The sequence below is a fragment of the Anastrepha obliqua genome, chromosome 2, assembly GCF_027943255.1.
Source record: "Anastrepha obliqua isolate idAnaObli1 chromosome 2, idAnaObli1_1.0, whole genome shotgun sequence".
In the NCBI taxonomy this organism is placed as follows: Eukaryota; Metazoa; Arthropoda; class Insecta; order Diptera; family Tephritidae; genus Anastrepha; species Anastrepha obliqua.
Window position 1 is genome coordinate 16,665,515 of NC_072893.1, and position 121,896 is coordinate 16,787,410.

General features: G+C 39.6%; 4 protein-coding genes across 7 annotated transcripts; 1 reads left to right on the forward strand and 3 right to left on the reverse strand.

Annotated features, from left to right (window-relative positions):
* Positions 1 to 42,074: 42,074 nt before the first annotated feature.
* LOC129238599 (ficolin-1-like) lies at positions 42,075 to 43,006 on the reverse strand. The gene is made up of 2 exons (XM_054873670.1): positions 42,319 to 43,006; positions 42,075 to 42,253 (listed from the first exon to the last, which is right to left on the reverse strand). The coding sequence occupies exons 1-2, from the start codon at positions 42,999 to 43,001 to the stop codon at positions 42,154 to 42,156; spliced, it is 783 nt and encodes a 260-aa protein (XP_054729645.1). The 5' UTR covers positions 43,002 to 43,006; the 3' UTR covers positions 42,075 to 42,153.
* A 30,447-nt stretch (positions 43,007 to 73,453) lies between these two features.
* Positions 73,454 to 83,181, reverse strand: LOC129237378 (neutral alpha-glucosidase AB). Of its 4 annotated transcripts, none has more exons than XM_054872085.1 (9): positions 83,108 to 83,181; positions 76,854 to 76,967; positions 76,649 to 76,790; positions 76,492 to 76,586; positions 75,941 to 76,435; positions 75,763 to 75,869; positions 75,237 to 75,704; positions 74,260 to 75,170; positions 73,454 to 74,193 (listed from the first exon to the last, which is right to left on the reverse strand). In XM_054872085.1, exons 2-9 carry the CDS (start codon positions 76,952 to 76,954, stop codon positions 73,765 to 73,767), a joined length of 2,748 nt encoding a protein of 915 aa, XP_054728060.1. In that variant the 5' UTR covers positions 76,955 to 76,967; positions 83,108 to 83,181; the 3' UTR covers positions 73,454 to 73,764. The 4 variants fall into 4 exon arrangements, with proteins under 4 accessions (XP_054728060.1, XP_054728059.1, XP_054728058.1 ...); XM_054872084.1 differs by having other exon boundaries at positions 76,854 to 76,964; positions 83,019 to 83,155; XM_054872083.1 differs by having other exon boundaries at positions 83,019 to 83,155.
* A 6,112-nt stretch (positions 83,182 to 89,293) lies between these two features.
* Positions 89,294 to 100,846, reverse strand: LOC129237307 (tektin-3). The gene is made up of 6 exons (XM_054871971.1): positions 100,597 to 100,846; positions 100,261 to 100,529; positions 94,641 to 95,016; positions 94,368 to 94,579; positions 93,997 to 94,305; positions 89,294 to 89,655 (listed from the first exon to the last, which is right to left on the reverse strand). Exons 1-6 carry the CDS (start codon positions 100,723 to 100,725, stop codon positions 89,427 to 89,429), a joined length of 1,524 nt encoding a protein of 507 aa, XP_054727946.1. The 5' UTR covers positions 100,726 to 100,846; the 3' UTR covers positions 89,294 to 89,426.
* Positions 100,847 to 113,648: 12,802 nt separating this feature from the next.
* Positions 113,649 to 120,384, forward strand: LOC129237309 (regulator of nonsense transcripts 2). The gene is made up of 7 exons (XM_054871972.1): positions 113,649 to 114,651; positions 114,714 to 115,383; positions 115,451 to 116,437; positions 116,495 to 116,648; positions 116,714 to 116,860; positions 119,259 to 119,855; positions 119,922 to 120,384. Exons 1-7 carry the CDS (start codon positions 113,736 to 113,738, stop codon positions 120,033 to 120,035), a joined length of 3,585 nt encoding a protein of 1,194 aa, XP_054727947.1. The 5' UTR covers positions 113,649 to 113,735; the 3' UTR covers positions 120,036 to 120,384.
* Positions 120,385 to 121,896: the final 1,512 nt, after the last annotated feature.

The following is a 121,896-nucleotide window of genomic DNA, read 5'->3' on the forward strand; positions in this document are numbered from 1 at the left end:
TGGCGCGTAATAGCTTTGTTAGGTGACAAACCTCAATCTGAAATTTGTTTGCAGGAAATGCAAAAATTATTCACCCCTTCGCATTTTTACATGAAATTAGAATTGATTTTCTCGCAATATTTAGCAGTTCAACTGTTTAGTTTTAAAGAGGTTTTTTTCTTCCGATAGATGAACAAGAATTCTTTAGTTGTTGTAATGCAAAATTTAGTATTCACGTCACTCACATTTGAATGCCGTTTATTACTCCATGAAGTTGAGCAAATCAGGAGTTTTTATAGTGAATTAGCAATGCATAGCTTTGGCCGGGAAAAGATTTTCTCTAATAGCGGTCGACCCCCGGCAGGCAATGGCAAACCTCCGAGTGTATTTCTGCCATGAAAAAACTCCTCAAAAAACAAAACAATATCTGCCGTCCGCAGGCGGGTTTAAAGCTGTAGGTCAATGGAAAATCTCAAGGCACACAAAGAGTAGGAGAAGCTCGGCCAAGCACCCACAAAAGGTGTAAGCGTCAATTATATATAATATATAAATATAATATATACATATACAGGGTGATCCATATGAAGTGTTACCAACTTCACACTGCTTGTATCTGTAAAACAGCTCATGACATCAACGTCAAAATTGTTCTAATGACAGTTCAATATATTGTTTATAAGCCATCAAAAGCATTTGTGTCTCAGATTTGTTGAATTTTTTTATTCTGTAATGGAATTCAAACGTAATAGTGTGATTGCGTTATATTTGGCTGGAAAATCACAACCAGCCATTGTTCGTGAGCTCAGTCACCTCAAAGTGAATAAAATGTTTATGTATCGCACTATAAAACGTTACAATGATACTGGTAGCATTGCAAAACGCTATGGAGGTGGACCAAAAAATCCGCAACAACGCCAGAAATGGTTCGCAAAGTAAACGCTCGACTTGAACAAAATCCACGTCGAGGTGGAATAAAAATGGCCAAAGAACTGAAAATATCGCAAGACAGCATTCGACGCATATTGAAAAATGAGCTCAAGGTCAAGGCATACAAGTTCCGAAAAGCACACATTCTTTCACCCCAGCAAAAAAAAGTTCGGTGCGAAAGAGCAAAGGAGTTGTTGCGCTTGCACGAACGTGGCGAATTTCCTAACATTGTGTTTTCTGATGAAACAAATTTCCCAATTGAGCAGTTCATAAACACTCAAAACGATTGTGTTTACTTGACCGAACGCTCATACGAGAATTTGAGCCTACGTATGGCCACTCGAAGCAATTTCCCATCGCAAGTAATGGTTTGGGTCGCAGTGACCGTTGATGGACGCTCTCCAATAGTCTGAGGTCAAAGTGAATGCGACTTATTATCGGGAAAATGTTTTAGAAGCTGCTTTAAAGCCGTGGATACGCAAACATTTCGGTCGTAGACCATGGACGTTCCAACAGGACTCGGCACCGTCTCATAAAGCTCGTGTGAACCAAGAATGGTTAAAAAATCATGTTCCACACTTCATTTCGTCCACACAATGGCTTTCGAATTCACCAGACGCAAATCCGATGGACTATTCCATCTGGTCTATTTTGGAGAGCAAGGTGAGGACTAAAAACTATGCCAGTATGGATGCGCTGAAAAAAGCGATTATACGAGAATGTGTCAAAATACCTCAAGATCACATTCGTGCAGCATGCAACTCATTTTTTGACCGTTTGAAGGATATAGTCAAGGCAAAGGGTGGTCATATCGAGCTAAAGTGAATTTATATTAAAATTTTAATCATTTTTGAACAATTTTGTCTTTGAAATCAATAAAAACTAATTTCACACAAAAAAGTTATGGTGTTTTGAATAGGTAACACTTCATGTAGTCATGAATAACTGATAAAGTAGAATTTTTCTTATTATTTTAAACTTAGGTAGGTAGGTAGGAAAACTTAGGTTCGTAGGCCCATTGTGATAACACTGGAGCTTATCCCTACTCCATGGCTTCCTTTTCAAACCATCCGGTGGCTTTCATAAACGAGCAAAGCTCGTTAGTTTTAGATGCGCTACGTCCGCTACATCAGTTAAAAATGCCATATCAAGTGTGCGGAGCCTCCTTGTAGCTAAGCTTTCACACTCACATAAAAGGTGTCTGACGGTTTCCTCTTCTTTTGTATTTAAGCAGCTTCTACAGAAATCGAAGTACGGGAGTCGTAACCTTAAACAATGACCAGTTAATACCCTTATCATTTTGACGTGATAACGTCTTATAATTCGATTTAACAGGCTGCACGCACGAAAAAATGTGTCGTTACCTTGCTCATTACTGTTCATATGTAGTTACCTTGCTCATATTAGTGTTACCTTGCTCATTACTGTTCATATGTAGTTACCTTGCTCATATTAGTGTTACCTTGCTCATTACTGTTCATATGTAGTTACCTTGCTCATTGCATTGAATGAACTGCAAGCGAAAGAGCGGAAGGAACGACAAAGCAAACAAAGCAAACGAACGGCAACGTTCGACATCTTGCTCTCCCCTACTTAAGTGAGCGTATATATGTATGTATGTATATGCGCATATGTACATATATAAATTCACGTATTTGTATTTGCATATGCCTTCTTATTGATTATTATTAATTTGATTTACTTGAAGAATTTAAAATAAAACCAAGTTTGTTAATAATACCTGTTGTTTTAATGTTATTATTATTATTTTTTTATTATATCTGAAGGAAAAAATGTATGGTAATATTTACCATATCTATACTAATATTATAAAGAGGAAAACTTTGTTTGTTTGGTTGTAATGAATAGGCTCAAAAACTACTGGACCGATTTTAAAAATTCTTTCACCATTCGAAAGCTACATCACGAGTAACATGGACTATATTTTATTTTGGAAATAGGGCTCGAGATATAGGTCAAAACGTGGACCCGGGTAACCTTCGGATGTATATGTACAATATGGGTATCAAATGGAAGCTGTTGGTGAATGCTTTAGTTCAGAGTATTTCCATCCGTTCCGTGACTAGGGTCTCGAGATAGAGACCAAAACGTGGACCCTAGAATGTGTTTATACAATATGGATATCAAATGAAAGCTGTTGATAAGTGCTTTAATACGGGGTAATTTTCATACCTATTGATGACTAGGGTCTGGAAATATATGCCAAAACGTGGACCCGCCGTGTCTTTGCACCGAATTAAACCAAACTTACACACATTGTTAAGTATGTATTGAAGATGGTTTCCGTATTGTTTGGGTACATATTGGTAGATAGGGTCTCAAGATATAGGTGAAAACGTGGACCCGGGTAACCTTCGGACGTGTATGTACAATATGGGTATCAAATGAAAGCTGTTGGTGAATGCTTTAGTACAGAGTATTTTTCATGCCGCTCCGTGACTGGGGTCTCGAGATGTAGGTCAAAACGTGGACCCCGGTAACCTTTGGTTGTGTATGTACAATATGGGTATCAAATGAAAGCTGTTGATAAGTGCTTTAATACGGGGTAATTTGTTATGTTATGTAATGTAATGTAATGTTATGTTATGGTATGTTATGTTATGTTATGTTATGTTATGTTATGTTATGTTATGTTATGTTATGTTATGTTATGTTATGTTATGTTATGTTATGTTATGTTATGTTATGTTATGTTATGTTATGTTATGTTATGTTATGTTATGTTATGTTATGTTATGTTATGTTATGTTATGTTATGTTATGTTATGTTATGTTATGTTATGTTATGTTATGTTATGTTATGTTATGTTATGTTATGTTATGTTATGTTATGTTATGTTATGTTATGTTATGTTATGTTATGTTATGTTATGTTATGTTATGTTATGTTATGTTATGTTATGTTATGTTATGTTATGTTATGTTATGTTATGTTATGTTATGTTATGTTATGTTATGTTATGTTATGTTATGTTATGTTGTGTTGTGTTATGTTATGTTATGTTATGTTATGTTAAAGTATATTATGTTATGTTAATGTTAACTCATTCTCTATATCCATACAAAATATCTATCAAACAAATAAAATTAAAATTTTCTTTTGAAAATGCAACCATTCAATCAGTATTTTCTTATGACGTTATCACGTTAAGCTATCGTCAGTAAACCGACTTTACAGACAACCTCTTTTTTCTATACCTTCTCTGTTATATCTTAACAAGCTTTTTGATCGAACGCTGTTCCATTTCGGCCATGTCTGTCTACTTAGTTCGCATGTTGAAAGGCTTTTGCTAACTTTTATTTCCCTTTTCGATGATTTCCCTATATATGAGTAGCTTACAAGTGGTTAATGGCATAGGTATCAGCGTCTAATCCGGTTGAAGATCAAGCGTTGTACCAGTTCGAGCAAGTTCATCTGCCTTGCAGTTCCTTGCTATATTCCTGTGGCCTGCCATCCAAATAAGGTGTACTTTGTAGTATTTTATACGTCATTTAGAAGTTTAAAATATTTTATGACGGTTTTTGACGAGTGTGTTTTAGATTCTAACGCTTTTATTGCTGCTTGACTGTCCGAGTATAAGAAGACTTCATTTGTGGATAATACTCTCATTCTTATTACCGCAAGTTCCTCTCACTGCCATAAACTTCCGCCTGAAATACTCTGGAATAATCAAGTAGGCGAAATGGTTGGCTAACTACTCTGTTGTCTAGGTTTGAGCCATCTGCATAGATGTTTACGTCATTTTCTCTAACAATGACCCCGTTATCCCAATACTCTTTGGAAGGAAGTACTGTGACGAAAGATTTATTTAAGTTGAAATCCTTGATCTTATAGAAATGCGTTGTACGAGAAATGCAGGGGAATTTTTTAAAAATTGAAGAGTGTCCTCTCGAGTTCGTTCTGAGTAGGCCGATTTCTCTATTGGTAATAAATTAAACACAATATTTAACGCCTCCGTGGGTGTAGTCCTAAGGGATTTTAAACTTATGTTTTTAGAATTTGTGTGCTCAAGATGGCGAATTGCACAGACAGAAATGATATTTATAGCTGTCCGTATTGAAAATTTTGTTCTATTAATATTAAATGGGCTTTAGAACTGGATATCCAATATTTTTCAAAAAATTCTGAATAAAAAGTTAGACATTTTGAGGTACTTTTGTTGAAATTTGTTAAAGTTTTGTAATATTTTAGTGAATTTTTTACAAAGTTTTGAGCTTTGATTTATTTAATTTGTGTTTCAGAATGCACTATACTGAAACAACTGCCAGGTGACGCTCTAAGTCAATTGATTTCAGTTCTGTTTTTTTATTGTTAGATTGCCACATGTGTGATTAGCATTCCTACTAAAATTTGATCGTCATTGCTTGACATTTTGTAAATTTTTCAATGGATTTGAATTTGCAACAACAAGTTTGTATTACTCTTTGCGTTAAAAATGGATTCAGTGGTACGAAAATCTGAGAAATATTAGGAAACTGTTTTGGTTTGTATACGGCATGAACGTTTCTGAAGAGACTGTGAGTCCATCGAGGATAACGAAAATAGTGGCAAGCCGTCGACATCAAAAACTGATGAAAACATCAATAAAGTGAAACAAAGTTGGTCAATAACCGAAAATAAACCATCAGAAAGCTAGCAGAGGACTTGCATATTGCTTATGAAACCGTTTAGGGCATTATAATTAAAGATTTGGACGTTGTAATTAATGATTAGGCGTTGCGCCGAGTTGCTGCAAAGTTGGTTTTAAAGGAGTTGAATTTCACGCAAAAAAAGGGACCATGTTGATATCACCAAAGACATGATTTCCAAGGCTAAATCTGACTCAACATTCACTAAACACATCACTACTAGAGGAAAGATGTGGGTTTATGGGTGCGACACGCAATCCAGACATTAGGCGAGCGAGTGGAGTGCTCCGAATGGACCAAGACCAAAAAAAACACGTCGGTTTCAGTCGAAAAAGAAAGCGATGCCCACGGTTTTTATGGATTATAACGCCACTATACACCACCACCAATTTTTGCCAGAATGTCAAATAGCTAATAAGGACTTATATTTGGATTTGTGGGAAAAAACTCGTGATTTCGTAGCGATAATAAGCGCAGCAAAAAATGTACATCTACCTACGCAAAGAATATTCGACATCGAAAACTGCAATCAGACAGCCAGAAGATTCGCCACTCAGCTCGCACTCCTGCTCTCAAAGAGTACTGCCCAACAATCCGGCATACACGAGCATTGGAGTAACATTTCTCGCTCTCTACGTACCGCCGTGGAAGAAGAAATCGGCTTCCGATGAGCCCGAAAAAACAGTTGGTACGACGAGGTATGTCATGCTGCCGCAGAATGAAAAGATGCTGCCTATAGAGCCACGCTGCGATCGGGTGCAACGCGAGCCATGTGTGATCGCTACGAGAGGCCGAAATACGTGAGTGCGAGGAGCTTGGAACAAGAACAACGACCGAAGATTCTGCCAGAAAGTTCGGCGGCTTGCAGAAGGTTTTAAGACCGCGGCGTTTTCCTGTAAGAACAAAGACGGCGATCTGGTGACTGACATCTCAAGCATACTTAAATTATGAAGGGAACACTTCTCGATCTTGTTAAATAGCGACTGCTGTCCATGTCGCAGAGAATGTGAAGATCCTGATACCCCAATCATGGACGACGGAACTATCGTTTTGCTATCAAACCATGACGAGGTGAGAATAGCGATAACGCGGCTAAAGAACAACAAAGCTCCGGGCGCCGACGAACTGCCGGCTGAGCTATTCAATATGGCGGCGAGAGGCTGCTAAGGTGCCATCCAGCAACCAACTGATTGGACCTTATCAGTGTGGCCTTAGACCTGGAAAGCCCACAATCGAAGTAAGCGCACCAAAGAATAAGCGATAAAATATTATGAATGGCTGCGATTTTCAAACCTGCCACCCATCCAAGGATGTAAGAGTTTAGGCAGCGATTTTGCGTTCTGGCAAAAGCTGGAGCAAAGTTTAAGTAGTAAGTTCAACAGTCCCTATTTGCTCCTCGTTGTTCGTTCCTCGTTCCTGTAGCTACGTCAAAAGTTATTCCACTTTCCATGTGTTCCGGCGATGATACCACTACTGGAATAAGCGAAATATTGTCGAGATAGATTATTGAGCTTGTTCTGTTTTCATCTCCATTCTAGGCTAGACCGGTTTAGTTATCTCATAAGTCATCTAAAGGGTTTTCCAATAAGAAGTGTTATTTTGATAAAAGATCAATGGTTTCGTTGCCAACTTGTTGAGATCAATGTCATCCAATTCCGGCCATAAAAAATCGTTAATCATCTCCCGATAGCGCAATCCATTCACCGTAACTGTTGCTCCAGCTTCATTTTCGTTGAGGATAGGGAGGCTTTTCAACAATAACTCTGGGATTTTCTGAGCCCCAGATCCGATAATTCTGCTTGTTGACGAAGCCACCGAGGTGGAAATGGGCCTCATAACTCAAGATGATTTTCCGATGGAATTTCGGATCATTTTCATACATTTCAACGACCCAATCAGCAAAGACACGAAGTTGTTGATGATCGGCTGGTTTGAGCTCTTGTGCTAACTGGACTTTGTAAGCCTTAAAGCCCAAATCTTTATGCAAATTACGGTGTAATGACGTTTGTGGAATGCCGAGGAATGGCCAAGAACGACGAGGAATGGACAAACCTGGATGTGCTTAAATACTTTCGGCTACAACAGCAACATCTTCGGCTGTTCTTGAGCGACGTGCACGGGTTTTATTCTTCACATCACTAACTTGTCTCAACAGCTCGAATTTTTTCACCAATTTCTGTGTTACGGTCAAGGTGCTTCACGATGACCCACAAATGTTCGAGTTTTACGTGTCGTCTCTGCCAAATTTTCATCATTTTTTTGGTGAATTTTAATAATTTCAATGCGTTGTTATTGGAAACCCCTTTATTATTGATGCGCATGATGTAGACTGACCTGATCCAAGGCTCGCTTAGTTGACTGATAGAAGCTCTCAGCCAGCTCATCTGATAAAAGCTCCTAGTTACTCCTCTTCTAGCCAGCTCATCTGCGAATAATCTTCCCTAGTTTTGATCTATTTCCACGAACATTCATCCTCGAACTATTCTTTAACAAATCATTGCTTAATTCGGGAGGTATGCGAAGTTGTCCATAATACGGCAATCAAAGAAAATGATTAGCAAGCGCTTGATTTTAAATCGAGCTCGTGGTGTTTTTTTTGGAGTTTGGCTTACATGAGAACAGCCATTCTGATGATTGTTACTTTATTACGAAGCCACATTGAGAAGCTCTTGTCTAGTCAGCGGTCAAGAAGGTTTCTTTAACATTTTGACATGAAGAAAAAGATTTTGAGTTGTTTTTCTGAAAAAGCGCAACACTCTCGCTTTAACCCATCTTATCCCCAGGACATAGTGTGGCGGACTGCGCCAATCCTAGGGAAGTATATGAGAGATCCACATTGATTGTGAATACTCTGACCCTGATCTTCGCCTAAACTTTTTGAAGTCTTCGACAGTCGCAAATGTAGAGTCCATGAGTCGATGACAGAACGAAGCAAATCATCAACGTCTATGCGACTTGCATTCAAAACTCTATGTACGACCCATAAACTCATGTTTTCGACATTATTTATTTTGCGCAAATGTTTTAAAACTTTTTTATGTTCGATCTTTAGCTCCTGCGCGATTCTACGACTACTAAAATACCGGTCAACTTCGATTAATCCTGTGACTTTATCGACATTTTTTTTAACATCAAAAATACCTGAACGGAATCAATAAAACCACGTAATTAGCTATTAAAGCCTCGGCACCATAAGCACCATTCACAATTTCAGCGGCCTGGCTTACATTTTCGCCTTTATACAACAAAAAAAACCTGTAAAATGTACGGAATTTTCTCTTTATTGACTTCCATTGTTAACACCCTGTACCTCTCAACTGAATGGAACAAAAAAAAATAGTAAAAGAATTTTTTAGTGTAAAAAATCACCTTGAAAACGAGGATAAACTTTGAATTGTTTTATAGATACTTTACGAGATATCGATCACTACAGCCATCTACAGAGAAAATAATGGATTTCTTTTCCCCAAGCTACATTTTGCTGGGGGCGCCAAAACAGAACCTTTGCTCAACTAAACTCAATATATCGAAATTCAGAAAATACATGAAACTATAAACTATTTAAGGTCATTATGCATGCACTATCTGACAAATTGCGCTCAAAAGTGGAATGAGAAAAACTGGCACAACTGAAAGAATGATTTTGCCACAACATCAGGCGCTGTTCTTTTAATCGAGGCATTCCGCGCGCTAGTTAAGTTTCAGCGGCTAACCCCAAACAATAGCATAGCTTAGAATACCGTTTTAATATAGATATTTAATTGTTTTTGTTATCTAATTACTTGTGTGATGTTACTAAATTTGCATGAAATAACTAAAATACGAATTCGCTGCGTCGAATGAGTTACGTATACGCCCTGTGGCACAATTCTATGGTTGGGGGAAAACATTGCGCCAGCTGTTGTGCAAAAGCAATTAGTAAACAAAAAATGCGAGTGTTCGTATATTCGTTCAACTACGTGAGTTATTTAAAATATCTAAAGTCTTTTTCTGCCCCCCTCAGCCTTCAACCGTCACCCATTTCCTACCTCCACCCATTTCCCACCTCCAACTCTGCCAAACTGCTTGCCTGCTCCCGTACTAAGCTCAGAAAAAAATATTTATTTTTCTATAAATTTTCACATATGCAAGAAAGTGCCTTCAATTTGGTTTATTAGTACATATAAATATATATTGTCTTGCATTTTAAGGAATTTTCCAATTTAACGCTCAATATGCTTTACCCTCCGCCGACCGATGCGCAACTGCGGTTTCCCTCTCCAAATTCCTTATTACTTTCATATATTGTTTTTGATGAAATAACAAACTGAAAAAATAAACTCTTTGGAACATAATGTAATGGGTGTTTTTATAGCTATAATTTTTTTTTTTTAGCAAACGCAGAATCAAAAAAATATGACTCGAAGAAATTAAAAAATATACAAAAAATTACCTTTCAGAGTTCTTCGTCCATATTACGGTTCACTTAATAGTTCATCTGAGCAGCTTATACGCAATATGATGGATCGATTTCATCCAATGCGTGTTCACAGCGCGTAAATCAAAGAAGCCTCCGCTCGATTGTACGATGTTTTAAGCAGCCTGCACGTCCACTACGTAGGAGAATTTGAGGAGCTGAGATCTTAGCCCAAATGTATATGAACTTCAAATAATTTGATGTGAGGTTTTTGCCTAAGCCCATATAAAATCCGAATAATGCAAGGATTGAACGTATTGAGGCAACGTTCGAGTCATATGTTCGAGTGCTAGAAATCAATTGCTTGGAGATTAACTGGATTTTCATCAGGAATAAATTAGCCATGGCACTCATTTCTGATAAAGTGGATGAGCATTTAAGTTGAATTGAAGTTGAATTTTTTTTTTTTGTTTTTGCCGTAGTCCTGTGCATTTCCTCTATATAACGAAGGATCGACATTTTTTTTTTTTTATATGGAAGGAAAACTTAACATCGTCAGCAAAAAAATTGTTCAAAAATCAAACTGTCATGGAGATTAAATATGGAAAGAAGAGCAAAAAAAGCATCTAAAACCTTATGCGCATGCAGAAGAATGTTTGGTAAGACTTGGGGCTTTTCTCCTCGATTCACACATTGGATATGCTTGGCGGTCCGCTCTGTGGTTCGCGAGTACGGTGAATGGCAACGCAATAAAAATGACTTACGTTAACAGATTGAAGAGTGATTGAAGAGTGTGAAGACAGGGAGGTCTAGAATCCACATACCATTCATACAATTTCTTTACAGGTGGGTCCAAAATGACGGAAGGAGTAGAAGCGACTGTCTTTTGTCCGCAATTTAATCTCCAAAAGTCTTTCAGACTCCCTAATTATAGGTATCTGTAATTGGCGCGTGCATCCTTTTTTAGGTGTTTGGTCGAGCTCCTCCTTCTATTTGTGGTGTGCGTCTTGATGTTGTTCCACAAATAGGGTGACCTACAGTTTCAAGCCGACTCCGAACGGCAGATATTTTTATGGAGAACTTTTTTATGGCAGAAATGCACTCGCAGACTTGCCATTGCCTGCCGAGGGGCGACCGCTATTAGAAAAAACTTTTTTCGTTCTCTCTGAATTACGAATGGTAGTTCCACACAGCCGCCAAACTCCCTAATTACTGTAGTATGTATATTTCAAACTGATATCTATGCCGCAACAAAAGCAGCTGAATTAGCTCTGGAGTTGACTCCTCTTAATACTCGGACAAACATTTTCATTGATTTGCTCCTTGGACTAACTCGGAATGTGTTCAATAGATCAGATCCAAAATGAATGAACTCTACGGAAATGAGCAAGTCAGGTCACTATTTACTGGGTACCAGAAGACAAAGGAAAAGAAGAAAGTAAGAGAGCCGATGAGCTCGCTAAGTCACATATTCGTTTGCCGATTTTGAGCACATCAGAAATATACCCCTCACTCGCCTTTCTGCAAACAGAACTGAATGAAGAACTAGCTCTGGAAACGCTTTCGATATGGGAACACTTAGCCTTGCAAAAAACTGCCAAAGTTATAGTAAGAACTTGGAATAGTCAACTTAATTTTATTACTATCTAGGAAAGACTGCAAAATATTGGTTGAAGTACTGATGGGAATCTGTCTGACCCCACATCACGTAACGAAAATAAGATTTCTACAGAGCAACAAATTTTTCATCTGTGAAGGATATTACTGCCGAAAGGCTGAACGGCTTGTTATAACGCGCGAAGATGTCCATTAAGAATTACATAAAATCATATATTCGACTCCAATTACATAGCGCTGGTAACACAATGGACCCTAGAGGTCTAAGTGAGATATTTTTACAGATCAGCCAACACTATCTAACCTAACATTGCAGCCTACATAATGAGATTTCACTCCTTCGTACTAACCTTTTTGTGGGTGTGACTGGTCTATGATGCCAAACTTTGTTATGCTGAAAAATGCACTACAAAAGTCGACCAATCGAAAGGTTTTCACAAGACGTAATCCAGATATCCAGCCAATATTATTTATGAGAAAATTTCAAAAAAATTTGCTTTTTCACTGACTTTCGTCTGTTTTATGTTTATACAAACAAAAATTCTGACCCCCTAAAAAAATCGCCCGTTACATTTCGTTAGATGTTGTGCATTTGGCAAAGAATTTAAACTGCACAAGTACATATACATATATACCGATTTGCAGTTTCGCCCAATTCGCGCAACTGGCAACCTATAACTCGCATACCAGCAACAAGCCATCAGCTGCCAGTCAGCCGCTATAAACCATCAACCACCAACAGTCAGCAGTAGTTGACTGTCGACCTCTGCCTCACCCAAGACTATTTCTCGGCAACAAGCAAGCAAGCGATTCCCTTGCTCCTCTCCCTTCCTCGCCTTTCTTCTCATTACATTTTTCCTTCCCATCTGCCAGCCGACAGCGTAGTTGATGAAATTACAATGACGACGCACTTAATTTCTAAACCATAGACAAGCTGTTGACATTTGTAGTGCGGTATTTTTCTATTTCCAACATTGCCACATTCATTCAGTCACTCACTCAGTTGCATAGTGACTCAGTCAACTGGCTTGACAGTCAACATCCAATGTATTTTACAAGTCGGTATGTCGTAATTTCGCTTGTGTAAGAGTTTTGTTGTGTAGGTTGTGTTTGTTACAACTATTTGTTCCATTTAGGTATTTTGTTTTTGTTGTCGCTTGACAGTTTTATTTCTCTGTATGTGTAAGGCGCTTTCATAAAATTGAAAACATATAAATAAGTAAAGCCGAAATTGCATTTGAGTTGCCCAAGTGAAGAAGAGATGTAGGAAAAATATTCTAAAGCAAAAGAGTTATGAAGTTATTTTTATGTATATACGCGGGTTGCCTTTTAATAAGGGTGCCTTTGCAACCCTACGTGTGATGAGCTGTAATTCGATATTTTTATCGAAAGTTTGGTTTTTTTAGCGTAAACTTACATGTGAAAATGTCCAAAATAAACAAGACTGAGTTAAAATAGAAACGACAGGAGTTTTGTTCTGATACCTTCGAGTTTATTTATTCAAAATAGTCCCTTCTGGCCTCGATGCACTGTTTTGCGCGATCTTAAAGCTTTTCGAAAGAGTGTTTCAGATCAGTAACCGGGATGTTCTTCAGGATGTCGGTACAAGCCTTTTGGATGGTCTCTACGGACGCAAAACGTTTCCTTCCAAATACAATTCCCCGAATAGGTGAAAGTCACAAGGAGCCATATAAGGCAAATACGATGAGTTATTGATGGATAAAATTCGATTTCTAGTCAAAAAATCAGTCAAAAGAGTGGAAAAAGTGGATCGATGAGATGGTGCATTATCGTGCAATAAGCGTCAGCTTCCTCCTTCGCGGTATTCAGCGCGAATTCGACGAATGCGATGCATCAAACGCTAAGATAGAAAATTGCATGGACGGTTTGAGTCGTTTGCACGAACTCTTTGTGGACAATTCCCTGGGAATTGTAAAAATAAATGAGCATCGACTTGATTTTTGACCTCACCAAACGCGATTTTTTTGATGGTGGCTCGTCTGGGGCCTTCCGCTCGGCATTTTGACGCTTAGTTTCAGGTTCATGATAGAAACACCACGTTTCATCACCCTTTACAATGTTGTAACGGAAGCTGTCGTCTTTTCTCGCCTCTTTAACGAGGTCTTTCGAATGTTGCATTCTGAGCAATTTTTGATCCTCAGTTAATTTGAGCGGAATTAAACGTGCACAGACCTTTCATAAGCCAAAATGATCAGTTAAAATGCAATAAATCGATGGTTTGGAGACATTCAACTTCGATTCCATGAATTTCAGAGATTATTTTGGGTCATTTTTCATAAATTTGCGAACAATTTCGATGGAGTTTTCGGTTATTACTGATTTTGGGCGGCCCGTATGTTCATTGTCATGAAGGCGACAAAATAAATGTTGATGATTAAACAATTATTTAGCGTTCTATTGAACAATTCCTCGAACTTTTTGGACCGAATGTAGGTAGGTATGTTAGATGGCAAGAATACCACGGATACACCGCAAGAAGCACTGAAGTGCTGTTTTGTTACCATAATATGGACCACTACCTGCGAAAAATTTCAAAAACTTAAAGGAATATAATCCGTCTACAGTCATTTGGTTCTGTTGATGTAATGGAGGAGAAAAACGGGAGCTAGACTGGAGATCTGGCTATTCCCAAAAGGTTCACTAATGGCCTTGCCGACAGACCCGCGCATTTGCAAATTGTTCAACAGTCTCTTTTTCTGATTGATTCTCACTGCTTCTACAATGGGAGTTGTTCGGAAGTCCAAGCTCCTCCACATGTTAGAGTTAAGAATGGCGGGGGATCCCAAGCACTTTAAGCGTCCTGCTCCTGTCGTACTGAGGCCAACATGTTTTTGATGAGATATAACTCCATCTGCCTTGCGCTTTTTTAAGAAAGAATTGTGCATTTTTCCTTTAACATCGGTCAAGGGGACACCGATATCTGGGATGGAGACAACCGAAAGCGGTCCTGTCAAGCCTTTCCTGACAAGCCTTCGGTAATTTAATTTCCCTCTGTGTTCCAATGCCTTGGAGCCCAGTTAAGAGAAATGTTTCTTCCACATTCGAGGCATTTGATGCCCTTCCCATTGGAGTTGACCAGAAGAGGGCTGCAACATGGCGACGGCAGGGCCTTGATCTCAACTTGACTATCAGTAATGTTATTTATGTCTCCCTCCCAGAGGAGATTACTAAGCATACCTGCATTTTGGCTTACCTGAAGGATAGCGAAAACCTCTGCAACCGAAAGTGGAATCGGAACAAGTTTTCACTCAACTTCTTCTGTCACCTGGTAAGCTCGTACCTGTACCGCGGTGCTCAACTCGTACTTACTGCACAGAAACAAACCAAACCATTGTAAAATGGATATATTCCATGCTCTCTGAGAGGCTGTTAACCGCTGGTGAGAACAGTGACGAACTACTCAGCGTCAGGGCCAAGCAAGGATATCTCCAAGGGGGTGTTCTTTTTCCGCTGCTGTGGTTCTTGGTCGTATACTCTCCACTAGCGGAGATGCAGGAACTCGGTTTCCATGTCGAAGCATATACGGACGATGTCTGTGCGCTAACATCCGAAAGTGCAGAGGATTTTGGACAACATCGATGACTGGTGCATGAGACAAGGTTTTCCCGTTAATCCGAACAAAACCACCATAGTCTTGTTTTCGAGAAAACGGAAATTGGATGGACTCAGTCTTCCAACATTGAAAGGTCTTTCCGATGAAGTTAAATATCTAGGAGTAATCTTGGGTAAGAAGCTGACTTGGGATACACACGTTTCACTGAAGGTGAATCGCGCATTAAGAATTTTTCAACAATGCCGCAGAGCCTTTGGCAAAACCTGGGGTCTGAAACCTGCTGTGGTCCTATGGATATACACATCACTAATCAGACCAATCATCACTTACGCCTCTGTGGTCTGGTGGCGACGGAGCATGGTTAAGTCCACAATCCGGGAACTATACAGGCTGCAAAGAAGTGTATGTTTATGCATCACAGGTGCCATGAGTACAACCTCTGGTGATGCCCTAAATGCTGTGATTGATTTGCTCTCCCTAGATCTTAAGATACAACAGGAAGCAATAAAAGCAATGTGTGGACTACATAAATATGGTTTCTGGCACGAAGACGGAACTTCGGTACACAGAAAAATTTTTAATATGCTATCAGAGCAGTATCCACATTGGCATCTAAGGACGGTCTTATGCCCTTAATTTCATTTGGCAGGGAATTCGATGTCAAATTTTCTCGCAATGAAGTAATCAAGGGTGCATTCAAAGAAATTTTACGGATATTTTCTTAACGTATGGGTTGAAGAATGAATTAGGTTCTATAGCCGGATTGTACTTAAACGATAGTAATAAGTATAATTACACTATGGGAGGAATGTTAACTGTTTTCCAAACGGAAATTTTTGGCATTATGAAAGTAGTGGTGAGATAATTGAGAGGCGATGGAGCGGGAAACAGATTGGAGTTTTCAGGGGCAATCAGACTGCACTGAAGGCCCTGGGGAACAGAACAGGTTTGTACTTATATGGGTTCCAGGACACTCCGGTGATCAAGGAAACCACAAGCACCACAGCCAGTAATCGGAATCAGTTCCGCATGAACCATGAATTGAATCAGCGATTGTATAGGCAATTTATATAAAGAGCGATGGTCCGGTCTAGGACGCTGCAGAACTGCAAAGTATTTTCTGACAAGCTCGAACAGAAAACTTTCAAACTTTCTACTAAAACTTGGAAGGAAAGACGTTCGGTTGATGGTCGGTATCATTACAGGACACAACCCATGGGGTAGCATATGACCACCATTCGATCCAATGTTCCTGTCTTGCTTGGAGGAGGCGGATAGCACTGAGCACTTTCTCTGTGAGTGTCCTGCCTTTTCTAGAACAAGGCTACGGGTTCCGACGTTCGTTCTCTAAAACTGGAGGATATTTACAGATTTGCCAAAGAGTCTGGAAAATTCTCACAGGACTAACTTAACTATCTCTATCTCTGTCTCTATTCTTTCCTATCTCTTTCTTCGATACTTTTCTCCTTCCCTCCTTGACTGTCTACCCTCTTTCCAGAGCTTTAAATACAATGGGCTTTTTAGCCTAAGTGTTTTAGGAGCCACCAAATCTCCAGGTGCTACTTGGCTCTATATTTTCAAATTTCAACAAACCAAGCATATAGCTCAAACATAGCCAAGCATTTTCAGAGCTGTTTGATATCTGAAAGTAAGCATACAAATATTGTTGGATTCTAGATCGGCAGGAAACAGCTGCTTCATAATACTGTTATATCTCTTTCCGCCAATGATGCAGAATAAGAATTAGAATATATACCTCTCACTTCCTCTCCTCTCTTCTCAACACTTCAAGTGGGGGGGAATTTTTTCGCAGTTACTTAGATATTTTACTGCCTGCTGCTCATTTCAAAATTAGAGAAAAACACAAACAAAAACAATAACAATAACCAAAACTTGCAAATAAGGCAGCCTCTGCTTATATAATCTTCTTTAAATGAGTTTTTGTCAAAATGTTGCACATAACTCTTGCCTAAGTATCTTGTGAATTGCATAATAAGCAAATCCGGAGCACCAAAGCAAATGAGACGTTACAAAATGAAAATGAAAAACACAAAAACAACAGAATATCGTCAAGTGTAAGCCTTTTAAATGCTCGGCAACATTTCTTCTTCCTCTACTCCTACAATGCAGCCCCTACGACCACTTGAAATAAATACAAAATGTAAATGTGTATGTACTCAGGATATAAAGCACACATACCTGTATGTATGAGTGTGTATGTGAGACCCATATGACGCACATTAACCCTTTAACACGAGCAGGAAGTGTGGAAAAAATTAAACGCATCCTGCCCAGCTCTTGTACTTCGTCTTGCATCTTCAACGCACCGCACAAAGGGAAGACAATTCAGCTTAATAAGACAGTAAATGTGCGCACGCTGTCAAATTTATAGCTTACAAGCAGCAATAAAAACCAACAGCAGCAACAACAAGTTACAATCTCCGACAACTCCCAGCCAACCTCAGCTATTCACTTTGGCCTTCATTTACCTTCTTTTCAACTTAATTGTCGACGGCGATGTAAGTGTGCGTACATTTTTCTATGTATGTGTGACTACGTGTATCTGACGTCGAGGAGTAAGGCCACAAAGTCTGCCACTTGGCAGTAAACTCTTCACATGTTAACACCTTCAAAACCAATCTCACAAACACATCAGCAGTTGAGTGAGTCGCGCGCCGCGTTCACACAAATTAAGGTATAAATTTTCTTATAACCACGCGTGTGTGTATGTGTGGTATGCACTTGTGTATGTACGCTGTCAGTTTATTTGAATGTACCTACAACAACTTCTAGCGAGAGCTGCAAGAAAATTTCAAATTCATTTCTTTCATTATTTTAATTTTAAAGTTTTCTCAACATTTCAGCTATGCAATTTGGGCACGTCGCCGTGTTGCTGCGACGCCACCACTACAACTTCGTGTCACGCAATTAACACCTCATCTGCGTACTAAATTACTTTTCGTAGTCCACCTTTGACTCTGACGTTGGTAAAATTATGCAAACGTTTCGACAAATTGCTAATAACTTTGCCCTCGTCTTCGCATGCGATTGAAGTTGAAGCGTTTTTGTAATTAGCTTCGTTGGCATTCGCTGCTGCCGTTGTTGTTGCTGCTTTTGTTGTTGTCGCCTTTTACGCAAATTGTTTGCTTAATTAATAAGCGTGGCGCACTTTGGCTTCAATCCACTCTCTATCTCTCCTCACTTTTATAGCATTTCTATGAGATGTTGATTTGAAAAAAGAAGTAAAAGGAGATTCTATTTTACATCTACAATGGACGTGAATATCTAATAGGAAGCCGACTGCTTGAGGTGCGATATGTTTTGGTTATACGGTGCAGCACAGATGTCATAGATTTCGAGGATTTGGGGAAGTGTTGGGAGAAAATTGCATAATCGGAAGGATATTGAAATTCACGGCTTACAAAGCTCGCATCATTGAATATTGAAAAATGAAGAAATGATGCAGCAGAAAAATGTCTGATGAATTTGAAATGGGATCTAGTAACTTGTGTATGAGAATAAAATGAGAACTGTAAACGTGTTGTGTATGGAATGGAACATTTACATACTTGCTGGTCCATCTAGCGTTTAGAATTTGACCAAAAATAAAAAAATAAAAGACGCATGAATAGTTTCCAACGAAATTTTTTTTTTTAATAAAAAGATTAAGCTCTGCCATTAGACCTGAAACACTATTTCATTCAAGTAAAGCGTTTTTCAATAGGTGCGCTTCAACTTTTTTCCAATAGGGAGGGCGAACGACGCAATATTTTTTATTTTTCGCTTGTCATTTGTAAACTTCATTAGTATACATTTCATCATGGAACGCTTGTTATGAAAATAATCGTTCTGTTGCTGCTACTTTAAGAGCATTACGGCCATTTTACGGTCCATTTAACAAGCCGTCCCGTTTTGGAGTTATGTGAAGTCATTGGTCTACAGTAACTAGCCGGCGACGATTTGTGAGCTCAGAGCCAATATTGAACGTGAAATTGCTGGAATTTCGGCCGATTTATGCAAAAGAGTGGTCGAAAATTGGGTTCAACGATTGGACTTCGTAAAACGAGCACGCGGTGGTCATGCAAAAGAAATCGAATTTCATTCTTAAATGTATATGTTCAAACTCGATAATAAAAAAAAACTTGTTAAAAAAGTTGAAGCGCTCTTACTGAAAAACGCTTTATCTACCAGGGCGTAAAATAAAGGGTTTCCCAATAACAGGTGTTATTGGAGAATGGATTGCGCTATCGAGAGATGATTTTTATGGCCGAAATTGTATGGTATTGATCTGGACAAAGTTTATTTTCAACAAGACGGCGCTGCGAGCCACACAAGCAACGAACCCCTTGATCTTTTACCGGAAAAGTTTCCGGACCGAGTTATCTCTCGAAGAGGTGATCACAATTGGCCACCTTGTGATTAAACACTGTGATTAACACTTGGTTATTGTGACTTTTTTCTTTGGGGCCACGTGAAAGAGAAGGTCTACGCCAACAGACCTCAAAGATGGAATACGTGAGGCTATTGAGGACATAGGGCAGCGACTTTGCAATGCGGTTATGGAAAATTTCATGAAAAGGATATTGACCTGTAAGCGTGGGCGTGGTGGTCCTTTCATACCTTCCTCTTTATAATAAAATAAACATCCGATCATTTATATTAAAAAATAGCTTTTTTCTTTGAATATCAAAATACCACCTCTTATTGGAAAACCCTTTAGTAAGAGACATGGTTTATTTAGAAAGGAACATTAACACCAACAAAAATGTCAGGCTTGAAATCAAACGGAGTATCTCAACGAACAAAAATCACACTTTCTAAGTTTCTCATCATGACCGTCCTTTTTGTATAGCGCAGTAGCTTGGACGATGGTTCCATGTGTAGAAGTCCACGCAAGTGGGGAAAGTTACTGATCGCCATTCACTTGGGAATGGCCAGGACGATTCTTCTGCATATGGTTCAAGCAGCTCACAACGGCCGGGATTAGCCCACGTATCCTCTGGGTAGCTTCCGAACACCCGTTCGGGAGTGAGCTAAAGTGAGAAGGCGAAACATTCCAGGATAGCTGGTTGTGCGTTGGGTTTGGGACCCGCCACTTAAAAATCCCCCCCAATGAAAACTTTAAAAAAGCCTCGGATGAGACCTCCCTATACTGATGACGACCCCTGCAAACGAACTAAGGACTATGATTTGAGGGCATGCACCTGGAATGTCCGGTCCCTTAATGGGGAAGGTGCCTCTGCCCGGCTGGTTGATGTCCTCGTGAGATTAAAGGCTGACATCACTGCCATCCAAGAGATGCGATGGACGGGGCAAGGAAAGAAAACCATAGGACCTTGCGACGTCTACTACAGCTGCCATGTAAAGGAGCGCAAATTCGGTGTCGGATTTGTTGTGGGAGAGAGACTTCGTCGCCAAGTACTGTCGTTCACTCCGGTGGACGAGCGTCTCGCAACAATCCGCATCAAAGCACGTTTTTTTAACATATCGCTAATTTGCGCCCACGCCCCGACGGAAGAGAAGGACGATGCGACCAAAGATTCTTTCTATGAGCGCCTGGAACGTTCCTATGAGCGCTGCCCCCGCCACGACATAAAAATCGTGCTTGGCGACTTCAACGCCAGGGTGGGCAAGGAGGGAATTTTTGGTCCCACAGTCGGAAAATTCAGCCTGCACAATGAAACATCCGGTAACGGACAGAGGCTGATCGACTTCGCCAGGGCCCGAAACATGGTAGTCTGCAGCACCAGATTCCAGCATAAGAAGATTCACCAAGCCACCTGGCTGTCTCCTGATCGAAAAACACGAAACCAGATCGATCATGTTGTGATAGATGGAAGACACGCTTCTAGTGTATTAGATGTACGTACGATCCGAGGACCCAACATTGACTCGGATCACTACCTTGTTGCAGCCAAACTGCGCACACGCCTCTGTGCAGCAAAAAAACGTACATCTACCTACGCAAAGAATGTTCGACATCGAAAAGCTGCAATCACAACAGACAGCCAGAAGATTCGCGACTCGACTCTCACTCCTGCTCTCGGAGAGCACTGCCCAACAAACCGGCATCCACGAACAATGGAGCAACATTTCTCATTCTCTACGTACCGCCGCCGAAGCAGAAATCGGATTCCGGCGAGCCCGAAAAAACAATTGGTACGACGAGGAATGTCATGCTGCCGCCGAAAGAAAGGATGCCGCCTATAGAGCCACGCTGCGATCGGGCGCAACGCGAGCCATGTGGGATCGCTACAGAGAGCTGAAAAAGGAAGAGAGCCGTATTATCCGAAAGAAGAAACGGGAGGCCGAAATACGTGAGTGCGAAGAGCTTGAGATGCTGGCCAACAGGAACAACGCCCGAAAATTTTACCAGAAAGTTCGGCGGCTTACAGAAGGTTTTAAGACCGGGGCGTTTTCCTGTAAGAACAAAGACGGCGATCTGGTGACTGACGTACAGAGCAATCTTAAATTATGGAGGGAACACTTCTCGAACCTGTTAAACAGTGACAGCTGCGCATGTCATAGAGAATGTGAAGATCCCGATACCCCAATCGATGACGACGGAATTGTAGTTCCGTTACCCGACCATGACGAGGTGAGAATAGAAATATCACGGCTAAAGAACAACAAAGCCGCGGGCGCCGACGGACTGCCGGCTGAGCTATTCAAACATGGCGGCGAGGAGCTGGTAAGGTGCATGCATCAGCTTCTATGCAAAATATGGTCGGATGAAAGCATGCCTGCCGATTGGAATTTAAGTATGCTCTGCCCAATCCATAAGAAGGGCGATCCTGCAATTTGTGCCAATTACCGCGGGATTAGTCTTCTAAATATCGCCTATAAGGTTCTAGCGAGCGTATTGTGTGAAAGGCTGAAGCCCACCGTCAACCAACTGATTGGACCTTATCAGTGTGGCTTCAGACCTGGAAAGTCTACCATCGACCAAATATTCTCAATACGCCAAATCTTGGAAAAGACCCATGAAAGGAGAATCGACACACACCACCTTTTCGTCGATTTCAAAGCTGCATTCGACAGTACGGAAAGGAGTTACCTGTATGCCGCGATGTCTGAATTTGGTATCCCCGCAAAACTAATACGGCTATGTAAGATGACGTTGCTCAACACCAGTAGCGCCGTCAGAATTGGGAAGGACCTCTCCGAGCCGTTTGATACCAAACGAGGTTTCAGACAGGGTGACTCGCTGTCGTGTGACTTCTTTAACCTGATGTTGGAGAGCATAGTACGAGCCGCAGAACTTAATCGCTCAGGCACAATTTTTTATAAGAGCGTACAATTGTTGGCGTATGCCGATGATATTGACATCATCGGCCTTAACAACCGCGCTGTTAGTTCTGCCTTCTCCAAACTTGATAAAGAGGCAAAGCGAATGGGTTTGGTGGTGAACGAGGACAAAACGAAGTACCTCCTGTCTTCAAACAAACAGTCGGCGCACTCGCGTATCGGCACCCACGTCACTGTAGACAGTTATAATTTCGAGGTTGTAAAAGACTTCGTCTATTTAGGAACCAGCATTAACACCGATAACAATGTCAGCCTTGAAATCCAACGTAGAATCTCTCTTGCCAACAAGTGCTACTTTGGACTAAGTAGGCAACTGAGTAGTAAAGCCCTCTCTCGACGAACAAAACTAACACTCTACAAGACTCTCATCATGCCCGTCCTAACGTATGGCGCAGAAGTTTGGACGATGACAACATCCGATGAAGCGACGCTTGGAGTGTTCGAGAGAAAGATTCTGCGTAAGATTTTTGGACCTTTGCACGTTGGCAACGGCGAATATCGCAGACGATGGAACGATGAGCTGTATGAGCTTTACGACGACATAGACATAGCGCAGCGAATAAAGATCCAGCGGCTACGTTGGCTGGGTCATGTCGTCCGAATGGATACAAACGCTCCGGCTTTGAAAGTATTCGATGCGGTACCAGCTGGTGGTAGCAGAGGAAGAGGGCGGCCTCCACTGCGTTGGAAAGATCAGGTGGAGAAGGACTTGGCTTCACTTGGTGTGTCCAACTGGCGCCGGTTAGCACGAGAAAGAAACGACTGGCGCGCTTTGTTAAACTCGGCCAAAATCGCGTAAGCGGTTATAGCGCCAATTAAGAAGAAGAAGAAGTAGCTTGGACGATGGCAGCATTCGATAAACGATCCTAGCAGGAACATTCTTAGTAGCCAGGCAGCCGGTTCCACATTACCGGAATGACTCGGGTTTTTCCCGACCAAGAGCTGACTCCTCAGTGAACTAGCGCGGTTTAGTGTGCCGTACCGCACCCCCAATCTATCGTCACAGAAGCAATCCTATGCAGCAAGCCTGCTCCAAATACTTCTCTTCAGGGCTGGCATCGAAGACAACCCTGGACTCGAATTTTTCTATCGCTGCGTATGCCAAAAACGGCTTCACCCAAACTCAACATCAATTAGATGTACTCAATGCGACGGTGGTGCAGTCTTAAGACCAGCTTAGTGAAATGCAATTCCTGCAATGGTTGGTCCCATTTTCGGAGGTGGTGTAGCCACTACCCTAGATTGGCCTTGTGACTACGATGCCCCCTGCTGTAGATCCTCCACCCACAACCTCGCACCGTGGCGTGGCCGCTCACCACTATCAGGTCGCAACAACAACAGCGGAACAACAGTGCGCCACTTACTTTCTCCAGCGAGAAGGTTCAGGAGGCCATCACCAAAGCTAACTCTTCTAAACAGCCATTGACCCTGACGGACTTAAAATGTTAATGCTGAAAAACTTGGGTCCATTGGGAGTAGGATTCACAAGGGTATTCAATCTGTCTATGGCCACTTTCATAATTCCTGACAAATGGAAAGCAGTAACTCGCTAACCAAGAGGAAAACACCTAACTCCACCCAAATTAACCTCGGGCTTTACCAAAACCGCCCCTGCGAAAGGACTGTCCTAGTAGCGCTCTATCTGAAGAAGGCTTTCGATACAATCAGCCACTCCACGCTACTATATGACAGTAGATATACTACAGTCGATACTCTCGCCGAGGGCTGAAGAAGTGGCTCGCGAATTATTTAAGTGGTCAGCACTCGTCTGTCATCTTTCGAGATCAAAACTCAAAACAGAGGAAGATAAAGCAAGGTGTTCCGTAGGGTGGTGTCTCATCACCCTTGCTTTTCAACTTCTACATATCGAAGCTCGCCCAGCCACCAGAAGGGGTCTCCTATGCTGACAACTGTTCGCTAATGGTGTCGAGCAATGACATCGATGGCCTGTGCTTCAAAGTAATTGATTACCTCTCCAGCCTTCCTCGCTTTTTTACATCGAGAATCTCAAACTTTCCTCCATTAAATTCACGGAAGTCTCTTTACCATCTGGATAAAGGAGGTCAAAGGTCAGCTCGATGTCAATCGCACCAATACCGATAGTAAACAACCCCAAAATTTTGGGAGTTACCTTCGATAGTTTGGTCTCCTTTTCTGCGCACACAACCGCATTTGCTACTGAAGTCCAAAACCGCAACAAGGCCCTCAAACCGCTTGCCGGCAGTACTTGGGGCAAAAACAAAGAAATGTTGCTGGCGACATTTTAGCAATTGGCCGACCGGTTCTAAATTATGCTGCCCTTGTCCGGTTACCTGAAACTAGTGATTCGCAGTGGATTAAGTTTCAGACATCCCAAAATGCTGCAATTAGGATAGCCACGGGATGCTTCCGAATTTAGCTATCTTTACGGAGGATTGTTTTGGAAACATTTGGAAACAAAAAGGTTTCCAAATGGATGCAATCTATACAGATTTCTTTAAGGCTTTTAATAGGGTATCTCACGCAATATTAATAGCTAAACTTGAGCCTTTTGGCTTTTACTCTCAATTTCTTAAGTGGCTAATTTCCTATCTCAATAAAAGGCACTGTGTCGTTCGACTTGATAATGTATCATCTTATTCTTCTATTGCTTCGTCTGGTGTTCCCCAAGGTAGTGTTCTAGGTTCGTTACTATTTATCCTTTTATTTAAATTTATTTAACGATATTTCCTCCTGATTTTCATTGTGTAATTTTCTTCTATACGTGGATGATCTAAAAATCTAATATATTACGAAATTAAATGTCCAGAGTCTGTTCGGAGAGCTTTTGTGCGTTTTGCTTTGCGCTCGATGAAATTCGTTGATTCCATCCCGTCTTATCGATCTCGTTGCTTATTAATAAAACAAATGTCCTTAAAGTCTAAACGTGTTCCTTTGTCGATGTGATTTGTCTGCGATATTTGGAGAGATGAATGGCAGATGCATGGAACTGATATGCCAGTTTGCCATTCAAGTACTCAAAATCGTAAAGAAGCATTACCGTTTAAAAATTTCATGTATGAGGCAAAGCAAAACAACCATTCCGAGCCCATTGCACTATAGCACAGAGCTTATACCTAAAATACCAATTCTAAAAAAAGGGAATCTATTACCTACAAAAGGAACAATATTCCAGCGTAAAGTCGTAGTTTACATGCCCCAATTCCAATACCGTCTCTCCAGCTTGTCCGTCTAAAAGCAATATGTTTATACGCGAGTCGAACAGCTTCACTCCATTGGCAAAATAGCATAAGCAAAGAATTTGTTTCCATTACATATGGTATTTGCCAACTCATGGCACGTCACATCAGCGCATTGAAGCCACAGCGGCTCACTCCTCGAACGCCGTAACCCACACCGAACGAACTGTGTCCACCAAGTGCCACGGCTGACAACAATAGCAAAAGGCAGAGATTTGCAGATTTTCAGATTTTCTAATTTTCGACTTTTAGTAGCATTTTTCAACACGTCATGTAAATATTTGTATAACAACTCACATTCCGTATTCATTTACATAGCCAGCGCCAACCAAAGCCAATCATCACCACCACGCATTCTTCAATTTCAGCCAGCATACACGAAGCCAACGCTGCTGCTGCCATGGACACGTGTCAGAATGTCCAATAGGCAACACCATCATCATCCTCACAGCCAACACCACCACAAGCAGGAAAATCGGCAGGAGCAGCAGCAGGATGTGTGTAAACATTGAGATTTTTCCGCTAAACCGCCGCCACTACCGCCGTTGTTGTTGCTGCTGCCGGTGCTACGAATAGAAGAGAGGCTAATAAATAAATCGGCCAACCAAATTGAGCAGACGTCATCACCTTTTATGTTGTTGGGGTTCAATGGTTCGCTGACTCGTTGGCTCGCAGCACCGCATGGCTAGCGGTAAAGTACGTACGCCTGTATGTATGTATGTATGTGTATGCATGTTTGTTATGTAATGTTTTGAATGACTTGCCGACTTGTTGGCTTAGCTCCTCCGATGCTTGTGTGTGCTTGAACCTTAGCTATGGTGGACTTGTAAGTTTGCTGACAGCAAGCCATGAATATGTTGAGTACCTCTGTGTGGTGGTGTGTGTAACAGTGAGGTGTTGGTGACTTTGTTTATACTTCTTTTGTTCTGTTTTATTTACTGTTGTTATTATTGTAATGCAGATCATTGATTTTACACATTTTGAATAAATAATGACCGTTGTGATGTTGGTTGGCTGGTGAATACGTCGAATACGATAAATTTACTTTGGCGAGAAATTGCCTTAAATGCAAATGAAATTAAGTGGATTTCACAGTTGAATGGATTGAGAAGGCGCGAAGGGCGTTTGCATTTTTTTTTCATTGAGGGTGTGAAATTTTCAATGTGGCATGCAAATATGTAATTTTTATGTTGTTAATTTTGACCGCAATTCGTCAAATATTAAATTTGCGTTGGAGTGAAATATTTGCGAAGTGTTTAAAATGCATGAAAAGCAAATGAAATCAATGCTATTAGGAATAAATTTATTAATTTAAATGTCCTAATCAGGATCCTAATGTATGGCATAGAAGCGTGGACGATGACAATATACGTTGAGGCATCGCTTGGAATGTTTGAGAGAAAGATTCTGGGGAAGATTGTTGGACCTTTGCACGTTGGTGTGGCTTCGTTGGCTGGGTCATATCGACCAAATGTATACCAACACTTCGGCTCCGAAAGTATTCGACCCCGTACCAGCTGGTGATAGCAAAGGAAGAGGAAAACCTAATCTGCTTTGAAAAAATCAGGTGGAGCAGGACTTAGTTTCACTTGCTGTTTCCTACTGGCGCTGGCTAGCACGAGAAAGAAACAATTGGCGCGTTTTGCAAACTCGGCCAATATCGCATAAGCGATCATCGTGCCAATTGAAAAGAGAAGATCAGGCACTTATTGCTCAAATGCTTGGCGTTAGCCCATCCGCAATCAGAGGCAAGCACATGTGACAGATGATTTATTTTCCAATCTCATCAGCGGCCGTGATAGCTGAGTGCTTCTGTGCGTGACTATTATTCGGTAGAGCCTTGAGAGGTAGAAGACTCGAAACCCAGTGAGGCTATAAAACACCGAATGATAGAAAAAATTGCTCTCTAATAGCGATCACCCCATTGAAAGCAACGGCAAACCTCCGAGAGTAGGTGTAATGGTTGACGTGCCAGTCTGGTACTCCTCAAGTAGCACCGAAGCGCCGTTTTGATACCATTGCGAAACCTCCAACAGGCAGACATCTACAGCCAACCAGAGCTGTTGATATAATGGAGAAGATTGATGGGATTTAGGTTGGCGCACTGCTCCTACATTATAGTCCGTCCAAAGAGCTTCCCACCAAACCAGGCATCCATACGTTAAAATTGGCAAAACCACTGTGTTGTACATCCACAGCATGGCCTGTGGCTTGAATCCCCATTTTTTACCGAACATAGATTTTTTACCGAACATAGATTTGCAATCTTTACCCGATTTTCAATGTGTAGCTTCCAATGGAGCTTGGAGCCAAGTATCACTCCAAGATACCTAACTTCCGATGAAAGCGGGAGAACGTGGTTGTTTAATTTGGGAAGTCGAAAGGATGAATGTTTATATTTTCTGGTAAATATATTAGTACCAGCTCCGTTTTGTCAGTGTTGAATCGGAGGCCGCAAGTGGTAGCCCAGCAACTGAGTACAACTTTTCCAAGTGACAATTGACTCCGCCCTGAAGCACCCTCTATATCTATGAAGGCCGCCAAAGTGAATTGTTCGCCTTCCAGAGATTTTTCCACAGTCCCTACCATCTCGCTAGAAATAATTTGGATAAAGTCCACCAAGGTGCTTGTTTTCTAAAGCATCACAGGCAAGATATCGTCAGAACCAATTTTAAATGACTCGATGGAGGACTTCGGTGGGTATCTCGTGAATAACTTTAGTAATGTTGGCTTCCAATGTCTCAATCGATTTAGACTTTACCCATCCCCACAAATCCCACAAATAAAAGTCCAAAGATGTGATATCACGTGATCTTGGTGGCCAATCAACTGATCCGAGACGAAAGATAAATTGTTCATCGAAACGACGACGCAGTAAATTAATTGTTTCACGGGCTGTATGGCCAGTAGCGTCGTCTTGTTTGAGCCGATGAACCCAATGCTGTAGAGATCATGGGCTTCAATTTCCGGCATTAAAAAAAATCGTTTATCATGGCGCGGTAGCGTTCGCCATTCACTGCTACACTGGTGGCAGCCTCGTCTTTGAAGAAATATGGGCCGTTGATTCCTCCAACCCAAAGACCGCACCTTGTTGTTTTTAAGGGATATAATGGCTGTTCTTAAGGGGTTTTGGTTTGCTCTGCAGCCCAAGCACGACTATTTTGCTGATTGACGTATCCTTTAAGCCAAAAATGGGTATCATCGCTATACACCATAAGTTGGCCTCAACGCGCGATGAATACTTTTCACAGAGCGACGCTTTTCGTAATACAATTGTACGATTTGTAACGCGTAAGTTGATGCCTTAGTCTTTCCAATCCAATATCAATGAATACTGGCAAAAATTATGTATTTAGTTTGACGGTAGTTATCCGTGATCTATCGAAAAACTCTATTACAAAATGCACCTTCAATCTGATCACCCTTTATATGACTATCTGCACTTTTTACTATTCATTCCCTCTCTTTCGTTTTATTTTGAAAATATTATCTATTTTTATAGCTTTGACTTCTTCACAGTTAACTGAACTCTCATTCATTAGCTTCACATATGTGCTCATACATATAAAGGGTGTGTCAAAATTAACTATATTTTTCTTGCGTTTGTTTGCTGACCATTCATTTGGCAATTCATAACATGAAGGTTCTAATTATTTTGGATTTCCTAAAACGAAAAATGTTAGGCGATCATCCAGAGATGAATCGGAAATACGTTCAACTTATACAGGGTGGTCGGTGGCATAACTTGGTTTTAAATTTCAAAGTTCTTCATAAACGGTGAGAGTATGAGCGGGCCGGGACGGCATTAGCTTCGTTAATCGTGCGGGCTGTCAAGTCAGGATGTCACAGTGAATGGGTGAACAATTTGCGTTCGCAATCGAAGCGTATTTTAAGGCCAATAACACAGGCCTGCGAAATCTCGCTTTTTTACAGTTTCTACAACTGCTATAGGTGCTTCTTGAAGGTTTTTTTATGCTGAAAACGAGTATGACCTTGAAAATGCTCCAGCACGCCAGGATTTTTGGCAATTTGAGGTTAAATAGTCAAAAAATGCAGATTTTGGCCATTTTTTAAATTTTTTTTTTGAGCAAGTTAAAGTTTTTTTTTTAATTTTCCACAACGGCATCGCAAAGTACTACGCTATAGCTTAAAGGTCCTTTTTTTTAAATATTTTTACGATTTATATAAAAAAAGTCTATTTTGAATTGGAGACTTTTAGATATGCAAATTCAACCTTTCTAACTCTCTACCGCCCCTGTAAAGAGCGAATTGAAAATAGTATAACTTTTTTTATATTAAACGCAAAAATATTTTTAAAAATGGATTTTCTTATGCAACTGCTCGACGTACATTTTGCTCACGTTACAATATTTGACGTTTACATGATGCTTCCGCGAAGGTTCTAAGTTGAAGTTCGATGGCAATCAGCCAACGGCCGAGGTCCAGCCATCCATTGAGAACAAACGAAAATAGTGAAATCGTCGCTACAAGTTTGAATGATAATCCCCGTCGGTCCATGCGCAAGAGAGTAGCTGCCCTGAAATATCAAAAACCCGTTGAAGAAGTTTCTTAGTCTTCACCACTTCAAAATTCAAATCGGGCAAGCGCTTAAACCTAACAATTCTAAAATAATTTGCATAAAAATGTCTGCGAGACAAAGTTGGAGTGAGGAAGCTCATTTTCATTTTAATGGAAGTGTAGATAAGCAAAATTGGCGTTACTAAACACCTAAAATGTAGAACTCACCATTAAAACATTAACAGTCACGAACAGTCTCAAAGTGGTGTGGTGTGCATTGCCAAGCAATGGAATAATTGAAAATATTATATATTTTTTTAAACTCGTCCAGAACAAGCAATTTCTGTGGACGGCGCATGTCGACCGATTATTTTCTGCCATTTTCATTACACAAACGTAGTGTGAGCAAGATAGTGCCACGTTGCACTCGGCCATAGAGACTAAACACTTCCTGTTTTCAGCCCTAACAAACTGATAAGTCGTTTCGGACTTCCTATGGACTTTTTTCTGTTGGGGTGCCACTCTCTTTCGATCTCTGGAGAAAGGAAGTAAAAGACTTTTATTAAACAACTTCGACTTAGAATTGAAAAATCTGAGGGTCTTTCCAATACTTACAGTGTCTTCCAGACGAAAGTAATGGCAATTGGGGAAGCGTACAGGCTACAAATCGCAAACTTCTCTTTTAGGGGCAATATAGCTATTGTTAATATTTCGAGAATGTTTGTTTGCCGCACGATCAATCGTTTTTTCCCAAACGTCTGAAGTGACAGACAGAAAAAGAAGTGGTCGTCCTCGCTTGGTTCGAACCAGTGCAGCCCTAAAAGCCCTTCTGGCTTCGGGGATGAATTCGCAGAAATCTCCTTAGAGAGCAGAAGTTAAGTCCAGGGAATTGAATGTATCGACCGGATCCATGTCAGGACTAACTAGAGATGATCTCCACATCAAAGCCTTCCGTCGCTTAACTGGTCATCTTTTGACAACGCGCTTGAAGAAAAATTAGACTCGACAGATGCAGGCAGCTTCTTCGGTGGCATGCGGTCAACGGCCATGAAACTATTTTTTTCACAGATGAGAAAATTTTCACTGTTGAAGAAGCAAAGTACAAAATCTATGCTAAAATAAAGAGGAAAAAATTTTGTTCCAAGGGTTCACACTCCGTAATGGTTTCGTGGGGAGTGTCTTTTAAAGGCGTTACATCTCTTCATTTCTGCGAAAAGGGGTTATGACCGAGGCAAATGTGTACCAGAAAAATGTGTCAGAAGGCGTGGTGAAGCAGTTGAGCACAATCCCTCTCTTCAATAGAGAGCTTTGGATCTTCCAGCAAGTTTCCGCTTCAGCCCATAAGGCAAAAACCACACAGCAGTGGCTGAAAAACAATATTCCTGGGTTCATAGCCGCAGAAGAATGGCCGTCTGAATAGCCAACCTGCAATCTAAGTATTGGATTCGACTACAACAACCTCTGCGCTAGTGGAACAAAGCAGAAATAGCCTTACCACCTTGAGTGAAAACCATAAAGTTACCTTAATCTGGCTACTGGGACATCGGAATATTGAATGAAACGGAAAAGCGGACGAACTGACAAGAGGAGGATCTGCCATGGATAACATTCTTTGAGTGTCAGTATTCACACCCCGGAGTGCAATCAAGAATGCAACCTCCTCCAAATGTCTACGAATCGCGGATTCTTGATGGGATCAGACAACCTACAAAGTCAGCAGAACGGTATGGCCCACCTACAACCGGAAACAAACGACAACATTGACAAATATGAAACGATTGGATGCAGGCAGCCAAAATGGGCATCCCTTATAATATATACTGTCATAATTGTAACCAACCGGAGAAAAAGGAAACTATATTCCATTTCCTCTGCCCTGCCCTATTCAACTCTGGCAAAGCGCTTTTTGAAATCCTCGAAGAGCTGGCCGCCATAGCCGTAAACAACCTTAACAGGTTTCTTAAACGCACAGACTAGATACCATATAATCGTGAAGGAATAATCGCATAACTCGTTAGTAGCGAGGATATGGCAACAAAATGGTGCAGAAGCCCCAATTCAACCAACCAATCAACCTCAAAAGTAAAGTCTATGAAACAAATCCAGCAAACACCTCAGCACCTCGTTCTCAGATTTTTGCCATTCCCACATCACTTCTCCAGCGATTGGCATGTAGTACGAAAGCCAGGTTACAAGTGTTTATCCGGCTAAGTTTTAGAGAAAATAATTACATAATAAATGAAAAAAATCCTCAATTATCTTTTTTGTAACATTTATTGAAATAAACTTTTATTATTAGTAATAATTTCTTAATTTATCATTTACCTCCTAATTCAACCACCGGACTCTCTGTTTTTTCAAATATGCCAAAATATATTATTACTGAAATTTTCTCTAAAAAGTGAACCTTCAAAGCGAACATGAGAGTGGCATTTATCGTATGCTGCATTACAAAAATAACCTCCAAAACCCAAATCACTTTGTGATACCCTGTATTCCGCTAAAACTCCTATACTCATTTCCACCGCTCTTTGCCAATAAAAAAATTGTTGTAATACTTTTTTCCATTTCATATTATGTTCCAGTGACCACACAAGTCATCTTTTGTCGTTTGTGCCACAATAGCATTGTACCCGCATAATTGCTTTTAAGCCTGCAACCAACCGCGGACAAAGCAGCTACGATATATTTTATTTCGATTTCGCTATTCCACTCTGCAAACACAATACGAGTAGATATGCAAATAAATATTTGCGGATATTTTTAAAAGCGGAATAGGTTTTTATACCCAGCGCATCGGCAAACAGTGGATTACAATTTTATAGGTAAACTAACTGCATCTAATGTGAGTAAAAGCGCCTCGAAATTAGGAAAGTAAGGAAAAATGTAGATAAAGGTGTAACAAATTACTCGCAAGATAACTCAGCAGTCATAGTAGTAACTTGGAGTGAGATTATGTCTATTACGAATGTGGCTGCCAAGAGCATCTTAGCCTTTATTAGGGTACCTGCAAGTGATCGGGTATTGGGGAGACGTGATACCTAAGTTTTTGAATTTTTCATACTGATGAGAAGAATCAATTAAGTCGTTGCTGTCTAACCGAGACGCTGAAATTTAGAAAGTTGAAGTGACAATCAAGCTGTCATAGATCTTTAACAAGTCAAGGTTTAACTCTGTTAGTTAACATAAGGAACTTTTTTGGCTGCCTAGTCAAAATACATAGAATACTTGTCCAAACTAGGCTCTAACCAGTCTTTCTTTAGTCGTTAAACTAAATGCCAGTTCTCCAAATATTTTAATTCTTAAATTTTTTTAAATAAATTCAAGTCCTTATACATGACGTGCATTTCGCAGAGTTTTAACTTCCAAAACTCCTACCTGTTTTTGTTGTTGTTGTAGCAGAATAAGCATTCTCCATAGATGGAAATGTCCTGACCACCCATGGTCGCATTAAAGAACGAGGCGTTCCGTAACGTTGAACCTACTATCGTGGGTTCAAACTTGTCCTTAGTTCGAACACATTAAAATGATAGATTCGCATGCCTTAAGGAGCCTGAGAAGAAAGTGGATCACATTTGTCCCTCATCTAATGAGACATGGGTTAAAATGGCAGCAAAAATAGTAAAAAATTAAAATTTTCTTTCCTCTGTTTTCTTCGTGTTAGGTTTTGTTAGAATGAAATCGCAAAATTTAGGGTCTGCTTGGTATTGTTTGGACATCACAGGTTTTGGATGACTATTTGATCCGACAGTTCCTTGTATAAAAGCCCTCCCAGTTTGTTTTTCTGGTGCTAGTACTCGTTTATTTTTATACCTATAGTTTTTGCAGTAATTATAGATATTTAATTCATTTCTAATGGTATGTGATATATCCCTACCGAGAGTTTAACCGACCACTACCCACGAACATCAGAGTCTTGCAACTTCGATCCTGGACTTTGATCTGAACTCTTAAGATCTTATTCGGGTTAAGTGAGTTTGAATTTTCTGCACTCGTATTTCCATTAATGCGCTTTAATGTAATTTATCAAAATCATTTTCATAGCCCACAAAGCAATTCATGCTTTCAGCAACAATACATCCTTCTTGACGCCTTTGCAATTTTGCACAAGAAATTATATGTTAGCTAATTAATGCCTGTCTGCTGCCCATAGAATTTCTGAAGCAGAACTGGGAACGACCCATTTCTGCTTCACATTTCGTGCAGATTCTGGTACTAATAACAATGAGGAATGTCTTAAGAACATGGTTAATCAGGCGGCAGAGCTTCAAATCATTGTATTTTGTAGATTTTAACCAATGGATTTGGATGCACTCCGGTAGTATAAATTGTATTGAAGAAGTTCTCGATCAGACTTATATTTTCCTCGCCGATTAGTTTTAACACTTCCACTGATTCCGCAGATTATCTAAGCCAACAGCTTTTTTATATTTGAATGCTTTTATTGCCTTTACAATTTCAGCACTTGTTATTAGTATCATAGAACCGTCGATTCTAAAGGTATTGACGATAGATTCAAACTTGGTTTTCCCTTGTTGTTGAATGTAAAGTTCCTCTCGTCTCTGCTGGATTCTTGACAATTTGACCAGTGCCATTAGTTGAAATAAAATTTAATCATCTGCTTTAATTACAGTTCTCCAAAATGTGCGTTGGTCAAATAAATCCCATTTCTGTCCACCCATAGACACTTGTATACTCGTTCAATTTATTTTTTAATGACTGAAGTGCAGTAAATATGCAGATATGTCAAAGACCAAAGCAGAAGTGCTTATGTTGTCAAGTGTTCTATTAAACATACACCTTTATGCAATATTTAAACGCGTATACATATGAATTGGTGACGGGTGTTCTGTTAGACGCATAGAACTTGCAGTAAAGATTTCTGTCAAATCAGCAATATAACCAAGCACATGGCATTTCTATTCAGTATAGATACACTCTAGTAAATTATCAGATAAAGGTTTGAAACCAAAGTAAGTTTGTATGTTAAATCGTGAATATTCTAATAGCGGTATTTCTGACATGCCTCATAAAAATATCTGCCGTTCGGAGTCGGTTTGAAACTGCAGGTCCCTCCATTTGTGGAACAACATCAAGATGCACACCACAAATAGGAGGAGGAGCTCGGCCAAGCACCCAAAAAGGGTGTAAGCGCCAATTATAAAAGGTGGTTAAATTTCAAGGACCGATGTTGAATGTGAACCACACCTAAACGTCAAGCTTTTTCTGCATTTCATTTGACATTTTTCAATTTCAGACTAACTCAATTTTAACCATGGAAAAATATACAATCGAGCAACGCGTTATTCAGGCTTATTATGAAAACGGGCGTTCAAATCAAAAAGCATATCGCGCACTTCATCTTCAATGATGAGGCACATTTTCACCTCAGTGGACTCGTCAATAAGCAGAATTGCCGCATTTGGGCGAATGATAATCCAAGAGTGATTGCCGAAAAACCAATGCACCCACAAAGAGTGACTGTTTGGTGCGGTTTATGGGCCGGCGGCATCATTGGGCCGTATTTTTTCCAAAATGAGGCCGGTCAGGCAGTTACTGTGAATAGTGTTCGCTATCGTGAGATGATAACGAACTTTTTACGACCCAAATTGGAAGATATGGATGAGGACGATATGTGGTTTCAACAGGACGGTGCCTCTTGTCACACAGCTTACGAAACAATGGCTCTTTTGCGCAAAAAATTTGATGGCCGAATAATCTCACGTCGCGGCGATGTCAATTGGCCGCCAAGTTCATGTGATTTGACACCGTTGGACATCTTTCTTGGGGCTTATTTGAAAGAAAAGGTGTGGTGTACGTCGATAAGCCAACCACAATTCAAGAGCTAAAGGATGAGATAATTCGGAGGTGTGCCGCCGAGGCCGCGGCGGCCATTTGGCCGATATTTTGTTCAATACGTAGCCATACCAATATTATATAATAAAGAGAAATGATAATAATTTCCTAAAAGAATTGTATTTTATTCAAAATCAACACCTGCCCTAGAAAGTTAATCACCCTTTATATATATATATATTCATAGGCACATATCACGGAGCACTATTCTCCATGAATTCATGGTGTTTAGAGAATGCAATGTTGTTTAGTTGTAAATAGAATTTTGTCGACGAGAATATCGAGATTGTTACCGAATGTACTTAGTCCTGCCATAAGTTCTGTTACAAGTTAAGACCGTTATTGATATGAAATTATAATACTTTTACTTTCAATGAAGTTAAAAAAGAATGTTAGTTTTCATTAGAAATGGTCACCATTTGCCTTTACACAAGACTTCAAATGATCAGCTGTTGCAGCGCGCACGGGTTCCATGAGTATTAACGTCGCTGCTCGAGCCAAAGATTGTTTGAGACTCTCCAAATTTCTGTGAGGTTTTCGATAGGCCTTGTTCTCCAATTCTAACCACAAACTTTAGTCCAATGGATTCAGATCTGGACTTCCAGACGGCCAACCTTCTGCGGCTATGAACCCAGGAATATTGGTTTTTAGCCACTGCTGTGTGCCTTATGTCTTATGTCTTGCCTTATGGGCTGTGAATGTAAATGTTTTATGGATTCGATTGAGGCATTGGAAGTCAACATTACTGAAGTTATTCACGTGATACCGACCGAAGTCCTCCAGCGAGTAATTGCTGTTTACAGATAGCCAAATACGGCGCTGTTGCGGCCAACATTTGAAAGAAATTACCTTTAAAAAATAAGTGTCATGAATGGTTCTACATAAAAATAATAAATTGCTCAATCAATTCAAAATCCTATACCTCTAAATTGATCACCCTTTATATGACTTAAAACTTTCTCTTTTTTCTGGTGATTCACTTGAAAAAAGCATACTCTTAAAAATAGACCCATTGTATGCAAATTTCAGGCGCACCTGTGGATTATATTGTTGAACACATCTAAGCACTATTCAATACACATAACGGTGGATATACATATGTGCAAGTGTATTTCGTATGTCTATTGGTGGTGCTTGCTTTTAGTGCTGTGGATTGTCACTCTTTGCATGTGTTTCTCTCACCGGACAATGTCAATTGTGGCAGCGGGTTAAATAAACATGACTAGCTGGTTCACTATTTTTTCAACGACAACTGTCGTCCAGCTGTTATATTGCTGATGATTCCACTCTAATGAAAACATTTCATCACTCGAAATACCCGTTTGTCTTTCATCCACAAAGTGTGGAGTAATGGCGCAATTGTACCGACTGAATAATGGATATGGGAGTGAGTTTATGAAGAGTTCTTATATTTACATAGCTTTATTGTATTATATTTGAAAGTATCCACAGTGAATAGGTAGCACTAAAAGATTGTATGTAAAAAATAAAAAAAATGGATAAAAGTGTTTAGAAAGAAAATATATTATATTAGAATTTGCTTAAGTCTTGGAAATAATAATTGTATCCATCCGGCCCATACAGATTTAAATTATTTTCCTCACGAAATACTACTTTTTTTAATTCTATTCTAGCGAAAGTTGGTGGGAAGGTCTCCAAATGATAATAGAGCACTATAAAGGAAATATAAAATAAATATATATAAAATAAAACTCCAAGACCTTCATGCAGATCTTTCATGAACCATGATTAAGATTGTTCAATACGATTTGAAGCTTCTGAGCATCCACTGAGTCCTTAACAGTTGAGAAAATGTTTAAATCATCCACGAATAACAAGGAATTCGAAAAGGAAAAACATTTCCTTATGCCATTGAAGCAAAAAAAAGAGAAGTGCCACTACGATGCTCCCAGTGGGACACCTGAAGTAGCAACAAAGACGGAGTATTATCCTTAGATTTTTAGCACACACCATCTGTCCGCCAAATATGTGTTAAGCCATTGAAGAAAGGTGATGTGAAAACCCAAATAAGCCAACTTGTCTACTAAAACCCCGTGCGACACTTTGCCCACTCGCGGACAATCAGCGGCTCAAGACTAGAGTATCTTTTAGTTCGAACTTTCCTCTCCAAAATGAAGAAAAATGAAAAAAAATCGCAAGATTGTTTTTAGCCATTCTTTACTCACTCGCGCTCGAGCTTTGTGAGACGGTGCCGAGTCCTGTTGAAACGTCCATGGTCTGTCACCGAAATGTTTGTCTGCGCATGGCTTGGAAGCAAAATACTTTTTCGATAATATTTCGCATTTACCTTCACGACAGGCTCGAATAAACGATTGGAGATCGCCCATGTGCGGTTACAGCGGCCCAAATCATTACCTATGGCGGATAATGTCTCCTGGCGGCCAATCGATGACTCAAATCCTCGTATGAACGGCCAGTCAAGTAAACCCTTTCTTTTTGGGACTTTACGAATTGCTCAATTCGAAAAATTATCTCGTCAGAAAACACAATGTTCGGAAATTTACAGCTTTCGGCCAAGCGAAGTAACTAATTCGCTCTCTCAAGTCTGACTTGTTGCTGCTGTGGTGTGAGATTTCCGCCTTATGGATTTTGTAAGGCTTGTCTTTGAGATCATTGTTTAGTATGCGGCGGGTGCTACGGTCAGATATTTTCAGTTCTTTCGTCATTTCATTGGCACTTTGTCGGGGATTTCGCTCAAGTCGCTTCGTCCCTTTTTGAGCATTCAAGTGACGTTGCGGTTTTTAATCTGTATGTGACTCCCCCATTTTTTGGGGGATTTGTTCTCACCTATATCTTACATTTTTTCTAGATCTGTTAGGTTTAAGAAATTTATAAGAAAATTGTTCCAAATTTTTTTATGTATGTACGGACACATTTCATGAATGAATAAATAAATGAAAATCAGATTTGCACTTGGACCTTCCTGTCTTTTATGTTCTCTACTGGTCACGCTGTCTCACCAAACCCCAACTCTCTCAATAAACCTAAGATGGAGCTGAGTTGAGTTGAGCTTCTATGCTATTCCTCAGGTCACATTTGGACGAGATATCTAGTCCGTCTTGTAACTATAGTATCACATTTAAAAATAAGGTGTGTTGGTGATGGTTGTACGGGTTAGGCTAAGGCCTTTATGCACTTCGACCAGATTGGTTTATTGTGCGCCCGTAATTACATAATTATAATTATTTAGTATACCGAGGAATTGAACCAGCTCCTTAGGAGGGAGCAATTGTAGGTCTTCCTCCTCGAGCCCAGGGTTCTGGGTCTCCTGTGGCCTAATGCCTTACAGTTGGCGATTAAGTGTTCCATAGACTCCTCTACATCACAGCAGAATCTACATAAACTAGTGTCAGATAGTCCTATTGTGTTAAAGTGATTATTACAGGCAAAGTGACAGAGTAATCTGAGGCCCTTTTCATCTAGGGTTAGAGCAGATTTTGCTCTGTTGGCAGTGAAGTTCAGAAACTTTTTGGAGTGATTAAGGTCGAGTGTGCCATTCCAGTATTCCCTAATTTTATTTTGGATCCATTTTTTGGTTTCCTGTGTTATATTCATTTTGTTAAAACCGAAAAATGGGGTTGGTTAAATAAATAGCCCTTCTACCCCTTTCTCGTTTCCTTCGTGTCCCTCATGTCCTGGTACCCAAATCAGTGAGACCTGATTATGAGTGGCCAGTTTATTGAATGCATTGTTACACACTATTAGGACTTTGACTTGAATGTGAAGATATTCACAGATTTGAGAACCGATTGGCTGTCCGAAAGTATTTTAATTTTTACTTTCTCGAACCCTCTTTTGGATATGATTCCACTGTTTCCATTATGAGTACGGGTTCCGTGTGGTCATTCGCCTGGATTATGCATACTGCATGTTGAACTCTGAAGCAATTTCCCACCCAGAGGTGGTGAATTTTAAAGCGCTTCCATGCCAGCAGTTGGGGTAGTTCTCATGGCCCCTATTAAGCTTAGGCACGCCAACCTTTGTAGTTTACACATTTTTGATATAGCAGTAGTTTGATTTGTTTTAACCCACCATTCCAAAGCCCCATATTTGTACAATAGGTCTTACCATGTGGGTGTAGGTCCGGAAGGTCATTTTAGGGTTCAGACCCCAGGATTTACTCAAGAGTGGTTTTGTTGTTCAAAGGTTTTTTGTTGCCTTTTTTATTACTGAGTTGAGGTGGGCCTCCCAAATGAGTTTTTAATCCAAGATAATTCCTAGATATTTAACCTCTTCCTTTAGAGGTACGTCTATTCCATTTATTCCCAGGGTGGGTATATTTAGAACCCTTTTCCTGGTAAATGGGATATAGTGGTTTTGAAAGGGGTACTTGATAATCCCTCTTTTCTTCATCACTCCCAGCTTATATTTAAGGCCTTCTGCATTAAGTACTGTACGGTCCTTTCGTGGTTGCCTTTAATTATTACAGAAATGTCATCCGCATACGCTATTGTTTATTACCCATTATTGTTAACGGTTTGTCCCAAATCGTCAGCCAGGATAGACCAGATCAATGGCGATAGTATCCGCCCCCCTTGTGGACATCCTTTCGCGGCTGTAACACTTAGCGTAACTTGCCCCAGAGAGTCTGTGATTATCCATTGGCTTAGCATGTTGCTTACCCATTTAACAATTGCTGGATCGGCTTCCCTATTGGAGAGTGCCAGTTCTATTGCTTCAAAGTTCACGTTATCAAATGCACCCTCAATGTCCATAAAAGCACAGAGGGCCATTTCCTTTAGGTCAAGGGCCTTTTCTATATCACGAACAATTGTGTGCAGTTCTGTAACTGTTGATTTCCCTTTTGGATATGCAAATTGCAGTTTATAGAGTGGGATTATCGAGATAACCTCATCTCTTAGGTAACAGTCCATTAGCTTTTCGATGGTTTCAACATTAAAGACGTAAGACTGATTGGCCTATAGGATTTGGGAGACACAGGAAGCTTATTGCCTCCCTTTGGTAGGAATAATACCTTGACCTCCCGCCGAATTTTAGAGATATAACCCAAACTAAGACTTGATCTGAATATTTGTACCAGAATTGGTATTAATTTCATATGTTACAGTTTCCGGGCATTGGTCGCAGAAACCAACAGGAGTCGGTGGATCATATCCCAAAACTGTGCAGATATCTACGCAAACTGCAGTGACCTGTGAGAATACCCGTGAGTATTGTCAGCTTGCCTTTAGAGAGGGTTATGAGTAGCCTGCATGACAATGGCACTGGACTGGAACCCGCAAGGGAGCATACGTCGCGGTTAGCCAAAGATTACTTGGAAAAGGTCGATGTTGCGGGAACTAGCAGATGCCGAATTCACATGCGATGGCGGAAAAACAACAGCCTAGAAACGTATACGATTGAAGAGCCTTTTCGAGTCCCTATGCTCCCGAGCGATGTGAACAAGGATATACAAAAATGAATACCTGAACCTCTTTTGATTATAGCCCTCAGTAAGGACTTCGCCTGGCGCAGCCCTACAATTATATGCTAGCTTACGTTGCATAGCCTTAGCTCTTCGGATCGAAGAGCAAGAAAGTGTTGGTAAAATATAAATCGAAAATTTTCATATTTTTGCAAAAACAAAATTTTTTTTCGAACTTTGTAAATATCTTGAAAAAGCTTTATTTTAATTGAAAAATTAAGCATGAAATAAAGATAGATTTGATGCATCACTTGTTTTGAGCGGTTAGCAAATTCTCCAGATATTATAAAATTTTATGATCTATCTTTTTCCCTTTGATCCGAAACTGTTATTTGACAATATCTCGCAAGCTACAGGACAGAAAAAAAAGTATGGGCTTATAGTTGTTCGGGCTCAGCCACTGATTTTACATGGAAATTGGATGGTTGGCTTACATATTTTTTTTTGGCTGCAAACTAGTGCTATCAAACGTTTTTTTAACATCCAAGGTAAACATTAAAGCTGAGGTACAATTTTCATCTAAAAAAAAATTGGATTTTCCATATTCAATAAGAAAATAATAGCGCCGTTCGCCTCAAGCTCTGTTCTACTTGTATGTATTTATTTACCCACGCCATAAAGATTTATTACATCTCCATTTAATTTTAATTAATTTAATTCTTGTCTACCGTTTCTTTGGTCTTATAGCCATGTGTGTATACTTCATACCATTTGGATAACGTCCGTTCCACAATAAAGTGTTATTGTAGGAGCCATTCAAATTGCTGAAATATATTGAGTTAAAAATTACTGATCTTTTCTACTTTGGAACATTAATTTCACTGCCTACCTCCACCAGCAATCCTTGTACCACCAAGCACCATGCCAGATCTCAGCGCAATTCTCCTTAGCCTCATCGTTATCCTGATCAAAAGTACTAAACTTTTGGCCATCGTGGTAGCCACGTAATGCCTCGCCAGCTGTGCCGGAATATTTTCCTAAAATATTCAATGCATACTTCTCCTCCTCGTTGCCCACAGCAAAACTTTCGTATTTCGCATATATCTGAGTTCCCGCGTAGTCCTTCATTTCAATCCGCAATTCCTGCAACTCCACTTGTGTCAAGGCATGCAACTTATTTAAGCCAATAAAGAAATTGCCATCCAAATTACCAAAGCCAGTTTGGTAGTCATGCCAAGTGCGATAAAAATTCACCAATGCATCCTGGCGTCGCTGTATCAACGTCCATGCATCGCCACCGTTTGGATCTTTCAAGCAATACACGTAAAAGGGATGGTTGAACCACTCGGCCAAGTATATCTGATATATGCCACTCTCCGCTTTGCTACCAATGGCTGATAGTGCCTCGGCACAGTTTCGGGGCAAAGGAGGTGTGTAAGCTGAACGGCCAAGTGGATTTTCCGCGAAAGGTCCAACGGTGGCGTTCTCAACTCGATTATTCGTCAAGCAAAAGGTGGCGGAAAATGTCAAAGCGACAATTATAATGGCGCTGGTGAAATGTAAACAAAGCATTTCGAATTGTTGGCAACTAACTGTTGTGCAAATATTATTAGAAGGGGTTTTTATGCAGAGGTGGCGCACATACTTACTTATGTGTTTGTGTATGTGTATATGCATATACTGTATCTTATCGCTTAGATAAGATCTACGATTCTGAAGAACTCGGTGATTTTTCAGCGTTTATTTATTTTTTTCTTTAGTTATTCATAAACCAAAAATAAAGGGTCGTTCAAAAGTTGTTTGCTTAGATGTTGGATGGTTCTTTTTGTCGGGACAACTAGCAAGTGCAGCACTCAGACATTAATTAGGTAAATTTTACTACACTTGAATGCCCATTTAATTTTCTTTAAATCTACCCGATCTCCGAAGAAATCTGAGTAGATCTTGTGGCGCCAAGGAGCCAAGATGGTCGCTTCTTAACAAATCAGTGCTAGAGATGTGAAGCCTGATCCGAGTGAAGACCGGGCAGAGGTACAGATGCCTACCACATCCATGTGCTTCGTTCACAGAAAGTGGCCCGTCATCAGTCCAACCAGCCGTCTGCACTCCCTTCTGCTTAATGACAGTCGATCGGAATTGACAGGTAACATCAGTTTAGTCCATTTGCAGCCTCTCTCAGCCTGCCAAGCTCGCTTGTGGGTTGTAGTAACCCATTTGCTGAACGAGGCTTTGATGGCTGCTGAAGGGAATGGTAAAACGGGCTCTGAGGCCAAATTCTTTGGCCTAAGCTAAGGAGTCAGAGGTCTCGTTACCCACGACACCCACGTGTCCCGGGACCCATGTTAGCATCAGGTTATCATGTCTACCAACATAGTTCAGCCTGGATTTACAGGACTCGACTACCCCTGATGTGGTTGGGGTTGCTGTCTAAGGCCATGAGCGCAGCTTTGCTGTCGCTGTAGGTACATATAGAACGGCCTCTCCATCTGTTTTTCACAACAAAGTTCATCGCTTCTTGAGCAGCATACACCTCCGCTTGAAACACAGATGCATGCATTCCAAGAGCAAAGTGCAGTTTTGTCCCGCTTGATTCCACGTAGACCCCAGAGCCGGAGCAGTGCTCGGTCTTGGAACCATCAATGAAAATGCGAGAACAGTGTTTGTCGGGTCCATTTTCATAGTTTGACCACAGTTGAGCCTCTGACAGCCCCACACAGTATCTCTTGTCAAGCACGACTCTGGATGACATGGAGTCAAGGGGCGTGGCGAGACTCGTTGGATCGAAGTCCATGCCTTCTCTGTTTTCCAATGCCGGACAGGGGCCGTAAGCTGTCAGTGCTTTGGATGCCTTTGTTTCAACTTGTGACTTCCAAAGAAGTTTACTATCGAAGATTACTCCAAGATATTCAAGGTTGCTGAATAACCTTCAACATCGATATCTCGACAAATTCACTCTTTGACAGATTTTACCTGTAAATAAATAAAATAAATAAATAATGTATAATGTAAATAAAAATAGTTAAATCTGACAGAATCTAAGTTTTTTCGTATTTTACAATATTTTAAAACAACAACTAGGCGCGTTTTTTTGAAAGACCCTCTACATATTATATATAATACATTCTTATATGCGGGTAAACGTTTCAATTACACTCTCTACGGAAGTAATTCATTCAAATTTATGATACTTATCAGTTAGTTACAATAAAAATATAGGGGTTTTCAGTAAGAGCGCTTAAACGTTTATCTTTAATTAAACTAATGCGCATAGTGAATGAATCGCCGTGATGAAGTCTAGGTGTCTTTTTCGACGTCAGAAGCACCGGATGAATTTAAGTATAATAGTAGTGTAATCTTGACTAGAGCTTCGGTGTTGGTGACGCATCGCATAAATCTTCGTACCAATTAGTGATTTTTTCGAAGTTAGGGGCAGCTGTTGAATATCTCTTGGGTGTTCTTTGGTCAAAATCTTCATATCATACGGAGACTTTTTCGTAGTTAGGGGCACCTAATGAATGTTCCATGGATCTTCTTAGCTCCTAATCCAGCAAATTTTAACGAAGACACTTAACCGGAAATGTGTTGCATCACTGAAGACGATTTCCTTTTGAAACGGTTTTGATAATAAATTTTAACAACTTCAACATCAACAACTTAAATGAATATACTGGCGACCGTCGTAGCTGAATGGGTTGGTGCGTGACTATCATTTGGGAGTGGGTAGATTCGTATCTCCGGGGCAAACCTCCGAGGGTTTTTCTGCTGTGAAAAAACTCCTCATAAAAAAACAATTTGTCGTTCCGAGTTGGACTAAAACTGTAGGTATGTCCATTTGTGAAAAAACATCAATACCATCGTCTACGATACTTGCCGTCGCCAACGTGCAAAGGTCCAAAAATCTTACGCAGAATCTTTCTCTCAAACACTTCAAGTGGCGTCACATCGGATGTTGTCATCGTCCAAGCTTCTGCACGATGAAAGCCTTATAAAGTGTTAGTTTTGTTCGTCGAAAGAGGACTCTAAAACGCAATTGCCTATTTACTCCAAAGTAGCACTCCGTTGGATTTCAAGACTGACATTGTTATCGGTGTCAATGCTTGTTCCTAGATAAACAACCTCGAAATCATAACTGTCAACAGTGACGTGGGTGCCGACACGCGAGTGCGCTGACTGTTTGTTTGATGGCAGGAGGTACTTCGTTTTGTTCTCGTTCACCACCAGTCCCATTCGCTTTGCTTCTTTATCCAGGTTGAAAAAAGCAGAACTTACAGCGCAGTTGTTAGGGCTTATGGGGTCAATATCGTCGGCGTACGCCAGGAATCATACGCACAAACTGTGTCTGAGCGATTAAGCTCTGTGACTCGACCGATCTTTTCCAGCATCAGGTCAAAGAAGTCACACTCCAGAGAGTCACCCTGTCTGAAACCTCGTTTAGTATCAAACGGCTCGGAGAGGTCCTTCCCAATTCTGACGGCGCTGCTGGTATTGAGCAACGTCATCTTGCATCGGCGTATTAGTTGTGCGGGAATACCAAATTCAGACATAGCGGCATACAGATAACTCCTTTTCGTACTGTTGAATGCAGCTTTAAAATCTACAAAGGATGGTTTGTGTTGATTGTGCTTTCATGTGTCTTTTTCAAGACTTGGCGTATTGTGAATATCTAACAGATTTGGGATTTTCCTGTTCTAAAGCCAAACCGATAAGGTCCAATCGGTTGGTTGATGACATCCAGAGCGCGCTCGAATTATGGAGGGAACACTTCTCGAACTTGTTAAATAGTGATAACTGCGAGTATCACAGAGAATGTGAAGATCTCGATACATCAATCGTTGATGACGATACTGTCGTTCCGCTACCCGACCCCGACGAGGTGAGAATAGCGAAAACGCGTCTAAAGAACAACAACGCCCCTGGAGCCGATGCACTGCCGGCTGAGCTATTCAAATATGGCGACGAGGAGCTGGTAAGGTGCCTGCAGCAGCTCCTATGCAAAATATGTTCGGTAGTAAGCATGACTGGCGACTGGAATTTAAGTTTGCTCTGCCCAATCCACAAGATGGGTGATTCTACAATCTGTGCCAACTACGGCGGGTTTAGTCTACTAAATATCGTCTGTAAGGTTCTAGCAAACGTATTGTGTAAAAGAAGGTCGTTTTACACTATCAATCTTCCCGATCACAGGAACATTCGAGGTAATGAGATAGCGGATGGGCTAGCAAGAAAAGACTCGACACTAGACATAGCAGAGGCGGTGGCAGTCTTCACCCCACTCAACACAAAAAAAGCATCCATGGCTTCACACTATCATGCTTTAGCTGAATGAAGATGGAAGCAATTAACTACATTAACTACGTGTATTACAACAAAAAACACGAGGCCGTCGTACAAAATCCAAAGGACGAATTACCTGCCAAGATGTTCTCGACCAAACATTTCACGCATCACTGCAACGCTTACAGGTAAGTAGGGGATAATGCAGCCAGACTCAACCTCCCTTCAATCCTATCTGCAGAAGCTGTCAAGCGGATGGGGTGAAGGAAAGTCTTTTCCACTATTTATGCGAACGTCCAGGGCTAGCTAGGACACGATTTCGCTCCTTCCGTAAGCCTTTCTTATAGCAAATTAATGAGATCTCAGACATCGAGATAAAGAATTTGCTGCTATACTTGGACCTCACAACAACAATATCAAAATTCGATCATACCTACTGGCTGACTGATGACTGCAACTCCCTGAAATCAAATCAAGCCTCCGAAGAGGAATACTAGTATTAGTTCATGCAAATAATGCCATTGTACTCGAAATTTTTGTAGCAGCAGGCTAATCACCTACCCTGTCAGAAAGCAAATAGATTAACGAAACCAACGCAAGACTGAGTTTTATCGAGGCCCTATGCTCCCGAGTGGAGTGAACAAGAAAAAAAAACTCAAAATTTGAGAATGAGTTCTAAAGTTCAGCAAAATTTTAATTTTGTTTCATACACTTTAACCCCCGAATTGTCGTCAGCAACACAACACTTAAAGAGCACTCAAGAAATATCAACTACCAAAAATAACTAATTTATTTCGTTTTTAAACACCAGCTGTTGTATGTGGCAGCATCATTTAAAGGCCGCATGTACGCTTTATGCCTGCCAGCACTACCCCACCGGCGAGGGCAACGGCGACTGATGGAGCACATGTCAACGGTTCCTGATTTATGGACACAATCATTTGTGCTGCATCGTCCCCTCATCGAGTTGCACATTAATATCAAAAGCGCCACAGTACGTAGCGCCTACTGGCGAAGAGAGCGAAAGCGTTCACAACATAGCAAAGAAGCAAAGGACGAAAAGCCATGGGTGTCCGCGACCTTTTAACACCCTTTAAATGACATTACCGCCCCGCTCCGCAGTGAGCCTAGTTTAGTTAAATACCATCCAATGGCACAAAAATTAAATGCAAACGTTGTTGTTATTATAGAAATTTTGCTGTTGCTTTTGCTTTGGCTTTGGCTGTTACTGTTGGTACGACGGCAACTGTAATAATTTGCCCAAAGGGGCACATTACCACCCTCAGCGACTAGCGGTGTCAACGTTGAATGGGCAACATTGAATGACTTGCTAGTAGCCTTCCAGCTGGACGACAAGTGTGTGTGTGTGCGTGTATACTTGTAACGTTACGACGACGCTTTTACTGCTGGTAATAATTCGCACTTAACAAGTGGTTCATGGCGCGCGGGCTCACAATTGCTTTATGTTGGTTTTGTAGTTGTTTTGTTCCCTTCACTTTTTGCACTCACTGTTTTCACCACTGTAATTTCAATTTTAATGTTGATTTTATACGAATGATTCGCATGAATGGCGAATGTAAGTAAATTTGTGTGAACTTTTGTGTGTCACAAATTTCGCTACAAAATGGTAGCGAGCGTGCAAGAGAGAGCGTGCGGCGAGGGGGGAAATTTGTAGGGTCGTATTGTGGCACAACAGTCAGTTCATGCCATTATTCAATTATGAAGTCATTAAGTCATTTGTAAGTGCGGGTATTTCGACACTTTATCGGCAGACAAACGACAGCAACCGAAAAACTCCGGAAGCAAGGGCAGCAGTACAACAGTGCCCGAGGGGTGAAATGAAATTGGTTACTTTCGACAATCATTGGCAGTTAGCACTTACACTTGTTTGTAAGTGTGTTTGGCGTTTATGTTGAATACTTTTTTTTTATAAAGTGCTACCGTTGTTAAGATTAATGGCCAGTACTCACTTTGGACATATTTTGCAAAACGCCAATTGGTGAGCAATCGGTGGTGTAAGTACTCGAGCACAATTGCAAACTAATGTCTTTTACTTATCTTTGTTATTGTACATGCTAAATTACTTGAACTTTATTACTTAAGTCTTCCATTGTTGAAATTCTTGATTCGTTTAGCTCATATCGTATTTTTGGATGAAGGTCTTTGCATACAAAAGCGGTTCAGCAATTTGTGTAAAGGACCTCGTGTTAAGGCTCATATTGGAAAAACATATTTTTGGTTTGTTGTGTTATAACTGGGTCACTAAAACAGTGTAAAATTAAGTCTATATGGGTATCATCCAGGACTACCAACTAAAACGTGGCTTGAGAAACAGGCGTGGGCCAAATTGTATCAATAAAGGAAAACGAGCGGAGTGAAATTCACTTGGGCGAATCCATTGTAATACCAATAGACAAATAAGAGGTGTATAAGGTAGGTAAGTGAAATGATTGAAGTGCCAGTCTCACACTCGTCAAGTAGCACTGCAGCGCCGTTTTAATACCATTATGAGACCTCCAACAGGCAGATATCTACAGCCACCCAGAGCTGTTGATATAATGGAGAAGATTGATTGGATTTAGGTTGGCGCACTGCCCCAGGCTGTCGAAGAAAGTAGCGCCCAGTGACTTTAGTCGTTTAGCTGCCAAACCCAGACATTTACAGAGAAAATGCTCTACAGTCTCCTTCTCTGAAAGGTCCCCACAGCTTCTGTAATGGGGGTTAAATGGTTTACCCAGCTTTTCCGCGTATGTGCCGTTCGTCAGAGACCGGTAAACACAGCTTACGAGTTTGGAAATTGAATGGCGAGGAGTTCAAAGGACTTTCTGAGTCCTTCGCATATCATATTAGGGCCAAAGGGTTTTCGAAATAGCACATGAAGAAATGGAGCTTCATCTTATCTGCGCTTTCCTGAGAAATAATTTGTGCAGTTCTCCTTTAACAACTGTCAGGGGGATGCCGATGATCGGGTAGGAGGTCTCCGAAGCCAATTCAGTCCCCTTCGTGGCAAGCCCCATTAGCAATTTCATTGCCCTCTATGTTCCTATGTCCTGGAACCCAGATCAGAGAAATGTTGCCTGCACACCAAAGATATGTGATCTCCTCCTTACAGCAGTTTACTAATTTCATTCTGAACTATGGCGTCGTCAGAGCCTTGATCGCGGCTTGACTATCGGAGAAAATGTTAATACCTCCCTCGCTACTGCGTTCCCTAAGCATTTTGTGTGCCGTAGGATCGCAAAGACTGCTGCTTGAAAAACACTAGCAGTATTCGGCAGTTTAAAGCAGATAGATAAATTGGCTGATTTAGAGAAAACCCCTGCTCACACTCCCGATTCCCGACTGGAACCGTCAATGAATACAGAGGTGCAAGCTTCGGTACAGATTTTACAATCAATCTAATCCAGCCTATTTGGAAAGATTGCCCTAGCACGACCCTCAAACTCTAGTTTGCGGATAGAGAGATCTGTTCGATCTCTGAACTACGGTGGATAAGACTTGGCAAAAAATTTTTAATTCCTAAGCCAGTAAGATTTCGTAAGGCTGTACAGAGTAGCAGAAGTTTTCTACAGTGCATGAATTTTGAGCAAATGGGTTGCTCTAATCCACAAGCGAGCTTGGCAGGCTGAGGGAGGCTACCTGTCATGTCCAACCGACTGTCGCAGTTCCTCCTGTCACTAACCAGAGGGGACTGTAGAAGGCTGGTTGGACTGATTACGGGTCACTTTCTGTGAGCGACGCACATGAAAAGGCATCTCAGACAGTGCACTCTGCCCAGTACGTGCAGCCTTCGCTCGAATTATGGCTTGAGGTATTAGACACTGATGTGTTAAGAAGCGACCACCTTGGCTCCTTGGCACCACAAGATCTACTCAGATTTCTTCGGAGATCGGGTAGATTTAAAGAAAATTAAAAAGTGATCCTGAGAATAGTATAATGTACTTAATTGTGTCTGAGTGCTGAAGTGCTAGTCTGTCCCGATAAAAACAGAGTAAGAGGTTAAAAAAAAGTTTAGAAATTTATAAAACTCATTCTTTGATCTCATTGAATATACCTTAGAGCGCCGGCAATAGGAGCATTACACGCATAATTCATATTAAGCAATTTAAAATGAAATTAGCGTTGCATGGAGTTATTAATTACACTAAAAGCCAAAAACATTAACCAGTGACCTAGAGACCTAGAGACCAAACCAATCGTGAATTTTCTGAAAAAATGAACTGCGATCATAAAACGATTTTCAATCACATTCATTCAATGGGATTTACCGAAAAATTGGAAGCCTGGGTGCCTTCAACGAAAAAAACAAAGAAAGTCTCCTTCAAATTTCTTCTCAGCATCTCGCACGCCACCCAGCAACACGCGGTCATAAACAGCACTTTTTGTGCCGAATCGTCACAGAAGATGAGAAATTATACTTACACATCAAAATAAAGCAAAGAAAAGAGTAGGTGGCTCCAGGCGATACGCCAAAGCTGAGAGTTAAGCCGGATCTTCATCCAAAAAAGATCATGATATGTGTTCGGTGGGACACAGTATTCTCCGGACCTTGCATGGACCGATTACCATCTTTTCCGCTCCCTGTCAAACCATATAAAGTGCGTAACCTTCGATACGATGTGCGCAGACTGGAGGTGGCTCCCCAGTCAGGATTAAATGTTGATGTGTGTCAATAGTGTGGCTACGACGTAGCCGTCAGAAATGTTTTATTTGTGTTTCCATACGCCGGTGAGGTATTGTGGGGTATATGCTTTCGGTTTATGGTAGTGTAGGGGTGGGTCGGGTGTAGTTTAGCCTCTCGAGTTTCGTTCTGGTGTTGAGATATCGTTTAATTGCTGACAGAATAATTCTCTTTTCGCATGTGGGATCTTTTGTTATCGCTGCTGAGGAAGCTTATTTGGCCGCACTGTCTGCCATCTCGTTCCCGTGAACTCCTATATGGCTTGGTATCCAAAGTAAGCGTAAGGTAACCTCCTTGCCAATGAGCCTATCTTATTCTGCTAGATAGAACTGCTTTTAGAACAGATTTGCTGTCGGTGCATATGAGAGTTTTACAATCATTTTCCAAGGCCATGTTTATAGCATGACTAACGGCGACTGCTTGTGCAATAAGAACAGATACACAGTCCGGCAAAACTTGCACCCGTAGAGTGTCTCCATCTGTGTCAACCACTGCAAAGCTGGCTGGTACGTTATCAGATTTTGAGCCATCTGTGAACCACAAAGACCAATTGTCAGCTTCACAGTATGTATATCTTGCGCTCCTGGAATATAGAAAGGAATGCTTCGGATGATGTAGTTTTTTGTTTTTTGCAAATATGGATAGGCTGAGATCACAGAATACTTTCGTTATCTCCTATTGTGAATTTTTTGCTTGGTAGTTTACCACCAGATTGGATAACTCTAGCTTATTGGCGATTCCAAATATTTGATGCATAACAGAAGTAACTTTTTGTGGATTTTTGGATCGATTTATCTTTGCAATGACTTTGTCGATGATTGAGTTGGATTGGAAAATAAGTTTAGGGATGAGTCTCGCGTGAATCTGATGTATTATTTCTTCAATTGTTGGTAGGCCCGCCTCTGCTAAAAGGTTTTTTTATTGAAGTTGTGCGAAGTGCAAAAATACTCGTTCGCCACGCTTGGTGATATACCGGCCTGAAGATGTTTAAAGCCGATTTTGGTGAGTTCCCGTAGTCGATTTTGCTGTACATATATATAGAGTTTTCTAAAGAGAGGTGTTATTTTGATATTCAAAGAAAAATGCCATTTTTTAATATAAATGATCGGATGTTTATTTCATTATAAAGAGTATGACGTTAATAGTGGAAAATAACTTCAGGCAAATGGCCACCACGACCACGATTACAGGACAATTTTCCATAACCTTTTCATGAAATTTTCCACAACCGAATTGCAAAGTGGATGCCCTATGTCCTCGATAGCCTCATGAATTCCATCTTTGAGGTCTTGAATCGACCCTGGGCTGTTGGCGTAGACCTTCTCTTTCACGTGGCCCCAAAGAAAAAAGTCTCAAGGTGTTCAATCACAAAATCTCGGTGACCAATTGTGATCACCTCTTTTCGAGAGATAACTCGGTCCGGAAACTTTTCCCGTAAAAGATCAATGGTTTCGTTGCTTGTGTGGCACGTGGCACCGTCTTGTTGAAAATAAACTTTGTCCAGATCAATACCATCCAATTCCGGCCATAAAAAATCGTTAATCATCTATTTTCTATTCAAAATTACATCTGTTATTGGAAAACCCTTTACAATGAAAAATATTCCCAGAGGCAAAACAAAAACTGGAAAGTAGGAACTGAAGGTGAACTGGATGCGTTTCTCGGAGTACTTATAACAACTGGAGTACTGACGAATCCATTCGGAGAAATATATTTACTGCATCCATGCCTCGGGATTTGATGATAAAACTGCCAGAGAAACTCGAAAAGAGACTGACAAGTTAGCTGTCATAAGGGAAATCTGGGATTCTTTTGTAGACAATTGTCGAAAGTCATTCAATCCTTTTGGCGCGATAACTATTGATGAACAATTGGTACCATTTCATGGAAAATGTCCATTTCGACAATACATGAAATCAAAACCTGGAAAATATGGTATAAAAATTTGGGCTGCCGCGGATGTGAAAACGTCATATTTGTACAATCTGCAGGTGTAAAGCGGAAAGTTTCCTGGTAGAAATGTAAACAAAAAAATCAAGGGTCACGGGTTGTTAAAGAACTCGCTGAGCCTTTGTTTGGATCTGGCATAGGAATGACTACTTATAATTTTTTCACAACTTATGATTTGTAAAATTTGCTTTTTGAATCGGCTATAAAAAACAACTAATCAATATTTTTTCAAACTTCTTTTTTTACTTTGAAGATCGTTCACGACTGGCTTTACAGTAGGCCATTCGATCAACCCAATTTTTAAGAGAAATGTTTGGGCTCCAATTTCATGAATGGCAACTTCGATTTCGTGTTTTAAAGCATCAATCGTCTCTGAATGGTTCGCATAGCATTTGTCCTTAACGGCTCCCCACAAAAAATAGTCCAACGGGCTTAAATCTCAGCTCCGAGGCGGCCAATTGATATCGGATTTTCGGCTGATTATTCGGTTTTCAAAAACGATAGCCAAAAGTTCGAGTGTAACTTTAGCAGTGTGACAAGTTGCACCATCCTGTTGAAACCAAATGTCGTCCATGTCATACTCTTCAATTTTTGGAAACAACTCGTCGAGCACTTCACGGTAACGCTCGCCATTTACTGTAACCGCGGCTCCTCGCTCATTTTCGGAAAAAAAAAAATCCGCCAGACCAAAAACCGCACCAAACAGTGACTCGTTGTGGATGCATTCGCTTCTCTACAGTAACGTGTGGATTTTCTGAGCCCCAAATCCGACAATTTTGCTTATTGACGTAGCCACTGCCGATGTGAAAATCAGAAAAGAAGAAGAAGACTCACCACTTTGGAAATAGGTTTTCAATATTTCCCAATTTTTTTCAAGCGTATAGCGTCCTATTTCGTAAATGTCAAACCTTTAAGTAAATTATGAACACATTTGACATCCCATTTGTGTTACCATTCTCAAAAAAATAGGTGGTTCAAAAAGCAAACGCTATATGGCCCACCCTGTAAAATAGACTCTGTACTCTAAGGGTTAAATAAAAGAATTCTGTAAAAACACTACGAACTTATTCCGCAAACTAATATATTAGTTCCTGTAAAAAAAATGTTTCAAACAGTTGAATTTTTTCAAGCATTGCAGGTAATTTATAAAGATCGATTGATTCTTAGATTCTAAAAATTGTTTATGAAGTTTATTCCGCTTGTTTATTCCGCTTCAGTACTTCCGCTTGGTACTGATAAGTGCACCAAGGAAGCTTAAAAGGTTTTTTTTTTATTATTTGTGGTGTATATTTCATAACGCCTTTCCAGGCGATGTCAAATAAAAAGCTACTTCATTTTCACTCACTTGGAAATAAACTCCAACTCAATTTGTTTGCCATTTTCACTTCATGCATATTTTTATATGCAACAAAACATATTCTAATCTCTAGCGCACCATAGGATTCGCTTGCTAAAAAGTACTGCACAGCAACATATTTACATCACATTCCACACATACACACATACATACTTATGTAAGTGTAGATGTGCTTATGCGTACATGGCACTCAAATGCGCGACGAAGGAATCCTTGGCGGATGTCTGCAGGCGATATGATAATTTCATTTTTATTTGCAATTTTTTACAGCTTGAAAAATTTTATACATCAACAAACATGTCACAATGGCTGACAACAACAACAACGACGGCAACCATGCAAAATTATGGGTTACGCTAAAAGGAGTGAAAAAGTTGCGGGTGTAAAAAAGCACTGAAATCATGTTTATTTTGCCTTATCCCGAAAAGGCACGAACTCAAAACTGACAATAGCTGTTGGTGTTAGTGTTGTTGCTTTACTGAGCGCTGTTCTTTTTTGTTTTTGGTGCTTACTGATTTTAAGCGTTGACTTTGATGCTGATGGCGGAAGTAGTAAATGCAGCCATCTTCCTGCTTCCTTTTGTGATTAAAAATACACCACTACAACAAAAACAGCAAAGCATGACAAAGTTGGTTGTTAAAAAAATATATTTATTAGTGTTAGTTGTTGTTGCAATTAAAAAAACAAATCAGTTTACTCATCACTCGTCAAGTGAAAGGTTGCTCTTCATGTCGCCTAAAGATTTTTCCCACTTTAGTTGCTTTTCATGTCGCCTAAAGATTTTCCCGCTTTAGGTGCTCTTCCCCAGCTTAGCTTAAACCACCGCGTGAAATATTGTCTTGTCTTAACTTGACGCGCATTAGCCGTTTTGGTGGTTCTTCGACGGATATGTGCGGAAAATTCTATGAACAATTCAAAAATTTCTTACCCCTGCCACCCGTTCACTATTTCACATTCTTTTGGCCTACAGCTGGCAGCCGTTGCAAATATTAGCGCCTGTGTTGCAAGCAAATCACTGCCATTAGCAACATCTACTTAGCGAGGCACGTAAGTAGTTTATGAGGTGAATGACTGAAGTCCTTTGAATTTGGCTTTATAGTCAGCAGCAACACATACAGGTATACAATTACATACCCGTATTCATTTTTAGATACATATCCGTGCGCTTTTGAAAAAAAAACTCATATCGGCTTGGCAATTGCTTTATGCCAGGGAGCAGATAACTTAAGTCAAATAAGCGGTTCTGTCAAAAGTTCGCTTTTATGTAAACTCTCAAGATTCATAGGAAAAAAAAAGGTACATAGGAAAAAATATATATAAACATGGAAATTATGACGCATAAGGGCAACTCTAGCTGCAGTTACTGTGTTCCAAAATAATTTTTTTTTATCTAGCACCACGTGCCAGTCGTTTCTTTGTCTTGCCAACCGGCAAGTCCTTTTCCACCTGATCTTCCCAACGCAGAAGAGGTCTTCCCCTTCCTCTGCTACAATCAGCTGATAGCGCTTCGAATACTTTCAGAGCCGAACGTTTGTTCCCATTCGGACGACATGACCCAGCCAACGTAGCCACTGGATCTTCGTTCGCTTCCCTAGGTCTATGTCATCGTAAAGCTCATACAGCTCATTGTTCCATCGCCTACGATACTCGCAAAAATCTTCCGCAGAAACTTTCTCTCAAACACTCCAAAGGGCGCTTCATCGGATGTTGTCATCGTCCAAGCTTCTGCGTCATGATGAGAGCGTGTAGAGTGTTAGTTTTGTTCGTCAAGTCCAAAGTAACACTTGTTGTTGTTGATATAAAATATTGTGTCTGAGTGATTAAGTTCTGCGGCTCGTATGATCTTCTCTAATATCAAGTTAAAGAAGTCACACGACAGCGACCTCGTTTAGTATCAAACGGAGAAGTCCTTCTCAATTCTGATGGCGCTGTTGGTATTGAGCAACGTCATCTTGCCTAGCCGTATTAGTTTTGGGGGGATACCAAATTCAGACATCGCGACATACAGATAACTCCTTTTCTTACTGTCGAATGCAGCTTTGAAGTCGACGAAAAGATGGTGTGTGTTGACTCTCCTTTTATGGGTATTTTTCAAGATTTGGCGTATTATAAATATTTGGTCGATGGTGGACTTTCCAGGTCTACAGCCACACTGATAAGGTCCAATCAGTCGGTTGATGGTGGGATTCAGCCTTTCACACAATACGCTAGCTAGAAACTTAAGACGATATTTAGAAGTATAATCCCGCGGTGATTGGCACATCTTACAGCAACACCCTTCTTATGGATTGGGCAGAGCACACTTAAATTCCAATCATCCTTTCATCCGACCATATTTTGCACAGAAGCTGATGCATGCACTTTAACAGCTCCTCGCCGCCATGTTTGAATAGCTCAACCGGCAGTCCATCGGCTCCCGCGGCTTTGTCAATCCATAATTTAAGCACGCTCTGGATGTCAATCACCAGATTGTCATCTTTGTTCTTACAGGAAAACGCCCCTTTCTTGAAACCTTCGGTAACCAGTAACCAGCACCCTTGGCCAGCATCTCAAGCTCCTCGCACTCACGCATTTCAGCCTCTCGCTTCTTCATTCTAATAATACGTATCTCTTTCTGTTTCAGCTCCTGGTAGAGATCCCACATGGGTCGCGTTGCGCCTGCTTGCAGCCTGGCTCTATAAACATCATCCTTTCTTTCCGCGGCAGCATGAACTTCCTCGTCGTACCAATAGTTTTTTCGGGCCCGCCGATATCCTACTTTTTTAAATAACCAATCCAAAAATATGGAGAGCTCGATCTTGCAGCTCTTGCTAGACCGAACAGCATTATACACAGCCCGAAGTTTGAAAAGGATTGAAGTCTGAACAGCAAGGTAACCTGGAGCACCTCTGCTTCTGAGAAGAAACTCTTGATGTATACTTTGCTCTGGTACGCAGACGGCACAGGCGCTGCGCTATTTGGTCTCAGTATCGATTGGCCGTTTTCCAAGTACCTTCCAAGAAGTAGTGAGGCAAATCTGGAGAGAAACTGCACCGAGGAAATTGCCAGTTTAAGCAACAGTCAGGCTGCACTTAAAACTTTAGCTTCATTGAGGTTAAATTCGGAATCTTTCTTGTGTGTATAGAAAGACTACTTAAGAACAGCAAAGAAGGTGCACTTTCCGAAAAGCACTGGTAGAACTCGCAAAAAAGGAAGTCCTCATCTACGTTGGAAAGACCAAGTTGACAACGACCGATCGCCCAAGACCGACCATCGGTTGTAGTTACCAGCTAAGTATATTAAGTAAGTGAGAAGATTCACTCATCTTATAAACCTCCCTAAGGACAAACTAATAATGTTCAACGGCATGCTTACTGATCCTTGCAGACAGTGAAGTCATCTGCACAGGCTCGGAATATGACCGAACGGCTCCGAACAATTTATTTATTTATTACAAAAGTCAATAAACACTAAAGACTCAATTGGCTCATGATGTCATCTAGGACGATGAGACGAGAAGGGGCGGCAGAGGACAACCTTACCTTAGGCCAGCGTTGGTGCTTGACATTTCCTTTAACTAAAAACAGAAAAAATATCAGTCAAGGGACCAACTCACATTCAACAAAGTGGACGCACAAGCAAAACAAAAAATGTTTTTTTAAATAATTTTTAAAATCGAATATTCGAATATTTCGAAAACGGTTTAGTTTTCAAATTCATTTCATATAACCAAATTAATCAGAAATGGCCTAAATAAGAATATTCAGCGACTGAAGAATAATAAGTCAGGCGGAGCAGATGGACTCCTAACAGAACTGTTCCAAGGCCGACGGCAATGGGCTAGGAGAAAGCATGCGCAATGATTGAATCTCAGTGTCTTTTGTCCTGTGTTGAAGAAAGGTGACCCTACTATATGCACCACCTATCGTGAAACACGTAAACTATATGCCATCTCACTGATTGGACCTTAACAGTGTAGTTTTAGACCTGGAAAGTCCATCATCGACCAGATGCCCACACTACGTCAAATTCTAGAAAGAACCCATAAAAAAGATATCGACATAACTCAAGACCTCTTTGTCGATTATTAGGCTGCTTTCGATAGCCCGATAAGGGATCGCCTATTTGCACAATGTCTGAGTTCGGTATTCCCGCAAAACTGATCCAACTTTGCAAAATGACATTGAGTCAAGGTGGGAAAAGACCTCTCCGAACCGTTCAATACCGATTGAGGTTTCAGACAAAGCGCTATTGTGCGACCTCTTCAACTTCCTCATGGAAGTGGTACTGCAGAGAACCGAAATGGCCAAAGTGGCCAGCTCCTTACATTGACATCATATTGAACTGCCAGTGAGATGATACCGCAGCATTTTCCGCTATCGATAGAGAGTCAAATAAAGTTAGTTTGGCGGTTAACGAGGGCAAGACGAAGTATGTATATGCTTTCCACTAGGAAATTCCACTAGGAAAGATATGCGGCGTTTTGGATCCAGCATTTCAGCGGACGACTACACCTTTGAAATCGTCAAAAAATTTATATATCTTGGCACCGCCGTCACAACAACAAACGTTGTCAGCCTGGAGATCAACCGACGAAACACACTTGGTAATAGGTGTTACTACGGTCTCAGTAAGCAAATGCGTAGCAGAAACCTCTCTCGCTCGAAAAAAACTAACACTCTCCAAGACGCTCATCTTGCCCGTGCTACTCTATGGCGCTGAAGCATAAGTTGTGTGATGCAGCAGCTCTTGGGGTATTCGATAGAAAGATTCTTGGGAAAATCTTCGGTCCTCTTCGGGCTGACGATAACTAGCCGAGTGAACCACGTCAAGTGAACCACGAGTCGTATGTGCTCTAAGACGAGGTGGGCATAGTGAAGCGCATCAATATTCAGCGTTTTCGCTGGCGGAACCACGTCGAGCATCCGGATGCAGAAGCTCCAACAAGGACGGTGTTTTGATGCCAAGTTAGAGGACAACAACGTAGGGAAAGATCAAGCCTCCGAGGAAGGGATCAAGTTAAGGGAACGCTAACATCGCTGGGTGTAACAAATTGGAGAAGACGCGCGTCAGAGACGCCTGCCGAGACTTGTCACAGACGGCCTGAGTCCGGTAACGGGTTGTGATCCTTGATCAGGCCATATAAATAAGTAAGTAAGACCTAAATAAGATTGTCCTTAAGTATAAGGATGACTTGCCCCGTAACCCCTTATATTGGGGTATGTGTACTAGCATAACAGTGAAAAAAATTGGAAAAAAAATCGCGGCTTCTCAACAAACCTCGCTTTTTTTTAGTGCTTCCGGTTTAAATTTTGAATGACTTCGTATATGAGCTGATCATTTCATCTTTCATGGATACAAAAACATTCATGAATGTCACAACATTTAATACTCTAAGATATGCATGTACGTTGAACAACAACAACAACCGCCAACGTCAAACAATACATTGGAGTAAACGAAAGTTTAGCAAAGTAACGTGGAAAGTACGACAAAATGGAGTGGCATAAAAACTGGCTACCAATTCATAGCCACGGCAATGTTAATCCCATAACAGACATTGCGCGAACAATTAAACGCCGCAATAACGGCAATCGTCATCGCCATCACCATCACCATCGCCGTCGCCAGCTCAACAACAACAGCAAAAATGCCACGCCATTACAATGGCCATTGTAAGTGCCACAATGATCAGTGTTGACCAGGCAGCGCTCGGCTGCAACAACCCAACGAAAGCCTTGCCTCGTTGTTATGTCGCCACAATTGCCATTGCAATTGTTGTCATTGTACGATGCGACCGTTTGTTTGTCCATCCTGCGTCGGCTTGATTTGTTTGTATGTATGGGTGTGTGTGTGTGTATGTAGTGGGGGGATGTAAGTATGGATTTTAGTGTTGTTTTGTGGTTGTCATTCTGCACTGTTGGCGGCTAGCTGCTGCTTGCAACTTTTGCTTCTTCTTTGGTCTTTTTTATAGCTGTGCATCACGCGGTTGAGTTGTGTGGCATACAATATTTCTTGCTTTTACCTCATTTTTTAATGCTGTCCTTTTTCGCTTTTTTTGTTGTTGTTATTTTACATAGCATTTTTTCATTTTTTTTTTTTTTGTCTTTTTGTTGCTGCTATATTTGCATACACTGCTCAGCCAGCACTGCGAACGGAAGTTCAAAATGCCATGCAACAGCAACCAACAGCATATTCTACTAATTAATTGTACTTTGTGTGCGACTTTGTTGTCAGGCCATTTTTTTGTATTATTGTTGTTTTTGTTACTTAATTTCTTGTTGTTTTGTTGCTGTTTTTTTTTGCTTTTCTTTGCAACTGTGCAACCTTATGAATTTGTTGCCATTTCATGGCCATGCAGGCGTGTGTGTGCATCAAGCAGGCTTTTAAAAAAATGAATTGCCCAGCCGAGTGCACGCGGCAAAAGGATGTACATATTTACATATGTATGTGTACATATACATATACATGCATGTATATGCATTCATACACCTGTGTTCAAAATAATAGTAGCGCGACGAGTTGCCAAGTATTAACTTTTTTTAAGTTTTTTTTAAATATATAGAACATTTTACAACAAAAACCAGATAACCCAAAGCTCCATACGTAGAATTGTCCTAGGTTAGGTTGTGATGGTTGCCCAGAGAGTAGGGCCCACTTGGACGAAATAGTTTGGTTCGTCCTTTGTGATACCATTGAAGAACAAAAAAAGGGGAGAAAGGGAAGGGACGGGGAGTGGTGAGTGTTTGTGGACTACGAACGTTGACTAGTCTGCGGTTGTGTTAACCTCATTATGCCGCTGATGAAGTTCATCCGATTTTTGTTATCAACACCTGCTATATCAGCAGGCGCAGAAAAGAAGTGAGAACCAAGATACTTGAATCTTAGTCCCGCGAGAGCTGGGCAGCTAAGGAGCAAGTGCTGAGATGATTCCACCTCATCCTCCATACAGCTGACGCAAAAAGGACTCGAAGTAATTCCGAGTCTCACGGCATGTGTACCTCGAGGACAGTGCCCCGTGATGATGCCCACAAAATTTGAGAGATGACATTTTGTCATCCCCAGGATATCCCTCGAACGCCTCCTATCCAAACGTGACCAGAAGGACTTCGCGACCCTACACGTTCGTGTACTTGCCCAGCGTTCGCTGAGTTGGGGCATAGCCCATACTTCCAGGAGTAGAGCGCAGGTTGTCAAGGGGATCCCGATCCTCTCCTTTCGCGGGCACATTGCCTCACAGGTCCCCTTCATCCCCTTCAAAATAATCCCCACTCGATGAAATACACTTATGCCAACGATTTTTCCAATCCCCGAAACATACCAAATAGTCCATTTCCGGTATAGCCATCAGCACCTTCATCGATTCAGCTTTTACCTCCTCAATCGACTCGAAATGCGTTCCCCGGAGTGGAAATCAGGCGAATACGGTGGTTGCGGAACGATATGCGTGGAACTTTTGGCGAACTTGGGAACTTTTCACGAAGAACGAGTGCAGTGTGAGACGGTGCATTATCGTGATGCAAAAACCAAGAGTTGTTGGCCCATAATTCTGGTCTTTTTAGACGAATTGCTTCACGTAAACGACGCATAACGCTCAAATAATATGTCTTATTAACAGTTTGGCCAGGTGGAAGGAATTCATAGTGCACCACATCACGAAAATCGAAAAATGACCTTTATTTTTGAACGACTTTGACGTGCTCTTTTCGGTCTGGCCTCGCCTTCAGCACGATATTCGCTTGATTGGTCGGTTGTTTCAGGGTCGTAAGCATAAATCCAAGTCTCATCTCCCGTAATGATGCATTTGAGCTTGTCCTGATAGTCTGAAAGCATTGTTTTACACACATCAAAGCGACGACTTATTTCCAAGAAATTGAGAGTTTTCGGTACCAAACGAGATTTGACTTTTCGTAGGCCCAAATGGTCTTTCAAAATGGTTTTCACAGATCCTTCTGATATTCCAATCATATCAGTAAGGTCTTTAACAGTCAACCGACGATTTTTGAGCACTAACTCCTTCACTTTATTGACGTGTTGGTCATCTGTTGACGTCGATGGTCGTCCGGAGCGCTCCAAGTCCTCAACACGCTCGACCCTCTTTGAAGTCTTTGTACCACTCATAAACATTTTTCTGCGACATGGTCGAATCACCAAATGCCTTCTGCAACATGCTAAACGTTTCCGCAGCCGAAATTTCATTCCGCAAACAAAATTTGATGGCACTTCTCTGCTCAATCAAATCAGACATTGTAAAAATCGAAAAATGCACTCTCGGTCGTTTGGTAAACACAAGCGTAAATACATTACTGATAATGACATTCACATGAAAGTTGGCCCAGATGTTATTAACAGTGCTGCCAACTCTTGAAAAAAATAACTAGAGCGAAATTTTAATCCCGCGAAGTTTGACAAATAAATCCACTTTGCTTTTTGTCCACAGTAATAAAATTATCCCTTCCTCGAGTGAACTATCAACGATGGCCTCTCTTTCATTTTCGAAATAATTTTCAAGAGCCTCAAATCTTCAGCAGCAGCGTGAAAATTCATCGTGGGATCTTGCAGCCTCTTTTGATCGCGGTCAATGCGAATTTGTACTTTATTCCAAAATCCCAGCAAAATCAAGAAATCATACTTCAACATTCGTTTGTTTAGTTGCTTCAAGAACTTCCAGAATTTGATCCAAATGGTTGTTAAAAGGGGAGCCTGGTTTATGAGGTCTAAAAATTGCATCTCTTTGCGATATTTTTTTAAGGAAAAATTTAATTTAGCACTGCAAAGTTTTTTCTATCTTTTAATGAACATTTAAAAAGTATAAAAATTTTTGTACTGGTTAAAATAAGTTGAAAAAAAAAGTTTATCATAGAATTTAGTAGAGCGCTGCAACGTTGGAGTTTCCAACTGGCGTACAAGATACAGCTCGTAATTATTATCTAAAGCAAAAAATTCAAATGGATTTCTAATAATCATGATTTTTTATTCTAGATGAACTAAGAAAACTGAGAGAAATTCCAAAATTTCAACTTTTTGGAGGTTTTAAAGAAAAAAATGGCTTTCTATAAAAAAAAAATTCACTTCAACTTGGTATAAAAATCTTGAAAAATTTTTTTTATCTATTTTGTTAGTTCAAATAGAAGAGAATTTAATTCATTAGTTTTTTTCATTCATGTACGCCAATTCAAAGAAATCATAAAAATGAAAAGTCGAGAGAAGAAGATAAAGTTTGTACTATAGCTGTCCGGTCACAGCGTAACTACCTAACGCTCGCCTACCTTTGGCTTTGTATCTACGGAAATATTGAGAATTAGGCTCTGTAACTCTCTGTAATCTGAAATAGATTAGGAATCGCTTAAAACGAAAAAAAATTGATTTTTTTGACCTTATAAACCAGGCTCCCCCCTTAACTCGCTTTATTGCTTTTACGTTTGCACTCCATCTGGTTTCAGTTTTGGATTTCATGACAACTGGTGCAGCTTCATTAAGTTTTTCCCAACGTTGTGTTGAACGAGCAAAAAATGCATACACAATTTCGATGGTTCCAAAAAAGTGACCATTTCTACATTTGGTTTTGCTGAATGTACACCAACTAAGTTGAGTGAGTGATTGTCACAGTTTACAAACAATGCACGTCTATTTATTTCTCTCAGTTTTTCATTCACACCATTTTTGTGCCCAGCCATTACAGCAGCGTTATCGTAGCACTGTGACCGACATTCTTGAAAATTCATTTCATCTTTCTTTAACTGTTCTACAAAATATTCGCCAGTCTCTCAGCATTCTTCGCTGTAATTTCGATAAAGCCAAGAAAGGTTTCCTTCACCTGTACTGCTTTTTTTTTTAAATCAACGTCCACTAACCTCACGACTTCTGACATTTGATCGCGATGGCCAATATCGGGAGTTGAGTCGAACATGAGACCACATGAGTGCTTTTAAGTAAACGCTGGCGAACAGCAAATGCCATAAGCTGAAGAAATTCATTCTGAATGCGTGGGCTCAGATACGAAGTGGACCCAGGATTACTTTCAACTAGAGTTGTCAAGCGTATGATATAGCTCCTTGTGTCCTCGCATATACATTGAATATACAGAGTTGAGGTGTCACTTTGCGATTTCGCAAATTGTCGCAAATAAACGAGAACTTCGAGGTGCCGCAAAATTAATTACCCCTTTTTAATTTTCTTTAAATCTACTCGACCTCCGAAGAAATCTGAGTAGATCTTATGGTGCCAAGGAGCCAAGGTGGTCGCTTCTTAACACATCAATGCCAAAGACCTCAAGCCTGATTCGAGCGAAGCCCAGCCAGACGCACGGAAAGTTGTCCACCGTCTTATCCTCCTCTCCACATGCTGGGCAGAGTGCACTGTCTGAGATGGCTTTCCATGTGTTTCGCTCATCAGTCCAACCAACTGCCGACAGTCCCTTCCGCTTAGTGACAGGAGTGACATTAGTTTTAATGGCTTTGAAGAGAGTGACAGAACAGGCTCCGGACCAAAGAAGTTGATCTGAAAGCCCATCCTTGCTAAAGTGTCAGAGGTCTCGTTACCCGCAATACCCACACATCACGGGACCCATGCTAGCATCAGAACATTATGTCTAGCGGCGTAGTTCAACCTGGATTTACCGGACTCAACTACCCTTGAAGTGGTTGGGGGGCTGTCTAAGGCCATGAGCGCAGCTTGACTGTCGCTGCAGACACATACAGACCTGCCTCTCTACCTGTTGTCCACAACAAAGTTCATTGCTGCTTGAACAGCATCTTTCTTAAGAAGCTATTTAATATCGACAGTATTTTCTACAATGAAAAAATCAAGTACCGTACAGTGATTGAATTTTTGTTTTTGGAAGGCTTAAAAGCAAAGGAAGTTTATGAATGAATGTTAAAAGTGTAAAGGACTTTTTGCCATCAATTGGTACAGTAGAATGATAGGTTGCTGAATTTAAACGTGGTCGTACAAGCCTGGAAGACGATTCAAAGACGTCCATCGTCCAATAACACCAGAAATCATCGAAAAAATACATGAAATCGTATTGAAAATCGTATTGGAAAATCGTCGAGTGACTGAAAGAGATTTAGTAGAAACTCTAGGCATGTCATTGCGCAGTGTAAAGAATATTTTGACTGAGGTATTGGGCTCCAGAAAGCTAACAATAGAACAAAATCACATTCGAATGTGACTTTCTCAGCAACATCTAGAGCGTTTTCGAAAAGATAAAGAGGATTTTGTGCGTCGAATCATCACTATGGATGAGACTTGGGTCTATCACCATGATCCTAAAGCAAAACAGAAGGCTAAAAAGTAGTGTGACCCTGGTTCTTCGGCTCCGAAACGAGTTCGTGCCCAGAGTCCATCAGTTTTTTGTAATGCGAAAGGAATTTTGTTTGTGGATTACTTGCAAACTGGTAAAATAAAAAATTCTGAATATTACTGCAACTTTTTAGACCAGCTGAAGGAGAAAATTTCTGAAAAAAATACCCAAATTGCAGAAGGAAAAAATTCTTTTTCATCAGCACAATGCACTGTGTAGCAAGATCATTTTGACAATGGCTAAAATCCATGAATTAAAGTTCGTATTGTTGGAGCATCCACTGAATTCACCAGATTTAGCACCTAGCGACTTCCATATGTTTCCAGACCTAAAAATATTCATGCGTGGAATTCAGGGATGGAATTCATAAATTGGATCTCGTTAGGTGAAAAGGTGTACTGATGTTCAGGGAGACTCTACTGAATAATAAAGTGCATTTCAAAGCATAAAGTTATGTTTTTCTTATCGAACCGCAAAACTAATTAAACAACCTAGTATACTGCAGTTGCCTAGTTCACAAGTGTCAAATACGATTGGCCCAGGACGCTATTTATAAAAATTATGAATCTTCCTATAGGACCAGTAATTTTGCGCCACCTTGTGCTAATATTGAATGGGCTATACAACTGAACACTTTGAAAATTTCTAAAGATTCGGATGAAAAAGTTGTAAGTTGATGTAATTTTTTTTTACTTTCAAATTTTTTTAAACTTCGTACATATTTTGAGCTTTCATTTCCATAAACTTTTGTTGTATGATAAAATACACAACACTTTTATAAAAATATAAAAAATAAAATAAAATTAAATTAAAATAATTATAACTTTGTAATTCGCCGCGCTACTATTTTTTTGAACACAGGGGTATGTATGTATGCATGCCCTTAAATGCGATAGAAGGCGGTTAAGTAGCGCAGGCAGCGAGAGCCGTGAGAGGAAAGTGAAGGCAACAAGCCATAAACTGCTGATGTAGCTGTTATTCCAATACATGCTATATGTTGTTGTTGTTGCTGCTGTGATTGTTATTATTGTTTGTGTGGCCCTAACTGCCATCCAACGTTGTCTGTTACAATTGTCCGCACAACAAGCTCATATAAAATTAACATATTTACGTACACACACACTACCCCACTTACACGTATGCATTTGTCCTCATATCCTGGTTCACTTATTTTTTACAAATGCACTCACAACAACAAAGCTCTTCACTCTCCATATTCACTCGTTTATACGCCTCCATGCAGGCACATCCGTTTTAACTATCATTTTTAAGTTTTTTTTTTTCCACGGATTAGCTATTTTTTCAACCAACCAAAGCAAACGAAGAAATAGAAGCAATAAAAGCGAATACTTGCATATGTTGAATGCCACTACATACATACATACCTACATGGATATTTATGTGAATAAAAGTAATGTTACCCAAGGTTCGTTAACCTCTTTTAATAAGAGTCAAGCCAATGAATTTGCATAGAAGGGCAAAGTGAGATTCATGAAAATAAACAAAGCTAAGAAATTAAATCTAAAAATAACATGAAATTTGGACTTTCTCAGAGAGTGTTGGCTTACTGTATGCGTGTAAGAGACTAAAGGAATATCGCTAAATAAAAGTAAAGCCAAAACACTTAAAAAGAGAAGAAACTGCAGCTACAGGCCCGTTCCACATCTTAGTTCACCTAACTTATTTCACCACCGCAAAACCAATTGGTTCCCATGATGAAAAGAATAATGAGATGGCGCCTATCGCGGTACCGTTACTTTGCTTCCAGCGAATTTTCCAATGAGTAACGTCATATTAGCACAATTGGTGACCAGTATGGTCGGATTACCATTTTCGTGATTTAGCTTTTTTTTTGTTATTTAGTCTCGGAGTTTTAGTTCTTTCTTCATGACATTTTTGTAGCCTGTTCTAATTAAAAGTAATACATACTTTAAAAATTAGTTCAATAATTCACTCACTTTTATTTAGCTTTACTTTTTTTAACATCTGGTCACATTGCCCGCGATTGCGGTTACTGTTGGTGTTCTTCTCCTTCCAGCAGTCAAATCTCTCTCTCGCTACTACAGTGTTGCCTAGCTTTGGATATAAAAACGCTCTAAAATGCCCATTTAAAGAAAATAAAATACCAAATTTTTATTGAATTGCTTAAAGAACTTTGTATGCGTGACAAATTGTCTTTAAAATGTGCATTTCTTTGAAATAAATGTGTTACATTTTAATTTATGAGTTCTTTGTTAAGAGAACGACTTTTTTGCTATATTTGAGGCTATGTAAGAAGATAAGGTACTCCTATTGTAAAAATGTCGTTATGGTTTCTTCAGTATTTTCTGCTATATTTTTGCTTATTTTTACTAATCTTGATGCCCTATGTCCCACTAAGGATTTAGTACCGGAAGAAACGATTACACCTCTATGATTTTCATTCGCATTCAGTAAATTCAAACGCTTTTTAAAATGTGTAAAAAGGTTTCAAGGTTAAGAAGAGTTGAGAGAAGAAGATTAAATATCTTCGAATAACCTTAAAAGGAGTAAAAAATAAAATTTGCACTTTCAAAATATCAAATTTTATAAGAATCAACAAATTTTTATTAACACTAAAACCTTCTCAGAGTGACCTTTTTTGACATTATTTTTTTTAATAATACAATTTTTTTAACTTACAGTTTAGATAGCTTTAAATTAAAAAAAGAAAAGAACACCAAACTTAAAAAGTTTCGCATTTTGGGTATAAAAAGCACTCAATTTATTGCAAAGAACAAATTGTTAGCAGCACTGCACAACTCAGCTAATGTCACGTCCCACAATCTCTGATGGGTGCAATCTTGTTTCTATCATTATTGATTGGTTCCGACTAAATTCCAATTATAGCCAAGACCAGTTTTGTATGGTGAGTTAGAAGAATTTAGGTACACTATTTATGTTTAGGTAGCAAAACGGCTCGGCGTTCCTAAAAATAATTTTGGGTAGCTTTTTAAATTTTAGTACAACGGAGTGCTTGTTGAAAGACGTTAAAAAACCCTGTGATTTTTTTTTAATGTTGCCACTGTATGGCACATTTTCTCCATATAAAGAAAAAAGTTTGTTATATGAAAAAATGGAATGGAAAACGCGGAATTGGGATGAATTCTTATATAAATATAACCTTGATCAATTTGCATCGACCTTCTCCAAGTGTTTTTTTTTTGTCGACCGCGACCTCTGCTCCCTTGCGAGTTCCAGTGTGGGACCTATCCATTCGCCATTTTCTGCGTTTGATTTGCCTAAGGATGGGTTCCTTGTTCTTTAATCACAGTGCGTCGTTACTGCGGTGTTTGGCCAGAATATTCTGCAGATGATGCGGAGGCATTTGTGTTCGCTTCCGTACAACAATACGGACTTCACACATGAGCTAAATAGTCGCAGTTTGGATCGCCTGGAGATTTGCGACCTCGCCCATACTGTATGTATTCGCCCGAATGCCGCCCTTGCTTTGTTTAGCCTGCAGTTGACATCTTCATCTGCTCCACCATCTGCCGTAATGATACAGCCGAGGTGGTAGAAGCTTTCGACGAATTCCACCGGTCATCATAATGACGTGATCAAGGAAGATGGCGAAGGGAAGCGGTGTCAGCCTTGCCTCCTTGATCAAATAGTTCCCGGAATATATTCAGAAATTTTCAAATACAATTTTATTCCTCAAAAGTGATTGCTTTTCAATTTACTGGAAAATGGCAGAAGTTAAAATGTTCAACAAGCCAGGCGAATCAGCGTACGAAGTAACGTCGTACCGACCTCACTACTCACTAATACCCACACTATAAAAAAATTTGAAAAAAGTATTAATCAAACGAATTAATACAATAATTGAAAAAGAAAACATAATTCCTGCGAGCTGTTGTTGTTGTTGTTTTAACAGTAATATAAGCCCCGTCAGTGGAGGGTGTATCACCGGTCATCTTCGCCTGGCTCATCTAAAAGTAGGCCCAGGAAACTTGCTGTTTCGACAGGTTGGGTCCAGAGGGAGAGGGGTGTTAGATGAGTAGGTTTTAGAGGGCACGTGAAAAGGTGGTTAGTGTCGTGCGGGGTGCCATCACATGCAGGACATATGTTTTCTATATCGGGGTCAATTCTGGATAAGTAGGAGTCTGACCTGCTACAGTATCCTGAACGTAGTTGTGGCAGTGTTACGCGTGTCTAACGGGAAGCTGGAGCTTTTCATCTGCAATAGGAGGTGGTTGGTCTCCGATTACGGCATTCACAGGACGGGAGCTTAATAAAGTGGTGACGGTCTCCCAGTGAATGTCGTTTATTGACTGTCTAAATACTGTCAGGTCCAGTAGATTTCTGTCAGTTTTGTCCTGGATCTCGTCGGCGAAGTATAAAAGGCTCTGGCTGAAGCAGGTGTCTGCAAGGGTAAAACCCGCGGTAGCGGGGTTCCTTTACTGATAGCATCTGTGCCTCATTGTAAAGGTGTTAAAGAGACGACATAAGGAGGCAAACCGTCGCTGTCCGAATAGCAGTGTTTTGGCAAGTCTGGAGCTTTATCCACTGTATTTCACTAGTTCCAGGCGGCCAGACAGGCGCAGAATAGTTTAGTTGGCCGACCGGCGAATTGCCTTAAATGTCGGTAGCAACAGTTCTTTGTCTTTGTTGCCCCAAGTGCTGCCGGCGAGCGATTTGAGGACCTTGTTGCGATTTTGGACTGTAGTAGCAATTGCGGTTGTGTGCGCAGAGAAGGAGAGCAAACTGGCAAAGGTGATCATTCCCATGGCAACTGATTCTACGTTACTGGAATGGCTCGGATTTTTCCCGACCATGACCGATATTGCTGTGTGGGGCCTTGGTATGGTGGACTGCAACAAGAAAACTGACATATTTAATGCCATCGGAAAGGATTCAGCGACTCGCTGCTCTGTGTGTAATAGGAGCGATGAAAGCAACTGATACGGCAGCGCTAGAAGAGATACTTAGTACCTTTCGACCTGTTGAACTTATGGCGGAGAATCTTGCAGCAAAATACGCGGGAAGATTAGTGGCTGCTGGTGAATTTAATTACAAAACCTTCGGCCATAGCTCAATAGGAAAGAGGAAAACAGGCTGAACAGACTACATTGGGAGAGAAGGTTTCATAATACAATGGAAGAGAAGGAATGACACAAAGGCATGAAGTCTGGCCGTAGGACTTTTCGTATTTACACAGACGGCTCTAAGGCTTTAGACGGAGTGGGATCGGCCAGAGAGGATATCGAGGAAACTTGAAAGCACCTTCTGTGTCTTTTTTCCGGCATTGTCAAAAACGTACTCGAAATGCCTCGGAGTCCCACAGTTTAAGGGTCTGGAGGATATCTCAATAGATCCTCCTGCTCTACTTAGATTTGCTAAAAGCGTTGACATCCTAAGTCAGGTCGACTTTAAATCTTAATGAAGGTCAGTCTCCATCTGGTAAGGCTAGAAACAAAAAGGTCTATGCGTGGCTTAATGTCAGCAGGGTTAATCTAAGCAGACCCCTACATTGCCAGTGACACGCAGTGAATAAAGCTTCAAACATGCCAAAACACTATCATTCGTACAACGACGGGTTCCCTCCTGATGTCCCCCCTTCAACACCTTCACAATGAAGCGCAGGTGCTATCAGTAATGGAGCACAACAAATTGCCCAGCAAGCAGTTCCTGTTAGCGTACTACCGCAGGTTTCAACCTTGCAGGCACCTGCTTGAGCCAGAGCCGCCTACAAAGGAATGTCAGGTGGCACCTCCTCAACTACGCGGACGAGATCCAGGACAAAACAGACCGACAATTACTGGGTCGAATAGTGTCCTGACAGACAATTAACGACATTCATTGGGAGACTCTTACCACCTTCTTAAGCTCCAGACTTCCGAATGCCGTAATCGGAGTCCAATCACCACCCATTGCAGACGAAGGGCTCCAACTTCCCCGAGAGTCCCGCGTAACTCTGAACCCAACCTGTCGAAACAGCATGTTTCCTGGGTCTACCTTTCGATGAGCTAGAGGAAGACGACCGGTGATATACCCTACACTGACGGGGCTTCTATCACTGCTACAAAAACAACATTGCCAAATGTAGTATGTCCAATATGCGAAGAGACCCCACACGATACCGAGCACCTCTTCTCCCTCCACCCATCAAAGAAAATCCGCTAACTCCTAACTATAATATTTTATCCCACCCAGTTGAAGCAATGACCGTCCGGCGCCTACCGTTATATAATATCGATATCAAAACCGAGTCTTACTGAGTGCTATGTAGGTAGGTAGGTGAAATGGTTGAAGTGCTGGTCTGGCACTCCTCAAGTAGCCCTAAAGCGCCGTTTTGATACCATTATGAGACCTCCAACGGCAGATATCTACAGCCTTTAATATAATGGAGGAGATTGATGGATTTTAGGTTGACGCACTGCCTCAAGCTGTGGAAGAAAGAAGCGCACAGTGACCTGCCAAAGCCGGACATTTACAGAGGAAGTGCTCAACCGTATCCTTCTCTAAAATGTCCCCACAGTTTCTGCAATGGGGGTTAAATGGTAGCCCTAGCTTTTCCGCGTGTGTGCCGATCGTCAGTGACCGGTAAGCACAGCTACGAGTTTGGAAATTGAATGCCGAGGAGTCCAAAGGACTTCCTGAGTCCTTCGTATATCGTATTGGGGCCAAAGGGTTTTCGAAATGGCACATGAAGAAATAGAGCTCCACCTTTTCTGCGCTTTCCTGGGAAATAATTTGTGCAGTTTCCCTTCAACAACTATCAGGGAGATGCCGATGACCGGGTAGGAGATCTATGAGGCCAATTCAGTCCCACGAAAATGCTCCCATGTCCCTTGAGAGATTGCCTCAGTTCTACAGCACCTAAGGTTTTGGACGAAGTAGGAGCGGGCAAAGCGGATTTGAAGAGAACTTGAGGTAACCTTCTGTATCTTTGTACGGCATTGTCAAAAACGTGCTCGAAATCCTCGTAACCCCACAGTTTGAGGGTCTGGAGGATGTCTCAAAAATGGATCCTCCTGCGCTGCTTAGATTTGCAATTTTATTTTTGCATAGCGAGCCTATATTTTTTATTAAAACTGTTCAATCCCACCGCTTTCAATCCCACCGCTTGAAGTGTTGCAGCTACAACCTCTTCGTCCAAGCTCATAAATCAGACTAAAACCCCACACACACTGGCTTTAGCGAGCCATCAACGAAATTTCTCCTTACCGGATAAAAGCCCCTTTTCAGCGCATGTCCATTTCCCACAGTCCAACACACACGCACAACTATCAAAGCAACAACACCGCAATGGGACTGTTAAAAATTTCATGACCACCCTTAAGCATTTGCCAATGGAGGGTGGCGCTTAACTTATAGCAACTAGAAGACACAAACACACAAACGTGCGAGGAAAAATGCGCGCAAAAGGAAAAAAAAATAAGGCGATATGTAACAGCCAACTGTTGCGCGCACTACAGGGTGCTAATGCTGCACAAGTGAAAAAAAACACATTCGACTACATTTTCTATATTCACTTCACATGCAAATTTTATTGACCACAATTTAGTGAAAAATCAATTTTTATAAAAAAAAAGTTTTAACAATTTTGCATAGCAAAATGCATCAAATTTCAAAAGCTGAAAAATTTGAAAAACATACATTTTAAAAATGACAAATAATTAGCATTTAAAACTACTGGAAAAAATGAGTTTGTATTGCTTCAATAATACCCTACTGGTTACAGCGCTGCGGTGCATGGAATTCGGAGGCTAAAGTGTGGCTATTAATTCTCATTTTGTAATGTTTAAATTCTTTTTAATTAGCTGAACTAGAAATTAAGTCTAATGTTGTAGAGTTGCTGCACCGAAATGCCAGGCTTGCGCACAGCTACACCTTCGCCGTATGGCAAAATGTCCAACTCTTGTGAAATGCCATCCACAATGAGCGTGGCTGTCTTGGGCACGCGCTCCAGGCCAGCAATGACGACGCGTTCAATCCAAGCGGATGTCTTATAGTTGGCTTTACCAATGAAGTTCACATCCAACAAATTGTTGGCAAACTTGAACTGAATATAGTTGAATTCGCCATCGCGATACTTGTACGACTTCTCATCGTCCATGTAAAGAGTGCCCTCTGCCTTGCCCGCACGATCTAGACACACGACCAAAGTATATGGGTCGTTCTTCATGAGTGTTGCCGCGCGGCGTATGCGTTCCTTTTTGGGTACAATAGTGCCGCCACGTTGGAAAACAGGAATCTAAAAAAACGGCAGATGTTTAGGACATAAAAAAATTTTCAAATTACCACTTTTTCATCCACTCACTTTATAATTGTCCACAGCAATGCTTTCATAGCCCGCATTTGTGTATTTTTTCAGCGTGTCAACATCATACCACATATCGCCCGTCTTCTTGTCATCAATGGCTGGGAAGTAAACACTCACTTTGCTCACGCCCTGCTCCATAACTGGACGCACCAGCAAACGATCCTGCAACAGGAACTCATTGTCAATAGTGTACGTCTCCTTATCTTTTGGATAATGCGCCAACAGCGGACGCATGACTGGTGCGCCATTCAATTCATGCTCATAGAACATTGTGTACCACAGCGGCAGGTAGGAGTAACGTTTACGCAATGCCTCACGTATCACCAAACGCGTATCCTCGGGGAATAGCCACGGTTCACGGCGCTTTGTGTCGATGTGCGAATGGCAACGGTAGAAGGGCAAGAAAGCACCGGTCTGATACCAACGTTCGTACAACTCAGTATCGGGATTGCCAAAGAAACCGCCAATATCAGCACCACAGAACGAGAAGCCGGCCACAGCTTCGGACAAGCACATTTTCACAGAATGTTGCAAGTGACCCCAGTCGGCCATATTATCGCCTGTCCAGATAAGAGCATAGCGCTGCGAGCCGGCAAAGTGAGCACGCGTCAAAATGAATGGACGTTGATTAGCATCACGATTTAGTATGCCATCGAAAGCACCCATCAATTGCACGTGACCATACATATTATGTACATCGCGGTGTTCCCAATTGCCGTAGTGCACCAAATCCTTCAGCATTGTCACCTCGGGGCCATTGAATACCGAGGGTTCGTTCATGTCATTCCAGAACATAACATCGGCAGTGACCGTTTTGAAATTGGACAGCGCATATTGACTAGCATAGTAGGCGCGCACCTCGGGATTGAAGAAATCGGGATAGCTTGCTGAGCCAGGCCAACACCAACCTGTGCCGAATAATTAGTGTATTAATTGATTTCAATTTATCTACCTAGTCTGCTTGCTTAACAAACCTTCATAGTCACTTCCATCGCGATTCTTTGTATAGTAGCCGCGTTCGGTGCAATCGTTGTGGAAGAAATAGCCGCTGTCGCGTTTAATGTGCGGATCAATGATAATCACCAGATGACGACCCAAATCTGTCAAATTCTTAATCATGCCCAGCGGATTGGGAAATTTGAATTGATCCCAAGTGAAGTATTTCTTGCCATCCGTATATTCAATATCCAGCCACATTGTGTCCATGGGAATGTCATACTCATCGAATTTGGCCGAAACCTCTTCAACGTCACGTTCATCATTGTAATTCCAGCGCGATTGGTGATAGCCGAGTGCAAACATTTGCGGCAAAGGTGCTGTACCAGTGAGCGCGGTGTATTGCTGGAATACGTCGAGCGGCGTCGGACCCAAGAATATGAAAACATCAATAATACCCGACTCGGACATGAAATGGGCAGCTGGTGGATCAGACTTGCGCGAACCTTTAAGTTACATGCTTACTATAACTGCATTAAATTGTGTACGTCAGTTGCAACTTACCCGAGACGAAATTCACAATAGAAGACACAACATTTCGCTCCGCAGTGTAGATATCAACCCATGTTTCGGCCGCATTCTGCCAAAAGACACCAGCAGTGCGTTGAGCGCTAAATAGATAAACCATTTACGCTGCTATGATATGGAACAAAACTTACGCTTTTTGTTTGGACACACTTACCCGTGGCCATAGAGTACAGGTACCGTACCGTAAAGCGCCATCTTACTATCGACAATATACTCAAACACATCCACATTATACAAACGGTAAGGATCGGAACCTGAGGTAGATTTTAGCGCAAATGAATCTGCATGTTCGGGTATGCCGAATAGCACCTCAGCTTCGGGGAAAGAGAAATCGAGTGCAACCGCCTCAGGGCCGTATGGTTTTGAATCATGATGCGATTTGAAATTCTCCTCCCATGCACCAGGATCATCGATTTCATCAGCTTCTTGCACCTCATTGACAGCAGCAGCATTTTCCGCATTCTCACCGTCAGCAGGCTGCTGTGGTTTTGGACGCAAATATTCCATAGTCATGAGACCTTTCGCATTGACCGAAACGGTAAAAACGTCATTTTGATAGAAATCAACACGGAATGGATCGGCGATGACCACAGCCTTATTTGGACCCGACGTAATTGTCAATTCGGTATCACCCTCATGCACTTTAATGCTGAAAAAGGCGTTGCCATATAAAATGCGTACGTAATGAAATGTGATTATTCATACCTGCCAGGTTTCGGTGGTGCTTTTAGCGCATCTTGTACTTTGTAGCGTGGTTTTAAAGGAGTCTTTTCATCGACCAGCAAACGGAATGTGTTGCTTGCCTATAAGCAAATAAAAAGGAATTATAGTTACGCAAAAATAATTCAAAATTTAAAAATACCTCCAAAGCTTCCAACTTAAAGCTGAACAGATGTTTGTTATCCTTATGTATTAGATCTGCAGTGATCGAATCTGAATATGTATTGAGTGTGCCAGGAACCAAAGCAAACTTGGTATTATCTGGTTTTAATTTGCGACAGCGCCTGTAAATTATGCAACCAATTAATTAGTTGTTACAAACAGTAGAAATCAAATGCCTTATTTACCTGCAAAAACTGCTCTGGTCACATGTCTTGAAATTTGTGTGATCCACGGCGAGTGCATACTCGAATATGCAAAATATTAATAGAAATATCGCCAAACGCATATCGACGTAGCTACTGAAATGGTGCAAGGAAATTACGTAAATTTCAATTGTTGGCAGATTATGTTAAAAAATAAGCAATAATTTGCGCATTTCATATGCAACTTTCTATAATTAGCGCTAAAAATATTGTACGGTCTGCAGCGTTAAACGTTGAATATGAATTTTAGGCTAATTTTTCCCAACCTACCTCTTTTATAAATGTGTTTGCCTAGTAAATGTATGCCTTAGAAGAAAAACTTTCCAAAATAAGTGTTTTTCGTTATAAGATTTCCTCTTCAGAGTCATTAAGATAGTTGCAAATAAACAATTATATCAATCACTTCAATAATTGTTCACTATAATAGTCTTTAGTATGCATTTGCGAATTTTGAGTGCATCGGGTGTGCGATTAAGATCGCCTACTTTCAATTTGTGTCGATGGTAAAGTGAACCTTTTTTACTGTCCTGAAGAATCGAATAGACGAACAACGCACAGAAAAAATATTCTTGTTGTTGTTGTTGTTGTTGTTGTTGTTGTTGTTGTTGTAGCAGCATAAACATTCCCCATATTTACATATGGGGAGTGCTGCTGGAGTGACAGTCCTTGACCAGATATAAATCCGGGTCGTTTCGGTAACGTAGAACCGACTGTCGTGGAAACGAAAAAAATAATATTCTTCTTCCAAAAAATATTCTTCTTCTTAATCGGCGTATCCATGCTGGATGTTCGCGATTACATACAAACGTCATTATGATCTTAGTCGTACGGTTGTCAGGTCATATTATTAATGATGTCATTATAGTTTTGTCTGTTTTTCGCTGCTGCTGTTAGTTCGCCGATTGTTTTGATGCCTGTCCACTCTTTGATTTTGTCTAACCATGTCATTTTCTTCCTGCCAATTCCTCTTTGTCCTTAAATTTTTCCTTGCATCAGCAGTTTTAAAATATCATACTTGTCACCTCTTGTTATGTGTCCGAAATAAGCGACTTTTCTCCTTTTCCTTTTCCTTTCCGTAAGCATGTTCCTAGCGGTTTGCATTCTATTTAGCACATTTTTCTATAGCCCCACTTTCGAAAGATTCTAGTCGGTATATGCTTACGGTTTTCAATGTTCAGGCCTCGCATCCATATAAGAGTGTTGACCATACATAACATTTTAAAAATCTTGTCTTTAACCCGATTGGTATGTCCCGGCGAGTCAGTATCTTTTTGATCTTCATGAAGGCCGCTCTAGCCATTTCTATTCTGCCTCTTATCTCCTGATCTGGGTCCCATTGGTCATTCAGCCATACACCCAGATATCTGAAACTTTTTACTCTCTCTATTGTTTTGCCACCTATGGTTAGTCTCGCATAGGAATAGTCTCTGCTGCTTTTATTTACAAAAATAAATTTGGTTTTATCAATATTTATGTTTAGCCCGAAGTCTTTGCTGTGTTTTTCAACTTTGTTTACAATAGTTTGGAAATCCTGGAAATTGTTTGTTACTAACGTTGTATCGTCTGCGTAGCGAATGTTATTTATATTTGTACTAGCGGACCCTCTGCCTGCTTCGCTAGGCATATCAAAATTAAGAATGAATAATGAACACTCGATTTAAATTCACTCTATGTGTATTTATTCTTTTTTTAGAATATAAAATTAATGTTAATTTTAAACTTAAACTAACGCAAAGCCTTTTCGTAAACTACATTTTTTGTTTTGCCCTGAGTTGTGGTATAAATAAACAGAACTGATGGTTTTCCTACACGTGAACATGATACATATAATTGTCCGTGGGAGAAGCATGGATATTCTAAGTCAATTCCGCATAATTCTAGCGATTGTCCTTGTGCTTTGTTTATTGTGTTTATTTTAATCTATCTTGCTCATTACGTTGTATACGTTCTTCAGGTGAATGGCCTGAACGTGATCTGGCTATACGTTCCCTTTGATTTTGGTTTTGAATTTTTCGCTCTTCTTGTGATTGATTTTGCCTTTCATTTGATCTATTTTGCGTTCTACGCGACCGACGATCGATATCATTTATTCGCATTTGAATTTAATCAAAAAAACATGAAAAACTCACAATGTGCATTACAATCGCTAACAACAACAACGAAACCACCGTTTTTTATTTTCACTGATTATTAAAATTTTTCGCACAATATATTTTATTTTTATACATTTTTTCCCAAAAAAAAAAAACAACAATGAAAAACGCACTTTAAAATTGTTGACCACTCATCAAATGGTTTTGATACAGCTCATTATTTTGACCTCAGTATATCCAGTAAACAAACTGTGGTGAAAGCCCTTTATAAGGACCAAGTTTATAGTGGTGAAGTTTTAGGTACAACACAATTTTCTGTACGCAAGGTTGCTCTTGGGCAAAAATAAAGTAATCTTTAGAAATCATAAAAAAAAAGTTGCAAATTTTAGATTAATTTCTTAAAGAAAAACTAATACATGCATTTAGTTGAATAAGTAAACACCAAAAGTATACTAAAATGACTATTTAATGCGTTGTTTGATACAAATTTATATTATTGCTCAAAACCCTCTGCGCGCTGTCGCTGTCTTTTTGTTTCTGTATCGTATCGCGGTGAATTCACGTTTTTCAGAAAGTTGGCAACAGAAGAAAATTGAAGAAAGTACATATTTTGCTCATATTTGTTATTTTAGTTGTTAAATGAAAATGTGTTTCAGCAATTTTTTAATGTTGCAACTATTCTTTGGCTTTGAAACCGCTTACACTCACAAAATAATCCAACTCTTTTAAACACACATACAAATATTATATAATTATTTATTTTGGTTTTTCCACTCGTCAAAGCAGAACATAAGGTTGCATTATTTAATTATTACCTAATACAAACTTGTTCTCTTTTAACAATGATAATATTACTATGTGAAATATGCATTTTTGTACTATATCCTGAGCATTTGCCTTCAGCGCTATACCTTTATCTCGTAAACGTACGTTTGCCCATATAAAATTGACTACCTAAATGCATGAAAAAAGTGTTAGCATAACTTTTTCGAGTATATATACATACAGGAGGATTTATTTTTTACATTTTGCTCGTCGGCTTTGAACTTCGAAAAATACAGTCTTATGGTTATTAATGTAATCAAATATATTTAACGAATTTTTATTTTATCTAAATCATAAAACGTTCAAATGAAGCTCAAAATATTTTTCCAGTTTAAAAAAAAGCAATGTGCTTTGATGCCGTGTCACGCATGCATAAAAGGGAAACAAAAGAGAGGACAACTATTGCGTTACGAATAATACAGTCCCATACGTCCCTCGACATGGAAGCAATGTTATTCATGTCTGTGTATATTCTATTCATTCGCGTGTATTTTCATTCCGTATACCTAATGTCCGTATAAGGGAAACACGCAAATATTGCATTTTTCACACTTACACAACGCACGCATACTTTTACCGATTTCTTTAAAACTTCACATAAACCATGTATGGACCAATACCAATGATCTGTGAAAGTTTGATTAAAATCGGTGAATGCGTTTAGGCGTGAATCGGCGACTAACGAACACAAAAAAACGTCTCCATTTTTATATATAAGATATCCCATTAATTTTAATACCTATCTCTGCGACAAAGGGCTGCCGCCCCAGTAAACTAGCCCTGCCTAGTGTACCGTACAGTCAGTTCTATACGGGGCAAGCAAAGGTACCCCGCACGACACTAAGCAGCTATTCGTAAGCTCAACCATTTAGGACCCATTTCTGGTCCCACGCTATTGGAACAGTATATTTTGCGAGCGTGTCGTTGGATAAGAGAGACGCGCTTCGCAGCGCTTGGCAGGGCTGGAAACAACTAAAACAATCGGTGGAGAGAATTCTTCCTTCTATTGTTGTTTTTACAGCAGTTTACTAAGCCCTGCCAGAGCGGGTAATCACCCATCGTCATCGTTTAACTCATCTAATAGTAGGCCCAGGAAGCGTGTTTCGAGGGATTCAGCTTCCCCCAAAAGTTCAATGCAAATTTTTTATGTTGTTAAATCAATAAAAACTGTTGAATTTCTACTTTCGGGATTTGTTGAAAACAAACAGAACTAAAAAAATGCTTAGGCGCGCCGCTGACGACAAAGAAACGTCAAAATATGAAAATGCCATCCAAAGCTTCTACCAACAACTGGCCACAGTCACGAGCTGATAATTTAATTTGTTGTTGTAGCAGCATACAAATTCCCCGAACATATACGAGGATTGCTGCTGAAGTGACAGTCCTTGGCCGGATATAAATCCGGGTCGTTCCGGTTACATAGAGCCGACTGTCGTGAGAACGACATACATAACCTTCATGCATACATTCTTTATTATTTTTAATATACTATATCTATATACATAAAAAGAAGTTACATTTCCTTGGTAATCTTATAACTCAAGAACCGCCGAGCCGATTGACACAAAAATTTTAGAGTTCTTTTCTATCTTTGAGGAGATGGTTTGTGTGAAGTTTGATTGAAATCGGTGCAGCCGTTCCTGAGTTATGTCATTTTATGTGAGTAATGGTTTCCTCTCATACGAAATGCCTGTATGGGAAAAACAACAACAAATAACAGCCGCTTATGAGCGTTTCTGTTGTACTGTTGTGGTTGTAAGTGTATTATGTTAATATTAATTTTGGACGAAAATATAATAAAAACTGGAGCATTCAAGGAACTGGAAAAACATTAGCATAATTTATTTAGCGTAAAAAATTGAAATGGAAATTAAAGAATCAAAGTTTAATTACAAGTTTTTATCGGCTCTTTCACCTTACCTGTATATAAGTGACCACCACAATCAAATTTTAAAGAAATACAGAAAAGGCTATTGTGATATCTTTAGAAAGTATGTCGAATGAAAAAAATCAACTAATTCAACTGTTTAAACATTTTACGAGTTCTATAAAGAAAACTTAATATGAAAAATTCCTTGCGATATAAAAACAAACATTTTATGTATGGTGGTGCGAAGCCCACTGGGAAATGCTAGTTTATATATATAATATATATTATATATTTTTTAAATTTTACAAGTGCCCTTAAATGGGTACCCGATTGCTCTAAAATATTGTTTGTACATATGTACATCCATAAATTGTACGATAGATATGTAACAATTTTCACGATCATAACTACGTCAATTGGATTTGTATAATAGCAATACTAGAACTTTGGAGACTTTTCTCTTAAGGACCAATGTTTATAATTTGCTTAAGCTGCTTACACCCTTTTGTGTGTTTGGTCGAGGTCTTCCTCCTATTTGTGGTGTGCGTCTTGATGTTTTCCACAAATAGAGGGAACTACAGTTTTATGCCGCCTCCGAACGGCAGATAGTTTTCTGCTTTTCATGGCAGAACTTCACTCGCAGGCTTGCCATTGTCTGCCGAGGAGCCATCGCTTTAGAAAAACCTTTTTTTATCTTTTGGTAGTCATCTTATTCAGCTACGGCGGCCGCTTTGCTGGCTAGATTCGATTAAAAAGCAATGACTTAAGAAAATCACTGCCAGTCTGCCGAGGAGCCATCGCTTTAGAAAAACCTTTTTCTATCACTTGGTAGTCATCTTATTCAGCTACGGCGGCCACTTTGCTGGCGAGATTCGATTGTCTGCCGAGGAGCGACCGCTATTGGAAAAATCTGGCTAGGTTCAATTAAAAAGCAACGACTTTAGAAAATCACTGCCTGTTAAATATTACCTTTCCATTAAGAATACAATATACAATTTATATTTTTATAACGCTTTTGTGTATAAGCTATTCATTTTCTTATTTGTTTTTGCTTGTTCTTACAGACACGTCAGACAATGTGCAGCTGTTCGAGTTACATACACACATACACATGTATGTAATTGCCTCCGTATTAGGTTCTTTGTGACAATTTCAATATAAATCTGTAAATCAATACAAATCTATAAATCCATCTAATTCTAAAAAATTATCGTGTAAATAATATTTACAATACACATTTAACTGAAATTTATGAACAATTGAAAAGAGTACCCGATTTTGCACCCACTTGAGCGAATAAGTTGCGAGTCACCCGTATTGATATTTCCCTAATTAAAATATATATGTACATTTACTCACCTAATCAGCGCTAATTCTATTAAACACGTTCTTATTATTCACTACAGCTAAGTTGTTATTTTATTCTAAATAAATTATCCTAAAATTACCAATTTTCCTACAAATTTCGCCGGCAATGAGAACAAACTAGAGATGTAAAATATTTTTGTGATTGATGTTAGAAAGGCAAACGTCACAATAGGCGGCACAAACCATAGTTTGCGCACATCAGGTGTTTGTGCTAATTGGATAGTTTTTGAGGAGGGATAAAATGGATTTTGCCCAAAATACAAAGAATTTTTAAGTGATTGTTAGTGCTAAATTCCATAATTCATATCCTTTTGTTTTGCAATAGGGCGGCGTTATTAAAGAAATTAAAATTAGTTACGGTGTAAGTAATTTGTTATTAATTTTAAAATATAGCTACGACTAAGGCATCCACGTCTTTTTTAATAGAACTCCTTCCTAAGTAGGGCACTTTCTACCATATTTCAAATAAAATAAACCTAGCATCAAATACCAATATGATGAATCCCTTTGTCGTATATAAAATTAGGATCTCGCACTAATCCTGTACTGCACCTCATTTTTTAGCTATGAGTATATGATATCTGGTACTACACCTGTTTAAACATTAGCTTCTTTCGATTCTCGAGCGCCTACCGAGTAGTGAATCAAGCAAAAAATTTCTCTTGAATCCAAGATACAAAATTGGCATGATTTGGCAGCACTGAGCTATTTTCGTTTTGACAAACTGCTATATAAGAGCATTGTTTCTCAAAGCGTCCCGCCTGAAAGTATACAAAATAGTTTGATTCCGTCGTAGGAGGGGTCATAAGAGAAACGTCCTACGCCCCAATAATTTTCGCTGAACCTGTTAAGTAATTCTATCATTTTCAAGGCATTGCATCTATACTTGGAAACACTGGGCGGAGCTGCGAGCTAAGTGGGAAGTCTGTTGATGATAGCTAAATTGTTGTCGCTTTCACTTAAAGTTTTTTCGCTTCATGAGTAGCGGAATCTTCTGGCGAGCAGAGAAGTGATGAATCGGAAGCGAAAACTATTAGTTTGTTTATTTATAAATTAAGCTAAATGCTTGAAAGCCAAATCATGCTTGATATATGTGTATATTAAAACATTTATGTGCATTATAGACGAAAATTATTTTTTGACAATATATATCTAAAAACAATAATCCTCAAAACAAAAAAAATATAATTGGTTTGTAGAAACTATGATTTGCAAAGTTTTTTAAATCGATAACAAATTTAAGTTATTTTGGTTGGCAACAAAATCAAACTGTCAATGAATAGCTGCAAAGGCGAATTTATTACAGGTGACAGCAACCACATATAAGTAATACCAAGGCGAATTTATAATAAATCCACCTTGATAGCTGCATACAAGGTGGATTTAATAAGGTGACAGCATTCACCCAGCTGAATTTTTCGCCGTAGGTATGGCTTACGTCAAAATGATATGCTTTGTTTGTATGTATTGGTATGTTTACATTCGTATGTTTACATTTGCTTGCTGATTTTGACATGATGCTTGCACCAAACGCAACAACAAATACATGTAGGGTTTTACTTATATGTGTTTGCTGTCACCTGTAATAAATTCGCCTTGGCTGCATACAAGCTCTCCAAGGCGAGTTGAGTTTCATTCCTGCAAGCCAAGGCGAATTTATTACAGGTGGATAATAAATCCATCTTGCTGCAAGCCCTCAATAGAAACGTACAAGGCGAACCTAGTGGTATCAGAAACAGCTGACTTTCCTCTTTTTTTGGTTTTGTTGGAGATCGTCAAAATGAGATGTTTATTTACATTTTGTTTGAAAAAACATATCGCTTAGACAATGAGAAGTGTGTGTTGGACCGTCCGTTTTAGTAATACGTTAATAGCCATGTAAATTTCTTTTTTGTATTACCGCTATTACCTTGAATGGATTCGCCTTGAACATAGCCTTGAATATCAAGGATGATAGAGTTAAAGGTTGCGCCTTCCGAACTCGCTTTGTCGTCAAGCTAAACAAACAAAAGGAAAAGAATTACTTGTTTGTGAAGAGGAAGAGTAGGCGAGAGCAATGGAAACAACCAAACACAAGAAATTACTCGCACACAAACTAACTGCATTTGGAGGCAGGAGTTAATACCTTAACATTAGATTTAGATTCGAGGATGTTGGGTCGAAATCGTTTAGCCCACTCCATGGCACACGTAATATTCACTTCTCGCCCGATCATTGTATGCAGGCTATGCCCGTAATATTTACGTTTGGCCCGACCATCGTACGCGGGCTATGCCCGTCATTGTAGGTTAGGTTCTAATTTGAGCTTTCACAATTCAACTCGCGGCACTTCGATTTCATTAGTTTGTTTAATTTAAATCGCACAAATCACAATATTACCAGGCTATTCATTTAATTTTAACAAACTTGTAATTTTTCCTTGTTGTTGTTGTTTTAATCACCAGTCGTCTTCGTTTGGCTCATCTAAAGGTAGGCCCAGGAAACATACTGTTTCGACGGGTTGGGTCCAGAGGGAGAGGGGTATTTGAAAAGTTTCCTCATTTTGTTTGTTTTGTTCTTTTCTTTTGTATTGGAAAATAGCCTGACGCCAGACTTGTCAAAATCGCAAAAAAATAAAGTAACTGTTTTGGAAAGACGCCACCTTCAGTATTCAATTCGCCTTGCTTGGATATCCAATGTGAAGCAGGTCAAATATAAATCAAGGTGTGTTCGCTTACACACAAATATAAATAACTGACCAAGTGGCTGCTGTCAAACCGTTTTTTAACACAAAATATCAGGGAACAATTTAATTAATTATGCAAGAACATGTTTGTTATGTCAAAAATTTAAGCAGGAATAAGTGTGAATTTGGGGTGAATTCAAGGTCTATTAAATAAGATGTGATTAATAACTCAACGGCCGTAGCCGAATGAGTTGATGCGTGACTACCATTCAGAATTCACAGAGAGAACATTGGTTCGAATCTCGGTGAAACACCAAAATTAAGAGAAAATTTTTCTAATAGCGGTCCCCCCTCGGCAGGCAATGGCAAACCTCCAAGTGTATTTCTGCCATGAAAAAGCTCCTCATAAAAATATCTGCCGTTCGGAGTCGGCTTGAAACTGTAGGTCCCTCCATTTGTGGAACAACATCAAGACGCACACCACAAATTGGAGAAAGAGCTCGGCCAAACACCCAAAAAGGGTGTAAGCGCCAATTATATATATATATAATAACTCAGTTTGGGCTTCTTTTAAGGGGCGAGAATGCCAAAATTAAGAAAAGCGAATTAAAGTGGTTATTTTTTTTCAACTTGACTTTATAGTATACTAGCGTACCCTCGCCCACTTCGCTAGGCGATAAATTCAATGATTTGCTGAAAGAGAATAAAATTAATACGTAACAAAGCAAATTCTTTGATACAATTTCATTCGAACTTTATTGTAACACTTTTTGGTAAACAACGTTTTTGGTTTTTCCGTCTTTCGCGTAAATGAATAATGACGATGGTTTGCCTACTCGTGAGCAAGCTGCATACAATTGTCCATGAGAAAAAATTGGGTTACCTAAATTAATGCCGCACATTTGTAGAGACTGCCCTTGCGCCTATTAATTCTCATAGCGAAGGCAAGGCGAATAGGGAACTGCAAACGTTTGAAATCGAATGGTAAATCCGCCGGAATCAGTGGAATTCAGGGTATCAAAATGTCTTCTCCTTTGTACTTCCCTTTCAAAATTGTTGCTTCGATAACGTTACCCAATAGCTTCTTCACAGCGAGTCTGGTACCGTTGCAAAGTCGGGGCACATTACTATTGCGCAGCATAATAATCGGTGCTCCAATTTTTAATCGTAAATTATGAGGTGGTAGGCCTGGCAAATCGAGTGAGTTTAAGAATTTAGTTGGATAATTTACGACCTCATCTTGATCAGTAATAGAGTCCATTGACTTATATGCAACTATGTCACCAGGTATTTCATCTAAAATAGCTGAATTTATATCATTGACGTCCTTATTTTTCCGAGCTAAAATTGCTCTTTCGCTGAGCCAATCATGGTTTTTGTAATGTTGAACTATGTTTGGAAATACACTCTGTATCAATGCCTCTTTAGACTGTGCAAAAGTGTAGAAATTGTTAGGCAATGTAATCATTCCTGTTGGATCGACAGACATTTGGCCATTTCCCATTTTCAGTAATTGGTGTGAAAATTCAGCTGCTGACGGATCGTTCTGTAGTTGAACACGTACGTTTGTAGTAAGTGTAAGCGTGTTTACATGTCTCCATAAATATGATGATTTTAAGCATGCATTGATTTCATCTGCAGCCGTAGATTTTGGGATCACAGGTAATGTTTGCCTGAAATCTCCAGCCAATAAAATCACGGCACCTCCAAAGACTGTTTGGCTTCCTCGTAGATCTTTCAAAGTTCTATCAAGTGCTTCCAATGGTTTCTTGTGTGCCATAGTACACTCGTCCCATACGATGAGCTTGCATACTTTAAGAACTTTTGCCATTCTAGATGTTTTCGAAATATTACATGTTGGTGTTTCATTTACCTGCATATTCAAAGGCAACTTTAATGCAGAATGTGCTGTGCGACCGCCTTCCAGTAATGTAGCCGCAAATCCGGAAGAAGCGAGTGCCAATGCAACGTTATTATTTGATCGAATTGTTGCTAATATCAATGAAATCAAAAAGGTCTTTCGTGTTCCCCCCCGGAGCATCCAAGAAAAACAATCCACCAGTTCCATGGCTAACATTATTCATGATTGTATCATAAACATGTTGCTGTTGGTGTGTTTAGTTCATTACAATCATAATGGTATTCACGCTCCAGTTCTCAATTGAGAACTTCGGATTGTGTTTTCGTTTCGTGATGAAAAATTTCCGTCTTTGACTCGTTGTTCGTTGAATTTTCGTCTGAAACAACAATCACATTGTCCTCATTGATCTGAATTCCCATGTCTTCAAACACGTTCATATCGTTGGAGTTATCTGAATTTTGTGTATTCATGTGTTCATCCTCTTCGGTAAATAAATCCACAACTTTATTTAAATCTGCCATTCCGAAAATGTAATGTTATTTTTTTCAATTCGTATCAATCCGAGAACAATGTATTCTATTGTAATCTTATCGATGTGAATACTCAAAGACAAGTGTCAACACAAAAGGCCTATAGATTTATCAGGTCTACTTGAAACTGCAAAAACAAAAAAATTTTTTCTGCCACATCACATGGGGAAAAGTATAAAGTGGTGTGCTCTGGTGTGCGGTATTCGTAAACAAACCGTTTGAACATTTCCTTTGTTCTTACAAAATGTATATCTCGTTTGACGTAAACCTAAAAACAACTTCTGTCAAATTCTCTGAGAGCCGAATAACTGTTTCTTGTCTGGCAAACCTTGGTAAATCTATTATCCTTGGTCAACACACTTGTTGCTCTTACAAATGAACTGCACACAAAACACAAATCAGTAGTTCGGCGTTCGTGTATGTGTACTGAAGCATTTCTCTTCATAAAGAGCGTACAAACCTCTGTGTTTATGTTTACTCTCCGCCGAAAAAAATTTGCAACTTAGCAACACGACACAAATCGTTTCACAATAACGAAAAATTCGTATATTTATTCAAAAAAAGTTGTACACATAAAATGAATGTTAATTCGAAACTTAGTCTATGAATCGAGCAAGTGGATCCCTATAATATGAAAAAAGAACGAATAAAATTGGCCTCGTATCGGCCCAAAAAAATGCATACAAACGAACATCATTTCATTTTTATATATGTATATAGATTTCGTATGAGAGCACTGTGAAATTCACTTTGTTAAATACATTTTCGGTGATTTTTTTTTTTTTTTTTGCAACATTGTTTGTAACATAAGCATACTAGATTCTTAAAACAAAGAAATGAAAATGTCTTTGAATGAATGTTTATTTTCCTTAGTACACCGATCGTGGGGAAATCACGTCACATCTTCGAGCTATACGACTGTTTTTTTTTTAAATTTGTTTAATTGAATAAAATAACTACTCGAGTTCGATTAGGTTATGAATCAAGGAAATATGTAATGAATGTTTTTTTTAAATGGGATTGAGCTATAGTTAAAATAAAGCGGAATTAACATCACCGTACAATGTGTTCGACGGTGTAATCACGGTGTAAGAAATAATTATTCTAATGCAATCGCCAGTTATATTTGTTTTTTAATAATTTCGAAAAATTATGACGCAAGGAAATCCATTATTTATAAGATGGTCGCATAACTTCTGGTAATTCAAAATTTAAATTCAAGTATTTAATTATTTATTGACATAAAATATATTAGCACTCAATTGTGCTATGATACATGCACGTGTGGTAATCAATTATCCACTTTGATTTAGACACGAAAACAATTTTTAAACTTCAATAATTTAGTATTTAATCAAATTATTTACGGGGAAAGAACGTCTCAGCCCCATACACTTTTCCCGATCAATGAACAATGCATTCACTTTGCGACGCAAATCAGCCTCGAGTGTTGAACGGGTTTTTAACAAATTCTGATGTTGAGCCTCGGCTTCCTGCAACTTATGATGCAGCTGTTTAACGGTGTCTTGTATATCTTGAACTTCTTGCACCAGACGTAGTTGTGCCCAGTCCCTGGAAAATATAAACAAAAAATTATAGTTCGTGACGTAAAGGGTTGAGTATTTAGAAGAGGAAGAAATGAGTGGAAGACCTATAAACTCATTTTATAATCATATTGAGTGTGATGCCATATTTAGATCTCGGATAAACCAGAAAGCAATAATGGGATGGATTTTGTCCCGTTAAACTATGCATTTCGCACCGGGATAACGGTTGATGGCATTTACTCTTTACTACTAGTAGCGATGTTGTTGTAATAACATAAAATACTTCCCAGAATTTTTAAGGAATATTCGCACGTTCGAGTACTTGAACCGCAAATCACGTGGTGATGGTTTAAAAAAAGTGTCGGTAAACACCCAAGAAGTGCTCACGACGGTATCAGACCACGGCATGTTGGTATTACCTACGAAATTTTTTCCGATGTTCCATTTGTTGCAGAACCATTTATGAACACAGTGGAAGCATTGGATACTATCGATAGCGTAGGTCAAACGCCCATGTGAGAGGTACGCAGGTACCCGTTGTGGGCATAAACGCGGTTCCACCTGGATGAAATGTGATCACGGTCCCAAGGTGGATTTCAGCAGAGGAGGAAGGAAGATTTTTAAAGTGTTAGTGCGAGCATGCCGCAGATACCACTGGCACGACGGCATCTTTGATGATGTTTCTTACATTTTGATTTTAACCTCCTTAACCACCCAAGAAAAGTATTTTCAAAAGCTGACGCACTAAAGACTTAAACCTTAGGTTAGCCATATTTTATTCAAAAGTGTTTAGGTTTTTTTTTTTTAACTTATATATAATATATATATATATAGGCATTGTAGTGTAAAATTAGGTCACTAGCACATCAGGTTTTTAAGAAAAATGAGGGTAAAAACACCAAAAATGGCCATAATTTTCTCAAAACTATGACGTGGTGAGCACTTTCACCAGAGTTGTGTTCAGCGCACAAAATTACATCGGAAAACAACCCCATATAAAAAGAAAGAGTAAATTTGGTAGACCCCTGCTCAAGACAAACCTTATCGAACAGATCTACAAAATTGTTACAAATTATTATGTAAAAAAACACTCCTAAAGTTAACAGGAAATCGCGTGAATATTTTTGAATCACAACATGCCGAGGGGCGACCGCTATTAGAAAAAAACTTTTTCTTCTTTTTGGTCTTTCACCAAGATTCGAACCTACGTTCTCTCTGAATTCCGAATGGTAGACTCGCATCAAGACGCGCACCACGAATAGGAGGAGCAGCTCGGCCAAACACCCAAAACGGTGAGAGAGAGAGAGTAAATTTGTAAAGAAACATAGGAGCAAAAGATTATAATAAAAGAAGAAGAGAATATGACTTTATCCAGATCCCTGCTTTTGGGTGCATGGTTTCCTTTATCCACTTTTTTAATTTTATTGCCTTATGACATACTAATGTCATACCGTTAACGTTCAATATTTTGTCAACAATTTACAGCATAAATATTGTTATAAATTGATGAATGGAGAGGTTATGTTATTTATAGGCGAACTCTAGATGTTCAATAAATGTTTAGTTTGACGAAAAAAAAACCAATATTGGTGGATTATGCTCCGTTTGCGATGTATCCTGCATTTTAAATATTTATCGCGTCAGTTTTCACATCATTTTTGGGCTGTGTGATTCAAAGTTTAAAAAATGGAGCAGGAAAAAATTCGCTCTCTACGTTCGATATGATAGAAAAAACTACTCGTACTGACTAAATAAGCAAACTAAACCCTACACATCCAGGCGGCCGACCTAGCTAAATGACTTGATGCGAGACTACCATTCGGAATTCACAGAAAAAACGTAGGTTCGAATAGCGGTCGCCCCTCGGCAGGCAATGGCAAACCTCCGAGTGCATTTCTGCCATGAAAAAGTGCTGATAAAAATGTCTACTGTTCGGAGACCGCATAAAACTGTAGTTTCCTCTATTTGTGGAACAATATAAAGACGCACGCCACAAATAAGAGGAGGAGCTCGGCCAAACACCCACAAAGGATGTACGCGCCAATTATTTACTTTTTCTTAAACCCTGCACATTCAATACTTATCGCGTGATTCCAGTTTCGTGATCAAGATGTCGAAAATTTGAAGTATTTTACGATCCGAATCACGATCTATAAATAGATTTGTTCATGTAAAAATTATCCAGTAAGTTAATTTCGCTCTCAAAGAGAAAAATATCACAGGAAGTAATATACATGAACGCAAAACCAGTAACAATTTGCAAGTTTTACGAACAGTTGGTTAAAATTGTTGGCGGGAAAAATCACAAAATATAATTTTTCTTTCAGTTGAGCTACCTCGTATTAAATTAAAAAAAAGAAAATAAAGCAAATAAAATACAAAATGACGACCATAGCCATGGACTTGTACCCACAATGTTGCCCGCTAATATGAATACGAAGATTTATTAACCCAGCATAGTCAATGATTTTTTTAATTCGTAGTCGAAACGACTAACATTGGGCAGGCCGAGTTAAATTCGATGCTTGGATCATTGTCATATGAAAGCTTGGGTGATGTGATCGATGAAATTAATTTAATTATGAACTTTCTTCATAGGTTAAGTTAGGTTTTTGTGGCAGTCGGTTTAGAATAGGCAACTCACTAAGAATATGTACCATAGGTCCGTTGTGGTACGAGTCAGTGGTTCACCAGATGTCAATCTGCGTTAACCTGATTGCACTTTGAGCTGCGATAGAAATAACGCAAAAGTCGATGGGAAGTAAGTGCAAAAGGACATTCAGGGAAGCAATGGGGCAAGTTTTACATAACCCGGTGATGCCAATGCATGCCGTCCTTTGCACCCTCCCCAGTTTAGTGATATTATAGCCCTTCCGAAGAGCTTCCCATCAAGCTAGGCATCCATACGTTAAAATTGGTAAAATCACTGCGTCACACATCCACAGCACGACCTGTAGAAGTAGAAGGCTATACTGGCCTTCTTTACCTGATTTTCAATGTGTAGCTTCCAATGGAGCTTGGAGTCAGGTAGCACTCCAAGATACCTAACTTCCGATGAGAGCGGGAGAACGTGTTTGTTTAATTTGGGAAATCGAAAGTTTGGAGGTTTATATAGGGTTATTCAATAGGTGCGCTTCAACTTTTTTCCGATAGGTAGGGCGAACGACGCAATATTTTTTATTTTTCGCTTGCCATTTGTAAACTTCATTAGTATACATTTCATCATGGAACGCTACACACTTGAGCAACGATTGCAAATTGTTTTTTATGAAAATAATCGTTCTGTTGCTGCTACTTTAGGAGCATTACGGCCATTTTACGGTCCATTTAACAAGCCGTCCCGTTTTGGGGTTATGTGAAGTCATTGGTCTACAGTAACAAGCCGGCGACGATTTGTGAGCTCAGAGCCAATATTGAACGCGAAATTGCTGGAGGTTCGGCCGATTTATGCAAAAGAGTGGTCAATTTTCGACCAACGATTGGACTTCGTAAAACGTGCACGCGGTGGTCATGCAAAAGAAATCGAATTTCATACTTAAATGTATATGTTCAAACTCGATAATAAAAAAAAACTAGTTAAAAAAGTCAAACCGTTTGTGTTTTATTCAAAAAAGTTCAAAAGTTGAAGCGCTCTTACTGAAAACCCCTGTATTTTCTGGTAAATAGCACCCGCCCCGTTTTGTCAGAGTTGACTCGGAGGCCGCAAGTGGCAGCCCTGCGACTGCGTACAGCCAGTGACTTTACCCAAAATCTCAGCCATAACTGAGGGGAACGGTCCCGATACCATCAGGACCAAGTCATCGGCGTATGCTACTACCTTAACCCCACCCTTATTTACCATTATCAGAACTTCGTCAATAGCAACTAGCCAAAGTAGGGGCGAAAGGACACCAGTTCAGTAAGAGAGTCAAAATGGTATTTTCCTAACAACCTTGCTCTACTCCTAGCAAAGGCTGGACAATTACAGACCAAGTGCTGCATTATTTCGTGCTCTTCTTCATCTCTACAAGTTCTGCAGTATTCATGCGAAAATATTCCTAGCCTAGAAGAGTGTATGCCTAAGAGCCAATGACCGGTAACACAAGCCACGACCTTCGAGATGTTCTATCTTGAGAGGTTGAGCAATTCTCTCGACCTTTTTTATCTATTTGCGACCAAATTCGACTGGTTGTAACACCAGTATTTTCGTCTCTCTAAGATCTTTTGGCCTCTCTCCTTATTATTCACCAGAATCTAAAGCTTTAGATGATTCGGAAGAAGGGAGAAAAAAAAACCTTTGCCTTATAGCAGGATACGAAATACTTGCCCCTTCAAAAAGAACTGCGGCATCCTTTCTTAATGATCTCAAGCGGTTAAAAATACTCACTTGCACAATTCTATGCCCTCACGATGCGTACGTGCTTCCAAGCGCGTTTGTGCCACTTTCAATGGACTCGATTTATCCTGTATGGCTTTTTGTATAAGGAAAATGTGTTTTTCCAGATCGAAAAGCTCCTGTTGCACTTTGTGTAAATGTAACTGTATCTTATTCTTGGACTCATTCATCTCCTGTGCGCGTCTATCCAAAGCATTATTCGTATTACTCCAATGATCCCATACAGATTGAGCGATGGCATTCACAATCGTTTCGGCATCACTACGTAGTTGTGAGAGCTTTGCGCGCTCGGCCTGGGATCTGCGTATAGCGAACAAATGCTGGTAAAAAAATGTTAATTATGCAAGCAAATAATAATTAACCTGCTAACACGTTGACTGCTCGACTCGGCCCATGAGTCCTGCGTACTAATGCTCGGATCGTATTTTTCAATGCCGCCATAATAAGTAATGCCACGACTGTAGTTATTCAACTGATGACAAACCGAATCAATACCCAAAGTTGACTCTTTATGCGCAACATCATCTTCCAGTAAGTGTTGAGCGGCGCGGCAGTCATTGGCTTGCCTTGTGATCTGCAACGGATTAAGAAATAAATGAATGCCAAGCGAAGTACCCAATCTACAATGTTTTTACCTTTTCATGGAGATCCTTAAGCTTATCGCGCGAATTCCGTACGTTATCTATTTCTAGTAGCAGCGCCTTTTCAGCTGTATCGTGTACCTTTTCCACACCCGCACGCGCTTCGCGGTGGTACAAGCACTCTTGTGCGATATGTAGAGGCGCTTCCAAGTCAAGCATGGCCTTACCGCAACGACGCTTCAATTCGGAAATCGCCGACGATTCAGAAATCAATTTATCCAGCTCAGCGCTTAATTCGTTGCGCCAGAATGTTACATCCGTTATACGTTCACCCAAACGACGGCCGGCATCACGTTGGCCCTGCGAAGTCTTCTCATCGGTTTCGCGCATTAGACGCACGGCATCGTTGCGCAAACGCTCCGCCTGATTTCTGTGGGAAAATATGACATTTACTTGTGGCTGAGTAATGGAATATTGTTTGGCTTAGTTTTATGTTCTGGTGGACCTGGTGGCTTGGTCATTCTTCTATACTACGCACTATGGGTATTTATAATCAAGAAATCGACTACTCTTTCCCTAAGCCCACCTTCAACATACTAACATCCCGTCAAGAAGTGAATGGCAAACTCAGAGACCATGGAGAAGAGGGGGGAAATAAACTTTTACACCGATGGATCCAAGCTAGAAAATAAAGTAGGATCGGCTTAAATCTGTAGGTCCCTCCATTTGTGGAACAACATCAAGACGCACGACACAAATAGGAGGAGGAGCTCGGTCAAACACCCAAAAAGGGTATACGCACCAATTATATATAATATGTATATATATAGGGTATTTCCAAAAGAATTAGGGTTGGAATTATTCGTCCGACTTGCGGACAGTTGTAGCGTCTACCAGGCAGAAGTTTTAGCCATACAGGACGTAACTGTGTACCTTAACCTTTAACTACTGAGGTGGTGGTAAATTTTACACCTCGTAATTTGTTTTCTCTCTCACTCTCTGCAGTTGAGCGCTATCAATTTCATTCTCTTGGTATCTTCTCGTTATCCTATGATTATTATTCAGTTGTGTTTCTACAGTCGGGGGTATTGTATAAGCGGAGATATACCAGTGCTGGTGTCAAAATTACCACTCGTCTGGGGTTACGTATTTTTTTAATAGAAATTATTTTACCACCACATCAGACTAAGCGTAAGTATTTAATAGAAAATAAAATACCACTTCTCAGGCTTAGCGTTAGTTTTTCGTGGAATCATTTTGACTACTCCTACGATTTATTGCAACTTATTTTATTAGGTTATGTCAAATTCAAGCAAATTAAATGACTTAGCGATAGCCAGATTGCTGGAAGACGATGACGAAATCAGTGACGTTGATGATGAAATTGCTGATCCTGATTTTTGCCTTCAAGATAGTGATATAATGAGCATTGAAGATGAAGAAGGAAGTGAATGTGATGTTTCCGAGGAAGATCTTGCTAAAGAAATTGACAATGCTAATGAACATGGAGATGGAGAAGATGCAATTAAGTCAATAGGAGTAACCAAATATTTTTATGGAAAAAATGGGTATAAGTGGTCAGCAAAAAAGCCAGCACGGTGCAGTAAAACTCCACTACATAACATCGTGCGCTTGCCAAAAGCATTGCAGCAAAACCTTGAAGATGGAATAATTGGGTTTTGGTCAAGATTTTTCGATAGAAATATAGAGAACCTAATTCTTCAACACACAAATACCAAACTAAAGGCTAAGTTCGATAAGTCTCAAAGAAGTGAAGCGAAATGTTTGGATATTATTGAGTTGCGAGCATTTTTCGGTGTTTTGATATATTCGTCCGTTTTCAAATCGAATCACGAAGACACTGGCCTTATATTTACAACAGATGGAACAGGCAGACAAATTTTCAGGTCCACAATGTCGGAGGAACGATTCCTATGCATCCTTAGCTGCTTACGATTTGAAGACTCCACAGAGAGAAAGTAACGATTATTAACGGATCCATTGGCTGCCATTTCAGAACTGTTCAATAAGTTTATAGAAAACTGCCGAAAAAATTATACAATTGGTACCCATAGATGCATCGATGAAATGTTAGTGCCGTTTCGCGGTAGGTGCAGATTTAAAATGTATATGCCAAAAAAGCCAGCAAAATATGGCATCAAAATAATGGCGTTAACAAATGCTCGCACACAGTACCTTGCAAATGTTTATATATACCATGGCAAAAATTCTGACGGAAATGGTCTCACAACTGAAGAAAAAAGGCTATCAGTACCAACACAAGCCGTATTAAGGCTAACTAAAATTATAGAAGGAAGTAACAGAAATATTACTGCTGATAATTGGTTTTCCTCAATGCAGGTTATAGAAGAATTAAAAAAAGACAGCTTATGTATTTGGGTACATTAAAGAAAAATAAAAGGAAAATACCTCCCGAATTTCAGCCCAGTAAAAACAGACCAATTGGATCTTGTTTGTACGGTTTTACCAAAGAAGTTACCATTTTATCATATGTGCCTCACAAAAACAAAGCTGTTCTTTTGTTATCTTCTATGCATCACAGGGAAGAAAGCGATATCCAAAGTGGAAAGCCGGCAATAATAGCAGACTATAATAACACAAAAGGGGGAGTTGGTGAACTTGATAAGAAGTGCTCCATATATTCAACCACTCGACGTACGCGACGCTGGTCACTCGCAAATTTTTATAGACTACTGCTGCAAATGCTTACGTTATATATCAATCTTGTGCTGAGTTTGATGATAAATCGAGGGCAGACTTTTTGAAAAGTCTAGGCCGGCAATTGATTTTACCACATTTGCAAAGGCGACAGCATAATCCTCGACTACCCAGGTTAATTCGAGACAATATAAGTAGCATCTTGGGACCAGACTCCGTAGCTTCCCCTCTAGGAGAGCCGGCCACAACTGCGAAAAAGTTATGCTACATTTGCCCTAGTAGGTTGAAGCGGAAGACTCCATATGTTTGTTTGTTTTGTACTAAGCTATGTGTATGGGATGCAGTAAACGCGTATACGCGAAGTGTGCAAATAAAGAATTTGATGAGTAAAAATCCTCCAAAAAGATTGATCTGCAGTTTTTTTTTTTGAACATAACTTTTGTTTGTTTTCTTTTTTGTGATTCTAATGTCATAAATTTGGTTGTGAAAAGTGCCTTTATCTAGTTTTGAATTTTTTCTTACAATTTTTTTTAAGTTATGTTAGTGCTGTTTTTTTAGTTTTAAGAAAAGTGACTATGAAATAAAGTCCTTGTTTTGTTAAACTAAAAGTTCGTTTTCTTTAAATTTATTACTCTATTCATTTAAAAATATGTTTTAGTATTCCAATTAAAAACAAATAGTTTAAAAAAAATTTTCGTTCACAAAAATTATTTATAGATTATAAAGGGGTAAAATTTACCCCTACCTCAGAAACTACGTCCAAATATTTCACCTCAGTAGTTAAAGGTTAACACACACGCCGCAACAAAAACTACGACTAACTAACTACGACTTCTCGGGCAGCCAGGTGGCGATCAAAACAATGGAGGCAGTTTTACTAAGATCAAAGGTTGCTTAGCAATGCCTGGCAGATCTAAATGACATTAGCACCGTCTTCAAAGGCAGCCTTATATGGGTTGTGAGACATAGAGATATTGGGGGAAATTGGAAGACCGATGAGCTAGCCAGAAAGAGTACTAATCTTGCACTGCTTGAAAACAGAGGCAATAGTGGAATTCCTATGGCAACTTGCAAATTAAGGATAAAAAATAATATTCAACAGGAGGCCAATAGGTCATGGAGAGAAGAAAATACTTGTGTTCCAACCAGTCTAATGTGACCGCAAATAGACAAGAAAAGATCAGGAGAATTGCTCAACTTCTCAAAAGAGAACATTTTGAAGGTCGTGGCTTAGGTCACAGGTAACTGGCTGTTAGGTAGGCACTCTTCTGGGCTAGGAGTATTTTCTCATGAACACTGCAGAAGTTGTAGAGACGAGGAAGAGCAAGAAACAATAGAGCATTTCCTCTGTAATTGCCCAGCCTTAGCTAGAAATAGAGCAAAGTTGTTAGGCAAATACCATTTTGATCCTCTTACGGAACTATTCGGTGTTGGGATAAAACCTATCCTACGCTTCTTAAGAGAGTCTAACTGGTTCCATAAAAATGTGAACAGTAAGGTTCCCCGCGGCCGCCGTAGCCGAATGGGTACCACTCGGAATTCAGAGAGAACGTAGGTTCGAATCTCGGTGAGTCTCCAAAAAGAAGAAAACGTTTTTTCTATTAGCGGTCGTCCCTCGGCAGGCAATGGCAAACCTCTGAGTGTAATTCTTCCATGAAAAAGCTATTCATAAAAAATAACTGCCGTTCGGAGTCGGTTTGAAACTGTAGGTCCCCCATTTGTGGAACATCAAGACGCCCGCCACAAATAGGAGGAGGAGCTCGGCTATTTTGAATGTTCAGTCAATGTGTTGACAGCTGCTTTGTTTGTACGTGTTTCGGCTCGTCTTCGATTTTTACCTATTCAAAAAGATGGATCAAAGAACCTGTATCAAGTTTTGTGTGAAAAACGAAATTAATTGCGCGGATTCATTCCGAATGTGGACTGTGTCATACGGAGAAGCTACTTTGCACCAAAGCAACGTTTATCGGTGATACAAAATGTTCTCAGAAGGCCGAGAAGATGTGAACGACAGGCACTTCAACAACACACGAAAAAATTGATAAAGTGAAGAAACTGGTATTGGCCAATCGTCGAATCACCGTTAGAGAAGTTGCTGAGGACCCAGACATATCGTGGCTCGTGCCATTCGATTTTTTTCAATGATTTGGGGACGAGACGGGTCGCCGCGAAATTCGTACCAAAACTGCACAATTTCGACCAAAAGCAGCATCGCATAAACATTGCTAATGAGATGTTGGACTCTGCCCGCGACTACCCGAATTTGCTCCAGAGGGTCATAACTGCTGACGAATCGTGGGTTTATGGTTATGACGTAGAAACCAAAGCTCAATCATCTCAATGGAAGCTGCCGCACGAACCAAGACCGAAAAAAGCGCGCCAAGTTCGGTCGAATGTAAAAGTTTTGCTTACCGTTTTCTTCGATTGCAGGGGCGTTGTGTATCATGAGTTCTTGCCGCAGAGTAAAACGGTCAAAAAGGAATATTACCTGCAAGTTATGCGCAATGTTCGCGAAGTAAGCCGCCAGTACCGCCCGGATTTGTGGAAGAACAAAAATTGGCTCTTGCAGCACGATAACGCCCCTGCTCACACATCGTTGCTTGTGCGCGACTTTTTGGCCAAAAACAACACATTAATGATGCCACAGCCACCGTATTCCGTACCCCATGTGACTTTTTCTTGTTCCCGAAACTGAACAGGCCCATGAAAGGACGATGCTACGCTACGATTGCGAGATAATGCCGTCTTTATGAAGGAGGAGCTGAACAAGATAAAAAAAAAATGATTTTTTGAAGAGCTTCGAAGATTGGAAAAAACGTTGGCACACGTGCATAATATCTCACGGGCATTACTTTCAAGGGGAAAAATAAAAAAATAAATAATTTTTGAAAAAAAAACACAAAATTCGCGATACTTTTTGAACACACCTCGTACATAGGTATAAGGTTCCCAAAAACCTAACCTAACATTAGTTTTATGCTCGGCAAATATTTACCTATTAATATTCGATTCTGCATATTTGGTAAGATTGCTATTGACCCATTCGTTGTTCGTGTAGCGCGTGAAGAGTGCCGCACGGGCAGCGTGTTGTGGATTGCGTTCGAAACCCGTTACTAAGTTGGGAAAGTTCATAGGTTCGGTTGTCATGCCAGAGGGTGAGAAGCATGGCTTCATCAGCTGATTGGTGACTGGTTGCTCAGCTAAGTTCTTGACCTCAATCATTTCGTACGCCAATGTCGGTCGCCATGGATGCGGACGATTTGTCTATAGAAAAAATTATAATAAACAAATTTTATGCTACTGCATACCTGCATACAACAAAAAGTTTCACCTGATAAGATATGCCAACGCGCGGTGGTACGGATGGACCAGACACGGGCTCCATACATGGCGGTGCACCAGCCGTACTCCATGGCTGTAATTGTGAATACATCACAGTTTGTTCAAATTTTGTAGACATTTTGAATTAACTGACTTTTTTTAATTTTTTATACTAACAAAAATACAAACTAATTTGTACAAGCAAAAAAAACTGACAATTTTTAAACTACAGAATTAGGCTACGAAAATCGACATAAATTAAGAACAAAAAATTGTTTTTGTTTTTCAAACAAAAAATAACTACATACAGTAGATGAGGTGAAAAATGTAAAATTTCTATTGTATTTTTCAAATGGGTGTGGCCAATGCGATTTATTGTGTGTGTGTGTGTGTGTGACATTGTGGCGATGGAGTGTACGTTTTATGTAAAAAATGTGAAAGTAATAATGTGAAGGCGCTACATATGACTCGGCCAAATTCCTGTGGTCTTTGCGCTCAATGAACTCATGGACGGTGCTGTTCTCGGTGGGCCACTTATCAAGCAGGTTGTCTTTGACCAAACGGTGATCGAAGATGCGATTCTCGAGATATGATGTGGCGTGATACTTCATGGTCAGTGTTCGTTTGTGGTGATGAATTTAATGATTAGTTGTATATCCAATTTTTTTTTTTTTTTTAATTTTTATTAATTTTGTTTTTTATTATTGCTTGTGGCTTCTATTGCACACTAACTGCACTCACTATGGGTATACTCGATTTCAACATTAAATCTTTAACCGTTTCCGTTTTTGGATATATACTTGGATAGCGCGATAGCAAATTTTTATCCTCAACAGCCCAGCAAAGCATTTCAATGCGAAAAGTAGTAAAGCTTATCGCCAAGGATGTGCTAATGAAGCGAACTGCACTTTGAGACTAAAGACCTCTTTGATACAACGGAATTTTTGGCATTTATGCAGTGCGGAGGGAATGCGAAATTCTTATTGACAAAACCATTACATGGAAACCAATTTGTTTTTTAAGTATATTTGTTGTGAAGTTAGAAAGCAACTATACAAACGAATTTACCTACAAACCCAAACACTGCAGGTTATACACACTTATATATTTTCCTAATGTGAATATAAACAAAACGTAATTTGACGAATTCTATTAAAACGAATATTAAAGTAGGTTAGCAACTTCATTTTGTTGTTGCAGCCTATCAAAGCATTCCCAGGTCTATCTGCCTATCAGCTGTCGTGGTGCTATCATCAAAAGTAAGTTCAAGAAACTCGTAATTTAGAAGAGATCGGTTCTACCTTACTGGAACCTAGGATGATAGATTACCAGTCTTGGCCATACGAAGCAAAATTGTGAGAGCAACTTCGGCTGCCACGTCACCCGCGACTCATCAGCAAAATTCAGCCCGTTCATTTCATATTCTCTGAAATAAATAATAGATGCTTTCCATTTCAATTCAACCGGGCTATTCGGGTCATGTTCTTCGATTTCGATGTAACTGAAATATGTTGCTCTCTGGTCAAAATAATGAGACACGTATTTTTTTGTTCGCCCGAAAAATTTTTTTTTTCAAGAGTTATCGGCAATTTTGTTTTTCGGTTCAAACTCGATTTTTTTTAATTATATAAGAAAATTTTTTTTTTAAATGCCCATAACTTAGTCAAAAATGAACCGATTTTAATAATTCTGGGTTCAAAATGATCGTAATTACTTACACGAGCGATTTCATGTAGAAACAGTTGCAAAAAAGTAGTTGAAAATTTTTTATTTAGCAAAAAAGAAAAAAATTGAAATTTTTTCGAAATTCAATATTTCAAAAAGTGTATTTTTGTTTTTTTTTATAACTTTTTCCAAATCAAGAGGACACCTCAAACTTCAATTAAGCTGAATGCCCAGTAGCTAAAATGAGTTGTTTTTGAGTAATGAATTTTTGAGTAAAAAACCTGTTTCGCACTTTTTGTTTTTTGCAAAATAAAAAAATTGCAACTGCTTTTTTGCAACTGTTTCTACATGAAATCGCTCGTGTAAGTAATGACGATCCTTTTGAACCCAAAATTATTAAAATCGGTTCATTTTTGACTAAGTTATGAGCATTTAAAAACAAAATTTTCTTATATTATTAAAAAAAATCGATTTTGAGCCGAAAAACAAAATTGCCGATAAAGCTTGAAAAAAAATTTTTTCGGGCGAAAAAAAAATACGTGTCTCATTATTTTGACCAGAGAGCAACATATTTGAGTTACATCGAAATCGAAGAACATGACCCGAATAGCCCGGTTGAATTGAAATGGAAAGCATCAATAAATGAAATAATAATAAATAAATAATTGGCGCGAACACTTCAATTACTCACCGTATAAGACTGATATGGCTCCCTGTGACTTCTTACCTATTCGGAAAATTGCATTTGCCCATGAAAGCAAAACGTTTTGCGCCCGTAGAGGCCATCCAAAAGGCTTGTACCGACATCCTGAAGAACATTCCGGTCAATGGCATGAAGCACTCTTTCGAAACGTTTTTAGATCAGAGGAAACTATTTTGAATAAAGAAACTCGAAGCTTTCAGAACAAAGGTCCTGTCGTTTCTAGTTTAGCTCAGTCTTGTTTATTTTGGACTTCACCTTGTATATAAAGAGTTTTCCAATAACAGGTGTTATCTGTCGCTATCGAGAGATGGCTAACGATTCTGTATGGCCGGAATTGGATGGTATTCATTTGGACAACGTTTATTTTCAACAAGACGGCGCTACGTGCCACACAAGCAATGAAACCATTGATCTTTTATGGGAAAAGTTTCCGGGCCGTGTTATCTCTCGAAGAGGTGATCACAATTGGCCACCGAGATCTTGTGATTTCACACCTAGTGACTTTGTTCTTTGGGGACACGTGAAAGAAAAGATCCACACCAACAGCCCATGGCCGATTCAAAATCTCAAAGATGGAATTCGTGAGGCTATCGAGGACATAGGGCAGCCACTTTGCAATTCGGTTATGGAAAATTTCATGAAAACGATAGTGTCCTGTAATCGTGGTCGTGGTGGTCATTTGCCTGATGTTATTTTTCACTATTACCGGCATACCTTCCTCTTTATAATGAAAAAAATAACTTTGAATATCAAAATAACACCTCTTATTGGAAAACCCTTTATAATTGGCTGCCAACCTCCTTATTGGGTTTTTTGTCGAACTCCTCCTCCTATTTGTGGCGTGCGTCTTGATGTTGTTCCACAAACGGAGGGACCTGCAGTTTTGGCCGATTCCGAACGACAGACAATTTTATTGAGGCGCTTTTTCACGGCAGTAATACACTCGAAGCTATTAGAAACAACTCTTTCTATCACAGTGGACGGCTGAATAACGTGCGTTCGCAAACGAAGCATATTTCAAGGCCAATTATCCGTGTGCAAATGCTCATCCTAGATTTTGTTCCCGTTACAATATTCAACGTTTACGTTGGAAGATTTGCTTCATTCATGGGTGCAAAGGTTCGGTGGCAAACAGCCCACGGCTGGGCCCAGCCAGGCATCGAGAACAAATGAAAATATTGAACTCTTTGTCACAATTTTGCACGACAATCACCCTTAGTCCATGCCATGCGGAAGAGAGCGGCTGTCCTGCGACTTCCAAAAACTATACGCATGCATCATTGTGGAATGATCTTAGACTTTACTCCTTCAAAAATCAAATCGTGCAAGCGCTGAAGCCTAACAATTACAATGTGTGGACAAATTTCTAGGAGTCAATGTTGGACCTATTTCGTACGGTAACCACTATCTTCTGGAGTGATGAAGCTCATTTTAATTAAAATGGATCTGTACATAAGTAAAAATTTCCGTTATTGGTCACCTAAATGACAAGCAACGTCAAAAACCACTTCACACTCCCAAAGTGACGGTTTGATGGTTTCATGGTTTCATCAAGATGGTGACACACTGTACATAGCCAGAGAGACCATGGCGATACTGTGTGATTTCTTCCCTAGTAAGCTGATATGTCGTCTCGGTGACATATCCTGGCCACCCGGATTGCGTGATCTTAGCCCTATGGACGTTTTTCTGTGGGAATACCTCGAAAGTAAGGTCTATGAGTGTCTTGCCTTTGCTAGAGCAATGCTACGAGTTTTGGATTCCGATGTCGGGAGAATGAGTAATATTCGTTCTCTAAAACTGGAGGATATTTACAGATTTGCCAAAGAAACTGGGAAATTCCCAAAGGACTGAGTACAAAGGCCAGATTCCAAGAGGATAACCGACGTAACAGTAAACATTTAGAGGAAATAATTAAAAAAAAAATCCGCATTTGCCTTCTTTGACATAAACGTTTATTATTAATACATCTACATAGTGCAGCCACATTATGGTACCTTAAAGTATTTCTTATAAAAAAACATATTGCCACAGACTGTCACATTTCTCACCGCGGAAAATTGAGATATTTTCCTTAAGACAGAACTTTATGACTTTTGAACCGGGATTCTTGGTCGTTACACATTCCAACTTTGAATTTTATGAGAGACTTTTAGGAGGCAAAAATGCACGCGAGGGTTTGCCCATTCCCTAAAAGGGCTACTGCTCTTTATACCACCTCAAAAATTAAGTGGCGAAAATGTAGTGATCAACGTCGAAGTTTTTGTTGATTAGTCGTGACAGAATATTAGCAGCTAATATTCAAGTATATAATCATCAAAAATAACAATGAAAAATAAATAAAATGTTACGGTGATGATATATATATAATTGGCGCGTACACCCTTTTCGGGTGTTTGGGCTTTGTCTTTCACCGAGATTCGAACCAACGTCCTCTCTTGCTTTCGAATGGTAATCACGCACCAACCCATTCGGCTACGGCGGCCGCTAATGATGTGATTTACCTATCGAAATTTCTCCTCCTCTTTATCCCTGATGTTGGGAGCGGAGTGCTGATATATCCAAATGAGACAATTGACACAACTTCGTCATACGGAACATTCCGTAAAGTCCAATTATATTTACTAAATTCTTCTATATCTTCCATTCTTTATATTTAGTTTATAGTTTTAAATGATTATCAAAAATTATTGCCTTCACGAACACAGCTAATGTAAAAAGGGCAACATTTGCGTCGAAACACCTTTTTATTTGAGCTTCTTATTTGCATCGAAACAGCTTCCAATTGAGACGGCCAATAAGAAACATTTCGCATAGTTGACATTTAACTTTTTAACACTTTTTTATTTTATTTTAAGTTCCATAATTGGCGAAAATAACACAATTTTAAGAAGAACCAAAATTTGTGCAACATCATCATCATTTTCACTTTGTTCTTTAAATTTTTGGTTACTGCCAAATTTTTCAGTATTAACAAATACCGTTTTGTGATAATTTGTAATAACAGTGAAAAAATGTATGTTAACGAACACACCTTATATAATTTTTTGCGCAGTCATGTCATGAATAGGAAGTTTATTTTAATAATCGAGCAGGTCCTGTAATTCACTTCCGAGTAGATTTTCACACAATTGGCAAACATTTCATTGAAATTCACTCAGAAGTGAATTACCGAATCTCGGTATAATTTAAAAGTCCGTTAAAAGGGTAAAAGATGGTTAGAAATAAAAAGGGAGGAGATATCGACAGCCAAAGGTGAATTTTATTGTACATGCATATTTTAAGAACGCATTTTATCTCAAAAACTATTCGGCATATGGTTTTGGCATTTTTGGAAAGGTAATTAATTTTTGGTGACTACCAAATTTTTCGATAGTAACAAATGCCATGGAATAACAATTACAAATTTTTATGTTAACGAATAAATTTTATCAAATTTTGTGCGCTGTGAAGAATGGGAAGATTATTTAAATAATCGAGCAGGCCCAGTGGATTTCAACACCGGCTAAAAATTCCATTGAAATTCTTTGGGAAGTGAATTACCGAATCTGGGTATAATTAAAGCATCCGTTCAAAAAAACAACAAAAAAAAAGAAACACGTAAATTGTATAGCTACGTATATATTTACGCTAATTACAACGGTACTAAAATGCGGTTAATGCGAAAATTAAAAATGGAGAAGATATCGATGGCCAAAGATCAATTGTACACATTTTAAGAACGCATTTTAAATCAAAAACCCATCGGCCAAAGGATGTTCTTTTTTCCCCCTTGTTCACTCCTCTCGGGAGTATACTTGCTTTGCGTTGGTTTCGTTAATCTATTTGAGGTCTGACAGGGCTGGTGTTTAGCCTGCCGCTATCAGTCCTAAGTGGTGGAAATGCCCACCTGTCGTTGCTTAGGAACAAGGCATTCTAATTGCTTAAAGTGCCATCTGTGTGTCACATTTTTCTACCAGAAGGATCACACAGATGGTTGAAGACTTCGCTACAGTGGTGTGTCTGCACTATCACCGCGGCTGCCACTGATACAATGTTTTTGCTTGTTTTAGCAGCCGCAATGCAAATAATGCGCTGACTTTTGTGCGGGAGTAAGGATGGCAAGAATAAGTTTTTGGGCTTGAGGAATACGTTTTTTAGAAAAGTGCGAGGGCCGTGCTTTACGTGGGATTCGAGCCGCGAGGCCAAAGTCATATACATACATCCCTACCTTTTAATGTAAATACCCTTAAAGTTTTTGTGTACGTTTTTAAGAAAGTAAAATGTAATACATAAAAATACAAAAAAATACTTAAATAAATTTTTTTCAAAATTTTCCCAATCAACCTAATTTAAGGGGTTATATGCAGTTAGAATTCTCAAAAAATTGTTTTTTATATATTTTTTTCTTAACCCATTAAATCCCAACCTTATATAAAACAATTTTTTTTTAAATGCGTTTATAAAACGTTTATTGAAATAGTGTAATTAAGCTCCTTAAAAAAAAAAACACGAAAAAAAATCAAAGAAATGCATTTTTTGGGCTGTACCCAATCGAGTACAATGGGATAATATGTATATACATTGCCTGTATATGAAAATATGGAGTATTAAATAAAAAGACACTTTCAAAGACTTCCTTGGTTATTAGTTCGGTTAACAGTATGGAAGTTTTTGAAACATTCTCTCTCCACGCAAAGGGCTACATTGCATAACTCGCAAATCCATCGAATTCTTTGGTGGCACTCCCTGCACCTCAGCTGATTCGATATCCTTTTGGGAAAATGGTTATATGAAGAACCAGCTATTGATGCCGTTGTCGATCGTTTTGAAGATATGTCCCGGATATTATAATTGCGTAAATAAAATCGCACAATTTCACGTTGGTATTGCAACAAGTCGCATTGACTCTTACTTGCCATTTTATAAAGCTTCCATGCGTTTACTACGCACGAGCTTATCATTGTGGTGAAAAGAGGCCACCACCATTTCTTTCCTCTAAACTTTATATTGGAAGTATTCAAAGCTTGGTCGTGGAGGTCAACTCCTCCCATTCCTGAGTTGTATTCCGCTATCAACTTCGGCTGATGGGCATTCACCTTGCGCCTCTCTTGTCTTGACCATCGTTTGACGGTATGTAAAGGTTCAATTCTATCAAAGTTTGTTCCCACTGTCACAACGCTATTGTCATTCCACGTCACAAAAAGTATTCCTGAGTCAGAAAACCTACAAAATTTGATACAAAACAACTATTCAAATAAATCATTATGATAAACTTACATAAAATCAAACGGGGAGACCGTTGCTTCTTTTGTAGTTCTTTGTTCGTTTTCGGAGGACATTTTTTGGTCCGCCGTTCACGAACAGTCCCAGTAGCCTTAAATCCTTGTTCTTTCAAAATTCTAAGAAGGTCATATGACGTAAAGAAGAATCGAAAAATACGATTCCAAGGTTGGAATATCATCACGCAATATATTATCCTCTTCAATGTCCTCCTCATCTGTGTCACAGTGGATATTTGGCGGTATAATAGCGAAGTCGAAGTGACTACGGTCGCTTGATTCAATATAGTCGGTGGCCGCAGAAAGGTTATGAAACCTCTTTCCGTAAAATTTTTTTACATCCATTACCAAATCTACATGAAATATGCACACAAAATATATATGAATGTTCCCACTGTACCCATGCGAGTACACTAGAATTTAAACCTACCGAAATGCACTTTTCCACAACTTTTTTCGTTTTTTTGGTATAAAGTATACAAATTATATATATTATGAATATTACAACACTGAACTTTTTCCGTGATAACTTAGATTTTGTCAAACAGAGAGCTTATTGCAAACTAAACCATGAAAAGAAGAAAAATAGCAAAGGTGCACGCAAAGACAAGTGAATAACGGATAACGGGACTCAAAAAAAAGAAGGAGAAACATATGTATTCCTTTTCAACATTGCTCTGTATTATAAAGTGGCGAGTACATTTAAAAATTTGTAAGCGATGGCTTTTGACGTCGTTTCGAAAAAGATGCTTTTTCTGTACTCAAGCGAGTACAATGGGATGGAATGGGTTAATGTACATATACATACATATGTATTTAAGAATACACACAGAAAATTTAATATCGTTCCGGTGAATATTTTCGAAGTTACACGCAAATTTGAAAAGGCGTTTTAGAGTGCTTGTAAAGAGCTTTTTTAAACTTTAAACGAGTTTTTTTTCAAAATGGTGTTTTCAAAGCCGGTGACTAACAGAACTCGAAAAGGGCTAAACCTATTAGTCTCAAATTTTAACACGAGCTTCTTAAATATATTTTTTAGTAATTAATCGAAGATTTTTTCTCACTGATAAATATTTTTTTTTTTTATAAGCAATTGAAGGCAGAAATTTTGGTCAAAAATCGATTTTTTTTTTTTGGAAAAATCGCCATTTTGCGAAAAAAATTTATTTTGCTTAATCCTTCGATTAACTACTAGATTTAACATTATATATATATATATATATAATTAGCTCTTACACCCTTTTTTGGGGGTTTGGCCGAGTTCCTCCTCCTATTTGTGCTGCGCGTCTTGATGTTGTTCCGCAAATGGAGGGCCCTACAGTTTCAAACCGACTCCGAACGGCAGATATTTTTTTTATAAGGAGCTTTTTCATGGCAGAAATACACTCGGAGATTTGCTATTGTCTGCCGTGGGGCCACCGCTATTAGAAATATATTTTCTTCATTTTGGTCTTTCCCCGAGACTCGCACCTACTACGTTCTCTCTTGCTTTCGAATGGTAGTCACGCATCCATCCATTCGGCTACGGCGGCCGCCTAGTCTCAAATTTTAACACGAGCTTTTTAAATATATATTTTTTAGTAATTCATCGAAAATTTTTTCTCACTGATAAATATTTTTTTTTATAAACAATTGAAGGCCGAAATTTTGGTCAAAAATCGATTTTTTTTGTTTTTTGGAAAACCCGTAATTTTGTCAAAAAAAAATTATTTTGCTTATTCCTTCCATTAATTACTAGATTTAACATTACTTTAACGAAATCTATTTGGTTTTTTAATTTCAGAGGATCCAGCTCAAAATATAGTGGTCACCGCAAAACGTCGTTTGTGAGAGGAGCTCTCGGAGTTCAGCTATAGCTCCTTTCCAAATAAATATTTTTACTCTTAAAATACAATTAACCCTCATTTGTACCAATGGGTCCAGCCACACCTTTTTAAACTTTGTTTCACTATTTTATATGACAGGAAGCTCTTTTATGTTTTTCTGCTTCTTGATATCCTTGGTTTGGTATTTTAGTATAGTTTTTTTCATGCAGCTAATTATAATATTTTATAGATATGTATATAATAAATTAACTTTTCCAGTGAAAAAGTCACATTGAGTACTAATGGGTCTAGCCAGACCCTTACGCGTATAACGTAGTGGCAATATACTTTTTATGCACCGGCCTACTTTATTTTCGGTTTGTGCATGGCTCTCTTTGCTAATTTGAATTTGAAATCCCGTAATACAAAATATTTTTATTTCTTCATATTGAATGTGTCATTTGAAGTCATAAATTGTTGTTTGCATTCAAGTGAAGAATAGTCGGTGTTTTCAGTGAAAGCGTGTATTTATTGCATAAAAATGAGTAAAATAGATTTTATTTATGATAACGTAGTGATCCAAATTTTTATGAGTTGGTCGCAAATGCGTTGGCCGAAGAGATTGAAAATGAGAGCGAAAATGGCGATAATGATTCTAATTTTGGTGCCTTAGACGATGAAAATGAGTCGCCACTTGAAGCTTCAGATATTGAAGCTGAATATGAAATTGAAGTCGCGGAAGATTATAGTAATTCAGAAAGCGATGAAGATTTCAATACTGATGTAAGTAACAACTTTATTGGCAAAGATGGGACAGTTTGGAGTAAGACAGTGCCTCAAAGTAGTCGCATTCGTTGCCATAATATACAATATATCATATATTATTATAAGCGAAACAAACAAGTACGGTACGGCAAAAACAAATGAATGGAACTTGAAACATCCTACTAATCTAAAAGAATGGCAAGATCTTAACGAAGCAGAGCTGAGAGGTTTTCTTGGTATTCTTATTGCAGCAGGAGTCAGCAATAACAATAATCAGGCAGCGTCAGTTTTGTGGAAAACGAACCAGATGTCAATTTTCAGAGCAACGATGTCTTACCGTCGTTTTTTGACAATATCACGTTATATACGCTTCGATGACGGGCGTACTAGATCTTTTCGCTCAGAAACTGATAAAGCAGCACCAATACGAGACATTTGGAACTTTCTAAATGAAAATCTTCAAAAGAATTTTCGACCGTATAGTGAGATAACTGTTGACGAACAACTCTTTCCTTATCGGGGAAGAACAAAATTTACACAATAGTACGGCTAAGTACGGTATAAAAGTATGGTGGGCATGTGATGCAAAAACCCATTATTCTTTGATTGGAAATATTTATACCGGAAAAGAACCCAATGAGGAGAGAGCAAAAAACCAAGGAGAAAATGAGCTTATACGTTTGGTTTCAAAATATGCAAATTCTGGGCGCACAATAGTTGCTGATAACTTCTTTTCCAGTTTTAATTTATGTAAGCGTCTAATTGGCTTGGGGCTGTCATACGTTGGAACCCTTCGAAGCAATAAAGCATGCATCCCACCCGAAATGAAAAAGCACAAGAATAGGACATTTCTTTCCTCTGAGTTTGGATTCCACAAAGACAATGTAGCCATTTGTTCATACGTTCCTAAGAAGAACAAAGCAGTGGTATTACTATCAACGTTTCATTATGACAAGGAAGTTGAAGGCGCCAAGCAAAAGCCAGCAGCAATAATGTATTACAACAAAAATAAAGTGGGTGTTGATGCCATGGACCAAATGCTAACTCGACACACTACTAAAAGGAAGACAAAGAGATGGACTCTTGCGTTTTTTTACAATATTGTAGATGTGATGGCGTTAGGAAGTTTTGTTATATGCAAAGAAAATAATAATTACACTAAATTAGACGCACGCAGAAATTTTTTATGCGATTTATCGGAAATGTTAGCACTTCCGCAAATCGAGTGCAGACGTAACAACATACATGTTATGAAGCATTCCGCTTGTCGATCTGGAATTGAAGCTATTTTGGGAGAATCTAAGGTATGCATTCAAGAATTTGTACGTAGACAATTGTATATACATATAACAAGCACATTTTACAGAAGCTGCCCAAAACCCTCACAGAAACCAAAAGCGATACCTTAGAAAAAAAACGGGATTGCAGTTTATGCCATGCTCAAGACAAACATCGCCGTAAAACCAGATTCTTCTGCCAGGAGTGTGAAGAAGCTGTTTGCCAGCAACATTCGAAATATTATTACATAAGTAAAATTTTTTGATATTTCGCTTAGTTTTCGAGTAATTTAATGTTAAAGTTCACTAATTTAGCACAAAGTTGGTGTTGCCGTACACCTGAAATAAAAACGAAGTTCGTATGCAGAGATGTTCAGTAGAAAATTCATTGTAAAACTGCAGTATTTTTTTCTGTAATTTTAAGTTGAAAATAATTTAATGGCGGAATCTTATAGAACTCGACAAAAGAAAACGAAATGAAAAATGAATGAAACTCCTTTTCGGGTGGGCGGCCTTCGGCCGTGCTTCAAAAAAATAACCCTCATCAGTCCAACTCCGGCTACGCAATCCACAGTATTTTTGCGTAGAACTGATTTCCGTGTTAAAACCATTGAACCCAAAATTAAAACGTCATATGCGTGTATGTGGTAAGGAGGCACAATAACCCCCATTCCCAACATTAACACTAAACTTAAATACTTAATTTTTGTTCATATTTTGGTTCATATTTTTGTTTCATTCGCAGGCATCCGGCAACACCATACTGTCGTCATTCCAATCTTCTTCTTACTCGCGTTTAAAATTGGAAAGACACTGCATGGACAAATGCATTTGCATTTTATTTTAATAGAAATAATTCGAATATAAGGATAAAAATAAGTAAAAACACGCGTGTGAGTGTATATTTCGTGAATTTTATTGAAGTGTTAAAAAATATATAGTGTAATAGGCAAATTATAGTGAAGTTCCAAAGGGCATTTTGAGACCTTTTTTATTAAATATCTCGAAAACTAAGCGAAATATCAAAAAATTTTACTTCTTCATTTCGTTTTCTTTTGTCGAGTTCTATAAGAATCCGTCGTCAGATTGCGGCGCCACGGAAACAGCAGAATCCCCAAATGTTACAATAAAGATAAACTGAAGTTTCCACAAAATTATGATAGATTTACTCCCACCCAGACCCATTGGGTCCAGCCAGACCCATTGGTACTCTATATGACAATTCATATGTCTGTCAAAATAAGGGTTAAAAGAGAAAATAATATGTGTACCAATTTTTAGATCGATAAATGTAAATGTTTTCTCAAAAAAAATTCTGGAAAATTCGTTGTTTCGGCCTTCTAACTGTATATCACCCCTTAAAACTAATTTCATTCCAAAGTATATTTAATTACCTATCATTTGTTCTATACATATAATAATAGCATGTAACTTAAACTATAGGCATACATTTCAAATTTTATTAATTCAAACAAATTTTCTTAGAAATCAATCCCTTCTTCCCAAAATTAATACTACGTCTGTGCACACAGCTGTTTATGTTTCAAACGTCAAATACATTTGCCAAACTAAAAAAAACAGTAAAAGCTTCGTAGTTGAAAGATTGAAAAATTTCCAACAACTTCCTGAAAAATAATTTAAAATAAGATAATCGGCGTGCAAAAGCGAAAAAAATGGTGGTTGAAAGTTCAACTAACGCCAGCGACATTAAGGCAGCCGAAGATTCGGAGGCAACCGTGCAAGCAGACCCAGAAGCTACTGTCGACGCGTCTGCCATTGAAATGGAGCGCCAAGAACGTGAAGAGCTCAATAACTTTGTAATGGAGTTGCAAACTAAAATCAAAGCCAAAGCGCAGCTACGTGCGGAAAATCTTAATTGTGAGCATCCTGGCGATGGTTTCTTTGCCAAGCTGGATTCCAGTTTGAAGCGAAATACGGCGTTTGTAAAAAAGTTGAAACAGTTTACGGCTGCTCAATTGGAGGCGTTGCTTAAAGACATGAGTGGCCTTAATTTGAGTAAATACATTTCAGAGATTTGTTCAGCACTTTCTGAGGCAAAACTCAAAATGACCGACGTGCCGGCGGTGGTAACACTCTGTTCACGTTTACACCAGACGTACGCCGACTTTGACGCACAATTTCTTGAAGCGTGGCAAAAGACGCTTTCTTTGAAAACCGGTGAAAAGATCTCGAATCCAAGTAAGTTGCGTGTAGACTTGCGATTGTTTGCCGAACTGGTGAGCTCAGGTGTGATAAGTGGCAAGCAGGGTTTGCAATTGCTTGGATCAGTGCTGATTAATGTGATCTCGCAGGACAAGGAAGATCATAGTAACTTCTCCATTATTTTGTCTTTTTGTCGACACTGTGGCGAGGAGTATGCCGGACTCGTGCCACGCAAAATGCAGAATTTGGCAGAAAAATATGGCGGAGTGGCGATTCCAAAGTCTGATTTCCTAGCGCCCGACAGGCAACAAAATCTGCGCGGTTTACTAAAGGATTACTTCAAAAACTTATGCAAGCACTTGCTGTCCGAGCAACAGGAATTGCTCAATATGACGAAGAGTATACGTCGCACAATGGAATCAAAAGGTAAGACATGCACTAGAGCGATTTGTGTTAAGAATTTTCAATTGAAAATTGCTGCAATTTAGGTGAAATCTCGAATGACAAAAAGGAAAAATGCGAGCTGATGCAAGCAAATTTTGATAAGCTGCTCTCATCTGCACAAACGCTCTCCGATTTACTTGACGAGCCATTGCCGGAACTTACAAATGAATCGGAGAACTGCAATCCGGGTACTGTCATCGAAAGTATGCTCGAAGTTGCGACAATGGGCGAACTCGATCCGTGGGGAGATGATGAAACGAAAAGTTTCTACACCGATTTACCGGATTTACGGCAATATCTGCCCAATTTTTCAGCGCCAAAAGTCGATTTAGAGCAAAATGAAGAGCCTGCAGAGATGACTGAAGAAGCGCTTGATGCTGATATTGATGTAGAGATGGATATTGATGATCCACCTTCAACAGCATCGGATCCGCCGAATGATAAGGATGCCGAGGCGGCTGCTGAACCAGCTAACGAAGAAACCGCGACGCCAGCACCCTTACCGGATAAAATTGCAAACGCACTAATGGAAGTGGGGCGCATGAGTGCGGGCCAAATTTTGCATAGCAAGCAGCATTTCGACCAGTTTTTGAATAATTTAAATAATTGTGTGAACAAGGAGCTTATAGACTCGGCGGCAATTGAATTTTTGCTAAATTTCAATACGAAAAATAATCGCAAAAAGTTGACAAAGTCAATTTTTACGGTACAAAGGTACAACAATTACAAATTCAAATGCTTTAAAATTCAGCAGCTCATTGTATATGTTTTCTCATTGCAGAACGCGTTTGGATTTGCTGCCATTCCTCTCACGTTTTGTTGCTATTGTTAATCTGTGCAATACAGACGTGGCTACCGATTTGTCGGAAATGTTACGCAAAGAATTCAAATGGCACATTCGCAAAAAGAATCAACTCAACATCGAATCGAAGATCAAAATTGTACGCTTCATTGGTGAAATGGTGAAATTTGGTTTATGCAAGAAATTCGACGCGCTCAGTTGTCTAAAGATGCTGCTGCGCGATTTCCAGCATCATCAAATCGAAATGGCTTGCGCCTTCATCGAGGTTGCAGGCGTTTATCTCTACAATTGTCGCGACTCGCGCTTGCTCACCAATGTCTTCCTCGACCAAATGATGCGTCTGAAAACCGCTACTGCTCTGGACTCACGCCATGCCGCACAGGTCGAAAGTGTCTACTATTTGGTCAAACCGCCAGACACCGTGAAGCAAGATGCTGTGGTGCGGCCAGTAATACAAGAGTATATACGTCATCTGATATTCGAAGAGTTGTGCAAACAGAATGTAGATCGTAGCCTAAAAATAATGAGACGCATTAATTGGGATGATCCGGAGGTGAGCAGCTATGCCATTAAATGTATGTCTAAGGCGTATCTGTTACGCTTTCCGCTCATACGCTGCCTCGCCGATCTGGTATCCGGTTTGAGTTCGTTTCAAGAGCGTGCGGTGACGATGGTCATCGATAATGTATTCGAGGACATACGTGCGGGTCTAGAAATACACTCACCCAAGTTGGCACAACGACGCATAGCAATGGCTAAATATCTGGGTGAATTGTACAACTACAAACTAGTAGAGTCAACGAATATCTTGAATACACTCTATTCGATTATCTCATTGGGCGTGTCAACGGAGGATGGCGTCATCTCAGAATTAGATCCGCCGGACAGTTTGTTCCGTTTGAAATTGGCTTGTGTGCTGCTCGATACGTGCGGGCAGTATTTTACCAGTTCAATGAGCCGCAAGAAGTAAGAAGAGGATTCGTAAAGTGTTTATTCTCTTAAAAAAATTTGGTAATTTTGCAGATTAGACTACTTTCTTGTGTTCTTCCAACACTATTACTGGTACAAAAAGTCGCATCCGGTTTTTAGCAAAGTAGAAAATACCTCAGATTTATTTCCTATACTAGTGGATCACATGTATCGCGATTGTTTGGCAAATGTGCGACCCAAATTGAAGGTAAATAGAAGTATTTCAATTTTCAATTGTAAGACTACAAATTTAAACTTTGATTTAATTCGCAGCTTTACAAAAGTCTCGAGCAAGCAAAAGAAGCAATTGAGAAACTAAAAGAGGAGTTATACCCGCAGCTGAAAGAAGGCATGCAAATTCAATCTGAGAGTGACAGCAATCTCGAACCAATACGCGAGGACAGCGAATTCGATGACGCTGTGAGTTTAGCGGACATACGAGGGCGGATCAATAATTCCGTGACTTTTTGTGTTTCTGACCTTTTTACTGAAAAAAAAATACTGCTCCTGTCAACAAGCATCTGTCAGTTGACTCCTGTCAAAATTTGAACGTGCTGCGTCAGTTAGTTTGTGTTTTACAGCTACTTTTACTACCCAGTAATTTGAGGAGAAAATGGAAAAAACTGAATTTCGTGTGCTTATTAAGCCGATTCACCCTTAGAAACCCACTGTTTCGACTGTTGTTTGGTCTCTGGTGTGTGGTGATGGATCCACATTTCGTCCACGGTTACAAAACGGCGCAAAAACTCCTCCATATTGCGATTAAACAACGCCAAACCTTCCTGTGAAGTTGTTACACGATTGCGTTTGTGGTCGACTGTGAATTGCTGGGTAGTCTGATAAAGGTAGCTGTAAAACAGAAACTAACTGACGCAGCACGTTCAAATTTTGACAGGAGTCAACTGACAGATGCTTGTTGACAGGAGCAGTATTTCTTTTTCAGTAAAGAGGTCAGAAATACAAAAAGTCACGGACTTATTTATCCGCCCTCGTATTAGTTTGGGGGAAAAAGAAATTCATTATTTTCTCGGTAGATGGCTGTAGTGAGCGATATTTCATAAAGCGTCGATCAAACAATTTAAAGTTTATGCTCGTTGTCAAGCTGACACTTCACACTAAAAAAATGTGTTTGCTGTTTTTAGTTTGTTCCATTCAGTTGTGAGTTACAGGGTGTTAACAATGGAAGTCAACAAAGAGCAAACTCAGCTGTTTTACAGTTGTTCATTGATAAAGGTGAAAATGCAAGGCCTGACCGTTGAAATAGTGAATGGTGTTTATGGTTCAGATACTGCAACAGCTAATTATGTGCAATTTTGGTTTCGTCTATGCCGTTCAGGTGTTTTTGATGTGAATGAATATGCCAATAATGTCGAAAATGTCGTTAAAATCACAGAAATAATCAAAGTTGACCGGCAAGTTAGTAGTCATAGCATCACTCAAGAGCTAAAGATCGACCAAAAAACAGTTTTAAACCATTTGTGCAAAAATGTTACTCAAAAATAATGGATTACTTTTTCCCCGAACTAATATTTAAAGCGAATTATTTATTTGCTTCAGTTATCAAAATGTTGGCCTATACGAATTATTTTTCATTGAGACTACTAAACTTAGTCTTGCCATAAATTCTGTGACAAATTTTACAATGCATACGGCGAGAACAAATTCGCAGAAAAAGTTCCGTTATTTTTTGTTTTTGTTCGTATGCATTGTCTACTCATGAATTATACTCAGTTACCAGATCCATGTCAAGACTCATTAGAGATGATCTCCACATGAAAGCCTTTCGTCGCTCAACTGGTCATCTTTTGACAACGCGCTTGAAGAAAATTAGACTCGACAGATGCAGGCAGGTTCTTCGGTGGCATGCGACCAATGGTCATGGAAATATTCTTTTCACAGATGAGACAATTTTCACTGTTGAAGAAGTTTTTAATAAGCAAAACGACAAAATCTATGTCGGCCCCATGACAGTCGGTTCTACGTTACCGAAACGACCCGGATTTATATCTGGCAAAGTACTGTCACTTCAGCAGCATTCCCCCTATATGTATGGGAATATATATATGCTGCTACAACAACAACAAAAACAACCAAAAAATCTATGCTAAAACTTCTAAAGACGCAAAAAATGTGGTTCCAAGGGTTCAGCGTGACCGCCATCCAGCCTCCGTAATGGTTTGGTGTGGAGTGTCTTGTAAAGTCGTTACAACTCTTCATTTCTGCGAAAAAGGAGTTAAGACCGGGAGGAAAGTGTCCCGGATGTCTTTAAGGGTGTGTCTTAAAAGGAATGGTGAAGCAGTTGAGCAGTACTCTCGTCAATGAAGAGCGTTGGATCTTCCGCAAGATTCCGCTCCAGCGCATAAGACAAAAACCACCCGGCAGTGGCTGAAAAATAATATTACTGGGTTCGTAACCGCAGAAGGTTGGCTGTCCGGAAGTCCAGAACTGCATCCATTGGACTAAAGTTTGTGGTCAGAATTGGAGAACATGGCCTGTCGAAGACCTCACAGAAAGTTGGAAAGTCTCAAACAATCTTTGGTTCAAGCAGCGACTTCAATACCCATGGAAACCGTGCGTGCTGCAATCGCTGAATAGCCTAATCTTTGAAGGCTTGTGTAAAGGCAAATGGTGACCATTTGGAATGAAAATTTTTTTTTTTAATATTTCATAAAACTAACTTCAATAAAAGTATTCAAATTTCATATCTGCAACAGACTTAACTTGTAACAGAATTTATGGCAGGACCAAGTACAGTGCAATTTTTAACTCCACATATATTGTATAAACACCCATTACATAATCTTCCATGCCCAAACAGCTCAGCGACGACTCTTCTTCCGAACGCGAGTCACGTTCGCGTGCACCCGACGCTGGTGGCGATGATGATCCAAATACTGAGGACGCCAACAACGCCAACGAGTTGGCCAACACCACTGACTGGACTGAAAATGAATTTATGCTCGAAGATTGTGAACTGCGTGCGCCTGAGAAATCCAAAGAAGACCTCGAGTTCGAGCAGATGTTTGAAAAAATGGCCGTAGATAGTTATCAGGAGCGTATCAAGGAGACTGTCAAACCGAATACGAAAGACATCCCAGTGCCGATGATGGCCAGATCGAGTAAGAAATCCTACGAACAAATAACTAACTCGAGCGGAAATCAGTCGGGTGGTGAAAAAGAGGCGGGGAAAAGTGGCGCTGCCAGCGCTAGTAGTGGTGGCGGTGCGGTACCATTTGTGCTGATGGTGCGTGGCGGCAAAGGAGGCAAACAACAATTTAAACAATTTGTTGCGCCATCCGACTCACAATTGGCCATCAACCTGAAGTTGCAGGAAGAGAAGACACGGGAGGAGAAGGAAAAGGTGAAGCGCCTAACGCTAAACATAACCGAACGTATAGAAGAAGAAGATTACCAGGTATGCGAGTGTAAATAAAGACTTTTAAGCAAATAAAAAAAAATCATTTTTCTTACCCGTAAACAGGAATCTTTAATGCAATCGCAACGCAACTTGTCTCAAAATCACTATCAACGCCCGAGTAAACCGAAGTTTCGTCATCAGAAGGGCGCGCCAGATGCCGATTTGATTTTTAATTAAACGCTGCTGCAGAGTCGTATTACAAACTTAAATGGATTTTTTTCGTATCGATATATGCAGGGTTAATTTACCGACCGCACACTGACATCGCAAACCAATGCTTTGTAGCTGGCTCGCACAAAAATTTATGGAGTTGTGATTGAAAGTGGCATAGCTGTGCAATTTGAATGAGGAAATAGTGTGCATGGTTTGCTTAGGGTCATGACCAATGGCGATGAGTTTTAATGGAGTTAAGTAAAGTAACAGCTGAAACATTTAATTACTTATGGATTAATTTAACTGTAATACAAAAAAAACCTAGTGAAAACTATAAGTAGAATAAAACAAAATGAACTTTGAATAACTAAAAGTATGAAAGTATTTTAAAATTATTTTTTATATTATTTTTTTTTAATATTTTTTATTTTATATTTAATTTTTTTTCTATTTTTTTTTTTTAATAATTTTTTTCTTTATTATTATAATTTTTTTATTATTATTATAATTTTTTTTTATTATTATTATAATTTTTTATAATTAATTTTTTTATTATTTTTTTATTTATTTTTTAGTTTTTTTATTATTTTTTTATTTTTATTTTTTAATTTTTTTAATATTTTTTTTTCTTTATTATTATTATAATTTTTTTTATTTTTTTTATTATTAATTTTTTTTATTAATTTTTTTTATAAATTTGTTTTATTGATTTTTTTCTTTATTGATTTTTTTATTCTTTTTGTATTTTAGTTTAAATTTTTTTCAAATTTTTTTTATTAATCTTTTTCTTTATTATTATTATTACTTTTTGTTTTTTAAATCCCCTCAATCTTCTCTATTATATCAACAGTGCGTGTAGATATCTTCCTGTTGGAGGTCTCATAATGGAATTAAAACGATGCTACTAGGGGATTTGTAGTGACAGTCAAGCTGCACTGAAAGCCCTTGCTAACCCACGCTGCTCTTCGAAGTTAGTCGGTGAATGTAAGACAAAACTGAACAGTGTTGCAAAACACAACAAACTTACTCTTATTTGGGTGCCTGGATATTGTGGCATTACAGGGAACGAGTTAGCTGATAAATTGGCTAATAAAGGCTCTGCAAGTATGCCACTAGGCCCTGAACCCTTTCTAGGTGTCAATTCCGCATCGATTCAACTATGAATTGACGACTTCATGAGGTCTACCCATAGAGGACGTGGGTCTGAGTTGAACTCGTGCAGAGTAGCCAAGTGCTTTGTGAAAGAACCAACCAGGAAATAGCGACCTTTCTTCTAAAACTCAGCAGAAAGGACCTGAGAGTACTGGTGGGTGTAATCACAGGGCACAACGTCTGTGGTCAGTTTATGGCTGCCATGGGGGTCGTTGGCAGCCCGATATACCTATCCTGCCTTGAGAATGACAACACTGTAGAGCATTTTCTCTGTAGCTGTTCGGCAGAATCAGGCAGAACCCAATATGTTGCGATATACTGAGTATGGATAAAGTTCATACTCTTCCTCTTTCAGATCTCTTAAGATTCATCAATGAATCGAAGAGATTTGTGGAAGAGTGACCTTATAATTTATCCGTCGTATCACCCGCCGTAGCCGAATGGGTTGGTGCGTGATTACCATTCGTAATTCACAGAGAGGTCGTTGGTTCGAATCTCGGTGAAAGCAAAATTAATAAAAAAAAAAAAACATTTTTCTAATAGCGGTCGCCCCTCGGCAGGCAATGGCAAACCTCCGAGTGTATTTCTGCCATGAAAAAGCTCCTCATAAAAATATCTGCCGTTCGGAGTCGGCTTGAAACTGTAGGTCCCTCCATTTGTGGAACAACATCAAGACGCACACCACAAATAGGAGGAGGAGCTCGGCCAAACACCTAACAGAACGTGTACGCGC

Excerpts from the sequence above, each read along its gene's own strand:
- LOC129237378 (XM_054872081.1), bottom strand. Across the intron at positions 75,870-75,940 it reads CCTGTACTCTATGGCCACGG|CGCTCAACGCACTGCTGGTG; the intron begins GTAAGTGTGTCC and ends TTATCTATTTAG. Across the intron at positions 74,194-74,259 it reads TTGCTGTGGACAATTATAAA|ATTCCTGTTTTCCAACGTGG; the intron begins GTGAGTGGATGA and ends CCGTTTTTTTAG.
- LOC129238599 (XM_054873670.1), bottom strand. The coding sequence starts at position 43,001 with ATGCTTTGTTTACATTTCACCAGCGCCATTATAATTGTCGCTTTGACA. Across the intron at positions 42,254-42,318 it reads TACAAGGATTGCTGGTGGAG|CAATTTGAATGGCTCCTACA; the intron begins GTAGGCAGTGAA and ends AATATATTTCAG.
- LOC129237309 (XM_054871972.1), top strand. The coding sequence starts at position 113,736 with ATGGTGGTTGAAAGTTCAACTAACGCCAGCGACATTAAGGCAGCCGAA. Across the intron at positions 115,384-115,450 it reads TCAATTTTTACGGTACAAAG|AACGCGTTTGGATTTGCTGC; the intron begins GTACAACAATTA and ends TTCTCATTGCAG. Across the intron at positions 116,861-119,258 it reads ACAGCGAATTCGATGACGCT|CTCAGCGACGACTCTTCTTC; the intron begins GTGAGTTTAGCG and ends ATGCCCAAACAG.
- LOC129237307 (XM_054871971.1), bottom strand. The coding sequence starts at position 100,725 with ATGTCTACAAAATTTGAACAAACTGTGATGTATTCACAATTACAGCCA. Across the intron at positions 94,306-94,367 it reads AGCAGTCAACGTGTTAGCAG|ATCCCAGGCCGAGCGCGCAA; the intron begins GTTAATTATTAT and ends CGCTATACGCAG. Across the intron at positions 89,656-93,996 it reads GAGGGCATAGAATTGTGCAA|GGACTGGGCACAACTACGTC; the intron begins GTGAGTATTTTT and ends TATATTTTCCAG.